Source organism: Myxocyprinus asiaticus, chromosome 1, assembly GCF_019703515.2.
Source record: "Myxocyprinus asiaticus isolate MX2 ecotype Aquarium Trade chromosome 1, UBuf_Myxa_2, whole genome shotgun sequence".
In the NCBI taxonomy this organism is placed as follows: Eukaryota; Metazoa; Chordata; class Actinopteri; order Cypriniformes; family Catostomidae; genus Myxocyprinus; species Myxocyprinus asiaticus.
The window spans coordinates 25,686,512-25,813,686 of NC_059344.1; the positions used below are offsets into that span (position 1 = coordinate 25,686,512).

Here is a 127,175-nt window from a genome sequence, read left to right on the forward strand (position 1 = left end):
TGAAGACCCTTGCAATTTTGTGGCTCATCAAGCCGTAGCTTCTGAAAATCTACACTACTCAGCTTGGCAAGACCTTTCAAGTCAGAGAGGTAAGTATTTGTCAAGCTGGCGCAACGACTTGAACTATATACACAAGACAAAAGCTGAATGCAGAAGACAACACTTGAGTCTAATGCAGAGGGTCTGTCACATGGTAGGTCACCTTTGAGAAACTCTATGTTTTCGCCACTTTTATATTCTACAACTGTTGAATTCTGAAACTCAGAATCTGAACTGGTTAATTTCACAATTCGGCCCAATAAGCCGAATTTGCCAAGGAACTCAAAAACCTCATCATCAATCAGTCAGTCAGACAGTCCACTAACTAACACAGAGTTGGGTACTTTTATGTTTTCAGATCTGATGGCATCCATTTTTTAGTGCAAACAGTAGACCCCAGAGCATGTGATTTGGAATAAAACTCAATACAGTAACAATGTTAAGCTCTGTGAATCAAATGCCAAAAGCCAATACTACTGGCTGACTCACCACAATTTATGTAGCGCCAATCCTCTGATGTAGAATAAGCCACTATACATCAATTTCTCTAGGTTCGTGGGGCAGGAGAGCAGACCATACAAGAGAAGTAGTACAGTACGGAACCTTTGACATTTATTTCACAACAGAACATTTGCCTCTGCATGAACTAGAAATATGACACAATATTTACCATAAACAATTCTTTGTTTGGGCATTGACTATAAAGTAAAATAAAATAAATAAACACAAATTAAAGTTTTCCTCTCCAATTGTCCTTGACTGAAATCTAAAAATGTCCCTTCAATAGGAAAGCCTTGAAATGTTCTTTAGCATCTTTTCCCTTTTTATCCCGTTACAAAAATAAAGGAAAATAAAAGTGAGTTCCAAAAAGGCTTATCTGTATTCCCTTGCTTGAAATACAAATGATGTTGTTCCAATGACCTTGTGACACTTGAAGCAAAGATGCCATCTTGGGTGTGGAGTTTGTGGTGGACAGGCTCACCATCTCATTCCCCAAAATCGTTTCACACTCAAATAAAAACCAATCGGAGCAACAAAACTCCTTTAAATATGCTTCTCCGCTGGAAATGTTACATGAAACCTCCAAACAATACATTAACCACAGTATATCTTAGCATAAGTTACATGGATGGCACTTTTACTTTGATTTTAGGAAAAAATTTTAACTCATTGTGCACTGCAGTGTTCTCTCCCTCAGGATCAACAGGAAAAGAAAGGTTCCAGCAAACGCACCACATATCTATAGTAGAAGCGCCCTCAGCAGGTCAAATATGAAATAACACAAACTGATTAAATATTTTCTTATATATATATATATATATATATATATATATATATATATATATAGCTTACAAGTTTTATCATGCTTTTTAACTCCTCCAAAAAATCATCCCCATTCACTTCCATTGTAAGTGCCTCACTGTACCTCAATTTTTTATTTTTTTTCAAAATAATTTTCTGTGGTGATCAATTATGCCAAAAAAAATGCAGTCAATAGAGCTTGAAAGGGTACTTCACCCAAAAACGAAAATTCTCTCATTTTCATGCCATCCCATATGTTTATGACTTTCTTTCTTCTGCTGAACTCAAACAATTTTTGTTTAGAATATCTCAGCTCTGTAGGTCCATTCAGGCAAGTGAATAGTGCATGACCAGGACTTTGAAGATTCAAAAAGCACATAAAGGCAGCATAAAAGTAATCCTTAAGACTCCAGTGGTTAAATCCATATCTTCAGAAACTATATGAAAGGTGTGGGTGAGAAACAGATCAATATTTAAGGCCACCAACTGGGCAAGGAGGATAATTTATAGTAAAAAGGACTTCAATCTATTTCTCACCCACACCTATCATATTGTTTCTGAAGATATGGATTGAACCACTAGAGTCATATGGACTACTTTTCTGCTGCCTTTATGTGCTTTTTGAGCTTACAAGTTCTGGCCACTATTCAATTACATTGAATGGACCTACAGAAATGAGATATTCTTCCAAAAAAAATCTTTTGTTTGTGTTCAGCAGAAGAAAGAATGTCATACACATCTGGGATGGCATAAGGGTGTATAAATGATGAGAGAATTTTCATTTTGGGTGAACTATCTCTTTAACTAGTATTCAACCAGGAATATTCCTTTAATTAAATTCACCAACATCATTGTCATTCCAGCCATGTGGGCTTAATAAAAATAATAATTAATTCAGGCTAATCAATTAAACAGAATGAAGCACTTGTGCTCTAATAGACTTGAAAATGTGTTAAAAACTTGGTCTCACTGTTTGGTTAGCAGAAAGGAATGCTGCTCCTTTTGTCTCAGGCAGAGGTGATGGGACTTTTAAATCATAAGGTCAAAGTTTGTAGCATAGATCTAACAGTCGGAGCAAGATAAGTGTCTTTGTCTGACCCCAAAATTAGTTTTACTTGATTTACAAAACACACACAACTGTGTCTGTCTCTCACTTGTCACGAGCAAGGAGCTGCCTGGACTGATAACAGAAATGGCCTGAGCTGACCTCCTCTGTAATGTTACTTTTCATAAATTACCATCACCATCAATCTTTAGACCTTTAACCAAAGTCGCATGAAATATGGAAAGTGACTTCTTTCAGTTCAAAGTCGAGTTACACAGTGTAAGTCCCATTCTTCTGCTTTGAGAGTTATCACATAGGCTACAGTAGCTATATTTAACCCGCTAAGAAAGAGCTCCATTGAAAAGAAATATATCAGAATGCACCTGAAATGATAGTTCTGACATGATTACCGATGAATCAAACAGTGCAAGTTCATCAGAAGTGATTTTCCCGTCTAGCCAATCTTAGCTCTGAAGAGGCGGGGGATAGAGCAACATGTGCATGGTGATCTCCTACTGCTCTCTCTCTCTCTCTCTGACAGAGAACGGAGAGGTACAAAGAAACTTTTCCGAAAGCACAGATTATCCCAAAGTGTACATCTAAAATGGTATCGATTAATCGGATGACATCTCTATTCTCTGTGTCTTGGGAGCAAACTGTCGTATGGTTGTGCAGTTTGCTCATTACACTATTCATTTTGCTGGTGATTCGCCATCTCGTAAAGCAGCGGAGACCCCGAGGGTTTCCCCCTGGACCGACACCTTTGCCCATGATAGGGAATATACTGTCCCTTGCCACAGAGCCTCACGTCTACATGAAGAGGCAGAGTGATATCTACGGACAGGTATGGATGACAGTCTCTCTCTCTCCATTTTATTTATATGAAGTACATGCGAATAATCATATCATCAATGTATACGACGATAACTTGTATATCAATTTTTTAAGCCACACATAAACGTTTTTAAGGCTACTTTGATTTTTTTTAATGTCTTTTTTTTTTTTTTAAATGCTATAGTACAACAAAAGCCCCTTCAATCAACTTTTAATGCACCATAAAGACCGCAAAGGGGCTGTTCACACCGAGTTAAAAACACGGAGCACCACGAATGCAATAGACTGCAGGTGTCTCGAGACGCTGCAAAAAACGGCGAAAACAATTAGAAAACGTGCAGACGGACGCAAAAAGGCATTCGGTGTGAACGGCCCCTCACTAAGTGTTTAAAAAGAACAAAGGATCACTTTAACGTCGCAAGTTTGGCAAAGCGCTGCTGCACTCAGACAAGTCGTTTTGCAGAACGGCCAAGATATGCTGAGTCAGCGTGTCTCATTCACTGCCTCATTATATTCATGAGGGGGAGGGGGAATCTAGCCCTCTAATTATACTCTGTTCATTAGGAGAAATATGTTTTGGCAGAGTTACAGTGCGAGGAGTAGGGAATTAATGACTATTGCTATTTATATCCAGATTTTTAGTCTCGACCTGGGAGGAATCTCAACTGTTATTCTAAATGGTTATGATGCCATTAAAGAGTGCCTGTATCACCAGAGTGAGGTTTTTGCAGACCGGCCATCCCTCCCTTTATTTAAGAAGATGACTAAAATGGGAGGTAAGTGGTTCCTTATCAAATAAATTAGAATTCTATATATTATAAAACAGTCTCCTAGAATAGTTCACTTTAGAATGTTCTAGATTGTCATTTTGTACTGCTGGGTGATTCAGAGAAAGATCTTTGGTAATATATGTCAGAGTTAGGGGTATAACTACATGAGGTTATCAGATTAACAGGATTGCAGTTCTTGTAATTTGTGTTAAACCCATGAGACTTTGTTTGACCAATCATCTCTGGTTAAGCATACAGTACAGAAGGTTTATCATTAGATAAACTTTGCTTCTTTTGTTTCCATTTTTAAACCTAACTCTTTCAGCATTGTTTATTCACCGTCTAGGACTTCTGAACTGCAAATATGGTCGGGGTTGGATCGAACACCACAAACTGGCTGTGAACAGCTTCCGCTACTTTGGCAGCGGCCAGAGGATGTTTGAGAGGATTTCTGAGGAGTGCCTGTTTTTTCTAGATGCCATCGACAAGTACAAGGGCAAGCCCTTTAACCCCAAGCATCTCGTTACCAACGCAGTGTCCAACATCACCAATCTCATTATCTTCGGGCAGCGATTCACTTATGACGACAGCGATTTTCAGCACATGATTGAGCTCTTCAGTGAGAACGTTGAGCTGGCAGCCAGTGGCTGGGCCTTCCTGTACAACGCCTTCCCCTGGATTGAGTACCTGCCCTTTGGGAAGCATCAAAAGCTGTTCCGCAATGCCAGCGAAGTGTACGACTTCCTTCTGCAAATGATCAAGCGCTTCTCACAAGACAGGGTTCCCCAGTCACCACAACATTACATTGACGCTTACTTGGATGAGATGGAGCAGAGCGCCACTGATAAGGCCACATCTTTCTCGAAAGAGAATCTAATTTTCTCTGTTGGAGAACTCATCATTGCCGGCACAGAGACCACCACAAATTGTCTGCGCTGGGCCATGCTCTACATGGCTCTATATCCAAGTATACAAGGTTGGTGTCCATTGAATGTGCATCGGTTATTTTTTCATTTTTGTGTAGTAGAACTAATCATGTTATGCTTCTGTGTTCAGATAATGTCCAAAGGGAGATTGATTGTGTCCTGAATGGCAGGCCACCGGCTCTTGAAGACAAACAGAGGATGCCCTATGTGGAAGCAGTGCTCCATGAAGTCTTGCGCCTTTGTAACATTGTCCCACTGGGTATCTTCCGCGCTACCTCTCAAGATGCAGTGGTGCGTGGCTATACGATCCCCAGGGGCACCATGGTGATCACTAACCTGTACTCAGTGCACTTTGATGAGAAGTACTGGAGTGATCCATCCATCTTCTGCCCTGAGAGGTTCCTTGACCTTAATGGTAAATTTGTCAGACGTGAGGCATTTCTCCCCTTCTCAATAGGTATGCCACAATAACTCTGTTATCTTTATGTTTTGGAAATGTAACCTCAGCAAGTATGTTAAATTTACACTTTGGACTTGTCACTTTATTCATAATCCTCATTCATCCAATGTTCTTTAGGCAAACGTCACTGTCTTGGTGAGCAGTTGGCCAGGTTGGAGATGTTCTTATTCTTCACCACATTGCTCCAGAGGTTCCGCCTTCAATTCCCAGAGGGCTTTATTCCAACTCTTAGCCCGAAACTGGGCATGACTCTGCAACCTCGGCCATACTCCATATGTGCCATCAGAAGAGAGCAGTAAAACTCCCCCCATGAGCTCTGGCACATATGCACTCACCTCAGGGGATCCTAAGAAAAAACACAGAACAGCAGTGCAATTCCCTGTCTTAAATTCCATCAGGTTTTCAGCTGGGAATATTGACCTCTGATATTGACTTGTTAAATTCTCAGAATGTGTCCTCCATAGTTTCACAGAACACTGGCGGTAAGTGATAACAGTACTGTTAAAGAATACATGGTATGGAGAGCAAAGAGCGAGCACATTATGCAAACGAGACAAAGACATGGCTGTGGCAAGATTAAGGGTAACATGTATGTTTGATAACTTGAATTGAAAAAAGTGTAGCAAAAGAGTTGTGCGCGTCAATAATGAGGTACCGTGTCAATAATTGATAGGGTTTACCTATAACTGAGGATATAGGAGCTCTGTCTGTTTCAACATTCCCCCATTTCTGGAGTCGGGCAAGTGAGATGAGACCAGCTGCCTTTCCAAGAAAGTTTTGGACACACTTTATGACTCCCATTGGTTTAATGCCATATAACAGTGCTGAACTAACAACAGCCCTGTCTGTCCCTAGTTTATCTCAGTGGAAACAGTTTATCAAGAAACTTGAGCTTTATTCATCTTTCTGTGGGGGAAAAAAATGGTGCTATCATCAAAAGCTGGACTCATTTTGTACAATATATGTTTATAGTACAATATCATTTTTGCTTTTACTTTTTAACCAGTTTCTGAGCAAAGACTCATTATTCTTGTTATAGTAAAACAAACTTGAAAAAACCTTTACAAAACAAGGAAAAAAATAAACATTAGGTAAATCTTTGTAAATCTGTTTCGAGTCATGTGCATTTTAATACTGCCCCTGAGGTTTTAAGAGTCGGGGTTTTGTCTGTCTGTCTCAAGCGACCTTTCTTTCAACCGTGCTGGAATTTTGCTGAAGCCAAGCTATACACCATATAAACTAAGCTGAAACTGGTGCATATAATTATAAACCTATTGAGATTTCCTGAAACTGACTGACTTCAGATTCTGAAGTGTACTTCTGCAAATCTGTAAACCTGGCACATTTCAAAACGAATGGTTTGCACTGGTAATTTTTTGCACACTTTGACATACAGTAATACATTTAGCCTCCTTTTTTCCCCCCATCTCTCTTCTCATTTTCCTTCTCCTGCAGTACCATCAAAATTCCCAGATCCACGCAGTAACATTTACAGGCCAAACCATTTTTTTTTTTTTTACAATCAATGTTGTTTATAGACATCATTCATACAACAAACTGCACAGGACAGAAAACTCTAAAAAATGAGAGAGACAGGAAGGGGCATTGTTGCTTTGGGTAAGCTGTCACAGTGATGCTGTCATCTGAAGAGATAAGGCTGCCCTTATATACGACCCACACTTGGGGACTCATCATCCACTGACTGTCATTTTACAGGCAGTTCCCCCCAAAAGAATGCTTGGGCTTTCATCTGTGAGCATAAAAGAAATAAACAGCAACATGCAACTAGATGATGCTTAGAAGCACACCCAGATAATGTCAAAAACATGTTGCAGCATTGCCATGGAGGAGAAAGGTAAAAACAGTTGTGCTTGTGTCTGGATTTCAGTTAATAGGTGAAAGATCATGTTCAACACACTTAGTATTCCTCTGGGTTGGTGTGAAACAAACGCTAAATATGAACTACCACTTAAAAGCTAGGACACAATTGACTGAATTTATGTTTCTTATGATCTAAAACACCTTTTGCATTAAAGACTTAAAGCATGCTTAAAAACTTCAAATCAGTTTTGTAGATACGTTAAAATAATACATTTTATAAATAATAAAAAAACTTTTTATGTAAATAGACATGCTGGACTGGATGGTTAAGGAACAAATGCCCAGCATCCATGGAGACACTAATACGGTTTCAAAAGCATAACAAGTGGCATCTCATGTAGTTGGTTGGAGAATGCCCAGAGTGTGCAGAGCTGTAATCTATAGACAAAGGGATGGCTACTTTAAAAAGAAGCTAAAATTAAAAAAATAACAATAATATATAAACGTAACATTGTTTTTGGTCACTACATAATTCCCATACTTCATTTATGTTTAATAGTTTTGATGACTACACTATTATTCTAAAATGTGTAAAATGCTAATAATGAATAAGTAGGTGCACTCAAACCTTTAAAGGGTAGTAAATGTGGTTTGCTTGAAGTTTATAATTAGGTAATGTGCATCCACATCTCACTGGTACGTGAAACAGGCAAGTTCACATCCACTCACATGCAAAACAGAACAGAGAAAAAACATGACACAGACAGAAATCAACTGAGAGAGTGGAACTATTCTTCAGGGATGGTGCTTTTATGACAGCTATAAATAATAACAAAAAAGTAAATTCTCCCCACAACCCTGAAAAGGCTGGATGGTTACATCAGACATTGCTATCTAAATGCTACATAAAAAAGTGAATGCCATCATAAAGGTACTGATGACAAGAACATCGGAGGTCACTGTGGTGAGGCTAACCCCCCACAGTGAGATACCACAGTCCACTTCGAAGATTGAGCAAAGGAGCTACACGAGGGGGTGGAGGCGCTGTGACGCTCAGATCCAAAGTTTCCCTTCTTGACAACCTGAATGATGTTCTGAGTGCGAGTTTGGGGCCAGCTGAGGTTAGCTCGGTGAAGGGAGGTGGGGGAGAGGGTGAACGAAGCATGCTGGGGTCCCAGATCCAAGAAAAGATGAACACACAGTCTGGAGAGAGAAAGAGAGAGAGCACCACAAGCTGCTTTGGGTGCACACAAGCCCCCATTACAGAAAACACCCTGAGCACAGGCCAATGATGAACACACCCACAAACAGGAGAGAGAGAGAGGGCAGCATCCGGCAGCACTGTCATGAGATCGTGACTCACAACTGGCGAGCTTTAGAATTAAGGGGGCTTTTCAGCAGAGTGGTTATGAGCATGAACACAAAGACAGTGCACCAAAAATGAGGAAAAATAAATAAATAAAAAAAATAAAACTGAAAAACTCAACACACAAACACATCCACATCTGTAAATAGCATTAGATTTTTTTAAAACTCCTGAAACAAGATGATAATAACATGTTCTCAATGTACAATATATGTCAGCTGTATGAAGAAAACAATGTATTAATTAATTAAAATATATATATGTAAGTATTCTTTCTGTGCAGAGGTTAAACACTTGTTTGGTAGTAAAATGTGCACATTTATATCAGGTTTTATCCTCCTAAATAAAAAAGCTTGATTTACACTGCCTACTTGAGAACTTTCCTCTACAGAGACCAAAAGAGTTTCGGCAAGGTGAGGCAGAGAGGAAGAGACCGAGAGCGAGTCAGTCTCCACCACCCCAGACATCCCTCATTATTCTAGTGGAATGCCTAAAGTTCTTGCTTCAGATGAAAAAAAAAATATAAAACTATTGTTATTAAACCTGCCTTATTGTGGAGAATACGTAAATGTACATTAAAAAAAGAAAGAATGAAAACGTGTACATCTTCCAATGTGAAAACCCTGGATTACTAGAAATTTATGCACTGGCCAGAATATGCATTTGGCAATAATTAGTTTAAGTAAAAGCATGTGTTTGTATGTTTGTATAATGCCAAACATAAAGTAACCCCCAAAGCAATGTTTAGTCTATGACGTGCATGCTAAATCAAACAAACATTTCATTTTCACCTAACATTCCTGGATCCCAATGCTTTTAATGGGGTCCTGCAAAAATAAACATGGCTATACTGGTCTGGAGCAGCTGATAAGGACTGGGGTAAAATCCAGGACTCTGCACTTTTTGCATCTCTTTTTGTTAATGACTTTCAAGTTGTTCATACAAAAAATAGAAACTTTTTTTCTCCACCTCTGAAAAGAACTTTTCGACGTGCAAGTTATTTCGGAATTGCAGAATGATATTTTTCCCCCCACAAAACAAGGAACGATCCTTCACATGAATCCTGAGTAACTGTGGAAAAATATATATCTATTCAAACGTAAAAAAGAGAAACATCCCTTCATTGGAACAGCTTCCCTGTCCCATTTTCAATGCTTTAGAACAAAGATGGTCTATACAGAGAAAACTCAACGATTGGCAACTCCGCATTCCGGAAGAGGAACGAAAAAAAAATAAATAAATCTACCGTACAAACAACAAAGGCAAACAAAAAATGCAGAAAGGTGATGCACATGAATAAAAAGCATCCAAAACGATGCAGAAGTCAGGTCATTTTTCAGTCAAAAAATGTCAGCATTTCCACTTGCCCTTGTGACTCTGTTCAGTAATACAGTGTTTGATGTCGCCAGCATGAATTGGGGACTGCACGTTCAGTGCAGCGCACATAGTCCATTGTCTGGACCACAAGAAAAATAAAAACAAACAATTATATATATATATATATATATATATATATATATATATATATATATATATATATATATATATATATATATATCACAAAAGTTCAGACAGGCACATTTTGAGTTATGCTTCCTGACACTGAGCCTGAAATGGCCTCAGTCGCAGTCTTTCTATGTTTTTGAACTGTTCACTTTGGTAACGGGTGTCAATTGTGTCACTGTCTTCATTATTTTCTAGTCATTTGTGTGTCCTATTTGACTTAATAAGTACCTATGGGAGAATTAAGAGCATTACGTTCAAGGCAGCATCACAGCCAGGTAACCATGGGTGGCACGATTCTTTACCACATCCTTCCCTGCCTGTTTTCTTCTTTTTCTAATTTTCCACGACACAATTTTGCATCTTCAAAGCTGTGTTCAGCCTCCGCTGATTCTCCATGGGGTGAAAGTGCATAGGATTAGGGCTCCCACTGAGGGTCCTCTCACAGTAGTAAGGCCATTTTTTCAACACAATGTGAACTGCATTTGCTTCAGAGTGTCGGCACAGTGACTAATTTCAGCGTGGGGAGATCCAGCACGGTCTTCCTCTGGGTGTCAATGTTTGTGCGCGTGTGTTTAGGTGAAGGAGAGGGAGGGGTCGTTCAACTCTGTTCAAGCCCCTCTCTGAGCTTCAATTCTTGACCTTACTCCTGCTACTGCCGCTCCTCTTCCTCGGCCTCCTCTTGAATGACCTGGATGTCATCAGAGGAGGAGTTGGATGGAGGAAGGCTGAGGCTCTCGGCTTGCTGCATCTGCTGAGTCTCCAGCTCTTTGTTCTTCTCTTCTTCCTCAATGGTCTTCTTCCACACCTTGTGGTTCTCTGTTAAGTGCTGCATAATTTTGCAGAACAATCGGCGTCGACCCTTCCTCCTTTCTGCAAGGAAAAGTTTTCAATTAGCACATGCAACACCTTAAATAAGTCACCAGGGGTGCAATGTTTCAAATTTATCACGGCTGGCAGTGTTGGGTAAGTTTCTCAAAAAAGGAATTTACTACAAATTACTACTCTAAAAATATAATCAGATTACTGACCTACTGATTACTTCATCGAAAAAGTAAACACAAAACACTTTTTGAAGAAAAGCTTTTGTTTTTCCACAAATGAATTCAAAATACTGTTTACTGTCTATCGTTTCTCCTTGTTCAATGACTCGTTAGGGGAGCACACCCTTCAGCTCTAACAAAACACAAACAGATGTACTTATTAACATAAGAAAAATGTGTGCAACACAAGTAAAATACTTAAAAGTAATTAACTTATATGAAAGTCAGTAACCGTAATCTGATTACAAGAATTTAAAATGTAATGTACTTCACTATTTTTTGTACTAAACAGTAATTAGACTACAGTAATATATTACTTTAAATTAGGCATCACCCAACACTGACAGTTGGTTTGTATCACATTCTGGTAAGGTTCCGTACATGGTAATGGGGTGCACAAATTAGGAAATTCAAGACTGACACCTATAACCAATTATTTTAAGCTATGATCGTCCGTCATTAATCCGATTGACAATATTTCTTTTTACAGGCAAATTCCAGGCAAAATGTACAATTTAGGAGACGTATAGTGGTCGACCAATATATTGCCGAGGCCGATAAATCGTCCGATATTCTGAATTTTTTAATTAACGCATCAGGCGGGGCCTGGGTAGCTCAGCGAGTACTGACGCTGACTACTACCCCTGGAGTTGCGAGTTCGAATCCAGGGCGTGCTGAGTGACTCCAGCCAGGTCTCCTAAGCAACCAAATTGGTCCGGTTGCTAGGGAGGGTAGAGTCACATGGGGTAACCTCCTCGTGGTCACGATTAGTGGTTCTCGCTCTCAATGGGGCGCGGCAAGTTGTGCGTGGATCGCGGAGAGTTGCATGAGCCTCCCGTGCTGTGAGTCTCCGCGGTGTCATGCACAGCGAGCCACATGATAAGATGTGCGGATTGACTATTTCAGAAGCGGAGGCAACTGAGACTTGTCCTCCGCCACTCGGATTGAGGTGAGTAACCATGCCACCACGAGGACCTACTAAGTAGTGGGAATTCGGCATTCCAAATTGGGATAAAATAAAAAAAAAAAAAGAAATAAAATAAAAAAAATTAATCGCATCAGGCGATACATTTTCCCGTTTGGCCTGTTTGTTTCTTATGGCCACGAGGGCGCCGAGAATCGCCTTCTTGCACATGAAGGAGTTTAACACTTGCAGATTATTTATTTATTCAATTAAATCAGAGACTTTTTTAGTTTATCACACTAGAACATATCAGAATTTTAATTAGATTATTTGTGCATTCAAACATTCATTTTCGTCCAAATATGTCATATTCCACGACATTCTGTGTTTTATTGCTAATGCCATTTTTATGACTAGATTCCATGTTTCTACATGTGGTAATCACGGTAGAAGCTGACACCGATCGTTGAATTATTGAAAATTAATTCACATCCCAAGGTATTAAGGCCAAATCACCACGCTACCAACCCAGTGTGAATTCATTGTCTGACTGTCATCGTTGTCTAAAATTTATAACTATAAAAGAGATGCAAACTCATGAGGGGCGAAAAATGTGAGACAATCACTGATCCACAAACACATTTTCCAGGTTATTTTTTTAAAGAATAAGCTAAGAGCACCAACTTAAGCTATTTTAATGATTCAAGTATAGCAAATTATCTGCAGTGCAAAATTAGCTGCAAATATAAAAGGTATTTTGGTGTGGCTTGCTTCTGTTTTACTAATTTGTTCAGTTTCTTTAATTGATTAGTTTAGTGACTACTTCTGGAGATGCTACTAGGTGGCGACAAATGAGCGTCTTATGTGCTATGAGTGAGTCATTGAATAATTTTGAGATGTTCACGATCAAAATCTGCCAAGAGACTTTGCACCACACATTCTACAGTATTTAAGCACTATAATAACAAGCAGATCTATAGTTTTCCTTCAGTTTGTGAACTGCCAAGCATGACTTTTCATCCAGAGACAACAATAATAGTCTAATAATATTAATGAGTATCAATAAAGTCCTTACCTTCTCCTTTGTTAAAATTTGCATGACAAATCTACTGACTTCAGTAGAATGTTTAAGCATTATAAGAACAAAGCAGATCTACTGTATCATTTTCCTACAGCATTTAAACTGCTGAGCATGACTTTTATCAGAAAAGACAACAAAAACAGCATAATAATAATAATCATTTTGAGTTTCAATAATGTCCTTTCGTCATTGTAAAGCACATTTCACATGAGTTGAGTCGAGGCGCCAATGCTCCGCTCAACGCCAGCATCAAGCGGCGCTTTGTCCTCCACATGACAAGAGTTGCAAAAAGGGGCGAATTTACGAGCTTGCGACGCAAGAAAGCAGGAGGTGTGCACAATAAATACTGAAAACTTTTCGTTGGAAGAGAAAAAAAATGGCAATTGCTTTGATTGCAGAAAGTAAAAAGAGGACTTTATGTTTGGGTCTTAGCGTTTTTTTTGTTTGTTTGTTTGTTTGTTTTTGGGTAAATGAAATTACTGTAGTTCAATAACTGTGGTCTCTGGATACTTGGAAACTATAAGGTAATAATTAATTAAAATAAATTATGAGACATTCAATCTCTCTTCATAAATTTTGACAGTTTTAAAATATTTCTTGTAGCTTTGTACTTTCAAAGACATGATTTGTGTGAGGCAAAAACATGTGTGAAAAACACTTTGGTGTGAAGTTGAAGCCGAGGTTGCGCTGACGCTTCACTTCATAGACTTCAATGTATTCAGAAGCTCTGATGCGAATCATGTGAAAGCCCCTCAACATGTATAAACATCAGTCACTTTTAAATATTAATAGATCTTCCACCCTTTTCTCTCCATGATGAACAAGGTAGACTTACATGCTGATGCTGAAGTAAACAAACAACATGTCCCTCTCATTCAGTCAGTCGGTAAGTGTAACAGGTCATTCAGTTCGTTTATGAATGAGAAGTTTCACGAGTACTTTCACAACCACATGATTGGCTGTAGCTGTAACCAATCAAGCGATCTGCCTCGTTGAACCGCGATTGCCAAGCACATGATTGGACGCTGCTGTAATCAATCACGAGGGTTTAAGCACCCTTAACCGTTGACATTCGGTGTGTTCGACTTGAAATGCATCTCAATTTGCCGATCGGCAAGATTTGCCGGTTGCAGTAAGAGGTGTTGAAAAGAGAGCCGTCAAGCCGAACATTTTGCGCTTCCAGTCGCACCTGAACCTACATCTGTCACAGAAGATTGCACGATGTTTGCTTTCTTTATTGCAGATGAAGTGGAATTCAGATAGATAGATGTCTGAATTTTACATAAAATAACCAGAACCATTGTTCATTTGAAAAGGTTATGTCCTGCTTAATACAGCGCCTGATGTTTGTACAAGAAGAAAGTCCAATAAAAGCCTGCATTTTTTCAATAACAATAAAGGAGTCAGTATTTTTATTCATTTTTAATTTTTTTATGAATAAACATATTACTATGACAAACATAATAAATGATATTAACATGATGTACTGTTATAAAAACACGGAGTTGTAAGAGTTTTCGCTGAACTGGAGGTGTCAGAATAAATAAGGTAATGTCATACTACCACAGTACTCTTCTTTCTGCCATAGACTGACATAGCAGAAGTAGTAAGAGTAGTATGTGAAGTAAGCAATTGTGAACGCAGCCCATGAAACACGTGTAACCATTGTCACGTTGTGAGTCTGGCCAACCGTGAATGAGCTGTGTCATTATCAGAACTTGTGCAGCTCCTCTGGAGAAACTGCAGCAGCGGAGGGAGGCCAAGATGGCATCGTGAGCGGTGGTGGTTCACTTAGCTGAGGAACAAAATTGGGTATTTCTCACAAATGACAAAATATTTATATAAAGTTGCTAATTAACATTCACAATCGCACTGGGTTTGTTGAAAACATAACTACAACCCCAAGTTGGGACAGCATGAAAAATGCTAATAAAAACAAAAAGGAGTGATTTGTAAATTATATTCTCCCTTTGCTATATTGAAAGCACTACAACTAAACATTATATGATGATTTACCTCGTGAATTTCATTGTTTTTAAATGTACAGTAATTTCAAATCAGATGATTGCAACACGCTCCAAAAAAGTTGAGACGAGCAATTTAAGATTAATAACAATTTGACGAGTTAAAATAACAAGGCAATGTGAAACAGGAGATGTTAAACAGGTGAGGCAATTGTGTCATAGTATATAAGGAGCCTCCAAACACAGCCTAGTCCTTCAAGAGCAAGGATCATTTGAGAATTGTCAATTTGCCAACAAATGTTTCAGCAAATAATCCAGCACTTTGAGAACAATGTTCCCCAAAGACAAATTGGAAGGATTGTGGACATTTCACCCTCTACAGTGCACAACATTGTTAAAAGATTCAAGAATATGGTCAAATCGAAAACCCCTTCTGAATGCATGTGATCTCTGATGCCTCAGATGTCACTGTCTTAAAAACATCATTCATCTGTAATGGATACCATGAACATGGGCTTGGGATAACTTTAGTAAACCTTTGTTAGTCAACAACACTCGCCGCTGCAACCCCAGATGCAAGTTAAGACTTTATTATGCAAAGCAGAAGCCCTACATCTACACTGTCCAGAAGTGCTGCCAACTTCTCTGGGCTCAGTCTCATCTTAGATGGAAAGTAGAACAGTGGAACCGTGTTTTTTGGTCTGAAGAGTCAGCTGTTGTGTTCACCGGGCCAAAGAGGAAAAGGACCATCCAAGCTGTTATCAGTGTCAGGTCCAAAAGCCAGTGTCTGTATGGGCCAGGGGTGTGTCAGTGCCCATGGCATGGGTAACTCTCATGTCTGTGAGAACACTATGAATGCAGACAGATATGTAAAAATTTTGGAGCAGCATCCAGCCATCCGGTGCCAACCAGCACCGGCTTTTCCAGGGACGTCCCGGAATTTTCAGCAGGACAACTTCAAACCACATACTGTGGTGTGAGTGTGGGTGCTAGATTGGCCTGCCTGCAGTCCTGACCATCTCCAATTGAGAATGTGTGGTGCATTATGAAGCGCACAATACAGCAACGAAGACCCCATACAATTGTGCAGCTAAAGACCTGCATAATGGATGAATGGGGGAAAATTCCACTTTTTAAACTTAAACTTGTGTCTTCAGTATCTAAATGCTTAATAAGTATTATTAGAAGAAATGGTGATGTTTCACATTGGTAAACACTTGACTGCCCCAACTTTTTTGGAATGTATTGCAATCATCTGATTTGAAATTACTGTACATAAAAAAAAAAAAAAAAAACATTCACAAAAATTCACAAGGTAAAACAACATATAATGTTTAGTTGTAGTGCTTTCAATATAGAAAAGGGTGAATATAATTTACAAATTACTCCTTTTTGTTTTTATTAGCATTTTTCATACTGTCCCTACTTTTTTGGAATTGGGGCTGTACAAACTCTAGTTACTGTCAGTTTGTTTGCTACTGTTCATAGCAAAATGTCGCAGTATGCTAATCTCAGTGCAGAGATGGAAATTGAACCTGTAAAAGAGAAAAGAAACATCAATGACACACACTCGTATGCCTGCAAAGCCAAAGTTGGAGGTAATTGTGAATCTTGCCCCAACACACCAAGTAAAAATCAACCTTCCAAAAGGCAAAAAAGTATGCCGCCTCTGTCAAAGAAAGTGAACCTTCTCTGAGTGACATGCAGGAAAACATCAGAGAGATCTGATCAGACTGAAAGAAAGGTAAAGACAGAATTCAATCTCTTTCTTCAGTTCACAAGGAAGTAATGGATCTGCAGAAAGAAAAGAGCATTGAAACGTGCCAATGCACATCTGGAAAAAAAGGTAAATGAAATGGACATGAAAATTCATGTCCAGGAGCGCTAAAGTTGTAGATGGTGCCTTCGCTTGGACTGTCCGAGCAATCTACCGAAAATGTGAAAATGAGAGTCATAGATGTGTGTTGAGCGGTGGCTTCTGATACAGATAGAAACATGATTACAGATGCTCTGGATGTTGCACATTGTCTTGGCAGACTCAAAACTTTGGATGATTACAGGAGAATTAAACCAAGACCGGTGATCATGAGATTCATATCCCGTACATCCAGAGATTAAATCTGGAAGTATACAAAACAACGAGTATTTGAACGTCAAGGGGCTGTGGTTTAAAGAGGATCTGACAGCTATTGACATAGCTGCACAGAATCGTCTCTGGCTGGCTGTGGAGAAAGCAAGGAAGGAAGGTAAAAGTGCATACTTCAGTGGAGCAAGGGCTTTCGTTGATGGTAAAAGATTAATCTTGAAGAGGGCAACAGAATTAAATAAACTGATGGTCGTTGTAGACTGATGTTGTTGGTTGTCTCCAAAGACAATGCTGTTTCTAAAGAGGATTGATTTTCTTCAACTATTAGATCTATTGATCTAAAAGCTTTTGTTATATTTCAAGTCTTATTTCAAATGTTTAAGCAACGATTACATTATGTTTGCCTTGTTCATTTGTGAGAAACCCATTAAGTGTTAAAGTTTAAAGTCTAGGTTATCTAGTCACTTTATCTACTTCAGTTTTTCTTTTTGTATTCTATGTCTTTTTCTTTCTTTTCTATCAATGCCAAAGGTATTTGTGATATTCTTAAGAGAAAAGCTTTATTTTTATATTGCAAAGAGAAAAGTGCAGATTTTTGCTTCATTCAGGAAATGCATGCATGTTTTACATTTTGGAAATATCAGTGGGAAAAGGAAATTTGGTTTTCATTTGGCAGCGATCGCTCAGAAGGGGTCGCTATTTTGCAAGATAAATTTACTGGTCAAATACTAAATTATGAGAATGATGATTGTGGAAAATGGATATTACTTGTGATAGATAAAGATAATGAACAATTTATACTAGTCAACTGCTATGCCACCAATAACAAAACGAACAACGAAGTACTGTTTTCACATACTGAATCTAGAATTCAACATTTTATCTCCCTATACCATTCTTGTGAACTTGATCATGTGTGTTCAAGATTAGGCCTCATTGATTTGTGGAGATATAAGAACCCAGATGGGGGTAATATACCTGGAGTAATAAGGACTGTTCACTTCATTTCCGTATAGACTATTGGCTAGTGTCTAGTGACATTAAAGATAATGTGGATTGTGTTCTGATAGAACCCTCTATAATGACAGATCATAAACAGATCTATATATTAATAAATATTGTCCAAGGAACATCAGTCAAACAAGTTAGTAGTTACTGGAAACTAAATCATAAATTGCTAAAAACTGGGAATTAATTAAGTTTTATATCAGAACAGCAGTCATTAACCATGGGAAGACAAGCCTGGACAGATAGTGACGCTCAACAGTTAGATTTATTGCAAACTGAATTAGATAGTATTTATGAGGATAAAGCCAGAGGTGCATTTATAAGGTCTAGACTTAAATGGTTGGAAAAAGGGGAGAAAATACAAAATATTTTTTTGGTCTGGGAAAAATGGAACAGTGACTTTGCCTCAATTTCAAAACGAATGATTAACGGAACGTTAGTGGATAACTCATCAGTTATTTCAAAGTATGTTGCTCAGTTTTTTAATAATTTGTATTCTTTGACATTGGCTACATCCAACATTGATGTTTTTTTTAAACAGTTTCTCAATAGATACCAAAAAAAAAAAAAAAAAATAGACCAACGTGTGTGATAATCTGTGTGATAAAGGAATGGACATTAAGGAGTTAATGGATTGCATCATCTCTCTCAAATGTAACAAATATCCAGGTAATGATGGGTTAACTGGGGAGTTTTACAAGGCTTTTTTTCTCCCCTTTTCTCCCCAATTTGGAATATCCAATTCCCAATGCACTGTAAGTCCTCGTGGTGGCGTAGTGATTCGCCTCAATCCGGGTGGCGGAGTACAAATTTCAGTTGCCTCCGTGTCTGAGACCTTCAATCCGTGTATCTTATCACATGGCTTGTTAAGCATGTTACCGCGGAGACGTGGCAAATGTAGAGGCTTCATGCTATTCTCCGCGGCATTCACGCACAACTCACCACGCGCCCCACCGAGAGCGAGAACCACATTATAGCGACCACGAGGAGGTTACCCCATGTGACTCTACCCTCCCTAGGTAGAGAACTTGCACCCTTCCTATAGTTAGTTTATTGAAGCGATTCAGAAGGGTGAATTGCCTGCTTCATTAAAACAGTGAGTTATAACATTGATTCCCAAACCCAATAAGCATCAATTATTTATTGAAAACTGGAGGCCCATTAGTTTCCTTAATAACGACAGTAAATTTTTTGCAATGATTTTTGCCAAAAGACAAACAAAATCTTGAGAAAATAATAGATGAAGAGCAGTCTGGTTTTATGCGAGGCCGGCATGTTAGGAATAATATTAGACTGGTCTTAGAAATGATTGATTATAATCATTTGATTTAGGATTACAGTTTTATTTTGTTTACTGATTTTAATACTGCTTTAGATACAGTGAATCACAAGTTTATTTTTAAAGTTATTAAGTTATTTGGTTTTGGATAACTTTTTTTTAAAGCAATTAAAACTCTTTATAGCGGGTGTAATAGTCCTGTCAATCTTGCACATGGTCGGTCTCAAAAGTTTAATATTAATCGAGGTATCAGACAAGGATGCCCTCTTTCTCCTTTTTTATTTCTGTTAGTCACTCAGGTTTTGGCAGTGCATATAAAGCAAAATCAGTTGAATGGTATTACAACTTTAGGCACAGAATTTAAACTCAGCCTGTTTTCTGATGACACCGCAATATTTTTAAAAACAGGTTTGAGGTGTCAAAGTGAATTAGATATATAGAGGCATCCACTGCTGTTTCAGGCCTGAAAGAATGTGCTTTCACAGAATTAGAAAGTATTCCAGTTAAACAGAAAATAACATATTTGGTATAGTAATATGTAATAATGAAAAACAAAGGTGTCAACTAAATTTTGATCCAATTATTGAGAAAACAAAAAAGAAACTGAATTTGATACACAGATTTTTGGGAGGGTATTATTGTCAAAGGCGGAATGAATATCTAGATCTGTATATATTTCATTGTCACTGGATGTGCCACCTAAGGTGATTAAGGATTTGGACAATATGCTTTATGATTTCATTTGGAGGGGGAAAAAAAACACATTATTTAAAAAAAGAAGTAATTTGTATACTAAAGAGCAAGGGGGACTTGAATTTTGAATCTTAGATTTTGAAACACTTAATGACACTTTCAAAGTTAAATGGTTGATAGAGTTTATGAAGAACAGAAAAAATATTTGGAATATATTTCCTAACTATTTATTTAGTACTCTTGGTGGTATACAATTTTTGTTGAAGTGTAACTTTTCTGTTGACAAAATTCCCATCAAATTTCCACAAACAAGCCCTGCTAGCATAGAATCTGGTTTACAAGCATGCCACCCTGCTCTAGATATCAGCATCAGCCATTAAAAAACCCTTATCGGATGACCACTAGAGATATCAACATTATATATAGAAAACACATATGAAGGTAAGTTTAACATACTGACAATAGAGACAAATTACCATAATTACTGTGGAAAATGGACACCTTACAATTCATGTACATTTAATATTTATTTTTTCAGAGGTGTTAGACATAAACACTAGTATAAGTACGTACTGGACCGTGGTTGTTTTTTTCTTTTTTTAACAGGAACCGTCTCACACCGAGAAGTCACACAGCTCAAAAAGATAGTTCATCCAAAGTGAATTCTGTCATCATTAACTTGCCCTCATGTTGTTCCAAACCCCCATGACCATTTCTTTTGTGTAACACTAAAGGAGATGTTTGGCAGAATGTTAGGGACTGACAGCCTGAGTCACCATTTACTTTCACTGTAGGCAAAAGAGAAGCATCTAACTGAATGACTGAGACTGTCAGTGCCTAACATTTTGCCTTTTGTGTTCAACAGAAGAAAGAAAGTCATATGGGTTTGGAACAACATTAAGGGTGTGTAAATAATTACAGGAGTATAATTTTGGTTTAACGAACCCTTTAAACACTGTCAACCAAACTTATGTATCCATACTTGGTTCAAGATCCTCGTCCAGCTCTTCATCTTCTGTTTCAATGTCTTCCGTTTCCTCCTCATCGTCGGAGCCTTCCTCGTCAATCCAGTATCCTGGCAGCAGACCGGCAGCATCATAAGAGTTACAAAGAGGCCCAACGATGTGCGTAATAAAAGACTCCTGTAGCTTTGCTAACTGTGGTGCTGAGCGGTCCATAAATGGGCTAATGGGTAAACCTAGTGAGGCCTCCTCATCACCCTGCAGGCAGAAATTCCAAAATATACAAATGTTGATCTCATGCTGCCAGAAGTGAGTAAGATTGTGTACTTTAAATGAAGTCATTAAAACATACCTGCTCATAAAACTCATTGACGATACCCTCTGTCCATTTGAGGTGAAGTCTGCGGTCTTTAGCTGGCCCATTAATATCTGCCAGCTTAATGCACACTTGGCACACTAATAACCTGTCATTTTCATTAGTCCAGTCAATGCCTGGACTATTCACATCATTAACCTGAGAGACAGAAAACAGTCAATCACACAAGTTCATGCCAGAACCAAAACAAACCAACAGTTGTATCAAAAATATGCTAGGTGTTCTGCAGGGTCATGCAACAATAGTGCACCTCGTGTTTGCGCAGTTTAAGGGATAGTTCACCCAAAAATGAAGATTCTGTCATCATTTAGGGGCCGTTCAGTACAAACACGTTCTTGCACCAAAAATGTTAGATGCTGCACAACAAATAAAACAAAACGCAGATCTCGCAAAATGCATCTTTAAAAGCTCCTGCACGAGACACTAAAAAAACAAAAAACAATTGGGAACTTTTTACCGGTAAACAACGCATGTTTTTGTGTGAACCCGCATTGCACTGTGAACCAGCCTCTCTCAGGCACTCACTAATGCGCAAAGGATGTCAAGATTTTCACTGAAAAATTACTTACATTTCATACTGTTTCAGAACAATCCTGTCGTATGCCCTCAAATGAATAGCAATATGACACATAAATCCTATTGATTACTTTTGGGTCCTTTTTTAAGCTTTTGGGCCCTTTTTTAAGCATTGAAGTGAGGCACTATCCACTGCCACTGCATTAAAAAGATGGGCCTCAATATTCATTGAAACAACTATTTTTGTGTTCTGCATAATAAAAGTCATATGGGTTTGGAACAACATGAGGGTGAGTAAATGATGACAGCATCTTCACTTTTGGGTGAACTATCACTTTTACTGTTTTAACTGTATGTAATCACTTCCAATGAAAAAGATTTTGAAGCTCTTTCCATTTCTGAGAGGCATCAAAAAACTAACCACTGACCTTGGAATTAAACTCAGCAAGGAAGTCAAAGTGCTTCTTCAGGTCTGTGGCGAGGATGGCCTCGATCACAAGGAATCGAAAGCGCTTAAACTCAACATGTTCCAAGTTGCCAAGGAAGTTGAACTCTGTCTGGGAAAGAAAAAGGCTCCAGGCAGATGCTGCGTGATGGTTCTCCAAAACTGAGCGGTCGTTATACAACACGGCCTGTGTTAGTGTGTGTGTGTACATGGGAAGAGGAGATAGAGATAGGGAGAGAAAGACTGAGTGAGAAACACTGTAGTGTACAACAGGGCTAAAGGCACATCTGCTAACGTTTTTTCTCAAAACACTAAATAGCAACAAAAACTACCACAACACTTGCTAATCACCAGTTTGTCACTATGCACAGCAAAATTTTCCTTATCCATGAGATTATTGCCTGTAATGTCTAAAGTTTGATTTGCAAAGGCAATCTAATTTTGTAATGTTGCAATAATGTAGCTATGAGAATCACTGAAATTATCACATTTATTTTGAGATATTTGTCATTTTCAGTTTTGTTCAAGGTGATTAAAAGTATTTCAATAACTGTCCAATACGTGAAAGGATAGCATTTGGGATAAAAAGGCCCCCATAAACACATTGTTTTTCTTAAGTGAGGGGAATAGATTTGTTATGAAAAAAGTGGGCTCATATTGACTGATCCAATCACAGTGGAGATTCATATGTTTATAGAATACTTGAGATGTTATGAAATGTCAAATATGATAGAAATTAACAGGAACTGGTGCACCCTTTTCTGAAGTGGTTATTTTGAATAAGCATTATTTTAATGTTACTTAAAAAAGCATCTTGCTGTCTCAAATGTATTTGTATAAGTTGACAAATTTTGCTCTTTAACTATTGCCTCTATATCTACACAATATCACTATAAACCCCGTGGGGGCGTTTTACCCCAAGTGTGTGGGCCTTTCCCCCTGTGTGGTGTAAAATGCCCCCTCGCCACCTCTTTTTAAAAACTTAATTTTAAGTAAAACAACCTTCTGTTATTATTACTTTTCACACAAATTATGTTGCTCCATCAATATTCAATAAAAATAAATAATTTTTTTCAATCTTGGTACATGACCAGAAAAAAAATGCTAATTTTCTTTAAGCTGTGCCTTTAGCCCTGTAGTATGTCCCATGTGCTGATTACAAAATTACAGCTTTCTGATAAATCATCGGCTGTCACTACCTGACACAACAGGGTGAGAGCTAAAGCTCTAAATGCTTTGTTATTTTTTTTATACTTCATTTATTTAAGAATAGTTTATAAATAAATTTCCAGCTACAGAGATATTGCAGGTTACAGATGTTACAAAGTTAAAAGCTGTGCACTTCAAATGAAATAGTTCACACAACCAAGAAAATTGTCATCATTTACTCACACTCATATCATTCCAAATCCATGACAACAAAATGGTACATGAAAATAAAAAAGTGTTTGTTTTCCATACATTAGCAGTTGATATTGAATTTGATTTGATTTGAGAGTCAATAACGACTTAAATTAAGGGTTATTTCTTAATCTTGTGCCTTTACAAAACTTGGAATATGATGCACAAGTCACATGGACTACTTTTATGATTCTTTTGGGTGCTTTTTTAAACAGTGAGGCACTGTTAACTGCTCTTGTATGCAAATCATTGATTATAACATTCTTTAAAATACTTCTGCAAAATAAAAAGGAAAGGCATATGGGTTTGAAATGACGTGGGTGAATAAATAATGACAAAAAAAATTTTCTTTGGTGAACTATTCCTTATGATGTTATGTTATGATGCAGTGTTCGCCTTTATTAGATAGGAAGGTGTAGGGGGAGAAAGGAAATGACAGAGGAGAAGAGGGGGAACAGGATCTGGAAAGGAACTCATTGGATCACCTGTGACAGGGCCGCATGAAATGTCGGAGCTCTGCCCAAAATTTGCAGCATCACTTACCTGAGGAGCGTTAGTGGCTACAAGAAAGGCATTTGTGCGACCAGGATGATCATAGTCATGCATAGCAGCTGCTACATATAGTGCCATGAGTTCCAGTGCAGGCAAATTCCAGGCCAGACAGCCGTAACTATCATCTGAGAAAGAGGAACTTTTGGACGTGGCATATGCCACCCTGCCTGGGGAGATTTCACTGTCCGAATCTAATAAAATATAAATAAAAAAAATCATAATTAACAACAGTGTTTAAATATTATTACATGTTCATTCTAGGTGATGGTTCATTTCACAAATCAGTACAGTGCTTTAGATAACTAGGTGGCATGTCAATTATTACCCAGCAGGTTCTCTTAACTTCTTTTTCTTGACTAAAAGGTCTGTTCGTTCAAAGTTTGATGCAACTAATGTGCCAAATAATCAAAGAAAAATTTCATATGAAAACAAATTAAATGAGGCCACTGCCCCCTTTTTGTCACTGCTGATTAAAAGTAAATGAGAATTATACAACAGGGTTCCCACACATTATGTCCAAAACATTTCCATGACTCCTTCAGTTGTTCATGAATACTGAATAAGAATTTAAAAAATAATTTAACAGAGACTGTCCTAAAAATAAAATAAACTAATATACAGTTGTGCTCAAAAGTTTGCATACCCTGGCAGAAATTGTGAAATTTTGGCATTGAATTTGAAAATATGACTGATCATGCAAAAAAATATTATCTTTTATTTAAGGATAGAGATCATATGAAGCCATTTATTATCACATAGTTGTTTGGCTCCTTTTTAAATCATAATGATAACAGAAATCACCCAAATGGCCCTGCTCAAAAGTTTACATACCCTTGAATGTTTGGCCTTGTTACAGACACACAAGGTGACACACACAGGTTTAAATGGCAATTAAAGTTTATTTTCCCACACCTGTGGCTTTTTAAATTGCAATTAGTGTCTGTGTATAAATAGTCAATGAGTTTGTTAGCTCTCATGTGGATGCACAGAGCAGGCTAGATACTGAGCCATGGGGAGCAGAAAAGAACTGTCAAAAGACCTGCGTAACAAGGTAATGGAACTTCATAAAGATGAAAAAGGATATAAAAAGATATCCAAAGCCTTGAAAATGCCAGTCAGTACTGTTCAATCAATTATTAAGAAGTGGAAAATTCAGGGATCTCTTGATACCAAGCCAAGGTCAGGTAGACCAAGAAAGATTTCAGCCACAACTGCCAGAAGAATTGTTCGGGATACAAAGAAAAACCCACAGGTAACCTCAGGAGAAATACAGGCTGCTCTGGAAAAAAGACGGTGTAGTTGTTTCAAGGAGCACAATACGACGATACTTGAACAAAAATGAGCTGCATGGTCGAGTTGCCAGAAAGAAGCCTTTACTGCACCAATGCCACAAAAAGCCCGGTTACAATATGCCTGACAACACCTTGACACGTCTCACAGCTTCTGGCACACTGTAATTTGGAGTGACGAGACCAAAATAGAGCTTTATGGTCACAACCATAAGCGCTATGTTTGGAGAGGGGTCAACAAGGCCTATAGTGAAAAGAATACCATCCCCACTGTGAAGCATGGTGGTGACTCACTGATGTTTTGGGGGTGTGTGAGCTCTAAAGGCACGGGGAATCTTATGAAAATTGATGGCAAGATGAATGCAGCTTGTTATCAGAAAATACTGGCAGACAATTTGCGTTCTTCTGCACGAAAGCTGTGCATGGGACGCTCTTGGACTTTCCAGCACGACAGTGACAGTAAGCACAAGGCCAAGTTGACCCTCCAGTGGTTACAGCAGAAAAAGGCGAAGGTTCTGGAGTGGCCATCACAGTCTCCTGACCTTAATATCATCGAGCCACTCTGGGGAGATCTCAAATGTGTGGTTCATGCAAGACGACCAAAGACTTTGCATGACCTGGAGGCCAAAACGAATAGGCAGCTATACCACCAGCAAGAATTTGGGGCCTCATAGACAACTATTACAAAAGACTGCACGCTGTTATTGATGCTAAAGGGGGCAATACACAGTATTAAGAACTAAGGGTATGCAGACTTTTGAATGGGGTCATTTAATTTTTTTCTTTGTTGCCATGTTTTGTTTTATGATTGTGCCATTCTCTTATAACCTGCAGTTGAATATGAATCCCATAAGAAATAAAAGAAATGTGTTTTGCCAGGTCACTCATGGTTTCTTTAAAAATGGTACATATATTACCAATTCTCCAAGAGTATGCAAACTTTTGAGCACAACTGTGTGTGTGTGTGTATATATATATATATATATATATATATATATATATATAAAACATTTCCTTGACTTTCTTATACTTTTGATATAAAAACATGCATTATAAATGTGAAACATTTTTTATTTACTTGGCATAAGACTGTGTGATTTTTGCATTAAGTTCAGTTCAGAGATTTCAGAAGCTATTTTTTTGCCATTATAAAATGTTGTCTGTGCTGCTAATTCAGATGTGAAAAGGCCTTAAAACATTGCTGATTAATTGCAACTTTTTAAACTCCACCAAGTGGCTGTATTCATGCATACTGTTTTAACAGTTTTTAATAACCACAATATTCTGAAGGCATACAGCACTCCTCAATCTCCTTCTGAAGATTTCTGATTTTTTTTTTTTTTGTAAATCAGCACTTGAGCCAGCTAAGGAAGTCACTGGTCTCAGTGATTTAACACCTCTGCTCGCCAGTGCTGGCAGCTGTGTGGACCAGCAGCAGAGTGACTCAGAGTGAACTCCATTTGAGAAATTACAAAGACCATCAGCAGACTTAAAATAAGTCCCAAACATGCTGAGCCAGCAGCCGGCGCAGATCTCAATCGCAATAGGGGATCTCTTATCGGATAGCATTTGCGCCTCTGGCTGAAATCACAAAAACAGGCTGGCAGCAATGGGTCCTAATTTATTTCTGATGGATCAGTGGGGTATTTGAGACATAATTAGATGACACATGACTGAGGATACAGATGTTCTAACCTGAATCTGTCCATCATTTACTCAATGCAGAAATGTGTGACTTCTTTTCCTCATTTAGTATTCATTTAGTCAACCACTTTAACCTGGAGCAACTTGATGTTAAGTGTCTTGTTCAAGGGCACAACGGTGATGGCCCACTGTGGGGATTGAACCAACAAACTTCCGGCTACCAGCCCAGATCTTTGACCACTACATCACTAAACTAGAATGGAGTGTGAGAGCCCAAACGTACCTGTATCACTTCCTGTGACATGCTCATTATGGATTTGCTGAAAGCCTGGGATTGGCTGGGTGGTGAGATACCACACTGCATGTAGGACGTCAGTGGCATGGACACGGTTGTGATCTAAAGAACGAACCGGGATAACACTTTAATGCTTCACTGGAAACAGTTTCAACAGTTTAAAATTATACAAATCTGCATTGAAGTCCAATTTGAGTAATACTGGAACAATCTTAATCCCCAGTTTTCAAGTTCAACTTCAAGAGTTTTATTCTCACAGGGGATATCACGATAGCCATTCTCCAGAGCACAAAAGTACATCATGAATTCCCGGACAGGGATTTTGAAGATCTCGAACAGACCCGTGTCCTGGAACAAAGTGTATGCCACCTGAGAGAATGTAACACAAACAGAACTTCATTAAGACAAGACAACCAGTGAGCCATCAAATCCCTGCAGATTAATGCTTATTAGATACTGAACACACAGTGCAGACAGGGACCATTAGCACTACATTCAACTAATTCAAATTAAATGTCATTCACATCAAAAAAGTTCTAATAAGCTATAAAAGCCAGCAGTTGGTTGGATTTAACTTTAAAGAAATTGTTTTAAAGGGAAAGTTCACCCAAAAATGAAAATTCTCACATTTACTCATGCCCTCCCAGATGTGAATTTTTTTTTTTTTTCTGCGGAACACAAACAAAGATTTTTAGAAGAATATCGCAGCTTTGTAGGTCCATATAATGCAACTATACATCTCCACTTTCACATTCTTCTTCTTTTGTTTTTGGCAATTCACATTCTTTGTGCATATCGCCACCTACTGGACAGCAAGAAGAATTGATAGCAAATAAGGACTTAAATATTGATCTGTTTCTCACCCACAATTACATCACTTCAGAAGACATGGATTAAACCACTGGAGTCGTATGTGAAAGTGGAGATGTATGCCTTTATGTTCTTTTTGGAGCTTTAAAATTTTGGCCACCATTCAATTGCATTGTATGGACCTACAGAGCTGAGATATTCTTCTAGAAATCTTAATTTGTGTTCTGCAGAAGCAAAAGTCATACACATCTGGGACAGCATAGGGGGGAAGTAAATTATGAGAAAATTCTCCTTTTTGGGTGAACTAATCCTTTAATTTACTAAAGAACAACCTTGATTTTAGCCAATAGCAGCGTGTATATATTTGATGTGAATGCTGATGCGGAAGCAGCAGCGGAAGTGGCATCCCTTGTATGAAGACCTACTACTTGTGTAAAGACCAGCAAGTCTACCTGTGCGAGTCCACCGAACAAGGACACTGACAAGGCGCCACTTACCAAAGCACTTATCTTTTTTTTCTTTTTTTTTTTTTTTTTACTATTTTCCTTATACATTCCCATATGTCTACTCCACACATAACATGTGCCCAAGCACATAACATGTGCCCGCGGCTTAAAAATCATTATTTAACCCCACACAAGTCGAACTCTACAAACCAGTCTCTATCATCCCATTCATGGTGAAAACACTTGACAGGACAGTTTTCAATCAGATCTCTGCCTATATCTCGCAAAACAAGCTGCTGGATGACAATCAGTCAGGCTTCAAAAGTGGACATTCCACCGAGACCGCCTTGCTGTCTGTCGCTGAGACAGGTGAGAGCTGGATCCAGATTATCCATCCTGATTCTACTGGACCTTTCTGCAGCCTATGACACAGTCAACCATCAGATCCTTCTGTCCACCCTCTCTACTCTGGGCATCACAGGAACTATACTTGGCTGGTTTAAGTCCAATCTCTCAGGTAGGTCCTTCAAGGTAGCCTGGAGAGGTGAGGTATCCAAGTCACATCAGCTACTTACTGGAGTACTTCAGGGCTCAGTGCTTGGGCCACTTCTCTTCTCTATATACACAACATCACTGGGACCCATCATTCAAGCACATAGGTTCTTTTACCACTGCTACACCGATGACAGACAGCTCTACTTGTCTTTCCAGCCCAACAACACCACGGTGGCTGCTCGAATCTCGGCCTGTTTGGCATATATCTCGGCCTGGATGAAGGAACACCACCTGCAACTTAACCCAGCCAAGACTGAGCTCCTCGTCTTTCCAGCCAACCCTGCTGTTGAACACAACATCACCATTCTGCTGGGTTCAACTATAATAACGCCTTCCAAAACGGTCAGAAATCTAGGGGTAACCATCGATAACCAACTCAGTTTCACAGACCACATCTCAAAGACAGCACGATCATGTAGATTTACACTCTACAGTATCAGGAAAATAAGACCCTTCCTCTCTGAACATGCCACACAACTTCTTGTTCAGTCACTTGCCATAACTAGACTGGACTACAGTAACGCTCTCATTGCAGGCCTCCCTGCATGTGCAATTAGGCCCCTGCAAATGATCCAGAATGCAGCAGCACATCTGGTCTTTAATGAACCAAAGAGAGCGCATGTTACCCCACTCCTTGTCGTATCAAATTCAAGGCTTTGATGTGGCATAAAGAACAGTCACTGGGTCTGCCTCAGCGTACCTAAAATAATTTCTGCAGAGCTGCGTTCTCACCAGAAGCCTGTGGTCGGCTAATGAGCGGCACCTTGTTGTACCAACACAAAGAAGCACCAAAACACTTTCCCGGACTTTGGTTTCACTGTACCACGTTGGTGGAATGACCTTCCCAACTCCATCCGTGAAGCAGACTCACTTTCTGTCATCAAAAAATGGTTAAAACACATCTTTTCCATGAGCACTTAACCATTCACTCATAATATATATATATATATATATATATATATATATATATATATATATATATATATATATATATATATACATACACCGATTAGCTACAACATTAAAACCGCCTGCCTAATATTGTGTAGGTCCTCCTCATGCCGCCAAAACCGTGCCAACCCGTATCTCAGAATTGCATTCTGATATGCAATTCTTCTCACCACAATGGTACAGAGTGGTTTTCGGAGTTACTGTAGACTTTGTCAGTTCGAACCAGTCTGGCCATTCACTGTTGACCTCTCTAATCAATAAGGCATTTCCATCCACAGAACTGCCGCACTCTGGATGTTTTTTGTTTTTGGCACCATTTGGTGTAAATTCTAGTGACTGTTGTGTGTGAAAATCCCAGGAGATCAGCAATTACAAAAATACTCATACCAGCCCATCTGGCACCAACAATCATCCATGCCATTATCTAATCAGCCAATCGTGTGGCAGCAGTGCAGTGCATAAAATCATACAAATACGGGTCAGGAGCTTCAGTTAATGTTCACATCAACCATCAGAATGGGGAAAAAAACGTGATCTCAGTGATTTGGACCGTGGCATGATTGTTGGTGTCAGACAGGTTGGTTTGAGTATTTCTGTAACTGCTGATCTCCTGGGATTTTCACGCACAGTCACTAGAATTTACTCCGAATGGTGCCAAAAACAAAAAACATTCAGTGAGCGGCAGTTCTGTGGACGAAAATGCCTTGTTGATGAGACAGGTCAAACAGAGAATGGTTGGACTACAATAACGCTCTCATTGCAGGCCTCCCTGCATGCGCAATTAGGCCCCTGCAAGGCATTTCCATCCACAGAATTGCCACTTTGGTGAAGTACCAATTTCCTTCCAAAATAGCAAAATCTGTACATTATTCCACCAGTGTATATTCTTGTTGCACTCTAATCTGTCTTGGATACTACTAGTCTGATGCTAGTGAAGCTTTGTAAGATTCCAGAGACAAGCAATCTGTATGTCCACTATGAATGCAACACTGCAGCACAATGTGGCACAATCTCAGTCAATCACAACAATTTTTCATGTTTTATACAATTATAAGAAGCTTGATATTGGACCAGAGGGGCAATAACTGCAGTCAGACTACCTGTCGTGACACCCAGAAATAGAAACCAAAAAAACAATCAAATAGAAAGAATGTCCCATTGCTCATCTCTGTCGATTAGGACAAAAACCCAGATTAACATGAGAGAGATATTATTTATCGCTTGTCGCTTTATCACATCTGGTTAGGACATGGTGTTAGGGTGTTTTCACACTTGATCCCTCTTTAAAAAAAACAAACTCAGACCTCTTTAAGTGAATCAAAAAGTGAACGGAGCAAGAGAAAAAAAAGTTGTTGCATTCAAACTGTCCCTGGCCTTAAAAGTGGAATCTTGTCCACTTTAGCCATTATCCATTCATAGTTATGGTTCTTGCTCCATTGTCAATTAACACTACATTAATAAGAGTGAAGAATAGTGAAGCACTAACATAGCTGAGAATCCTGCCAGTCTTCCCTCCCGTCATGTCCATCAACTCAAAGATCTGGAAGTTCCAGGTGTTGATCTTCTCCATGAGTGATTCATGCTCTACCAGCATGGGATCCAACGTGAACGCTTCCTCTCCCTGCCAGAGATCAAACACAGAGAGCAGAGTGAAGGGAGATGATGACATTTTGTGATCATCTACATTCAGTTTGGCCTTACAACAAAAGCTGTGCTGAACCACTCTTAAAGGAACATTTCACCGAAAAATAAAAATGTACTATACATTTACTCACCCTCATGCCATTCCAGATGTGTATGACTTTCTTTCTTATGCTGAACACAAATTATTTGAAGAATATTTCAGCTCTGAAGGTCCATACAATGCAAGTGAATGGGTGCCAAAATCCTGAAGCTCCAAAAAGCAAATAAAGCCATCATAAAATTAATCCATACGACTCAAGTGGATTAATTAATGTCTTCTGAAGCAAAACGCTAGGTGTAACAAAAAGATCAATAATTAAAACTTTAACTATAAAATTTAGCTTCTGCCCATCTGTGGTTTGCAGGATTATGAGGGTTGCGTGATGAAAGCGCATTGGAAAGTTCACGCGAGAACTGGTGCATGAAATACGTAAAATACGGAAGCACAGTGTTGTTTACAACAGAGGAGGAGGAATGTTATACAGAGGCTGACTTGCTTTTGCTATAGATTTGTATTTGTATCTGTTTCTTTTTCAAGATTTTTTTAAGGTGCTTGCGTGTGCTTATCCTTGATGCCTCAACCTATCATCGCAAGAGGAAAGACTAATTTTTCACAGATTCCTTAATGATCCTGAGCAACTGAAGCTGTGGCTGCTCACTGACCCATTGAGTCACTCAAAATATTGAGGGTGTGCAGTGAACATTTTTCCCCTACCAATTTCCAAGAAGCAGTTTGAACTCCACCGGAAGCAAACATTTTTAATAAAAAAAATTACTGGATTACTTTTATGATGCCTTTATGTGCTTTTAGGAGCATCAAGATTTTGGAACCCATTCACTTGCATTGTATGGACCTACAGAGCTGAAATATTCTTCCAAAAATCTTCAATTGTGTTCAGCAGAAGAAAGAAAGTCACACATCTGGGATGGCATGAGTGTGAGTAAATTATGAGAATTTTCATTTTTGGGTGAACTACCCTTTTAAGTCATTCCAGATGTCTTTTACAGTGATAACGAAAACATTTTACTGAGTCAGCTCATTTACGTTATCCTCGCATGCTCTTACAGTAAACCCCCTTTGGGGAGAACAATGAACCACGGGCTTGCAGAGAGAGCCACTCAAAATCCACAGCTATAAATCCAGCAACCACATCATAATGTAAAAGCATGGGAATGCAAATAAGCACAATGCATCTGCAGCAAGATCTCTGACCAAGCTATAAACTGCTTGGTTACCACAGCAGAGCTCTGTTCTGATTGTTCAACAGCTGGCCACTTTAACAACTGCCAGATTGACCAATAAAAGCAGTGAGAGAGCGGTAGGATTGAGACAAGGGGATTTCAGGTTATGTGGAGAAAATCTCTTCTCTTACAGGCTTTCTAAGGCAACCATTATAAACAGCACTTCATAAATTACAATTACTCATCCACAAGCAACACTAGATCTTGATTTTGGTTCCCGAGGCAATGTTTTAGACATTAATATAATGAAACCATGTGGGGATAAAGTGAAGTATTGTGTTAGTGTGTGTGTGTGTGTGTGTGTTTTACCTCAGGATCTGGTGAGGACTGCTTGGTACTTAAAGTCTGTTCCTCTTCTTCGGTCTGGCTTTTCAGTTTTATCCCTGCTGTGTCTGGAGTTTTCTCCTCCAGAGACTCAGCCTCCATGCTCTCCTCTCGAATCAGGTTTTCCCCTCTATACTCCACACCTTCAGCTAAGAAAGCGAGCAAAAGCATCATTTTGACCGTCAATTTAAAAGATACTGATCTCTTCAGGAAAGATGCGACTCTGTTGTGAGTAATAGTGGCTGTCTTGTAATAATGTACCTTTTTAACCTACCTGAGCGCATTCGTTGCATTTCACTGGATGCTGGGTGATTGCCCTCACCCACTTCCACACTGGAGACACTCTTCAGCATCTGCCGGCCACAACTATAAAAAAAACAAAACACACATTTAAAACACCATCAATTCATTCTCTCATTAGGCACAGCCCAATTGGTCTCCTCTGAGTGTCAAGACAGAATAGGAGGAAGATGTTGCAAAAGTTACAGCACCTGGTGCACAAAGGGACCGAAGCAGGGCCACGATACTGCTGCTGGAAATCAGGTGAGCTCAGTGTGAAGCCCAGAGGTTTGTGCAGGTTGACGCTGGGCTTGGTGAGGAAATCAGCCGTGTCTGGAAACTCCACAGGAGAGCGCGTGACCATAGAGGAGCCGGGAACAACAGGGAGGCTGTGACTCGGTGAGCTGACCGGACTCAGGCTAGGAGATGCACCTATGGACATATGAAAGAAAAGGTTGCATGCAGGGTCCAAAATTCGCACTCGCCATGCACCAAATGCCTTGTAACTTTTCAAAAGAATTGCAAAATAATGCACTGAAATTGCAAAGCAGGGGAAAGAATAATCTTTCAACCATTTTCTCAATGTGAGCACATCAAATCAAAGAGATCGTACACTCTACTGAAGAAGATAAGATTGGTCACTTATGTGCATCTTCTAGAACTTTTACCTTTTACCATAAAAAGTATATAAAAGAAAGCAAATATTTAATGTAGAGACACATTCCTGGCATTAAGACACCAAAACAGCTAAATTAAATAATTATTTTGTCACAGGGAGAAAAATCTATGTTTTCAAGGAAATAATGCAAAACTACAAGAGACAAAGTCCAAAAACAAGGTTTGCAGACACATGGGCCACAAAAATCCAAATAGAAAAGAAAGCTTGCACACCACTGTTATTTAAATAGACAGACCACTTTATGTGAGATTACTGCAAATGGGAAAATGTTTAGTTCACAGGAGACCTGCAACACGGCCAATAAAAAATATTTATGGCCAATAATTTTCTCAATTTACCTGCCATTGGCAAGAAAATAAGAAAAGACCTGGACTCTGACTGCATGTGACGCAAAGGCCACTGTCACAATGATGGTTTTTCCATATACTCTGGTACGTGCATGCTTTATTGTCACTTTGCCTGACTAATCACACATTTCTGCTATGATTGAACATATTAGATATGAAAGGAGAAGCTATTTTGCTTTTGATAGGTGCTGACCTGGTCTTCTGGGGACAGTGTGGCCGTAGTTGAGGGTAACGGAGGAGGATCTTGGTTTAGGGATGGTGAGCAGGTTGCTGTTGGGCCCATTAGACACGCAACTTTGGCTGCAGGGTACAAATGTATAGAAGTCACTAATAAGTTAAGTTTACATTACTCCTAATCAACAAACAAAGAGACACAGCATCTTTGAAAGATTTTTATATGCCACATCAGTTGCAGCCAGATTCCTTTCAAACACTGCCACCCAGAGGACAAACAGAACAATTACACAATGCAGGAGGTCCTTATAAACCTACAACTACAATCTAACTGCCTACCGAAAATAAAGTTTGGTGATCTTACATCATACTTGTCAGTTCACTTTTGACAACTTCCAACAATCCACAGATATCAGTGCACCACATTCAGAAATTAACTAGGGCTTGGGGAAAAATGTCAAAAATGCCCCACATATTAACAATGTGGAAGCAAAAATGTCTGTCAACATTTTTTATCTGTGATATAACATTAAATATGTTACTCTATTCTAAGCCTGTCTAGTTTTTGGGTTTAGTGCCTCTGCAGACACCACAGTGACATGTAGCTGTAAAATATCAGTATTATGTCTCAGAGGTATCTGCTTTAAAAACATCTATCTAATAAGTAGTAGTTTTTGAAAAAAGACACTAAAAGATTATACATATTTATTACTAACTCCATAACTTGAAACAGACTGTATTGAAATCATACTGATGACAGACAGTAGAAAGCTTTATAATCTAACACTGGGACTAGCCAATTGTTTTAAAATATATATTCTAGCAGAGAGTTTACGGTTGCACTTTATTTTACAGTACAGTGTACTTTCGGTATACTTACAGTGTACTTACCCAAGAAAGTACTGAGTAATATTAGGTAACTACATGTACTTAGTATGGGTTAAGGTTAGGGTTGGGGTTAGGTTTAGGGTTAGTGCCTTGTTATTACTACAGTTGTTGTAATTATTTAGTAGGTAAATGTACTTGATTTTATTGGTAACATTCATAATAGTAAATAATTATCATATTTATTATAAAAATGCCCCACAAAATGAATTGAAGGGGGCAAATTTAGCCTTTTAATAAAAAGTTACTTTATGACACTGCAGTACACCCATGCTCCTTTCTTGGTCCTTTGCTTTACTCATCTGGGGCCACATGTGTTAGTTTTAGAGATACTCAGGAGGGAAAGTGTAGTCATGAGAGGTCTGACCTGCTGAGCTCAGAATGAGATCTCTTTCCATTGGTGCGTTCCCAGCGTGAGGCGGCAGACTCCAGGGGAGGCAGAGAGGAAGAGGCTGAACTGCGCCTCAACTGAGGTGTGGGTAGACTGTTCCTGCTGCTCAGACCCTAAACACAAGTCATGTAGTATGTAGTAATTAGTCAGGGGTAAATTTTTAATTTAGCAGATGCGACTTACAGTTTTGTAAGTTTATTTAAAAAACACCTAGTTCAAAATCTCTGGGACAAAGGTACTTTTAAGAAATGTCAGGTCGTGGCAAGTTGTCACATGCGTTTAATTTGTTATAAATGTATTAATTACAATTAGGCATGTGACGGCATAAAATTATCATATCACGATAATTAATCACAGTATACGGATCATGGTATTTTATTGAATTACAAAACGGGTTGAAAGATAAATAAACTTTATCGTTGTTCTTAATTACAAGATTTAGTAACTTGTTTTGTACTTTTTAAATGAAAAGATCACAAAAAGTAACTTTGCAAAGATCAAACCATATAAGGCTCAAAGAAACATGGTGGCTTTCAAAGTTGAGTTCGAGTCCAATGCTTCTATTTTGCATTTATCTAATTTATTACGGTTTATTTTAATTGCAAATTAACAAGTAACAACAATGGAAACATTTAGAGGGAAAGGTTTAATTGAAAAAGAAACATGACATTTGGCATGTCTTCCTATTACTGTAAGAGTTAGAGTGTTGGGAATGTTGATTTATTCATGGAAATTCTACAGTACATTCATAAAAATCTACATTTGGTTAATAGGTCATCCAGAAATTTTCATTGTATTTTGAAGTGCTCACGATAACAGTATTGTGCATGTTAATTATCACGGTTTCCCTTTTTATTTAATATCGGCAAATATCTAATTACAATACAAGTTGGCCAAAATATATCAAAATGGTTTGATATTATTATGCAACGTAGTATGACAACATGCCCCACTACTGGGCCATATTGTCACAAAAGGTCAATGTGTGCTCAATGTATTGGTGTCTTTTCTCCTGAGCAATAAGGGTGGAAATGTTCAATAGCTTATTGGTAGCCAAGACATTAAGGTATGTGCACTATATAGATATTGACATTCAACAATAAACCTACTCTGAGAAATATCTGCTGGAGAAAAATTGTGGCAACTAGACCCGATCTCATCTATAAATAATCAATGAATATCCATCTTGGGTAGGCTGTAGTGTTCAAAAAGTAAAATCATCTCTGGTGCCTTCCTCTTGTCATCCTGCTCACCTACCTTAAGTGGCTTTCTGTCTCCTCTCTCTGAGGGGTCTTCTATCTCAGCACAGGGGTAAAAGCCAGGGAAGGGGGTGAAGGGGTTGACCCGGGGCCGACAGGACCCAGAGAAAGCTCCCATGAGACTGCTGACGCTGCGCAGTGAAGAGAGAACATGGGGCGAGAGAGAGGGGTCCAGCAGCAGGTCTGACACCAGATTCCTGGCCTCATTTATCACAGAGAGATCCACACCATTCCCACTCACTGCACCCTATGTATGTATACACAATACACATTTCAGTATCAATAGAATGACTGGTTAAAGAAGACAACACATGTAATATCCCCCCCTTCGCCAATACATGGCCTGCATCTGGAGACTTATACTGCCTCCTTGTGGTCATTTAGAGGTACAAAAGGATCTCAAACATACAGCATGCAATGCCACACTGCTCCAGACTTACACAAGTAGTAACTGTAGCAAAAGAATGACTCATTCTCAGAGCTATCCATTTGATAAATCCAGCCAAGTGCCAGAGACAGCTTTTGATGATATCCACTCAGTGGAGGAGAAAAAAAAAAAAAAAAAATGTTCATAATGATATTACGGGAAGAACTCAGGGTATCTATAAACTTGGCTAGCTTTAATCCATATTCAGTCTTGTGCGTACATGCTGAGCTCATTTTATTGACTGTATTTAATTCAGACCTACATAATTTTTTTTGAGGGGAGGTGGGTTCTGATGAATAGCAGCACTGCTGCGACCTGAGTGTGCGCACGCTCACATGTGTGTATATGCGTGTGATAAAAGTGCTCAGTGAGCACTTCCTCCTGGATTTGACGTCATTCAGCAAACTTTATGTGAGCCAGGATAAGGGTTATCTACTCGCAGGCCTGCCGCTGTAATGAGCGGCGGGCAGATAGAGGCTACAGGCCTCGGCATGCGAACACGTTACAATCCGTCCTGAGACAGATGACACAAGGCTTGTTCAGACAGAAAAAAGGACAGTGAGGATGCAGGGAAATGGACCACAAAAGCTTGTTTTAGGCACATGTACATAGAGCATTATAACATAAAAAACAGACACAAAATTTTTTTCAATATTTCTAACAAGATGGAAGTTATGAATTAATGATTACCACCAAGATCAGGGTTACCGTACCTTTTGACCAGTGAAATTCCATGACTGTTTCCAGTCATTTCTGATTACTGGATAAGGATTTTAAAAATAATTTTGCAGAGATTACACTCATAATGAGCCATTTCTAACCGATACATTTAAGTGCTAAGCATTTGATTAATATTTATTAATATTAATATTTATTAAAATTATATGAATATTTCCATAACTTTTCACAATTTTTAAATTTCCTGATATTTCCAGGTTTTGCATGACTGTGAGAACCCTGCAAGATAGCAAGTTAAAACTGTGCATTACCTAAAATGTAAATGATTTATGAATAATGGATGTAGATTACATAATATGGTAATTAAAAGTGAATTAAAAAATAAAACAAATCGAGACTAAGCATGTCTGGATATTGTTAAATATTGTAATATACAGTTACCTTATAAAAGTATCATGATAATTGTGCAGAAGAAAAACAGATGAGTTTTGCTCCAGTAAACTGGAGCAGTACTTACCTGATATTGTGGCTTGTACCATTGTTTCAGATCCCAGTCCCACAGGATCATCTAAAAGAACACAAAACAAAGGCTTATTAAAGCACACTTCATTCATAACTGTCACCCTGCACAAAAACTATGGAAAGTAAAGACAAAGAAGCAGGTAAAGGAGTTATTTTTGTGTTGCTGAAGCGCCTATATCCAACGTTAAAAATAAACACTTCTAGGTATTTCTATGTACAACAGTTAGTTTGATGTGGGAATGAATACTTTGTCAACACCTGAACAAGACATTTTGTGAGCTGAAAGTTGCTAAATGAAAACCTTTCTTCTTGCAAAAAGAAAAAAAAAGAAAAAGAAAACCACTCTTTAACCACAATGAGACGTCAACAATGGCGCTCACAGATCTTATCTAACCAAACTACGTCATTTGACTGCATTTCCACATTATCTACCTCAGAAAGTCACCCAGCAGAAGCCAAGTTCCACAACGCTATCACTAAGATAGGTCACAGACCGGGTCTGTTTTCTGGTATCATGGTCATTTTTACAGTTACAACTGAAAACACAGTTGTCTAAATTATAATAGTATGCTCGAATGTTCTGTAAACTATAACATGTTCTATGAAATGACTCGAGTGTGAATCCATTTAAACCACATAATAAGACGTCCAAACTCAAGGCAAACTTTTTGTGCACCAAAGCAACCTCAACATTTACAGCAAAAATAAAAAAGTTAATGTACACAAATAGGTGTTTGATCTAATCAAAACATTTCATTTCAACTTATGTCAGTCAGCTAAATAATATTTTTTAGCAAATTTATGAAGCTTTAACCCAGTTTGCATAGTTGCAAATTTGAAATAATAATTGTAAACATTTATGTAAACAAAATAATTAAAAAATTAAACGACAAGAATTTAGGTGAAAACTTCTCTGAATGTATAAGAGAAATTTTATGTTGCGAAAAATTATTTTTTAAAGTACAAACAATCAATGCAGTTTCATAATTAATATGAGGTCATAAAATATTAATGTCAAATAATTATACATGTGTAAAATTGTTTCAAATTTAGCTTAAGTATTTAATGTCAACAACCACTTAGTTTGTATTTTCTAAACCAAGGAGTCTAAGTTTACTGCTTACAACAATCAAGGCAGATAAAATAACTTATTTCATGGATCAACTTTTGCATAAATGACTGTTGCAACCAGCCAAGCACAAATCAATAAGAGTTCAGTGGTGGTATCAATAAAACAGCATTAGAGTCACGAAGTCTTAATAATTAGATAATGCTTGAGAGAATTCTCTGCCCACAGCAGTGAATATGTGAGCCGTCGCCATGTTAAACACAGAGAGCCCACTGTACTTTAGCAGCAGCTCATTGTTTGACCACAAGAGGGAGTGCTGGTGATATGTGAGAGAACAGCCTGCTCTCTCTCAGAACAACAAGGCCTCTGCACCTGCACTAGCCCTGTCAAATGTGTCACTTCCAGAGGCTCTAATCTTTATAACCAGCAGCTCTCACAGATGCTCAGAGCAGTCCAAACGGCATGGCCAGCGACTTAAAACACACACACACACAAACACACTCACTGAGCAACAGATGGATCTGATCTTAAACACACTTACCAGTGAGACTGCAAACTTTTCATTTCATCTGGCTTGATGCATCAATACAAAAAATACAATATATATATATATATATATATATATATATATATATATATATATATATATATATATATATATATAATAATAAAAAAAAAAAAAAAAAAGAGTAATGAATGAACAACATCAAGCTGCTTCAACACAAATAATAGCTGATTTAAGCTTAAATTTCTCTCCAGTCCATGTTTGGATTGGGAGTGGTTCAAGATGTATAAGCGGAGTGGTCTAACTCTCCTTTAGATCAGATGTTTCACTGATCAGATAGAGATGATCCCTGTTAGTCGTCAGCCTCTGCTTAATGCTGGATTTTTAGTATGGCAAATAAGCACTGTCATGGCAACCTGACAGAGGCCAGCAAATAATGGTACAAACGTCATGGTAACCAGGATGGTGGGAGATAGATGGCAGAGAGCTGTTTCAGAAGAAGGTGTCTGACGTTGTGAACACTCACACAAATACAGCAAACCTTATCTGCGTCAAAAATGGCCGGCTGCTTCACAACATTGGATACTTCAGTATATCAGTCAATGACTGGAAAACATTTCACCATCAAGTGTATGGCATACACCTAGTTATCTTCCTAAATGCTGAAGCTACCCCCTTCAGAGAGGCTGACAAGGTCACCGTGAGGCTAAAAATGTACTTCAATCTCACATTTAATCTCGCTTTACTTTTGTTCTTTACGGTCTATTTAACTAATTAACTTTACAGAGAGAAAGTTAGATTAGAAGAAAAATAAAGGTGCAGTCGGTTTCAAACCTCAAATCTGCAGTCAAAACATCAAATCTGTTTCCTTGAAAGTGTGTTACAATTTAGTGTATGCAAGTCAATGACAAATAAGTATATCCAAGATGATGAAAATGAAAAATCTTGCTTAAAACACGTTTCCAGTTTTTAGATGTGAAATATGTGTATTCATGTTGCTGAAGATCATTTATATGATTTTGTTGATTAAATGTCAAGTGGTGTAACCATCAAGTAAAAACTTTACACTAATAAGGTTTACATTTTACTTAAATCTTGAATATTTTGGGGTGTACACATCTCAAACATTATTTTTGCTTTAAAGTTTTCACATATTTTTCAAAGTAAAAAGCTTTTTTTTTTTTTTTTTTTTTTTTTACAAATACCATTTATTGAATCCATTTTAAATACAAATTCATCATATAAGGTCTATTGACTATATACTGTAAGGTCAAAGTCATCATATCATGCTCTTACCTGTGTAACTCCAAACCATATCCATCCAAAAATGATATCCTTGTTAATTTTAACTGACAATAAGTGCTAATATGTATAAATAGGCAAATTTATATGACATGTGGGTTCAGAGCCAAGACTGATATTACATTCACTTCTGTGTTTAAGTGAGGCAGAAATAAAGAGGGTACATTTAAGGCACCATTTAAAAAAACTTGCACTACTATGATGACATGATAAGAGTGTCAGCGAGTGTAGATGTGTGAGAGTGTAAGTGAGTGCTGTGTGTTTGTGTGAGAGTAAATGAGTGAGAGAATCTCAGCTGAGAGGCTAAATAGCTTCACACCACCACGAAGCACAAGGCCAACCAGAGCTGGCCAAACAAAAACAGCACCATACAACCCACTGCACTACACAGAGCCTGTCAAAGGCTTCATCAACACACAACAGGCCTGCCAGTGAACCAGAACAATCACCCAACCACCAATGAGCGCTGACATATCACCTTACATGCCATCCACAAACCAAACACATTTAGACTGGAGAGAGACAGAAAGAGAGAGAGAGAGAGAGAGAGAGAGAGAGAGAGAGAGAGAGAGGGGGGGGGGGGGGGTGACCAGTCTGTACATGCTTTTATGAAAATGAGAAATCCTTTTTGAGTATCAAAATCATTATAAGAAAATGTTGCATGATCTGAGATTTAAGGCGATGAAAGTGTGCTTCAACGTCAAACTCAAAATCAGTTTCAAAAGCTATTGAAATATTTTTCACTGGCTTTGTTAGTATGGGGCTTTCCAGCTGGGTGTTTATGATGGATCTACAAAGGGGTTTCATGATGCTAATGGAAAATAAAATTAAATAAAATAGAAATGCATAAAAAATATATACAAATTAAACCATGAAAATAGAACACTTCCTTATAAAAAATTTAAATAAAATAATTTCTTGAGATAACATGAAGATGTTGTGATATTCACTATAAGTTTTAAAGGAATAGTTCACCCAAAAAAAAAAGTTCTCATCATTTATTCACCCTCATGTCATCCCAGATGTGAATGACTTTCTTTCTTCTGCTAAACACAAATTAAGATTTTTAGAAGAATATCTCAGCTCTGTAGGTCCATACAATGCAAGTGGATGGTGATCCGCACTTTAAAGCACCAAAAAGCACAGACGGTCATAGTAAAAGTTATTCATACGACTCCAGTGGTTAAATTAATGTCTTCTAAAGCGATACGATCGCTTTGGGTGAGAAACAGATCAATATTTAATTTCCTTTTAAATATAATTTTTTTACTTCCAGTTGCTCTCCAAAATGCATCCATGAGATGAATCAGTTCACTCTGCCTCTAGCATGACGTAAGCACATTGGCATGTTCACGCGAGAACTGTCCAATACAACCGTAAGTGCAGCTTGATTTGTTTACAAGAGAATGCTGTTCACAAGCTTCATTGGTTTTGATTTCATTTGAACATGTCAGCGAGTTTATGTCACATGAGAGGCAGCGTGAACTGATTCCCCTCATGGACACACATCAGAGAGCGACTGGAAGTGAACAATTATAGTGAAAAGGACTTAAATATTGATCTGTTTCTCACCCAAAATGATCTAATCACTTTAGAAGACGTTAATTTAACCACTGGAGTCGTATGGATTACTTTTACTATGACCGTCTGTGCTTTTTGGAGTTTTGCAGTTCTGATCACCATCCACTTGCATTGTATGGACCAACAGAGAAATCTTTGTTTGTGTTCTGCCGAAGAAAGAAAGTCACACGCATTTGGGATGGCATGAGGGTGAGTAAATGATGAGAGAATTTTCATTTTTGGGCGAACTCTGACTTTAAATGCACGTTCCTGGTATTGTTGTGAATGATTCACAGATGCACATTATTCTGATGCAAAGAAATGTTTGTTTGACATATCTTTCATCAAAATAGAATAACTTCAGTGTCGCATGGCACCATGTGAGGTTAGGACGTGTGAACGGCGAGCTCTGCGCACTTTGCTAGTTTTAATACTTTTTGTGTCATAAACCGGTGAGATTCGATACACCCCGATTCTTAACTGTTCTAGGAAGACAAAATCCTCGGGCTCTGGAGATATTAAAAGACACTTACGTACTCAAGCTGAAGCCCCTGAGCAGCAGGCCGAAAGTCCGGGAGTCAATATGGACGGTAAAGTGAAGGAAATTCGGCATCAATTGATGAACGTGTCGGCAATGCTGACGATGGTCGTTGCTGACTTGGAGGATCTTGCTGTAACACATCAATCGATCACTGCCATGAAGACGAAATTCACTGAGAAGGTTACAAGAGTGGCGGATGTTGAGAAATGGATCGATTATCTGGAGTCATCAGAGAGGGAATTAGCTGCAAACCTGCCAGTGACCAAGGCAGACTTGGAGCATGTCTGGTAAAAGTTGGAAGACTTGGAGAATCCTAACCGGCGAAACAACGTCCGAATTGTTGGTATTCCTGAGGACGAAGAAGGCCGAGATATGGTGAAATTCCTAGAGGAGCAGACAACTCTTCCGAGTCTGCTCGACATAACAGGCCATAAGCTGGAAATCAAGCAAGCTCACAGAGTTCCGGTTCGGAGATCTGCAGAGGGAGACAGGCCCCGATCAATTCTGTCAAAATTTCTGGCATCCAATAAAGATCTCATGTAACGCGAGGCGAGGAGTAAAGGAAGGCTTTCTTGGAAGAACCACAGCATTTTCTTGTTCCATTTCAACAAGTGAGAAACGTGATCGATTCAAGGAATGCAAGAAACTCGGAAGGTCGCTTTTGCACTGATGTTCCCGGCCAAATTGAGAATAGATACTAAGGATGGTCGCAAAATATTTTCATGCCCACAGCAAGCCATGTCCTTCATAAAGTCAATGGAGTGAGTAAATCATTGTGTGATACTCACGTTGCAGCCGAGTGGGTTTGACTCATTGAACATTCACTTGACTGTCTGAGGAAACTGAGCGCCTTTGTTTCTTTTTGTGCTGGTTCCGCCTAGTGGCTGGAGTTTGTTTTGTGGAATAACCCTCCTTCGGGACAGTTTGTGGATGAATCTGCATGTTCTTTGTGCTTATGCCTCCTATTGGCTGGAGTTTGATTTGTGGATTATTTCTTGAAGGACACTGGAGTGATTAGGTCATCTGTTGCACTCATGTAACAGCCGAATGAGCTGGCTCACTGAACATTTGTTTGACTGTCCGAGGAAACTGAACGGCTTTTTTTTTTTGTGCTGGTTCCGCTAGAGGCTGGAGTTTGTTTTGTGGAGGAACACACCTTCGGGACAGTTATGTGGATAAATCTACACGCTCTTTATGCTTATGCCTCCTATTGGCTGGAGTTTGTTTTATAGATTATTTTCTGTTGTGTAATTCTGTCTCACAAAATTTTTATAGAACACCGGACTTGAGCAACCCGAAGGCAAAGTTGTCACAGGGGCTCTCGTAGGCGTACATGGACTGTTTGAGTTTAGAGGGATGGAAGGCAATTGCCGCTGTCATGCGCGGGGTTAATGCACACATTTTTCTTTTTTCTGTTTTTTTGGGGGGGGGGGGTTTGGGGTTTGATTGTTGCACTAATGTTGGAATGTGGTCGTTATAATTTTATTTTTGAAACACAATCTATTTTTTCTAATATGTCAAAATGTCAAATGTTAATATGAGTGGATTGTCTCTCTCCATGTGGATTGTGAATGGGTTGGGGCACCCCATAAAAAGAAGGAAGGTTATTTCTTTTCTTAAATGTAAGAAATATGATAGTGTTTCTTCAAGAAATGCATCTTTCCCCGCTGGACGCTGAAAAATGTGGGAAGATATGGGGTGGACATGTTTTCTTTAGTGCTGGCTCAAGTAAGAGCAGGGGAGTCATCATACTGATAAGTAAGCATCTACAATTCAAATGTCTCAAACAGATTAAAGATAAATTAGGAAGAGTCATTATTGTTTTAGCAGAAATTCAGGGGCAAAGGTTGATTTTGGCTAATATTTACGCACCTAACGCTGATGATCAGGGCTTTTTTATAGATCTTGAGGGGATGTTGCAAGCCACTGGCACCCCTCATGATATAATATTGAGAGGAGACTTTAATCTTTTGATGGACTCAATCCTTGATCATAGTGAAGCAAAAGTGTGTAAGCCCCCTAGAGCAACAGTGATGCTTCACAGGATGTGTAAAAATCTTGGTCTTACAGATATTTGGAGACTTTTGAACCCATCTGGTAGGGACTATAAATTTCATCAGTCCATAAGATTTATTCTAGAATAGATTTTTTTTATATCCCTCATTTCATCTGTTGTTGATTGCTCAATTGGAAACATTTTAGTCTCAGATCATGCCCTGGCGAGTTTAGAGGTGTTGCCACATACGGAGAAAAAGAAATCATATAGTTGCCGCTTTAATGTATCCCTTTTGCAAAATCCTGAATTTCAACAAATGTTAAAGTCTGAAATCAATGTTTATATGGAGAACAACTGGTCCTCAGTATCCTCTGTGGGCGTGGCTTGGGAGGCACTTAAGGCGGTTCTTAGGGGTTGGATCATACAGTATCATTCTTCAAAAATCCAAAGCATGAGAACTCATGGAGTTGGAAGCGCAGAATGTCATCTGATGGCCTCAGAGAACTAACCCAATTGAAAAACAGATATAATAATATTTTGTCACGGAAGGTGGAGTTTTGGTTATTTAGGGCAAGACAGACATACTTTGAGTCAGGGGACAAAGCAGGGAAGCTTTTGGCTAGATATATAAAGCAGAGAGAGTCTTTTTCTACCATTCCCTCAGTGAAATCTGCTGGTGGTGAAATTTTTACCTCGGCCATTAATATTAATAATGCTTTTAAAGAATTCTATCTTGATCTCTGTAGCTCCACGTCTCTGTCTACTGATGAAGATATTAGAAACTTTGTGGAACCATTAGAACTCCCTAAACTGATGGAAAAAAAATTCTCTTGATTCTGAAATAATCTTGGAGGAGCTTGGCGAGGTAATTAAGGCCTTGCCTACAGGTAAGGCTCCGGGGCCAGATGGCTTTGCCGCTGAATTTTTTAGATCTTATGCTACAGAACTATGCCACTTTTGTTAGAAGTTTATATGGAATCATTAAAGAATGGAAAGCTTCCACCAACCATGACACAAGCCCGGATCAGTCTGATTCTTAAGAAGGACAAAGATCCAAGCGAGTGTAAGAGTTATCCAATTTCCCTGATCCAGCTAGATGTAAAAATATTGTCAAAAATTCTGGCTAACCGATTAAGTTATGACATCTCTTATAGATCAGGTGGGGTTTATTCAGGGCCACCGCTCTTCTGATAACATTAGGTATTTCATCAATATCATGTGGTCAGTGGCAATGATCAGACTCTGGTCGCTGTCATCTCACTTGACGCCGAAAAGGCGTTTGATATGTTAGAATGGGATTATCTTTAAGATTTTGGAAATATACAGGTTTGGGGATACTTTTATTGGATGAATTAATTTACTTTATAGACACCCGGTAGCAGCAGTTCAAACAAATGGTTTAATTTCAGATTATTTTACTCTGGGTAGGGGCACCCGGCAGGGTTGCCCTCTTTCCCCATTATTGTTCTGTCTTGCCCTGGAACCATTAGCAGCCACGATAAGAAGGGAAGATGATTTTCCAGGGGTGGTGGCAGGAGGTATGGCGCATAAGCTTTTGCTTTAAGCTGATGATATTTTATTATTCGTCTCTGACCCCATTAGATCTATGCCTTGCCTCTGTGTCAAGTGATCTAAATCTGAAGCTTTGGCTCTGACAGCGTACTGTCCGGTAATGGCTTTTCAGCCGGGCACCTTCCAGTGGCCCAAACAGGGCATTAAGTATTTGGGCATTTTATTCCCAGCAAATTTGTGTTATTGACCCCTTAATAAAAAGGTTTTCGAGCGATGTGGGCAGGTGGTCTTCATTACATTTATATATGATTACATTTCAATAAGTTACATAGGCCAACTGACAAAGGTGGGCTAGGCCTACCCAAGATTTTGTTTTATTATTATGCATTTGGTCTCAGACATTTGGCTCATTGGTCGCTTCCACCTGAGAGAGCCCCTCCCTGGTTTTGTATTGAACAGGAAGTTCTTGCCCCTATTTTGCCATTGCAAAGCCTTACTATCAAACTAATCGGTGAAGTTGAGTTACACCCCGTTATCTCGCATTTGCACTTGGTATGGACAAAAGTGTCCAGAGTGTTTAATTCGGACATTTATTTAAATGTTGCCTCGAGCATATGGCTGAACCCAAAATTACGTATTAATAAGTCCCCTTTCTGCTGGTCAGAATGGATTGTGAGTGGGTTTACTACACTCTGTGACCTATATGAGAGCGAAATGTTGAGATCCTTTGAAAATTTGGTTCAACATTTTGGGATTCCCAGTTCTCAGTTCTTCCGGTATTTACAGCTGCACCACCTGCTCTGTACAGTTTTTGGGAGTACTTTACACCCCCTAAAGCAGCAGATACTCTGGGAGAGTTGATTACTGCTTTTGGAAATGGTCATGAGGCATCAGTGTATTACTCCCTGATAATTCAGAGTCTGGGGGATGTAACTTCAACTTCTCTTATTATGGGAGAAAGATTTAAACTTGGTATTGGAGGAGGGAGTGTGGGCTAGGATTCTAAAAAACATCAAGTCTGCATCTAGAAATGCAAGGGTGTGCCTTATGCAATTCAAGATTCTATTGGACCCCCTCTAGATTGTATAGAATTGGTCTTAATGACACACCCACCTGCTGGCGATGTCAATCAGAAGTTGGAGACACAACCCATGTTTTTTGGTGGTGTGTTAAGATCCAAGAATTTTGATTGAAGGTTCAGAGTTTTATTTGTGACGTTTTGGGCACTCAAATTTCATTTTGCCCCAGACTCTGTATTTTGGTGATGGGGCAGTCATCAATATGGGGGATAAACACATAAAAAATTAGGTTCTGACCAGTGTGATGATTGGTAGGCAGGTTATTTTAAGGGGATGGAAGTTGGATGGAGCTCCCTCATTTCCGGATTGGTGTGCGGAGATGGGGAGGGTGGCAGCTTTCAAGGAGGTGTTAAGTAGAAGGCTGGGGTTTGGGATTTGTTTGATAGAAAATGGGGCAATTATTTAGCGTTTCTGGGGGACTCTCGGGGAGGGGCTGTGGAGAGAGAAGTTTAGTTTTAATTATCTATGATTATTATATTTTCTTTTTTGTGTGTGTGTGTTTGTGTGTGTGTGTGTGTGTGTGTGTGTGTGTGTGTGTGTGTGTTCTTATAAGTGACCACAGGTGTGTTCTTTGGGGGTCAGGGTGGGGTTGGTGATTGGGGAGAGGTAATGGTGGGGGTTAAATATAAATGTTGATTCAATGTATATATGTTGTGTTTTTCTTTGTTATATATCTTCGAATCAATAAAAAAAAATTAATTACAAAATAGAATAACTTACTCCTCTTCTGAAACAACTTTCTTTTTCGGTTAACGTCACCAAGCCCTCTTTTTTTCCCCTTTCCCCTTCAACGACCTGTCATATAGAAACCACTTTTCATAATCCAATTAATTAATTCCTGATAAAATAAAGTCCCACCTACAGTTTTTTCTCGTTCAATATCCTGCTTCAATTGAAAATGTGTCACATTATGGCTATTTCATGATAACTTTAACAATACTTGGTTTTAACTAATTTCAAGAGCCTCTTTAAATTAATTAGGTCATAGGAATTCAACTGGCAAAAAAGGTAGGGATCCCCTGGGTTAATATGTAGATGAAACCTTTGTAAAACAAAAACAAACATTTCAGGACTAAATCATGTAGAAACAGAATTGGCACAAAAGAGAGATAAACCAAGACAAATAAAAAAATTAAAAAAAGATTATAATCTGATTTAAGCCAGTAAAACGTGTATTTTGGAAAGCCCTATCTTGGATGGTAGCAAAAGTGATGGGTGTATGTGTTGAAGAGATGAGCGTGTCCCTGTCTGTGTTCTTGTGGGTGTCATGGAGCTGACGTCAGTGCAGGCTAACGCCCTGCACTCTTGAGCTAGTCTGCAGCAGCTGTGAGTGTCGGAAAGTCCTGGCTACTCTGCAGTCAACTCCAACCAGTCCCAGAAAGACCAGGTCAACAGCCCTTCCTCAAGTCTCAGCTGACCCCAGAGACGATCACATTTCACAATGAACACATTTCACATTTTGATTGTCTGGCCGCATTGATCTGGATTGCACATTTCACATTCTCCAGGCAAACTGTGTAATGTCCTGCATGAAATCAAACACTGCAGATAACATGCTTTAGCCAATCTGATCTCTAATCAAATATAAATTGGGAAAAGACCAAAAAACATAAAAGTGAAAATGCATATACATCACCATGTCTATTCATCAAACTTAAATCTGCACTCAGTAATGTTTTTTTATGTTGTGCTGGCAGTCGTCTTGGACTTACATTAACACTACAGTGGCATGGAAGCAGGATAATATAAAAGCAATCATTTTTATTTACCTTTAGCCATGATTAATTTATTCAGTAGGCGAAAGTGTCTGATAATAGAGGGGTTACTGAGATAAAATTAGTAGTACTGGTCTGATCATGTAATATCACATTCTATTGCCCCATGATCAGTTTATATTAGAATACTGATATTTAAGCATGTTTTTCAAAAGTACTATTCATTTTTTTCAGGTAAAAGTTTTTTCTTTTTTTTTTTAATGAAGACAAAATTAGAGCACACCTTCGATAATGCAATTTTTGGTTCCAAACATAATTATTATCTGACTGACATTTCAAGTTAACTCCAAATATGGTGCAGATCCTTGAACATGAGCACCATCCAAATAAATAAAGAAAGAAAGAAATAATCCATTATGGCTCACAGTCCTGGTCATTACAGTATTATGTCTGTGACTACATGCTAAGCAGTGATTAAGTCTGGCTCTCAGTCAGTCAGATGGTTTCAGGACTCTGATGGACAGAGATGACGGGTGAGGGACTGGGAAAGAAGGTTGTATTAGGCAGTACTACGGAACATTCCCTTAGTGGGGGTGGATGGAGGGATACCATCCTGTGCTTTTCACACGAAAAGCAACATTTCACTCTGAATTACTGAGGTTAGTGACAGACAATGACCAAACCAGTCATGAGCTTTCACATTCCACTTGACCAATCAGAAATGATAGTGGCTGTGTGATCACTGTCCTCCTTGAAATGATGCATTGTAAGGCGCTCTAATAGGATATTATAAGGCGCTCTAAAACAAAGACACTGTAAATGGGTTGATGCATCAGTTTCAGTATTATAAATTATTAAAATGGTTATTGGGTGGTAATGGAGTGTCGTTCCAAAGGGAGGGTTTGAAAGCATTTCCTCACAATGTCGTCATTGAGATGATGATGGCTTTTCTAACCACAGGAAAAACAATGATCTTTAAAATGGCTCATTGTCCCTTTTTTCAAAATATGATAAATATAATGTAAACATCACACGAATTTATTAGATTAAGATCTGGAGTCCAATTAAGCTCTAAGACAAATTCCAGTTCACTGTGTGTTGTCATCTGCTTTAGCCATCTAGGTTTGTTTGGAAGTGCCGTAGGAGGAAATTTGTTTGGAAGTGCCTTAGGAGAGATGTTGAGTTAGGGTTACACAGTGGTCATCTGTGGTGTCTATGATTCACAAGTCTTAGAGGAGGGGGATTCTGTTCTAGTTTCTGTGCTGATTGTTTTGATATGACAGCAGCAGGGCTGGGGCTCCTCGATGAGAGGGACTGAACACGATCCATCCAAATTTCTCATCAGCTGTAAGCTCTGGAGCGAGGTCAAGTGAGCAGGGTTCCTGAAAAAAAAAAAAAAAATAGTGTGGTGGCCAAATGCTCACAGCAGGCCAGTCGCTGCAGTAATCATTGACGTATCCCCTACACCCCCCACCAATTGGCTCAAAGTAACCAGAGTAGGTGCTCTGAACAGGTAGGGAGGCATTGCGGGGCCAGCAGGGCAGCCCTAGAGATTGGCTGCCCTCTGTTTCACCCTGCCTCTGCGCACAGCTGGCAAGCTGCACCGCACCACACCACGTTGCCCCTGTGCTGTCTTGGCACAAGTAAGGGCAAAGAGCTCCAAAGTGACTGCTCTTTTTTTCTAGAGCTGAAAAGAAAATCCTGCTGTCTGCAAAGTAACTGTGAGAGAAGGAAAAACAGAAGTATGTGCAACAGATCTGCGACTGTTGCAAAAGCAAAAGTTTCAGCACTACAGGGAACGAAAGTGGCCCTGACATTAAGACCTGTCTTAGGTGATCTGTTTACAAGTGGTCAGCTGCACCTGGTAGTAACATCCGTCTCAAATGCATCTTCTGTGATCGGATTTTGAGGAAAGGGTCTCAATGCCATGACTACATTACTAACTTTATCAATGTGTTACACAAAAACAAAAAAAAAGGAGCACTGTTTCTTCCAAACAGGTACATTTTAATCCAAGCATGATTATTTAGAGCAGAATGTTCAGTTATTTTAGTGGTGTTTTTATAAATGTAAACTTCGGATGTGCATAATTCTGCATGTTTACATTTGTGATTTTCCAAATTTTTCAATCGGATTGCTATTTTCTTTTAAAAAATACACAACTGGCAAAGTTTGAAACCCTTGTTTTTGTGCAATGTTTGACTGACAGGCAAGTAGGCAATCCTTCATAGTACAGATTTGCATTTACACTACAAATGCAAAATGGTCATGTGCGTTTCTGACTACCTCTGAATGTGGTTTGAGTTTTGGACTCGTTCACATCTGCATTCAATACTGACCCCCTGTGATTGTATAACCCGAGACAGATACTAATACCAGGCATTAATGGGGTGAGTGATAAGTGTATTTGTCAGCATGATCTTATGAAAATGATGTTACCATGGCAACATTTTTGCAAAACATATTTTCTGGAAATAAAGTCGCACCTGAATAAAATTGCACCTGGTCAAAATCGCGCTGTTGAGAGAGAAAAAAACAAAAAAAAAAACACAGATAGTCGCATCTCTGTATAAGTCGTACTGACAGAGATTGCATCCGGCAAGCATTAGGACCCGGGAGCAGCTGCCTGATTTCCATTCAGCAATTCACATGTGAGAAGCTCTCCGTGAAGAAGATTACCTCAGGAAATATGCATCTCTATGCATTGTAACTCTATGCTGCATACAAATAAACAGCTTTTAGTCTGAATAAAACAGTATGCCTGTTGTATTCCATTCATTCATTAATGTTAGCGACTGTCTATCTGTGGATATTTCTGATATATTACCCTCTATGCTGTGCATTAATTATCCGGTTCACTGACTGAAGGTTTTTACTATGAATGTAATGAAACGTAATTTTGTGGACATGTGAGGAGTTGCGATTGACAGTGTTTTAGAGTTTGTAGAACAATAATGTTATGAAAGGTCAGAATATTTGAACTGGTTGTATTTAGTACTTTGTAAAGGCAAAATATTCTGAATTGGCCACTTTAAAACCCTTCTACCATCTGTTTGACTGATGTTTTCATGTGTTTGAGTGTAATTATATGTGTTTTGGTGTGCGTGGATTTCAACGGTCGACATTATGTATAAATTATGTATACAAGTCGTTTCGGACTATAAGACGCAGGACCTTGCAGATGATGAAAAAAACGTGATTTATATTCTGGAAAATACGGTATGTGCTTCATTACACGTTTTACTGTAGTTTTCCAGAGAAATATCCAACGGGGGTGCCAAAAGCGAGAGAAATGGTGTTGTACTCAGACGAAGTTTTAAAGATGAATGTTAGACAGGCCCGAAGGTTTTAATGAGTAAAACCTACCTCCCTAACCAAAAACTTTAACTTAAACCTAACAAATAGTGTACTTGAACAGATAACAAAACAGGTAATCACATTAGAATAAGTGTATAAATGTAGGTGGGTCTTTAATACAAGTGTTAAAATGTATCGTTTATCAAATGATGTGTTATAGTAAAAGTGTTTCGATATGATGATATAGCAGTCTGTAAGTAACAGAGTTAAAATTAAGTGTTTATAAAGCCATAATCAGCCATTCGTGATTTGTTTGAAAGAGAATAAAACGCACAGTTGTTGTTGCGCCTCTAGTGTTAATTTCACCAGGAAACTGCAGCAAAACGTAGAACGTGGCACGTCAAATTCAGTTTGCAAAAATGTTGTTATAGTAACATTTATTCTATGAGACTAGGTTGGTATTTGTTTCACAAAGTGGTCAAATGTGTAAAAAAAAATGTTTGGCTTCTGTAGGGGTCTGCGCAATTGCTACTGTGGATCTGTGATCCTGCCTCCAACCCAAACAGATGCTGCTGATGCAGGTCTACAGAGGCCCAGTCGGACTGCTCCACTGGGCTTCCTCAAGGTCTTCCCTCATTTACCCTGGCTTTCAGAGCCACACCTCCATCCCAGCTTACCCAATCACCCTATCACAGAGCAAATGGCAGGTCAGGTGGTGACTCAAAGGCTCAATCCCTGTGTGGCGACTGAGGTTTTTCCAGAGGTTGGCCATAACTCTGACTCATCAAGATCATGTAAGTGCATCTGTGGCACCTGGTGAATAAAATCGAAGCTGGTCGGTCAGTAAATCTGTGTCGAATGCTTTGTTGCTGTTGCTCTGTCCAGAGGATCTGGTTCTAAACTACGACAGTGAGATCTTGCTTTTCTATAAACACTCCCTCCATCTGACCCTAATCATATTGGATTTTCGGCACTCTTTCAAAGTCCAGCACAGACGCACAGAAGGTGTCATTAGTATTGGGATTTCTTGTTTTCAACTGACGTGTTACTCTGACAAGATGTGTTACAGCTAACGCAACTCAAGTTGAAGTTGTATTGGACTGACAAAAGAAAGTAGTACATTTACAAATGCTATTTAAACCAAAGCATGAACCCGTTTTTGAAGATGTCACATTTAACAGAAATTTAGTTTCAGATGCCAGGTTTAGTTTTTGTATTCTGACTGGATAAACAAACACTTTTAGCATTTGGTGAAGGGCCATACCATATCCAAAACAGCCCCATCAGTTAGATTTATTATGTGATAATGACATGCGATGATGTAATCACTGCAGTGTTCCTGACTTTCCTCTTCACATTCCATGTCTGTGTCCACATTTAAGGAAAAGGGCATTGCAACGCAAGCCATGAAGATAAAAAAAAAAAAGAAAGAAAAAAAAAAGTCAAAGGAAATGGCAGCTAACGAAAAGCTATGACTACACAAGGCCAGTCTAATGCTAAAGTGTCAGTCTCTTCACTCATTCTTCAGGTTTTGGCTCTTGGCTGCACACCAGACTGAAATGAGCTTGCATAATAACAAACACGTTTTTGCAGGACCTAAAAACTTATTCCCACAATGGTATGTTATAGGACTAAACGGCCCATCACTATTTGCCTTTGTTCAGCATTTTGTGGAAAAAAGAAAGAAAAAAGAAAAAACCCGCAGACATTGAGTCAAAAAGTAAAAGTATCACATGAAAACTTGTTTGGAAAATGTTTGGAAAGTATCAGAGCACCCATAAGGATGTGTAAAAAATATTTTAAATATTAAATTGTTTTGTAATTATTACACATGCAGTTTTTATTAACTAATTTAATTTGAGGAAATACATGGAATATTTGTACTTCATAAAAGCTGATTAAAAATGCTTTCTGATATAGGACAATACATAAAAATTTACTGTAAACTGTACAAATTCTCTCAATTTTGCATATCAATACTGTTAAGTACACAGCATAAAGGCATTGAGCTTACAACTATTAACAGAATTTTGACAGACCACTAGCAATAAAAAAGAAATAAATAAATTCACAATGATGTTCACAAGGAACTGTACTGGGAAAAAGGGTTTCTTAAACTTAGTTTTGAAAGTTTATCCAATCTAGTCTTGTTCCATAGAGAGCACATGGCGTTCTAGCATGAGAGTGTGACATATTGACTGACTTTCTCAAACTCCAGCTGATAGGACAGTGTGAAAAAATCGACAGCATGAAAACTGAAGGAGCCTCATCCTACCGATTCTAACTCCTCTGACTTTCTATTTATTACTGTTTTCTGGAAACTTTTACAAAGGTTAAACTATAAGCTGCCCAGGATAAAGAAGCATAAAATATTTCCAAGCTTTTCCGACACATAAAAAATACACAATAGCATTTAAGGTTTATCATAAAACCTCCTGTTTTCAGTTTATTGCACCCAATATGTTTAGCGGCTTAGAGATGGTAACCTGGGCTGGTATGACTGTGACCGCAAGCCATCAGTGTACTTTTGCAAGAGTGGAGATTAGATCCTGAGAGTTAGCTTGATCCAAAGTTAAAGCAGAGCACTCAATAAATCACGCACCCATTAATAGTTACAGACAAGGTGGCATTTCATGTGGATTTAGCTTTATCTGCATCCAGTATCCTCTATTGACCTAGACTTCAGCTGTGCAACCCAGCACAAACAGGTCTGAATGAACTGTGCAATACACTGGCTATGTGCCCTACTGTCATGAATGCCCTCAATAGTCCCTCTCAATGATAAGCCTCTTGAGCTCACTCTTCATTTGTCAGTTTACAAAGTTTATCTACTTTTAGCGCACGGTCTCGTAAAACAAACTATTATGTGGTGAACCACAAAGTACTGAACTATTCTGAACTATATCAACTCTTTCAAGTGACTTTGAAAGGAGGGGGCAATAAATAGCTTTTTTCCCGACAGACAGATGTTTATGCAGTAATTGCCTTGTAAATGAAGGCTGAACGAACACAGACCACCGTTCCCGATGGAACAGAGGACACACACACTCTCGCACACCACAGCGTGTAGCAAAGCTCACACATAATTTATCCCTCAGAGGTTCTCCAGAACTCCAGTGTTAACATTACACCCCATAACGTCTCTGAAATGTCAACATGCTGGATACAACACGTCAGACTCTGGAATTTTTCACTCTGTGGAGTGCAGCTCATGCCAGACTGATTTGTGTCAAGTAAGGCCAAACACACAAACAACACTGGCAGAGAGGCGTTCTCTCAAGCAGAGGGAAGAGAGAGTCTGAGCACAACAGGAAGACTCTACCTGATATGGCCATGAGTGCCAGATAGGCCCGGGATGGAGGCCTTGTAAGGGAACATCTGGCTTTATCATGGAATCAGTGCAGACAGACCTCTTGCATAAACATAGCCGCACTGGAGCGCTGCAGACCTCCAGTCACTAACAAGCCAGTGAACGGCACCGAGCTGCCATCTATTAGAGAACCCAGAGAAATAGCCTGTTGACAAGTGATTTATTTACAAACAAGTGGAAGGCTCAGAGCCACAGGCCCACCAACTTTCTTAACCATTCATCAAAGAGATCATATAACCATGAGTTCTCCTTGCTTAACCCTTTCATACATGTCCATCATATCTGTAAATCAATCCACAGCTTGGTTCAAACTTAGTTTTCTGTCATTTTAAAAGGAATCTTCCAGGTTCAATACAAGTCAAAGCACTACTGACACAGTGTTTCCCATTAATTACCTAGAATGTGGCGGCCGCCACAGTTTCAGAATGAACTGAAAATATTTTTACACTTCTCATAATAACATAAAATATCTCTAACGTTGTGTTAAGCATCTCTTACTCCAAGTCAGTTACGCACTGATGCGCACCTTGGTGAGGTATTCATTTATACACAATGAGTTATGTCTAAAGTGAATGTAAACAGCGGAGAAAAAAGCAGATTTGTATTAAAATGTCGGACTTGTAAGTATAAATGTAAGCTAATAGACCTGCTGCTGTCTAGTGTCATTATAATAGTAATCAAACAACTATAATAAGAAAAACAAGAAAACACTTACTGCTCTTGACTGGGTAACTTTAGTAGCTTTAAAATTTATTAATGCATTATAATCATACAGTGATGACCAGTAATATTGTTATGTTGCATTTCATTCTGAATGTTTACTTGAATATTTTATAGCCTACTGCTGTTAAAAAAACTTTTAAAGCTGTTAAAAAAGCACTGAATTTTCTTAATTTGTTCTATTATTTTTAATCTAATTCTAGTCATTGCTGTTTTGATTGTTATTTTATTACTGACTGTTTACTAGTCTTGAACATTTACTTAAGAACTTGAAACCGTTCGTCAATAATTAACAAATTAGTTAGTGTTATTATTTGTTGTGGTATTGAAGCTGGTATTGAATATCGTCAAATTTTACTACCGACTACTGAAATTTTGGTATTGTGATAACGTATAGTCTATATAAGAGGTGTCAAACTCAGCTCCTGGAGGAGCAAAGTTCTGCAGAGTTTAGCTCCAACACTAATTAAACACTCCTGAACCAGCTAATCAAGGCCTTCAGGATTACTCGAAAACTACATGGCAGGTGTGTTGGAGCAGGTTTGGAAATAAACTCTGCAGGACTATGGCCCTCCAGGAGCTGAGTTTGACACCCCTGGTCTATATTATACATGGTAGATCTCGCTGCAATAACATAATGAAAAAGTAGATCTCATTCCATAGAAGTGTGAGCACCCCTGCTGTTAATGATGGTGACGGAGGCTTTTCTTTATTTGACTACCATACGCAACATAAAATAATTATCATATGACAATAGCCTCCTCCTCTACCCAGTGCAGTTTACATTTCTGTCGCAGAGAATTGAGTTGACTGCATAGGTACACTATTAGGTTGGGCATCAGTCATAATTTTAGGAAACATACAACAGAAACTTTGACTTGTAACTTGAGCATGTAACTTAAATTACTCTCCGGACAAGTAACTTTTTACTCAGACAAGTGAATGACCAATTTACTTGTCCGGAGGACAAGCACATGACAATGCTTAATGTCGAGCCCTGATGTAACATTAGGCTATTTGTAATGTTAACTAATCAAGCTGAAGTAATGCTACTGTTTAAAGCTTAATGTTTGTACCCTTGATTTTCAGATCATGAGCATTTTTTAATATTTCAAGAAGAGAGAGTGAAATCCACCACCAGATGAGGAAGAAACAGCAACAGAGGTATCTAGCTAGGATAGCTAGCATAGTTAGATAGCAAGTCAATAGCCAACAGATTATTCATAGGCTTTTGTCAAGAAATAAACTGGAGTAAAGTGGAATTTTAACATTACTTGTTTCTTTGTAACAGAAGAGACAGCTTTTCCAGGTAGCAGAAGTGATAGCAGGGGCAGCAGGAGAGACAGCCTCAGCTGACTCTCATAGAGGGACAGACATTCAGATAGGGACAGCAGGGCAGGTACTTCCCATAGGGGCAGCAGGGGAGACAGCCTCCCCTGAGGGAGGGACAGCAGGTGATTTTGACAGCAGAGAAAGGGACAGTAGGTCAGAGTAGTTTCAGTTCAGTTTTTGAACTGCGTTAAACTCTGTCTCGTTTACCATGCTTTGTGGGTGTGACTTTTTTGCCGTGTCATCACCATTCATATCTATACAAGCAATGTGTTTATGATTAAATTACTACAAGAGCACAAAGTTCTTCATAGATCTAGCCTCTTAATTTTGCTCTAAAAGTGCACCAGATTGAGACACTAAATCTGAGTTACGGTATACAGATAAACACAGCAAGAAACAGCCTGAAACTGTACACTTAAATTTAGTCACAAAAAGATAAAAACAGCACAAGTTGACACAGGCTGGCATCACTACAGTAATAATAAGCTTACTGATGATTCTGGCAGTGGTGTTAAGCACTGAACACACAGAGGACTTGTTTGAAAAGAGCAGCGGACAGCGAGGAGGAGTGACTTCTGAGCAGTGAGAGGGGGATCAGGGCAGAAAAGGTCAGGCATCTAGAGTGTGGCTATAGTGTGATGATGCCCGCACTTATTTAGCTGTTAGACCACATGTGCATACAGGACTCCATGCTCACGTTATCTCTCTTACACAGAGCGTGGTCAGGGAAGTATGAGACAAGACTTTAAGCAAAACTAACCAGCTAACCTTCCTAAAACTCACTGGCATGGCTGTCTTTCATCTCTGCATGCTCTTACACATGACAAGCTGTGTACTCTGTCTACTGTCAATCAACAAACCAAAATTCTTCAAAATAAAATATCTGCGATTTAATAGACACACAAGTTCTTGCAATGCATGCTTTGCGAAAAGCCTTAAAAATGCCCTCTCATCGTCAAATGTGAGTGTAATTATTTGTTTTGTGAGAATCATAAAACGGATCTTTGTTGGCAAGGTAAGTTGTGATAGGAGTGTTGTTTTGGTCCAAGAGTTTTGTCCAAATCATGACAGGAGGGTGTGAGAGAGAAAGTTTGCGCACATGTGTAGGTGTGAGAACAAAATTGAGGCCTGGAGAGACCAGAAAACCAGCAATCATCCCATATAATTTCTTGTCCTCTCTCTGAGGCCCAACATCCTGTCAGGGATACGGCTTTACCAAGTGGTCAAAGGTCACAGAGTCTATTGAGTGGTGTGAAAAACATGACACAGATATCAGCTCAATCACCAAACAGACCCTTTTCACAGACTGTGATTGTGTGTTTTCACCTTTTTTATCAGTGGAAATCTAGCAAACTTTTTTAGATTTTGTTTAAAAAAAAAGAAAGTATTATTTAGTGTATTTTTATAACATTATTCATTGTGTTGTATTACACTGGCTATAATATAAAATTAATAGCTCTCTATTTTTTCCACTTTTGGAAAGTTGTGGAAATGTAAGTGTATTGTTTATTTATTTGGCTGTTGAAAAATGAGAATGCGACCATTAAATTGTATTACATCATACATACAGTATATGTCCATATAACTAGTACTTTAAGAATTGCAACCTAAAGCATAGTTTCTTCCTTGTTATTTAATCTGACATTACTGAGTCAGCGATCTAAGAGGCCTACTAAAGAAAAGCAGAGTGATTGTCAGGGTTGGGGAGTAACAGATTACATGTAACGGGATTACGTATTTAAAATACAAAATATAAGTAACTGCATTCCACTACAGTTACAATTTAAATCTTTGGTATTTAGAATACAGTTACATTCAAAAAGTATTTTGATTACTGAAGAGATTACCTTGCATTTTATTGTCATTTGTTTCATTTAATATTTAGTCCTTTCAGATGGAAAACATTTATACATATAAATGATGCGATCCAAAGTGCATCTGAACAGCGGTGAAACACTTTCTTATGATGTGTCACATTTATACGAGCAGACAGAGAAGTAAGTTTGAAGTAAGTTTGGAGCAGAAGAAATAGAAATAAACCTTGTGTGAATTGTCAGCTTTACACTAAGCTAAAATTCTATTTCAAGCCTTTTTACATGCACATGTTACCAGGCACGATCATATTTTTTTATCAAGAAAATTCACGTTGGATCATAATTTCTTTTTTTTAGTAAGACATTTGATATTAGAGCAAAAATCATATTCTTGATAATAATTTTTGTATTGTTTTCCTGTAAAAATATCTAAAAATCCTTAAAACAAGATCAATTAGATTGATCTTGTTTTAGAAACAACACTGCATAAGATATTTAGGTTTTTCAGAGAATGTATTTTTAACATGTGTATTTTGTCTTACTGTACTGGCAGAGTTTTTATTGTCAAAACAAGTGAAAAAATCTACCAGTGCTGAAGAAGTAATCCAAAGTATTTATAATACGTTACTGACCTTGAGTAATCTAATGGAATACGTTACAAATTACATTTTACAGCATGTATTCTGTAATCTGTAGTGGAAAGTAACCCTCACAACCCTGGTGATTGTTTACAGCCTTGTAATGAATTTCCCTATCAGATTTCAAAAGGTTTTTTTTATTGCCGTATTTTCGCCATGTGTACATTTTCAGACAGATAATTGAAAGCTTTGAGCACAACTCGTGGCATTAGAGAAAGCCTAATTAAATTCTCACAAAATTACTAAATGGAATCAATTAAGCAAAATCACAACTCAAACATTCACAAGGAAGAACGTAGTAAATCTTAAACCGTGCAGATAAAATGAGTTTAGACCTGTGTCCCGTCATCTAGTATGAGCATTATTTTTACTGCATGTTCCAATATCAGCTGTAAACCCTGTATGAACCCATATAGAAAAGCTCTTGTGCACTAACCACCGAAGAAAAAGAAAAGAAAAAAAAACATGAAAATGCAGGTTGTCTGTTTTACTGAATCATATTTGTGATCTACACAACAAAATTGTGTTTCCCTTCTTGTTTTCTTTGCTCTCGATAATGTAATTCTCTAAAAAGTGCACTCCACTAGTTTACATTATGTTGGGTGAATGTGAACCAATCAAGTACTTTATGTTCAACAACATGGGCAAGGGGGTTTGGGCAGCAGATTTGTAGTTCCCAGCATGCTTTGCTTGTTGTTGAATTGAACTGTTGAAATGAAGTGTTATCTTATGTATTTTTGAGCAAGATGAGAAAAGTGGGAGATTTAATATTGTTAAATGTTGTTATTTTGGGATTTAGAACTGATTCTGTTATGCTGGGTTACCATTACCATTGTGGCGAAGATCTTTTGCTTAGGTTGAGGTTGGGTACACAAACAATACGCTGTCTTACTCAAGGAGCAATAACTACTTAGCATTTAACATGCTAATTTATGCTATTGCTAGCAAAAACTAGCATAACCTTATAACATAAATCAGTAATGTGACATGAAAATGTTAAGTAAAACTGATTGAATTAATTTTGTTAGGGCTACACATAAAATCACTTTCAGGCTACTTATTTGGGTCATTTAAAAACAACTTTATTCCATTATGTTGAAATGATGTGAACAAATTCTTTCGGACAAAGAATTAATGAGCTAAACCAAGATGAAAAAATATGTTGATGTAACTTAATTGATTCATGTGGAACTAATGCACACGATTAAATTACATGATTAATCATGTAAACACAAAGCATTTTTTTTTTCAGTCCACCTTTATAAGACCCAAGAAGAACATAGTGTCATTTAGTGACAGCACAATGCCCGCAGGTGTAGTGTTTTTTTTTTTTGGGGGGGGTGATTAAAAGGCAAAAAAAAAAAAAAAAATTTAAAAAAGAGGAGGAGGGGGGACTTCAAATGTGATTTATGTTGTAGATTGCCCCCGCAAGAAAAAATTGTAATAGAACTGAAACTATGTATCAGGTGCCATCATGAATGTTATGGTCTTAAAACAAGGTGAGTGAAGTAAGAGGAGATTTAGGGGAAATACTGTGAATGACCAAAGTCATATCTTTGGAACGTGGTGGCAAGAGAAAATTTCCATTAGTAATCCCAAGATATTAAATATTGACGTTGGGACTTTAGGCAAGATCAGCAGTGTTTCATAATTTTTAAAGACTAAACAAAGATCATCACAACATGGATTAAATTTAATTGTTTCTGTAAGAAAAAAATATCAGGAAATCAATATATTAATTAATCGATATAATTGCTAGGATGTATTTAAACTAGGGCTAGGAAATTTAACATGATAACATTAATGATAACATTTAACATTAATATTTTTTCTTTACCCCATTAAAAAAAAAAATCAGCGCAATTAATGCAGTATCCATGTTGTTTTTTGTTTTTTACTTCCTAAAACTTCACACGATGGTAGAGCTGAACGATTAATCGTTAAAAGATCGCGATCTCAATTCAGACACAAACACAATCTCATTTCTAAATGACAATGTATATTAACGTTCCAGTGGCATGCATTTGTAAGGCAGTCTAATATCAATTCGAAATTCACTTCAAAATGCATTTTTAAATGTTGGTAAACTTTATATGGCATCTACAAAACACAGCGCTCCTGCACGTGCCGCTGAATAAACTAAAACACAACGGCTAAAGACGTTTGTCCAGCACAGTGGAATACAAACTGCGGGGCGCAGCCACGATTAGCTAGGAGTGTGACAGAATCTCTGTTCAGTTCAATATTTTAATAGCCACCGATGCAAAAACAAAATTATGGCATTACCAACATCTGACTAAATTCACTTCCCGTGCACTGTTTGATTACAGCCAGCTGCTCTCAAATGCTCACAGGCGTGTCTGCCCGCACGCTTGTGTCTCGTGATAAATGAAGCGCTCCTACAGGAGACTCTGCAGTTTTTGAAAAAACTGCCCCTCTTTAGGTGAATTACGAGAGTGTAAACAGACGGGAATAAATCTGCTTGTCAGTCTTGATGAGATATTAAAGCAAACACAGCCGTTAATGTATAAGCAGATGGGGCAAATTCTTCAAAGTGTTCTGTGTGATCTCTAAATGTATATAAGCTGCATGCTGTCTGTTATAGGCATTCAGGCATTCTTACTGCAATAAATCAGTATTAATGTATATCTATCACACAGTAAAGAGTGTCTAGTATTTAAGTAGTTTCGTTTTGCATTAAATTACCTTTTTAATATTTTATATTATTATGTATTATATGTTTAAATGTTACTGTTGCTGAAAAACTTAAAGCACTGTTTACTCTGTTATCTATTTAATTACTGGCTGTTGAATAATTCCTTTACAAGCTTGAAGCAATTTTTAAAAGAGAAACACTGAAGGCCTCATTGTTTTAATTTAAATTGTTAATATTTATTTAAAAATAACTTTTGTAAAATAACAGTGCTTTATTGCATATATGCTTACAAGTGCAATACCAAGATAACACAGAACTGTTAATGAAGCATTTTTCTGCTCATTTTGCTTTTTACTTAACATGTGAGAAGCAGGCTAAATCATTTTTTTTTCTTTTTTTTTCCTTTTTCTCCCAATTTGGAATGCCCAATTCCCAATGTGCTTTTTTTAAATCCTCGTGGTCGCGTAGTGATTCGCCTCAGTCCAGGTGGCGGAGGACGAATCCCAGTTGCCTCTGCATCTGAGACTGTCAACCCACGCATCTTATCACGTGGCTTGTTAAGCGTGTTGCCATGGAGACATAGCGCGTGTGGAGGCTTCACGCCATCCACCGCGGCAACCAAGCTCAACTCACCACGCGCCCCACCGAGAACGAACCACATTATAGCGACCACGAGGAGTTTACCCCATGTGACTCTACCCTCCCTAGCAACCGGGCCAATTTGGTTGCTTAAGAGACCTGGCTGGAGTCACTCAGCACGTCCTGGGATTCAAACTAGCGAGCTAGCGAACTACAGGGGTGGTAGCCAACGTATTTTACCACTGAGCTACCCAGGCCCCCCCTTTTTTTTTTATTATTATATTTATTATTATGCAGCTTTTTAACAGGATTTAAAAAAAATCCTTTTCTCCCCAATTTGGAATGCCCAATTCCCAATGCGCTGTAAGTCCTCGTGGTGGCGTAGTGACTTGTCTCAATCCGGGTGGCGGAGGACAAATCTCAGTTGCCTCAGTCCGCGCATCTTATCACGTGGCTTGCCGAGTGCGTTACCGCGGAGACCTAGCGCATGTGGAGGCTTCATGCTATTCTCCGCAGCATCCATGCACAACTCACCATGCGCCCCACTGAGAGCGAACCACATTATAGCGACCACAAGGAGGTTAACCCAACATGACTCTACCCACCCTAGCAACCAGGCCAATTGGTTGCTTAGGAAGCCTGACTGGAGTCACTCAGCATGCCCTGGATTTGAACTTGCGATTCCAGGTGTGGTAGTCAGCGTCTTTCCTTGCTGAGCTATCCAGGCTCCCTAACAATAAAGGCTTTTTAACTTTTGTACTAGACATGCCTTAGAATTTCTTTCTAATTTTCATGATTGAAACCCTACCAAAGAGCACCTTCTGCGATTACTTCACAAGGCCCCTGCAGCAAGTAACTTTCCAAGATGTTTTCTTTCTGATATTTTAAAATCTATTTATTTTTAATGTTTGTTGTAACGTATCAATGTACCAATCTTGATTAATCGCGATTAATTAGTTCCTTTTTTTTTTAACAATTCACAGCCCTAATTTAAACAGATGTTTTATAACTGCTACAGAAAGACTGCAAGGGCTATTTTTTTTCCACCCATAATATATTTGCCAAAAAAACAATGAAATTGAGTTTTCCTTAAGCAAACATTAGTTGATGCTGTCTCACAATTCACTTACTGTAAATATAAATTTGTATTTGTCCAGAGGAAAATAAACACATATTGACCATTATCTTCCCTCTGCATAGTTACCTTCTACATGTGGTGTCAATTTGCACTAACCAAACAGCATTTCGAAAAAAGCAAGGCATGTGAAGCATGCAAAAAGAATAATTTCCATTTGATCCCCAAAGGGCTTTAAAACTGTTATCACTGTACAGGCTCTCCAATCACTTTTTAGGAAAAGATAAACAGCGTGAACAGACTGCAAGGTCGACCAATGAGTTATAGCCAGAGAGAACAACCCCAAAAATAATAAATGGGACTTGAGTAGCTCCTGCTGAAACAGTGACTAAATCATGGAAGTAACTCAGTCTTCATGATAAGGCCTGAGAGAGCATCAATCACAGATCAGCCACATTCAGGTCTTTAGGTTATCTTTAAGAAACCTAGCTTATTCCAAAACAATCATTCAAAGATGTTTTGATCCTATTATTCTATTCTGTTCTACAGCTGATTGAGATATTTAGCATCTAATCTAATCACAATCAACACTTTAAGACTTTGCATACAGGAATAAACAAACCATTTTTTTATTTTCTGCTGAGAGGAGACCAACTGTTGATTTGAAGTCCATTTCCTAGAGGTAATTTATTTTACCTTTGCACAATTTAAACATGTGAAATGTATGCATGACCACATATGAATTAATCTTTTTTATTTTAAAGGGACAGTTTGCCCCAAATTTTTAATTATGCCATAATTCACTCACCCTCATGTCATTCCAAACCCGTCTGATTTAATTTCTTCTGTGGGACACAAGAAATGTTAAAGAATGTTGACATCCATTTCCATACAAGTGAATGGTGTATGAGGCTAACATTTTGCCTAACATCTCCTTTAGAGTTCCAAAGAAGTAATTCATATGGGTTGGGAACAATATGAAGTGAGCAAATGATGACAGAATCTTCATTTTTGGGTCTTCCTAATCTAAATCTCTTTAATTACATTGCCTTAATTATTTATAAAGGTTTCTCTGCCTACGTGCAGCAAGTGTGTAACTGTGTAACGTCAAACTAGCATTCGTGGCACCCCTGAGCAGGTTTTACCTCATCAGCCTGTCATCGTGGTTACAGATGCCCATCAGAGCACTAAGCGCCTTTTGTCCTGTGTGCCACGATGCCGAGAGTGAACATGATACAGGATGTGAGAGGGATCGTGATAGGGCTTCTGGTCATACATCCCTTTCTATGTCTACGCAGAGCTGTGTCTGCTGTCATCAGGTTTCTGAGGGGATCAGATCTGTCTGTCAGGCACTGGGCCATGCCAGGGAACTTTAGCTCTGCCTCTACAGCTGCTGGAGAGAGCATCTGCGTGCTAAGAAAGGCTTCATCCCTGTTCCAAAGCACCACGGGAGCCCTTCAGCTGCTGCAGTCATTCTCCTAGCGCAAGTAAAATCAAGCATCCCAAGGGGCTGTTTCCTCTTAAAAGCACTTCAAAATAATAAAACAGTTTGAGTAAAAAAAAACAAAAAACAGCCTCAAGTAAATGGCCTGCAATGAAAATCCTGATTTCATAATTTTCCACTGATTTCCACACGATTGCCTTTTGAACAGAGGGCGAACATACTAAGAGTGTAAACTCTGTATTTATTTTATTATTATTATTATCATTATTATTATTTATATACAGTATGTTACATGTATGGAGATTTGATTTACAGAGTGGACAATGGAGTTAGTTGTCACTTTTTACCCCAAGTAAATATTTGTCAGGGTAGGTATTATTTTTGACAGTTTATTTCTGTATAGACACATATCTTAAGTCTTGGCTACAAAGAAAACAAAAAAAAGCTACTGAACATTTTTATTGCACTGTTACTGGCCAGGAGGAAAAGAAAAACACTATATGGGATAAGTTCTCAAAATGGAACATGTCATTAAACAGCCTATTACATCTTTCAATATAGTTACAATATTATATTTACACAGGATACACCGATCAGCCACAACATTAAAACCACCTGCCTAACACTGTGTAGGTCCCCCTCTTGCCACCAAAACAGCGCCAACCCGCATCTCATAATAGCATTCTGAGATGCTATTCTTCTCACCACAATTGTACAGAGCGGTTATCCGAGTTACCATAGGCTTTGTCAGTTCGAACCAGTCTGACCATTCTCTGTTGAACTCTCTCATCAACAAGGCATTTCTGTCCACAGAACTGCTGCTCACTGGATGTTTTTTGTTTTTGGCACCATTTGGAGTAAATTAGTAGAGAGTAGAGACTGTTGTGTGTGAACATCCCAGGAGATCAGCAGTTACAGAAATACTCATACCAGCTCGTCTGGCACCAACAATCATGTGATTATCTAATCAGCCAATCGTGTGGCAGCAGTGCAGTGTATAAAATCATGCAGAAACGGTCAGGAGCTTTAGTTAATGTTCACATCAATCATCAGAATGGGGAAAAAATATGATCTCAGTGAATTTGACCGTGGCATGATTGTTGGTGCCAGATGGGCTGGTTTGAGTATTTCTGTAACTGCTGATCTCCTGGGATTATCACACACAACAGTCTCTAGAATTTACTCCGAATGGTGCCAAAAACAAAAAACATCCAGTGAGCGGCAGTTCTGCAGTCAGCTATGCCTTGTTGATGAGAGAGGTCAACAGAGAATGGCCAGACTGGTTCAAACTGAGAAAGTCTACGGTAACTCAGATAACCTCTCTGTACAATTGTGGTGAGAAGAATATAAACTCAGAATGCTATTCTGAGATGTAGGTTGGCGCTGTTTTGGCGGCATGAGGGGGATCTACACAATATTAGGCAGGTGGTTTTAATGTTGTGGCTGATCCGTGTATATAATATAATATATAATTATAAAAAAGCAAAAAAAAAAAAAATCAAACCAACAAATATTGTGATTAATACATTTTATAAATATATAACATGTAAAACAAATGTAACAACTTGCCCTAATAAAAATGTGTTATTCCAACATGACATTTATGAAAAATAGCTAAAATATGATGACACTGAAATTTTAGTTTGAAGGATAGCATTCACAAAATTTATTGTAATACATTTTATAAATACAGTTTTGAACTACTGTATGTGTTCAAATCAACATACAAAACATACAACATGAGAATTAAATCTCACTTCTGTGTTTCTTAGAGGGCTCCAGTCATTAACCTGGTGGAGAACCTGTGTGCACGTCATACGTGGCAGTCTGGGTGGGCCACAATTAAATCTAGCGCACCGCATCCACTACCACTGGAGTTTGTGTGTGTGTGTAAGTGCTCACTAAAGTAACGAGTCCTTTGTGCTAATGGCCACGTGATTCCCACAGACGCCTACCATACTCTTCATTAAGCCACATGCTTGAATGGCCTTCTTATCTCTGATGGCAGCTCATGTCATTCATAACACACACACACACACACACACACACACACACGTACACAGAGACCAAAAGAGGATTCCACACACACCTCAGAGTTTAACTGACAGCACATTTATATTTCTAAGATTTACAATGCTGTTTTTCTGTAACTGTCTTTGCCTTAGTGTAGTGGATTATTAAAACATTACATTTACATTTACAAAAGTAAAATTAAGCACTAAAAGATATTACAATTAAATTCTTAATTTATGCACTAACAAAACCAGCACTACTCTCTGCACTCAGAGAAGAGAATTCAATTTTTTATGAAAATTAAATCTTAGCCAAACGTCTGAAACATCTGTCTTTAACCATTTCATCGGTTTAAAAGAAAGACTTCCTGACCAGTATAAACAAAGTCAGGAGACTTCAGGACAAATTCAAGCAAGAGGGGGTGAGACCCCATGGCTGCAGCCAGGGCCCTTTTTATTTTTTTTACACTAATGATTGACTGTTCCCCTAGTGAAATGTGGCTGACGTCATCACAGCTAAAGCTTCAAAAGGAGAGGGGTAGGGGTCATTGGAAGGGCTCCATATTAGTAGTAGTATATTTTCATAATGAAAACTTTCATAATCAAAAGCAGGGAAATGTTGTGAATATTTAGGTCAGTTGTTTGATAAGTTTAGATGTGCACTGTAGTGAGTAATAGTGCTTCACTGTTTTGCCCTCTTTCAGAGGGGTTCGCACTCGGCAGCTAAACACACAGACCTTCCTCTGTAGCCACCACCGACGTCAGCAGTCACCTAGCAACAGTCTTTTGGTGTAAAAGAGGCAGTGCTGACACTGTTTTCAAATGAGACAGAAACAGAGAGAGAGAGAGAGAGAGAGAGAGAGAGAGAGAGACAGACATATGGTCAAACTAAGAAAGAAAGAGACAAAAACGTGGAAAAGGACAGCATATAGCGCTTTTAAGGTACTTGTGTTAATCAGAATAATGTACTGAAAATCTTGGAAATCATCTTGATGCTGTTGATTAAAATGAACTTGTATTAAACCCAGATCATTCCTTAAATTTAAATCAACTCAAGTAGTGAATTCATTCTGCGTGCCTTTCAATTTCTTTTGTCATGGAAATCAAATAGCCGCCACCAAGTAAAAGTGGTTATCTCTTTAAGTAAATTTGACACAGGCTTCCCAAGCTCACTAACTGACCCATGAACTCTACATACGACCCACAATTCCCTCCTCCCATCCGACCGAACCATGTGTTGTTTCCCCCGCAGCCAGCCAAGTAAACAAACAGTTTTTTCAAACGCTGGACACATACATGGTTCAACAACCTCGTTTCTCAACTGTTTCCATTAATGTCCCAAAAACACAAAAAGACACAAAGCACTGCATGGATAAAGGGAGTAAGAGCACACAAACACATAGGGCCCTATGATTTCAGTGAAGCAGAATACACAAATCGCACAATCCATTCATAAAAACGGAAAGAACTATAAAATGCGGAATGTCTCGTAATTTGACATATTTGGAATAAAATTAATACATGAATGCACAACTGATCAAATTCAAATCGTGATATGTCCTAAGTTTGATGATTAAACCAAAAAAGGCTGAACAATATACAATGAAACACACATACAGTCTGCATGTGCTGCACGCTTCAAAGTGATTGTGTAAAGCCGGCCGATCATACATTGTTAAAATCACATCATTACATGCACTATGCGTGTGTAGTAGATGTCAGAGAACAGAGCGCTCATAAGCCCTGAAGCTCGCAACACATGTAGTCTTTATATGTATATAATTAGATCACAGCCTTTTGCGGTTCAGTGCTTTATTAACACTGTGATGCTCTGCAGTGAAAGCACTGAATTTGACAAAATAAAAATAACTCCAATGTTGTGTTTGGATTGTGCTGTTAAGATCTGTATAGAAGCACTTAATTTGATAAAAAATAATGCAATAGTATGTTGAAAAGCAAGTGCTCTGTTTTCATTTGATTCAAGTTCAAATTTAATTTGATTAAAGTTAATTCATTAGGATACACATTTTTTACTTGATAACAGAATTCAGAAAAAGTCAAACGGAAAATCAGAGCCCGAGCAAAATTTGTCAAGAGTTTTGCTCTGGCGGCTTGTCCTCAAAAATCACCTTCTACATTCCAGTGCTAAATTAATAAGATCAATCAATGGTAATCATGTCAAACACAAGCAATGTATAAAAGGAAATACTGTTTTACTTGTGTGAGAAAAATAAATTGCAAAAGAAAATTAAAAAACAAAAAGACACACCCATGGTTTTATTACATAAAAAGCTACAAAATATATATTTTGTTATAAAAACACCACATTGTGTTACTAAACCAACTAACACCCTTACAGTGTGACTTTTGTGTTTTCTGCAACCACTGCTCGACTAAGCCAGCATAAAAAACTAAAGAGCTGCAAGCTAATTGCTGGTGATCATGACGCAAACGGTTTCCAAGGTAACCAAGTTTTGGAGTAGCCGCTCCAGTATTTCCTCATCTGTTTGCACTCACACCAGCAGGCTGACAATGCACTCGCTGCATCCTGTTTCAGTCTACAGACAGAGACGCCGCTGATCTCTGTTAACCCCTTCCTCCTTAACCTGTAGAACTCTCACGATTGAGTAATTACTCATGCTACAGGTGCTATGATGATCTTAGGGTTGGAAAGCTTAAGAACAAAAGGTTTTGGGAGCAGTTACAGAGACAGAAACAGCTGGCTGTACATTGGTTTCTTCACGTCTGCCAGAAAAATGTAACACACAACTTGAAATTTTCGAGGTTGCTTGGCACTGTGCAAACGTCCTAGCAGAATGCACTTATCCACTGTTCCTCTCAATATAAAGATCACATTGTAAATTATTTTGTTGTTTTTACAGTATTATGGCTGTATTTTCCACCGTGCCTTACTGTAGAAACTGTTTACAGTATGTTACTGTCAAACTGAGCTGTATTCTTTAGGAAAAAATTAGCAGGAAAATAATTACAGTAATTTACTGTTAAATTGCATGAGAACTGGCCCAATCTCAAACCTGCACATACACAGTTTAGAGGGGACATTTGTGGTATTATTCAGTTATCTATTATCAAAAAGACTAAACCCAGGAGATGTCTTCTCTGCATTGGACTTACCTATACAATCGCATAAAAAGTAGAACTGTATGAATGCACCTGGCAACCTGTGAGCGTTGAGCCTGCACATGACTCCTCATCACTTCAGCCTTGAGAGGAGCAGAAGCAAAGCAATCTATTTCCGACTGAACCAAGTTAGCACCAAAAATAGCACAAAACATCTTTAAGCAGTTTATAATCATTTTTTTGAAACATTCATCATTTGACAATGAAGATCTGACAAGTAGCTTTGTATCGATAAAGTTTACTTTCTCAGAAAGATACTAGCATTAGTTATAACAGCCATTCTGTTTAGTGTTGAAGCAAGCACTTACAAGTTTTGAAGTACTATAAGTAACCAAATTACCTTGTCTGTTTACAAATGTTTTTTTCTTTACACCGGTCGAACGTGCGCAGCTCGTTGGATGCCCCGTTTTTTTGAATGGACTTTACAAACAATTACCATAATTAATTTTATTGTACAGCTAATATACTATTTTAAAATACATCATACAAACAACTACCGTAATTCATTTTACAGTACAGCACACACTGTAAATCATTATACAGTATGCTGTAAACTAGTGCTGCAACTAACAATTGTTTTGATAATCGATTAATCTTCGATTATTTCTACAATTAATCGGATTTATTAAATTTATTAAAATATTATTTTTCAAAAAACTGAAATGATAAAGGACGTAAGGATTTGGTTCGATTACCAGTACTGAATTTATGATTCTATACTCTCACAAAAATTTGAACAAAGCCTGAATCGTGAAGAGTTAAGTTTATTATTATTATTATTACTTTCAGGACATATGCGAAACAGTTCCTTTACTTGTAAAACTTAAAAAATGCTCATCATTAAAGTGTAAAATGATCCAAAGGGCATGGAGTGGGACAAAAAAGTCAGCCCAGCAGAGGGCAATAGTGACACGAGAATAGAAATATTAATAATTCTGCCCAGCTGAAAAATACATAATTATGTTAGGTACATATGCTTGTACACTGTCACTGATTACATAAACATGTAAGAAAACTATTCTTTTAAAAAAAAAATTGTTAAATAATGTTTGGCATAATGTAAATTTGCTAGTGAAATCAGACATTACAAGCGGCATTATCAGAAGGACTTTCAAATATCAGGACCCTTTATTATTATACATTATATTCAGCATTACAGTTTAATAAAGTACAATCATCTGTAAACCCTGTGCAAATTCACATTTTCTGTCATGTTATTACAGTAGTAACTCTGACTCGCTGCACTGTGAGCACAGAGAGGATAAGAGACTGCAAACGGGTATAAAAGCAAACTAAACAACAAATAAACATGCGTATACAAATCTGAGTATACGTGATGTAATGGGAGTCATAACAATCAGACGTTGTGTTGATTGATAGAGACCGTTTGAGCGATCATGAGGACTTTCAGCTTCACTCACTCGCAGTGTCAATCAAACATGCGCGCTCTCCAGGTGCTCTCAATATCTCAGTGCTATTCTGTGAGGATCCCAATTTAAATCAGATTAATGTTGGTCACATTACCACTAATCACATCAATTACATTTTAACCATAACAGCACCGCTTCTTCACGTATTTGCTTAATAATTAGTTATTTGAGTTACAGCAAAACGCCAAAGACAGTAAACAAATCATAGATATTAATGATTTCTCACTAGAGCAGCTTTAGAGCTTGTATTTTTCTTATTTCTGAACGTATCTCTGCTGTGTGTGATGCTCTCATGGTTTTTACTGCTTACCAATATGTCACACTGACCTTTTGATTTAACAACAGAACATTCATTACTGTTTCAAAACAAATAAATGTTAGCAATTCACAATTAATGTAATTTTGCTAACTTTATAAAACGTTTCCATCATTAACATTAGTTAATGCATTAGGTATCATGAACAAACAATGAACAATATATTTTTACAGCATTTATTATTTATAATGTTAGTTAATAAAAATACAATTGTTCATTGTTAGTTCATGTTATGTCATAGTGCATTAATGTGCATTAACTAATACAACTTTTTATTTAAAAAAATGTAATAGTATATGTTGTAACTAACATTAAGTTCATTAGTTCATGTTAACTACAGTAATATTGTTAAATAATGTTCATAAATGTAACCTTTTTGTAAAGTGTTACCGTAATTTATCTGTGTGGGGCATAAATATTTAACTGCACAATATAACTTGCAAAAGTGTGGCAAAGGGCACTTTTTAAAAAATTGGTATTGGCTGATCTTAGTATTTTAAAAAAAATATTTTTCCTGATCGGTGCATAAATAGATAATTATCGGTTTTATCGATTAGTTGTTGCAGCCCTACTGTAAACTACTGTAAATAGTTTTACAGTAATTTTACTGTGGTATGGAATACAGCAGCTTGCTGGCTATTTGTATCCAGGAAGTTACTGTTGATTTTACATCAGTTTCTTTACAGTGCACATTTAACATTAAAACCATTCGAACAAATTTTTAGACAATCCAACACAATTATAGTGTTTTAGCAACCATCAGAAACTGCTCTGCAAATCAATTTCTAGCTGACCCGACATAAAAGTTACTGCTTGCAATTATTTGTTAAACGTAAGAATATTAATAACCAACCAGCAGAAAAAACTTCTTGAAAAAATTTGCTATTTCTTAAAAATAATTAGAATTGCAGTCAATTCAATTGTTTTAATTTTTTTAACAGTGTAAAAGGGTGCAGTATAAATACCATTCCTCACTGCTCCTCATTTAAATTTGCGACTTGGGTTTGGGCAACACAATATATCAACAGATACAAAACACATAATCATCAATTTATACATGCTACAAAAAGACATCAGTTACTCAGAAATACAGCAGCTTGAAAATGTATAACCAAACCAAATAAAAAGGTGCAAATAATGTCCAAATTTCAAGATTCTTTCCCTCTTTCAAACACACACTCACACCAACCCATTGATTGATCTGTTTGATGCCCTCAAATAATGGAAATAGATCACAGTGTTTAATTTCAGACAAAATGGGACCAAGTCTCCCCATTTTCTTTACACTTGCTTTAAAAGTCATTCTCAGAGACTCACACCCAGTGCTCATACCGGTTTTATTTAACTTAATTTCGAAAATGTATTTCACAAATAAAACGAATAAAATGTATTCCTGTCACTGGTTTTCAAGCTGTAATTTTCTTCCAAAGGAATAAAGAAAATAATATTGAAACTATCACACATACAGCGAGCAGTTTGTCGTATCTCCCGGCAGTATGGACGGAGTGTTCTCTACTCTGATCATGCCGTTGAGCAAGCAGTCAGTAAACTGTACATGGCAATAAGTAAAACTTGGCTTTATTTCTGTAGACATACTCTCGTACGTCACCACTTAGTGACGTCAATGTTATATCATTCCACATGGCATTAGTGCAGGAGAACGTGACGGCTGAGAGGAGCACTGCTTCACTGTTCCACCGTCTCACACACACATGCACCTTTTCTCTCTCCCCCTCAATCTCTTTGCCTTATATTTAAGGGTATCTTAGAGCCAGTACTTGCCTCTATATGACTAAAATACAACTGTGTATATGAATGAAAAAGCTTCTTTAATTACTAAAGGGTTTGTTAATTACAAAATGTAAATGCACTAATATGTTTAAATAAAAATAAAAAATAAAAAAAAAAGATCAAATAAAAGAACAAAATCTTTAAAAACTAGGGAGGGGAGAAGCTTTTTATCAAGTAAAAACCCACAGCAACATGCACTGGTGGAGCAATAGATATATGGTGACAGGAAAATCCAGTCTGAAACAGGTGAAACAATGAACATAAAAACTAAAAATATTTTAAACAATACCGCTGATTCGACTTCATGCTTGCTGTGTGACAGTCTTTTGTGTTATATTTTTAGCCCTCTGTATTATTACAGTAAAGCATGGTGGAGCCTGCTGCCCAACGGCTGATGATTCAAAAGTTTAAATGAGACGTGAAGGTTTAAAGCCTTACGAATGTGGCACAACCTCATTGTTGAAAACACCATGAATAGCAGTCCATTATGTAATGGGGGGAAAAGGTAAGAAGGCTGTTTGATTGCACACAGTGTTCTGTCTTCAAAAAGATAAACACCTGCTAATGAGGGATCGCAAATCCTCCTGCTCAATTGAAAATTAAACAAAGATCGAATCACAGCCTGAAGAGCTCCAGTTCTGCGTATATTCCCACATAGCAGAACAGAAAATATCAGTGAATTAAACTTAACTAATTGGTGTATATACTGCAACTTTGTGAAGTAAAAGACAGAATAACATTTAAATTAGATTTGTGCACATCAAGGCCATTATACCTGATGAAAAGCTTATGCGATTGCACCCTATTTTTGAATAGCTCACATACAGGGATGTTTGGGATGACGGGCTTACTGTGAATCTCCACACACTCACTCACACATCAGCTGTGGCAAAATATAAATCCCTCTCATCAAGTCCAATGAATTATGAATTGTCAGTCTCGCCGCTCTTCCATAAATGCATAATATGGAGCACTTTCCAAATCTGCCACATCCACTGCAGGGGATTCCCGACCCTGGACATCTCCCACATTCAGGCATCTCATCCACAAAAGTGATCTATTCATTTTCCCTAACTGAGTGAAATTATTGTGAGCACACATGGCCTCTCTCTGACATTTATATTCTCACACACACAGTCGCAGGCAACTCACATGTTGTCAATTCATACAGCAAATCACTCAATGAAAAGTGAGCCACTCAGTGGAAAGTGAGCTATCACAGAGATGACTAAAACTCATTATTACTTGCACATTCATGTTTGAAGTTTTGTTGTCTTTCAATTCACAGCTAATATGATTTTTGATGTTCTATTTACATTGAATATGAGCCCTAATATGAATTGAGTCACTATAAGACAACAAGGATCCTAAAGGAGCAGCAAGTGTTCAAATAAACAAATATATCTAACAACATTTTAACATTTTGTGACTTCAGCATTACTTGAGCGTCAAACCTTCAGGGCCCTCATTTAAATAATGTTTAAAATAGTGACAGAAACTTAAATATAATATTTTAAATCGTAACCCTAAAAAAAACCCTTTAAGAGTTGTAAAGCAGAACACGACCTATGGGATTAAGAAGTGATTGTTCTCACTTTTTTGTTTTTGTGAAGTCACACACATTACAAAATACCCCAGAATCAATGGCAGAGCCATTAAAAGAATCTCTCTAAAGCCATATGGTAAAACACCCTGCAGACATGACAACTCCAAGGCTTCCATTTCAGAATGAGCCGCTTCTGATGCTAGTAGTATCTAAACTGCTTACACATTTCAAGCAATCTGAATTAGGGCTGGGTATTGATACAGATTTCCCGATTCAATTAGATTCAATATCAATTCATATGGGTTTATTTCAGTTATAATGTCCCTTTTGCTTAAAAATAAAATCCCAGATAATGCTATTAATTATACAGGGGACCCCTTAACTAGGTTCATTAGGAAAATATTAATTTTACTAATTATATTTTATTAATTTTTCATTGTTTTGTTCACATTTTGGCTTTTTAAAAATGAACAAATAAATGTATTCAATCATTAAATAAGATATTATATTTCATAAATTATTTTTGTTACATATTTATTATTAAATTGCATAGGTATTTACATTGATTTGATGAACACTTGCTAAAACCGGTGCTGTCTCTTTAACAAAAAAACAGCATTTCTGAAAACAACACCTTTAAATGAGCGCATGTTAACTAGAGAGGACTCGAATGGCTTTACCTCATCTGTGCGATGCATGATTAGAATTAAATGTTTTTTGTTGTTGTTTTTGATCAACAACTGACTGTAAAGAACAGAAAGGGTATTAAAAGAGACAGTATTCAATGACAAATGGGTTGCGTGGATCTCGTCTTGGACACACATTACACGGAACAACTTTCACTCTCAACACGCTGTGAAAGGATCTCGCTGCTGAACACTTCATGACTAAACTGCACTATTCCTGGTGAGTGAAATGTAAATATTTACCAGCCATTTGCCAAATATATTCACTTTAGTCACATAACGCGAAATTCTGTTGCAAATGCGGGTGATTTCCTCTCATTGCAGTGGAGGGTTGAGCATTGAGTGAAAGATTGATCTTGGGATTTAAGAATCGATATCGAGATCATTCAAATGAAGATCACGTCTAATCGGAAAAACAATATTTTTACCCACACAATCTGAATTATTCTAAAAACAGAGCAAATCTCAAATTTGTATTTCTTCAAAATGGCTTCTACCAGTTATATCTTGCCAGTTATTATCACAAATATCTTTTTTCTTTTTGGTATTAGGATAGAGACATTATATGTTCACATTAACAGTGTGTTATAATGATGCAAAAACAGGAATCAACAATTGTAAAGTTTAAATGAATGTGTGAAGCAGACTGCTCATACACTGAAAACTCCACAGACATTGAGAATCATTTACGTCGTATAAGATGACAAAATAGAGCACTCATCCACTGTGAAGCACGCAGCACATATAGACTTTAATTATATAAATATATAATTAAATCCAAGCATTTGTGCTTTAACAATCACACTGGGCCATGTAGCAAACTGTTTATCTGGAGAAATGAAGCTTCCATCAAAAACACATCGAAATAAAAGCATGATACAAAATAAAAGCCAGATGCCTGAACTTGAATAAATTGTAACAGAAATATATTACAACTGTATAGTAAAATATAATATTCACTGTAGCAATTTAAATAATAATAAACAATGATTAATACATAATCAAAGCAATATATCAAAGGCTGTTTTACTGAATAAAAGTTTGTTAAAAAATGTAATGGTATGTTGAAAAGTAATTGTTCCATTTTCTCTTGTTAAAGGTTTTAAAAAACAATTTGATGATGAAATTAAATAAAACTTTAAAACATGGAATTCTGAAAAAAAAAAAAAAAAAAGAAATAAAAAAGGAAAACAGGATTTGGGAAAAAAATAAAACAGATTTCAGTAAGGCCAAACTTAAAAACACTTCAGCAATGCATACTTCAATGAGAAACCCTCAAAGGAAACATGCCTTTCTTTTAATTTATTTATATTGAAATGTAACTTTGAATAGACTAAAGAAGTCTGTTCAAAAGCATATTTTTGCTGTGGTATCGAAATTGGTATCAAGAACTGTGAAATTCCACTGGTATCGGTATTTTGGCACTGTGACAACACTAACTTGCAGTACCATTTTTCAACCAATTTGGTTTTCATAATGCTTGTAACTATCACACTTCAAATTAAGCTAAGTGATGTTACACATTGCGAGCAAGATCCTGGTGGTTACCGCAAATTTTTTGACAATCAATTTTAGAATAATAACTGAAAAAATAAAAAATTGTAAATTATAAAACAGACCAAAATTTAAGCTGTTATACACTGATAATCTATTCCGACGCTGAAGTTCTGAATGGACAAAAAGAATTAGCATGAACTGCAAAAAGCCCCATGTTCACATTCACTTTCATTAAATGTAAAAAAAAACCAAAAAAAAGAGCAGAGTGAAAGTCCAAACATTTTGCTGTTTAATGGTGATAAATGTGAGCGTGTGGGGTTTGCAATAGAGCCTATAGGTAGGGGTGTAACGATCCATCGATCTGGATCGATGCATCGATCAATTAACCAACGATGCGATGTCATCGATACAACTCGTAAAGTTAAATGTATATATTTTTTAAGATGCACCTTTATTTTTAACACTCTAATGTCAGCCACGTCCGTACTCATTTCCGTCATGTGATGCAGCAACCTTATGATATCCATCTCGGTTTAGAAGCGCTAAATATACTTATCATGTGGGACACGGATGTGCGCTGATTGATTGAAGTTGTGCTCTGCTCTATCTGTGTGTGTGGGCATCAACAGGGCTGCGAGCTCTGGTGACAGAATAGCGCGAAGCGGCTCATGTGAGCGATTAAATCAGGCTTCCCTCAATATCATGGCACATGCTACACATTTGAATTCTACATGAGAATTTTGCTTTTAAAGAGCTTTGGAGCAATTCAACCATGTCAAACGGCTAACTTGTCCTACCAGACATGACGCGATAAGGATCCAGTGACAAGCAATCTGTCTGTCCACACCAGGCGCGACGTAACACCGCGATATTAAAACACTAAAATCAGGATAACTGACAATAAAATGTAGAAAACAGAGCAATTACAGACGGAACAGTCTGTTTATTGAACGCAACTCATTTTTCACACGCACTTTCTTCGGCAAGCCCCGAGGGGATAAATACACAATCAAACATACACAGGGAAAGTTACTTTATGAATCGCATCCTTATTCAGTCTGTTACGATTGTTTATGTTCACGTGGTACTCCAGTTGTTATTTCGCCGATCTCCATGTGACAGGGAAGTGGAGAGAAAGTCAGAATGAGATGGTATGTCTCCCCACTGCCATTCTGAACCACTGTGTGTGTGACAGAGCTCCAGCTGAAGAGAGCGAGACCTGAAGCAAAACATTCGGTAGGTGTCTGACATCCTCTGCCATAATCAAGTTGTTGTGAACTGGCTAGTGTGATGCTGGCTTTAATATACAGTAAAAATAATCATTTTAGACCCATTTGTTGACTGCGCTGGCCAGCGCGACATCGCAGAAATAGAAACCATTCTAAAAATAGAAAGCCCTGTCGCTGTAACTCGTTGTGTTTCACGGCTGGTTAGGACAAAAACTCTGATTAACATGGAAAAGTACCTTTTATCGCATGTCACAACGTCGCGTCAAATCTGGTTAGGACACAGTGTAAAGAGCCCTGACATTCTGAACAGAGCCGACAAGGTAAAGAGAAAACACCTGCTCTACACCCACATCAATTACAAGACTTTTCACATTTTCACGTTAACACCCTTACTAACATATATCACAGTAAACTGTAACAATTTTTCAATACAACTGTGGAAATTGTAGGACTATTTTATATATAAGTTTTTTTTTGTTGTTTTTTTTCCTGTATTATCTGAAGTAGGATACTGGATTTGCACATTTCAGAGAGCTCAATAAAATATTAAAATTATATTTTGGTTGCATTTTTTATATAATAAATGTAACTGATTGTGCAAAATAGGCACGTAATATTGTAATATCGATGACAGGCCCCTGAATCTAATCAAATGGAAATCGTATCGTGGCAGACTTTGAAGTATCAGCAAACATCGGCTCGCTGGCTAAGACAATTTATACAAGATCGTATCGTGATGAAACTGCCAATTCACACCCCTACCTACAGGCTACTGGTTTTGTAAGGACTAACAAAGTTGGTATATAAATGCTAAGTGCTTAAAAATAAGCTGTTAGTTGGTTCTCACAACAATAATAAAAAAAGTAGTTTCCCAAGTGAATTAAGAGATGGGAGGACTACACCAATGACCCCGTTTACATGCACATTAGAAAACGGTTTATTCCAGGTTTTTGCAGAAAGCATTCTGAAACGTCATGTAAACGAGAATGTCATTTTCCTTACGTCATTTAAGGGATTAAAAGAAAGCGGTTTAAAACACTTAGGTTTCTCCCGGCTTATGTGGCCATGTAAAGACATAATCAATGTTCTGATGGCTGTTTGAAGAGTGTGCGTGCATGGAACAGACAGAATAACTATGTCAAAGGATGGAGCCCTCTCATAACAACAAGTAAACACAGTGGAAAGAATTTTACATTTAAAATTTCTGGGAGTATTTTAAAAATATCTACTACTGTGCCTAACATCCGCGTATATTTGCTGAAGTATATTAGTGGAATCTCAGAGTTCGGCATAAGAGGGAAACACCACTATTGCAGCGCTATTCCGTTGCAGGTCACATTGAAAATTTGAGGAGACAAACACAGCCACAACTCTGGAATATCTGGAAAAAACTGAAGCAACAGAGAAAAAGAGTGAAATCTTCCTCGGATGCCATGTTTGTTTTTTACAAAAGCAACATGAAGAAATTACATTGCTGTGGATAAAGCTGCTAACTGATCGAGTCGCATGTATGCGGGGGCAAAGAGAAAGCCTCTGTTGCCTCTCAGCCTTCAAGTGCACCATACTGTGGCAGGGCGGAGGGCGGATCGTCATATTATACAACCGGCCCCTAATTAGGCTGATTAGGGGGCCTGGGTAGCTCAGTGGTAAAAGACGCTGGCTACCACCCCTGAAGTTCACTATTTCGAATCCCAGGGTATGCTGAGTGACTCCAGCCAGGTCTCCTAAGCAACCAAATTGGCCCAGTTGCTAGGGTGGGTAGAGTCACATGGGGTAACCTCCTTGTGGTCGCTATAATGTGGTTCGTTCTCGGTGGGGCGCGTGGTGAGTTGAGCGCGGATGCCGCGATGGATGGCGTGAAGCCTCCACACGCACTATGTCTCCGTGGCAACACGCTCAACAAGTCACGTGATAAGATGCGCGGGTTGATGGTCTCAGACGCGGAGGCAACTGGTATTCATCCTCTGCCACCCGGAATCACTACACCACCACGAGGACTTAAAACCGCACTGGGAATTGGTCACCCCAAATTGGGTGAAAAAAGGGGAAAAAGAAAAAAGAAAAAGAAAAAAGAAAAAAAAAACAAATTTGGCTGATTAAGCCCGAGAGGGATAAGGCCGACCGGAGACGGCAGTGCAACAGAGAGAGAGTTACGGACAGCTGTCCGACACCTGTGTGTGTGTGTTTGTCTTTTTGGTTAAGTTTATCATTAAATTAACATTTATATTGTCAAGCCGGTTCTCGCCTCCTCCTTTCCATTGAACTGTGTTAAACAAACAAACTCAATATCATGTCCAACCAGAGGAATTAGGGATGTCAAAAGTACCAGTACTTATGTACCAAGTTGATACTAAAGTATAAACGATGTAATAATACAAGTGTTTATATAGTACCAGTAGTATTGAGCACCGACTCAATTTGATACCCACATGCTGCCTGACTGAAACGAGACTGCTTTCAAATGCTCACACAGGAATTTGACATATTTGGGAAAAAAATGAACGACCAATTAATCAAAATTAACAGGTCCTACTGTGACTATTTAACTGCAAAACAAATGCTATTTAATTAAATATATATACTGTCTGCATTTGCTGTGGGCTTTAATAAGTGTAAAACTACCTTATCTGAAAAGCCTTCATGTCGGAAAAAAAATAAATAAAAATCTTAATTCTACTTGACAGAAATATGTTACTGTATAGTAAAATTTTATATTCACTAATATATTATAAAATGTATTGTAAATATAGTATTCGCAATAATAAGTATAATATTAATAATAATGTTGAAGCAATATATCACAGCAAGAGTGCTGTTTTAGGGTTGGCTATAAAGGCTTGCTAGGGTTGCTAAGAGAGACTACAGGGACAGAGTGGAGTCAGACTATCGCAGCTCCGACGTCAAACGCATGTGGAGTGGTCTGAGCAGAATAACAGTCTACAAAGGCAAGAAAAGCAGTGATGTGGATACATCTGCCTCATTACCAGATGAGCTCAACACCTTCTATGCTCGTTTTGAAGCAGACAACAATTTTCCTGCTGTGAAAATTCCCACTGACCGTAACAGCTGCCCTCTGGCCCTAACAGTACCTGAAGTCAGTAGGTCTTTTAAGAGGGTCAATGCTCGTAACGCACCAGGTCCTGATGGCATTCTCAGCCGTGTCCTAAAGGTTTGTGCTGACCAGTTAGCGGATGTTTTTACCAACATCTTTAACATCTCCCTAAGTTTGACAGTGATCCCCACATGCTTCAAGAAGACCACCATCATCCCTGTCAAGAAGAAAACTGCTGTCTCCTGCCTGAACGACTACCGCCCTGTAGCACTGACCTCAGTTATAATGAAGTGCTTCGAGCGCCTCTTCAAAACCCACATCTGCTTTTCCCTCCCAAACACCCTGGACCCCTTTCAGTTTGCATACTGGACAAATAGATCCACAGATGAAACCGTCACAATGGCCATGCACTCAGCCCTTACACACCTGTAGAAAAGAGACACCTATGTGCGATATTTAACTTTTCAAGGCTAAAAAAAAAAAAAACAAAAAAAAAATGTTTTAATAGCATATCATCCATTTTTGCTGTGGTCTAAAAATTTGTATTGAGAATCGAGAAATTTTACTGGTACTGGTACGGACTACCTGTCATGACAACCCTAAAAGTAATATTGCATTAAGTCTCTGTGCATCCAATCATTTTTAGGATTACTCCAAAAAAAAAAAAAAAAAACATTTAGAATACCCAAACACCTCTCACTTGTGTGATAATTTTATTTATTACACGGCTCTTTGGAATACTTGATTCTGATTGGTCAATGGCAGCATCTAGTGGTTTGATATTTCTGAGTAATAAACGCAAACCTACATGTCAGACCGCTCATCTGGATATCTTCATTACTACTTCTCGGATCACTGTGCGATCTCTACAAGTAAGCTAATTTCAACTCAAATCCATATTTCATGTGCATTTATTTATTTATGTGGCAAGTAGTCTTTTAATGAGCTGGATAATGAGCAGACAGATGACAATAAACACCAACAGAACTCAGACACAAACCAGAGGTGGATTTCAACTGTTTAGCTATTAATTTCTTCTCACATAATTACATAATTTCAATGCAAATCAATATTTTATGTCCATGTATTTATTTATTTGTTTAGTAGCCATGTAATAAGCAGGATAATGTACAGTCAGGTGCTATCATAAAATAACCCCCTTCAGGCTGATACAAGACCACTCCGCTTCACGGAGACCATCCAGTTTGGGTTTATTATGCGATATCAACTGGTTGATTGAACTTTGTCCCTTACTTAAAGGGATAGCTCACCTAAAAAATTAAAATTCTCTCATCATTTTCTCACCCCCATGATTACCAAATGTGTATGACTTTCTTTCTTCTGCTGAACACATTTGAAGAAAAATAGAAAAATATCTTAGCTCAGTAGGTCCTTAAAATGCAAGTAGATGGTGCAAGTGAAAGTTCCAAAAATCACAAAGTCAGCATAAACGTCATCCATATGACTCAAGCGGTTAAACAAATGTCTTCTAAAGCGATATCACTTTTGGTGTGAAAAAGATCAGTATTTCAGTACATTTTAACTATAAACCATCACTTCCAGTAAGCTTCAAGAGAGCACCGAGTTCACGTGATCTCTTGTGTGACGTATACGCGTAGGCAAGTTACTGACGTAATCTCACGTTCTCCTCTTGGTTGAGACATCCAGAATAACCACACAAACACACCATTGTGAGAAAACAAACAGATACAAACACAGATTTAAACAAAAACCAATGAAGCTTCTGTACAGCATTCCTCCTACTCAGTTGTAAACAGTGTTGCTCTTTCAGGTGTCACACATGCGTCAGTTCTCACGTGTCTCAAGTGCCAATGTGATTACGTCACACACATGATTTATATTTAAAAAGCACTTAAAAAAAATACATTCTACACCAAAAGTGATCGTGTAGTTTAGAAGAAATTAATTTAACCGCTGGAGTCATATGAATGACGTTTATGCTGACTGTCTGTTCTTTTTGAGCTTAAAAAGGTCTGATCACCATCCACATTCATTTTAAGGACCAACTGAGGTCCTTCTTCAAATGTTTTTCAACCTGCACCTTTACGCTGTTTACAATGTGCTTAAAGTGTAAAACAATTATTCTGCACAATTTGCTGGTCAATTTTGTCAGTGCAATATTTATACTGTTTACCCTTTTTTTCAGCATGGGTATGGCCAAGATTTTCGACAAAGGACAACAGGCTAAAAGCCAGGAACTAAAAAAAAGGTCCAGATTATTTTATCCATCATCAATGCATGCACTGTTTAAACTTCATGACAATCAGATGAGAAAGTTCAGAGACAATAAACAATATATTCTATGCCCAGTGTTTGTAGATACTAGAATAAAAAAAATAAAATTAAAAAAAACATTGCAAATGTATTGGCTTAATGTTTGCAACTGTTAGTATTCTTATTGGTACTTGAGATTTAGAATTTAACTTGTATTTCTAGCTATCTGCTTTGATTGTCTCAAACAAAATACCATTCAACTTTCCAGTTAGTTGGTTTGGTATATAAGCACCTGCAGAAAATAATAATAAAAATAGAAATAACATTTTAAAAAATGTTTGGTCTTTGTCAATTAAAAGGAAATATATCATGCCAAATCAGTTGTACTTTTCTGTGATGTGTGTGACTGTCACAAATTGTGAATAGTTATAGAATTGTAGTGAAATGTGTATTGCAGTGATAGAAAGATCAATAACTAAAACAATATTTGCTTTACAAAATGTTGTGTGTTACACATACACACAACAAACTACTGAAGTAGCACTTTAATCTGGTTGAAATAACCCAATTAGTACTCATCACCACTTCTTAAAAAACGCCTAGGAACAAATCCTTTTTGACAACTAAAGCTAATAATGTATTTCATTATCCATTCTTAACTCATACGCAAATATTTTTTCCAATACAGTTAGTGCTAATATTTGAACGATTTAGCTTACAGGCTTTTTTGAGATTCAGTACATCCGGAGTACTTTTTGAATGAAAAATAAGAGTTTGTTTGGTATTAATACATACATTCACAAAATCAGACCCTCTTCAATCAGTGACTCCTATAAAACAGCCACAACCTGATCTGATCTGCTATGCTGATAACTGATGCCCTTATTTTGGGGGGCCTATCTTTAGTCACTTATGTAACATTTGTTTTCAATTTGGTAAAAAAATAGTTTTAGAAATAATTAGACATATTAATGCATATAATTTAATGAACTCTGATATCATAACTGAAGGAACCAACTTCAATACTAATTTGTGTATAATAATAGATTAGAACCAAACTTAATACTTCTTGTCTTTTAAACAAAATTTCAATTATAAATTTACCTAAGTGGAATGGTGTAGTGAAAAAAAAAAAAAAAAAAAAAAAGAGCCAAATGCATTCACTTCTCAGTCCCAGAATTTCCATAATATATTGCCGCTCCATGTGCTATGTTAAAAATGATTGGGCTTTGTTATGATTATCAACTGATTTCAGGTTCCAAGCCACATAAACATTTCAAACAGTCTGTCTACTGCGTACAGTGGTCCATCTTAAAAGCACCATAATCCTGCCATTGGTTCTAAACACAGGTCAGGCTGTGACGAACACTGAGCTGAAAATGCAATGAGTCACAGGTGGCTTGAAGAGAACTGGTGTCGTTTCACACTCTGTGCAAGTGAAAAGTCATGAGGCCACACATGAGACACAGCATTGACTGGAACATCACGAAAAACTTAAAAAAAAATAAAAAAATATATTAAAAAAATAATCGTCACAGTAGAAAAAAAAAACAAAACACATAGCTCCTTTTAAATAATAATAATAATAATAATAATAATTTTTCTGTATTCTGTATTTTTGCATAGCAATGAATTGAACAGAATTACCTGTATGGGTGATATGAAGTAAACTTCTGTTTATTTCATACTGACAATTACTGTGATAGTGACTGATGATAACCTTACACTCTCTCACTTTCGAGGTCTGTAGAGGAGGATATCAAATAAAGAAACAAACACCTAAAAACAAAACATAACCCTAGGGTAAAAAATAGTGATGCCACCTTTTTGTTAAATACACAATAAACAACAAGTAATGTTTTAGATACATGATGCCAAATTCACAGCAAAATTATTACAGCCCATTTCCCTCCCACAACAATTGTAAAAAATGGTGACACTTTACAATAAAACATTACATGTAAACACTGGTTATTGCATTAGGTATCATGAACAAACAATATTTTTACAGAACTTGTTCATCTTGGTTCATTTTTAATGTATATTGTTCAGTGTTAGTTCATAATGCATTAACTAATGTTAACAGATAGGCCTAAAATATATTTAAAATGTGTAAATGTATGTAGCAACCACCTTATATACAACTTTACTGTAAAGTGTTCCCTAAAAAAAATTAAAAAAAAAAAAATTTAAAAATTAAAACAACAGGTATAAATTGCATTCTTTAAAATCTTGCCAATGCAGCATTTCTTTTTTTTTTTTAAATGGCTGTTTATAATGAGCCCGGGAGCAGGATCGTGAGTAAGAATGAAATCTCAGAATCAGAAAGCGTGAATAAGTGTTAAAGTCAGGTGTCTCACACAGTGTACCATAACTCAGACAGAAAAAAAAAAAAAAAAAAAAAAAAGGGAAAAAAAAAAAATTCATAAAACTTACACCAATTGACCATTCGGTGTTCAAGAATTGTTCATCAACCAATATAAAAGTTGAATGCACCTACACACACACGAATGTCTGTGTTCAATGTTGTGCAACATTAAAGTGTACTTCGTCAGCTCTCACTGATCATTTGCGGGCACAGATTTTTTTACTTAAATTATACAGACTCAAAGGCAATCAAATTCCATGAATTAAAAAGCCAATAAATTAGTAAATATCGAATGGTCTGATGGCACAATATGAGCTGTTCTGTATGTATTCTAAAAGCGCTCTACACTGTATAACAAAATCATAAGCCAAAGGATAATTCAAATGTATTTGTCATCACACTTGAAATATTCATAATTACAAAACTGTCATACATTAACATTAAAAGGCAATAGCAGACATGAGCTAGAATTTAATATTGCCTCAATTTAAAGTGGGACAAAATGGAGTTAGATTTAGGAGCTTGCAGATGTGGCGTAACCTGGCAAAAACCATTTACTTTTTTCCCAGTTTGAAAATCTTATTTCCAAGTGTCATTACAGCTCTCATGTAAGGGAGAACTGATGCTACTATTCGAAGAACAGATGCTCAACTTGGAAGTCAAAATAAAGTCTGAACCTGGTCATACTGAAACCTCAGTTCATGAGCGTAACTGGAACAGTGCACACATTCAAAACACTAAAATCACTTGAAGCACAAAGTGAAAGGCCTTATATGCAAATACAGAGAGGATTTAATACATATTTGTTAGTGAAAACATGACGCTCATTTCAAATTTACTTATTTATCATTTATATTTATTATTCACTGGAATATTGCCTTTATTTCCAATATGTGTAGGAACAAGTCAGGATGACCAGGGGCGGATCTACCGGGGTGGCATAGGGTGGCAAATGCCACCCTAAGAAAAAGCATTGCCACCCCAGCATAAGTATCCAAATGTATTAAAAATAAATGTAAGTATATTATCATTGATTTTGACATTGTGTAGGTGTTTATTCATGTCAAACTTTCTAAACTCTTACCAAATGCACAAATGACTACAGACCCATTGATTGATTACAGCATCATCCAATCCCATCATTGTTTACAGCAGCAGCCAATCACAGCATCGACCAATTGCCTACCTACTATTGCAGCACGTGTACAGTGTTTGGGCTCTCGCTGGTTGATGAGCTTATTTCCTCAACAACAATGACCACATGGACAAATATGTAAAAAAAAAATTTAAAAAAATAAAAATAAAAGGTAAAAGATGAATTTCTCAGTTGTTTCAAAGTATTCACTGAATGATTATTAGATACATCGCTGTCAGTTATGGGTTGAGATGGGTGAGACATGTCCTCACCACTTTTTGAAATAGCTGTCATCATATATATGTATAATCCCGTCGAAACGTTTCCAGTTCTGGAGTTGGAGTTTCTATTGCATCTGTGTGTGTTTTGACTGGCGATCCGGCACTGGAATGTGTTATTTTGTATGTTATGATAAGTGTTTGTTGCAGCTGTTATCAGTGTCGTTTAGTGTCAGCAGTTTTTCCGCAGCTCGCGCTCTTTTCCATGTCTCCAATTCGCGACCACATTGTTTGTGTGTATGTAGTGTGTGTTTGTGTGTGTTGTCTTTTTATCTTTCTCGCCTTCTCTCTTAATTGCTCTCAGGTGTGCGGTAACCAGGTGAGCTGATTGTTGATGGGGCGCAACGGTGCGCAGTGTGTTTCCTCCCTATATAAACTGAGTGTTTCATGGTTGGGTTGTGTGATGGGAGATGGTTGTTCGTGAACTGTGTCATCTCACTCATGGGCGCGCAGGTGCATATTGACTTTTTTTCCAGGTTCCCACTGCTGGAGCGGAGAGTTTGTGGTTGTCGCCGTCTGAATTTCGGAGTTTGCTGTTCTATCATATACAGAACCGTCAATAAATGTGTCTGTGTTTCCGCTACTCTCGTCTCCAAACATCTCTTATTGCATTTTATTTTTAAAGTGTAACACCCATCCACTGACCACTAATAAAATCTTGTTTTATTAAAACAAAAAGTTATATTTGGGCAAATTAGAGTCCAAAACCTCTAAAAACTAAAGGCAAAAAGTTACCACTAGATCAATCAGTCATGTTTTTAATGAAAGTGCTAATCTACACTACCATTCAAAAGTTTAGGGTCACTTACTCATTCTTTATTTTTTTTTTTTTTATTTTTTTTTTCATATTTTAGAATAATAGTAAAGTCATCACAACTATGGAATAACAAACGGAAATATGGGAATTATGTTGTGACTATAAAAATCCAAAATAAATCAAAACTGTGTTATATTTGAGCATCTTCAGAGTAGTCACCCTTTGCCTAGAATTTGCAGACATGTACTCTTGACATTTTCTCAACCAACTTCTTGAGGTATCACCCTGGGATGCTTTTTAAACAGTATTGAAGGAGTTCCCATCAATGTTGGGCACTTATTGGCTGCTTTTCTTTATTATTTGGTCCAAGACATCAATTTCAAAAACTTTATTTTTTAATAAAATTTTAGTTTTGTAATTAAATAAATGTATATGGTGGCACAATTATATTTTTGTCTACAAAACAAATTTCAAACATTTAAGCATACGCCTTCAGATCAAAAGATTTTTAAGATCATGAGAAACATTTCAGGCAAGTGACCCCCAAACTTTTGAACGGTAATGTGTGTGTTGATCTACTGATTAAAAAAATCCCAAGACTGATAGTGGCAGATGTAGAGATGAAATAACCATATTATGTGAAATATTTATTTGGGCGCTTGAATCGGTCACTAAGTACGACTGTTGATTGAAACAGGTAATTTAAAAGAATCTTTAACTGTGCATAACATAAGTAATATTCATGAGTTTTGCAGTACTGCCCCCCACAGTACAATTTTCTGTACAGTTTATTTTAACTTAGACCTAACTTTGTGTTAATCTTCGCTTTCAAATTGATTATTCCAGCTGTTACAAAGGTGATAGGCCTACAGGACTTTAGCAGAATAACATGGGATATGCATGCATTTTCCATCCATGGGTACACTTAATAAAGGTGGTGACATTTAGTCCAGATTGCCGGTTCTATATGTGAAGCTTAGGAACATTTATAATTTGTTGATGTGTTTAACAGACAATGTCTTGGCACTCTGAAGATATTAATTTTGTTACTTAATTTATTTTTTTATGTTGGCAAATCAGTATCAAAATAGTTACTATGTGGTTCCTGTTGAAATGCAGTTGTATCACAAATTCATGGACATTTAAAATTATATAGTGACTCCAATTAATGAACTAGTACTTGTTGCAATGAAGCTTGGTACCTTAATCCATAAGAACTACGCATGGCCACTTGCTTTGGTGTTGCCACCCCTCAAAATCTGCATGCCACCTCATAAAAAAATATCTAGATCCGCCCTGAGGACGACTAAATGAAAACCCAACAATATGTTACAGTGTATTTGCTTAGCAGCACAGGTTTGATGACCTTGAATTTAGCGTTTAAACATGACCCTTTACCCCCTGCCAGGGCTGAATTTTTCTGGCCGAAATGTGCTTGATTTTTAAAAAAGTCGAAGAGCTACAAGCACCATATCCTACTCATGAACCAACAAGATCCCTTTCATATCCCTAGTGCTTACAATTTGTTAAATGCATGTGTCTAAATGTAAATTATGCAGTTTTTGTTTTTTAAGTATATCACTCAGAACTTAAACTAAGATCTTTGTTTAAACTTTGCATCTTGCGCAGGAACACAAAAGGAAGAGTTAATCCATCCACATTCTATTTAGGGCACAACTTCTGGGACGAGCATCGGCCCCCTTTTCAACTGTTTAAAACAGTCAGAATACATCAATGATTAAGTGTGTAATGTTGTGTTTCACTTTAGTAGAAACATAAAATTCTTAACAGCACTACAAGTGTACTGTAAACTGGCTAATGTCCTGTTTCCTCAAATGTAAACAGTTCCCTGCAGTAGTGACAGCCCATAAAAAAAATATTGATATTATTCTACACACACAAATTTCTATTAAATATATTTCTGTAAAATTTAACAGGACACCTGTCCATCTTTATATAAACTGCAAACTGGAGGGAAAATTTCCTTAGATTCCAAGACTTTAAAACTAGGCCACACTATTGTGTTCTCCTTAAAACATCCAGAAATCTAAACATCTAAATTACTAAAAAAGGTTCAACTAAAATGTTATAGCAAATACAATAATTTCTCGCCCCATCACAGTGAAAGAGTCACTGAACTATTAAATTTGTGAGGCAGCAGTGAACTGACCCTGCACTGAGACCTGGCCAAACTACTAAAAAATACTAACGCCATCAGATTCATGTTGTTACAAACTGTGTGGACTTGCTCAATGCATAAATCTGATTCATCATCACTTGCATAAACCTCCTAATACACCAGCAAACGCGTCTAGCTGGTGTATTAGGAGGTTTATGCGAGTGATGATGAATCAGATTTATGATATGTAATGATGTATCAGGAGTGTGCTGGTGTTTTAGGAATATGATGTTTTGTATTGGAGTGTGATATTATGTTTATCAAAAGTGTGATGTTTGTGGTGGTGTATTAGGAGTGCGATGTGTCAGGAGTGCAAAGGTGTAATGAGAGGGTGAGTATGATGGAGTGTGATGGTGTGTATCAGGATTGTGATCAATTATGATAGTGTATCAGTTGTGTGATAGCATATCAGTTGTGTGATGGTGTTTTAGGTGTGAGATGTGTGTGACGGTGTGTCAAGAGTGGAGTGGTGTATTAAGAGTCAGAGTTTGATGATGTGTATCAGGATTGTGATGGTCTATCAGGTGTAGTGAGATGTGTGTGACGGTGTGTCAAGAGTGCAATGGTGTATTAAGAGTCGGATTATGATGGTGTGTATCAGGACTGTGATGGTATATTATTTGTGAGATGTGTGTGATCTGTATTAGAAGTGTGATAATGTATTAGGAGTATGATGTGTCAGGAGTGCAAGTGTATTAAGAGTCAGGGATTCATGGAGTGTGATGGTGCATATCAGGATTTTGATGAACTGTGATGGTATATCAGTTGTGTGAAGGTGTGTATCAGGATTGTTATGGTGTATTAGAAGTGAGATGTGTGTGATGGTGTGTCAGGAGGAGTGCAATGATGTATTACTATTGAGTATGATTAGTGTAATGGTGTGTATTAGGATTGCTTTGGTGTATTTGCAGTGAGATGTGGTGATGGTGTGTCAGAGTGCTATGACGTATCAATGTGATGGTGTACTAGGAGTGAGATGTGTGTGATTGTGTCAGGAGTGCTAAGACGTAATAATAGTTGGAGTATGATGGAGTGTGATGGTGTGTATCAGGATTGATATGGTGTATTAGGTTTGTGATGGTGTACTAGGAATGAGATGTGTGTGATGGTGTCAGAAGTGCAATGAAGAGTGTGTATAATGGAGTGTATCAGGTTTATGATGGTGTATTATGTTTGTGATGGTGTACTAGGAGCGAGATGTGTGTGATGGTGTCAGAAGTGCAATGAAGAGTGTGTATAATGGAGTGTGATGGTGTGTATCAGGATTGATATGGTGTATTAGGTTTGTGATGGTGTACTAGGAGTGAGATGTGTGTGAAGGTGTCAGGAGTGCAATGAAGAGTGTGTATAATGGAGTGTGATGGTGTGTATCGGGAGTGTGATGATGGATCAGTTGTGTGATGGGGTATTAGGATCAGAGTGTGTGCTGATGAATTGATCCTACCTGTTCTCTGGAAATACAGGGCAGAGAAGGTCTGCGGGGCATCTTACAACTGCCATAATAGCTGCATGACGTTTCTCCCAAAGAAACACAGCTGGACCTTCTCCTGGGTCTAATGACGGGAACTTTGTCCTCCGCATTGGGAGTTCTGTTGGCCGTCTCCCTAAGTGGGCAACCGTTATCAAAACAGAGCGCCAGGAGAGAGCCGGAGACCCCGGCCATGCACGCCAGCACCGGCCTGAGAGATGGAGACAGACAGCTGAGGCTGGTGAAGGACAGCAGCCACACCAGGCTTGCGAACACCAGGATCAGCACGCTGTGTTTGAGTTTGAGAGTGGGGATGAGAGTGAGCAGACCCACACAGCCCAGCACAAACAGTAACCTGCCCATCATCTGCATCTGCTGGTGCTCCTCTCCCCATTGCAAAAAGCGCAAAACCATGTAATCCCCCAAGTAGCATGATGCTGGTAAAGACAAAAGCCAACATCTGCTGCTTTCCCTCTTTTTCCTCCTCAGATAGAGGGTCAGGAAGAAATACGCACAGCCTATGCTGAATAATGGACTGATGGACTGGGAGAAATCAAACAAAAAAGTCCGCAGCTCCGAAATGCCGTGTTCACTTTGAAAGCTCTTAGAAATTAAAAAGGAGAGCGCCAAGACTGCCAGCGCTCCCACGTAGAGAGCCGAGCCTCGGAGTAGTTTGGAGCTGAGGATGTCCTCATTGCAAATCCTACAGACGGTGAATAAAAAGCCCCTTTGATGGTCTTGTTTTAATGGAGTGACGCAGCTCTTCACATAGCCGTTCCTGAAGCTCTCCGCGCTGTTTGCATTGCCAACAACACCACCGTGCTGTCGGATTTTGCTGTGCAAAACCTCTCCTTCCTCCCGCAGAGCCATGTTGTCCTCCTTCGGTGCCCTTCAAGCTTTCATTCCTCCGAAATAAATCCTCCGCTTGTCAACGTTTCACTACATGACGGCAAACGCGCTCAGGCATTTTGGCCAGGAGGAAAAGAGGGTGAAATGTTGTTGTTTTTTAAGCAGACTCGAGCTCTATGTCGCCGTCTAGGTGCGACAGTTTGTAACAATGACCACAGCGCGAGACAGGCACGCGCGCTCTGCAGGCAGCCAAATTGCGCGCGCCTTGAATTGACGTGTATTCTCCATTGCAGGCAGCTTTTCTAAAGTTATTGCTCTATGGACATTTATGAAATGCTATAGAAGACAGTATGACATGTGCAAAAAACAAACAAAACAAAAAGTCTGAAGCACAACGCTAGAAAGGCGTTTAGAAACATTTCAAGGAATGTGTGTGACGTCTCTCCATTCGTTGTACTTTAAGTTTGATTATAGGCCTGCACAGCATAATATTAATAACGTACTGTACACTCCCCAAAAATATTTTAACCAGTTTTTAAGATTTATGCATTTCAATTTCGTAACAAAATTGCATTAAATTGAACTGTGTAGCCTAATGTTCAACTAAATTAAATTAAGAACTTATAATTTGTACTTTTTATTGTATTTTATTAAAGATAATTCAATTCCATTTGATGGAATTTTATGAAATTTAAATGTGTAAATCTGAATTTGTATTTATTTAATTTTTTTCCACATTTATTTTGAGTGTATAACAGAACTAAGTCACTAGTCAGTAATGTAAATAGTGTTGCTTATTCAGTAAATCATTTGCAGCTTTGCTGATGCTCATGAAGCAACAGAGGCCCTCTCGTTTTAGTGCAAGCACCACAAGAGGTCACTAACATGGACATAATATGACAAAGCTTTTTTATACATTACCATATCCCTTTAGGCTTTATGGTATCAGGTATAAAGTAAAACTGTAGCAACAGGTAGTTCTGGAGCTTTTATTTGCCTGGTCAGAAAGAGCTAGGTCTAATTGTTAAGATCATAAGATTCTGTTAAATTATGGAAATATGAAAGAAGAAAAAACACGACTTGCCCATGATCATTTGTCCTTATCCAATCAACACCTTTTCCTTTCCCTATGCTAAAAACCATGTTGTAAAGTGGGGGAAATCTCTAAGATACCAATGCTTCGGGTAGAAAGAACCCGAATTAAAAATACTTTCCACTAAAGCAAGAAAACAAAGACTGGATTGTTTAATAGGCTTAAAATGGCTCACATTTGTAAAAATTACACAATTTAGGATTTTATGACATTTGAATATATTCTATATTGATGAGCAAAAACAATCCATGTACTTGGCTAAATGTTGGCAATTGTGGTTCATTCATTACAGTTCAGTTATTCTCAGTTTCAAAAGATAGAGATGCTGTTTCCGTAATGCATTGAAATTTACCTCTGTGCTGTATTCCCCATAGCTATATAAAGTGCTTTTCCATGATTTCAACTGCATAAGTGAAGTTGTGGTTGAATAGACAAGTCAATAAAACTGCCAGTGGTTCTCGTGTAAGGATATTATTCACACTAATCTATCTTACAAGCTTATATTGGACTGGTAGACAAGCAAGGGGCTGACATGACACTTGTTCAAAAATGTATAAATTAGGAGGAAAAAAGGCTAACTTTAAAATAAAATAACCCATTAGGAATTTGTTTTCCTTTAATAGACTGTGAATATTTTCACCAGAGATAATGCATCATTGCAGACTTTTCAAATGTAACCCCTTAAAACTCAACCAGGATGCGTCTAATTTGAGATGACTTTCTTAGTTTAATTTTCTCAGCGGTGAAAATGCATCACTAAACGCTCACTCAGACCATTTTTATGAGGCAGAAAGGAGGCATGTGAATATTGGCCCTGTCCCAATACCCCCACTTGCGGTTTTGGTCTTGCCTACTTACCCACTTGTCTTACGTATTTCCGATGTTTGGCCACTAGTGTGTAAGTAGACGTGAAGACTGTGAGTGTGTGTGGATGACTTTTGATTGCACGGTGGGACACTGGTAGACTTAAAGATGTTGGTGCTGGTTGCAACAGCTGTTTTTGTCTTTTCACTCAGCTGAAGACTGATTGTTTTTGGTAGCAGTGACTGTTATAGCCTACTTATAATAATAAATAACTGAAATTTTTACACATCTTTTCATTTATTAATACACTATTGGTTATTGGAAGTGTACTGTGCTGTAGAAAATATGTATTTTTTTTAAATAATGTATTTATTGTGTGAAAATAATTATAAATGTTCATTATTTTTTACTCATTTTGATTTTCAATACTTTGCACATTAAAAAATGTTTAATTGTAAAATTGTCATCCATAACTGCTGTAAAATATGAAATATAAGCAATTTATTTCTACTTTGTTTCTCAATACACTGCATAAGACTTAAAGTAAAAAAATAAAACTTTATAAACCTGTGTGATCCACTAATAGCTACTAATACAAACCATTTAAATTATATTCTTTGGCTTGTCATTAAGACGACCAAAGACTGCTTTACACAACTTACCAGTATGTGGTTTCATACAACAAATAAAAAGCATTAAAATGTATATTTTAAATACATAAAAATGAGAAAGAACCTGGGGTAGTAGTTGATACATTTTTAATCTTAAAACAACATTTACTAGACCGCATATTGTATGCTACACTGGCTGATAAAGGACCAAAATTACCAGCAGTATTAGGCAAGAACAAAAAAAATAAATAAGGTGATTACTGTGCGAGAATGATAACAAAGAGGTATATAAATATACACATAAATAATATTTTTAATTATGATGCTGATATTAAGTCATCCCAAACACATTATATAATGTTGATTATTTTCATTTATACTCAAATAAATATATGCTTCACTTACATTTCACTATCTGATTATAATAACTTGTGTTGAAAAACTTCCCTTGACGTCATCATGGCGAAAATACACCGATCACTCGGGTAGGCGGGGTGTGGCTCCTGTCATGATGAACTCTGGGATACACTTAGCCTGAAAGACTGCTCCGAAGCGGTATTCGCACTAGTGTGGATTTAGTGTGGGTTAAGTGCACTGAGCCTTGGCATGTTTTAGACATGGGACAGTTTTGAACACTTACTTCCTGCACTCAAGTAGCCAAGACCGCAAGTGTGGGTATTGGGGCAGGACCATTGTCTTGGTTAGTGGGGGGCCTTGGAGTCAAAAAGGTTGAGGACCAGTGCCTTAAAACACACCAAAATGACCTAAATAACAAAGGCCAATTTCAATATGTCTGTTATTTCTATATTTCTTTTATTTTTTATTTGATCCCCTTTTCTCCCCAGTTTGGAATGCACATTTCCCACTACTAACTAGGTCCTTGTGGTGGTGCAGTTAGTCACCTCAGTCCAGGTGGTGGAGGACAAGTCTCAATTGCCTCTGCTTCTGAGACCGTCAATCCGCGCATCTTATCACATGGCTCGTTGTGCATGACACCGCAGAGACTCCCAGCATGTGGAGGCTAATGCTACTCTCTGCGATCCATGCACAACTTACCACGTGCCCCATTGAGAGCGAGAACCACTTAATTGCGACCACGAAGAGGTTACCCCATGTGACTCTCCCCTCCCTAGCAACCGGGCCAATTTGGCTGCTTAGGAGACCTGGCTGGAGTCACTCAGCACACCCTGGATTCGAACTCACGACTCCAGGGGTGGTAATTAGCATCAATACTTGCTGAGCTACCCAGGCCCCCCTGTTATTTTTATATTTAACTTTCTTTTTTTTTTTTTCTTCTTTTTTTATTGCATCCACAATTACAGCAATTCTCAAAAAAATGTTGCATAGGCCTATATAATATACAAAAATTATACTAATTATATTAATCATTCCAAATGATAAATTAATTATGAGGAGAAAGTTTCCTTTTTATTAGGATTTTAAGTTTAAATGCTAAAACTATTAGTTCCAATTACTAGAACTCAAACTGCTTCTGAAATCCCCTTAATATCTAAAAAGGCATGTATTTTGGCTAATAAATAACCGTAATAAAATATGTATCTTCTAATTTAGAAAGCTTCTATGTGTCAGAAAACGTGATTCAGTGTTTCAAAGCGTCAGTGTTTATAATTTTTCTCATGTAACTTTTGAATAACTCGAAACTGAATAATACTTAATTGTAAAAACACAACATAACCAAAAAATAAATAAAATAAAATACAACACAACTTTAGACACAAACATAACGGATAGATGCAGCATGCTGTATAGCGCGTTTTTAACTTTAATGTGTTTTGTCCCTTCTGGCTCCCTGTAGTATTGATGTGGCGAATTCAGTCAGGTTCCACGTCATTCCGTAGGATCAGAATCTCTCCAGACACGGATGCTCATACAGAAGAAGAGAGAGACTTGAGGCCTGTCTAAAAGGTAATAAATTATGACCTTAACAGGCAAGCACATTAATAAAATCTAAATATGTTGCTATTTTGAGCTGCCTCGAGCACTGAATCACCGGGCGTCTTCGGTTTATTCCTAGACTGTTAGCATGCTAGCTGCTACTGTAACGGAGATGTCGACTGATCACGCAATCAGTAACATGCATAAACGTTTAAACTGTTATGTCAAATATTATATAAGAGTAATTGTGATTTTGGTACTCGCCGTGTTAATAATATCTGCACAAAGGGGTACAAAGTCAGTCCTCTGTCATAGCTCGCTCAGGTTTTGACACTAGCAACATTTGTTTCAGGAAACCTCATAGGCATTCTCTCTGAGTGGAGTCTCGTGAAGGGAAGAAGAGCTGACATCATGACAGCCGCCGAGAATGTGTGTTACACCCTCATCAATGTCCCCAATGACTCTGAACCACCATCAGAAGTCAGCTTGAAAACCGATTTAGGTCATTTTCACACATGGCAGTTTGTCAGCAAATTGTTTGGAGTGCAAGACATACAAACTTATGTGGCGGTAAGATGCACCCCGACTTAATTTAGCTCTTTTTTTTTTTTTTTGCTACACCAGAAAAGGGGGAGATCAAAGCCAAGACAGAGGCTTTGAAGAAGGTCATCATTATGATCCTGAATGGAGAGAAACTGCCTGGCCTGTTGATGACCATCATCCGGTTTGTGCTGCCTCTTCAGGACCACACAATTAAGAAACTGCTTCTTGTTTTTTGGGAGATTGTTCCCAAAACCACTCCTGATGGAAAACTTCTTCAGGAGATGATCTTAGTCTGTGATGCCTACAGGAAGGTAAGCATGAAATATGAAAGTATGATGTGCATCACTTACTGTGAGGCATACAGTATGTATTTCTCAATGGGTTGTCTAAATGTGGGATCTGTGTAATGTATCTTTAGGATCTCCAGCATCCCAATGAGTTCATCCGTGGCTCCACCCTGCGCTTCCTGTGCAAGCTGAAGGAGTCTGAGCTGCTAGAGCCCCTCATGCCAGCGATCCGTGCCTGCCTGGAGCATCGTCACAGCTATGTCCGGCGCAATGCAGTCCTGGCCATATATACTATCTACAGGTGCGTTAGTGGATCTTTGTTAGCTCAAGTCTGAGGCACAAGTGAGAACCTCTAACATCAACAAACTTTTCTTTCCTTGTTTAGGAACTTTGAGCATTTGATCCCCGATGCTCCTGAGCTAATTCATGATTTTCTTGTAAATGAGAAAGATGCAAGCTGCAAGAGAAATGCTTTTATGATGCTGATTCATGCAGATCAGGTACGATCAGTCAAACCTGCAGTGCAAGTGTGCATCTCATTAACTTTCAAAAATACTATGACTTTCCCATGCTATACTTTTCTTTTAATACTTTTTTCCAGGATAGAGCTCTGGACTACCTTAGCACCTGTATTGATCAGGTGCATACTTTTGGAGACATTTTACAGCTAGTCATTGTTGAACTAATCTATAAGGTGAGGAATCAATTTTTATGTTAATATCATGCTTTGTTTAAAAACTATATTAAAAATATAGAAATGCTTTGATTGACAGCATGCTTATCCCTCATATTCAATCAGATGCTAAGCTCTTTGCCGTTATGCACATTGCATAACGTTGTCAGGTGGTCCAGAGGATGCTGTTATTGTACCATGCCCTTTTTTATTTTTGCTGTGTTGTTTTTTAGGTCTGTCATGCCAACCCCTCAGAGAGAGCTCGTTTCATCCGTTGTATCTACAACCTGCTGCAGTCCTCCAGTCCTGCTGTTAAATATGAAGCAGCTGGCACTCTTGTTACTTTGTCCAGCGCACCCACTGCCATCAAGGTACACTCAAAAAAATTCTGTCAAGTGGTTCCACAATATAGGGTTGCGTAGTTCCAAAACGCCACGGTTTAGTTGTATGAACTAAAGAAATTCATCTAAATTGGACAAAGGCTCTGAGTAAATGCAAACAATTTGGATTTGTCAGTAAAGTATGTATGTAAAGTTATATATTCAAGTTCCAATTGAATCTTTCAGTTAACGATTTTGGTTTGAAACCGTTAGCGTGGACATGGTAAATGTGTGGCGTTGGTTTGACACAACAAAGTTGATTCTTAACACTCTTAATGTGAGTGGCACAGAAATGGCTTATTGTACAAAGCAATATACAAGTGTTAAGTAATAGTCCTCCTCAACCTATGCTCAAGCTCCACTTTTTACCAGAGCGATAACCCCTAAAATTCCAACATTACAGATACTCCTCTAAATCTCAACATAACTAACACTAAATAATTAGTAAATCATCTTGCACAAAAACAGATTCTCCTTTTACTCCCTCCATCCAGTTTTGAGGAAAGCATGCAGGAAACTAGAAATCCCTGTGGGTTTAGTTAAAGCCACCAAATAATACAATAATACAAATAAAATATTCATGTTGGCCCAACAACAATGGATTAAGTAAAGCGAGCACGACACTTTTTTCATTGAAACGACTCATTTAAAATAAGTTCACTTGGTTACATGCATTTGTTGAGCAATATGAACAAGGGAGGATTCAGTAAAACTGATAATAGTGACAGATAATTTGCTTCCAGGCTTATTCCCATCTGCTTTTCTGCCCTGGGTTATTTGTGGTGGCATGACTTTCATTGAATTTCCTGTGTGTTTCAGGCTGCTGCTCAGTGCTACATTGATCTGATCATTAAAGAGAGTGACAACAACGTCAAGCTCATAGTCCTGGACCGCCTGATTGAGCTGAAGGAACACCCCACACATGAGCGAGTGCTGCAGGTACACATTGGTTTATCAACATATTAGGAACCATTAAAAGGATAGTTCATCAAAAAATGTAAATTCTGTCATCATTTACCCTCACATTGTTTCTGCTTAGCATCTACTTTTGTGTTCTCAACCAGTAATTCCATAAATGAGACCGACAGTAAGATTGTGCTGTGCTCTGCTCTTAGGACCTGGTGATGGATATTTTGAGGGTTTTGACAACTCCTGATCTTGAGGTCCGCAAGAAGACCCTCCAGCTGGCCCTGGACCTGGTGTCATCCCGCAATGTAGAGGAGGTGAGTTCCACAGTCTTTGAACTGCTAATGTTTCTTTTTAAGGGTAAAATGACCGTTTCGACCAATTTGTGCCCATTCAAGCGAAGGCCCTGAATTGATCTCTGCCTTGAACTTTTTTCACAGCTGGTTATTGTGCTAAAGAAAGAAGTCATCAAAACCAATAATGTGACGGAGCATGAAGACACAGACAAGTACAGGCAGCTACTTGTTCGCACCCTCCACTCTTGTAGTGTGCGCTTTCCTGACATGGCAGCCAATGTCATCCCTGTCGTATGTACAGTATACACATTGATACTTTTTATAAAAAATTTTTTTATATACAACCTACTTTTCATTTATTTACAATTAAAGGGACAGGTCACCCAAAAATGAAAATTCTGTCATCATTTACTAACCCTTATGTCGTTCTAAATCTCCTTTGACTTCTATGGAGCATAAAAAGGTGATGTTAGGCAGAATAACAACCTACAGTCACCATTCACTTTTAGTGTACAGAAAAAAGATGAAAGTGAATGGTGACTAAGGCTAACATTCTACTTAATATCTTTTGTGTTCTACTGAAGAAAGTCAGATTTGGAACAACATAAGGGGGATTAAATGATGGTAAAAATTTTATTTTTGGGTGACCTGTGCCTTTAAAGGTTACAATGTTAAAATACTTGTGTGTGGCTGCAGCTAATGGAGTTCCTGAGTGACACTAATGAGGCGGCCGCTGCAGATGTGCTGGAATTTGTACGTGAGGCAATTCAGAGGTTTGACAGTCTTAGACGTCTTATCATTGAGAAAATGCTGGAAGTCTTCCATGCTATCAAGACAGTCAAGTAAGAGATGCTGTTGAACTGCTGTTTTAAATAAATCGAAGTACATTAATTTAAATTAACGATCTGTACGTTAAAAATTAAATCATGTATTGTGCTAAAGCTCTTGAGTATTTTGTCTTGTTAAGGGGTTATAAAAGGGACCTTGATGCATTGGGGTGATTTTAAACAAAGCTTTTATGTTGCAGGATTTACAGAGGGGCTCTATGGATTTTGGGTGAATATTGCAGCACTAAAGAGGACATCCAGAGTGTGATGACAGAAGTCCGCAGATCTTTGGGAGAGGTATGTAGAGCTTTAAAAAAAATAAAAATACGACTGACTGTCTTTAAAGGGATAGTTCACTAAATAATGAAAATTATGCCATAATTTTCTCACCCTCATGTCGTTCCAAACCCGTTTGACTTTCTTTCTTGCACTGAATACCAAAGGAGAAGTTTAGCAGAATGTCTGAGCTACTTTGCATACATTGAAAGTAGGGCTGCAACTAATGATTATTTTGATAATCGACTAATCTAATGATTATTAGAATGATTATTTGACTATTCGGTCGATTATTGCGACGATTAATCATTAGCTCTTAACCGACTATTCAGCTTGTGCCCCGACATAAAAGGTTGTATTAAACGTGCTTACTAACAATACAGAGGACAAAATCATCTTTTAAATAACATTAATTGAATTACAAGAAAAAAATCCTTGAATTATTATTAAGTTGAATTCATTAAAAAATTCATTGCAAAAAAGCCTATTGTGTCCTGTAATTCTGTAGTGTTTTTGTCTTGTTTTCCATTTAAAATGATCAAACAAGATACATTTACTTGAGAAGAAACATATTCTCTGATATAAACTTTTTCTTCTGCAGTATAGCTTCTAAAGTAAATATATGTAAGGAGTTTTAGATATTTATATTGGAAAACAAATAAAATAACCTTTATTTTTTTATTTTATTTTTATTTTATTTTTTTTGCATTGTATAATGGGCTAAGACTAAACTCTCTCACCTTTTTGTTAACTTGGATCCATTTTTAACTCACAAAAAAAAAACTTTCTTCTTAATAGAGCTGTATATCTTCGATTTTCTTTACAATAAAGTACAGACCATGACACATACAGTATATTATGATTCACTATGTTGCGAGCCATCATGATGGCATGATGATGGCTGCCTCGGTGTGGAGCTCCTCAGTTCTATTGTTGTTTTTGTTTGTGTGTCCTGTGTTTAGTAATCTTTTTCCAGTCAGTTTTAACAGAGACGAACTGCTGAACATTCGACATCATGTACCAGACAATCTTTTCCTGGTTTTTGAATATTCAGACTTTTTGCTAGACATTTTAGTTGGAGGCGCAGCTCTGCTGTTCAAGAGACGCAGGCGAGGTAGACGAGCCGGTGCGCTGGTCAAACTCCGTAGATGCGGATTTCGAACAGCGCTGCAGAGTATTCACTTACCGAATCTCCGCTCTCTTCCTAACAAAACGGACGAACTACATCTCCTCACCCACACAAACAAGGACTTTTCAAACTCTGCTGCCTTGTGCTTCACAGAAACCTGGCTGAGTGAAGCCATTCCGGACAGCGCGTTACATCTGCCGGGCTTCCAGCTGTTCAGAGCGGATCGCATCACGGAGTTAACGGGGAAAACGAGAGGCGGTGGAACATGCTTTTATATCAGTGAAAGTTGGTGTACAGATGTAACAACGTTAAAGAGGATGTGCTGTCCTAATTTGGAAGCGTTCTTTATTAACTGTAAGCCTTTCTACTCGCCGCGGGAGTTTTCCTCGTTTATTTTGGTGAGTGTGTATTTCGCGCCAAATGCGTGTGTGAACACAGCGCTGCAACAGCTGACTGATCAAATCACAGACACAGAACAACAATACCCGGACTCTGTTATTATTATTCTTGGGGATTTTAACAAAGCAAATCTCACATGTGAACTGCCCAAATACAAACAGCACATTACATGCCCAACCAGAGACAGAAATATACTGGATCATTGTTACACAACAATAAAGGATGCATATCGCTCTGTCCCTAGAGCAGCTTTGGGGCTCTCTGATCACTGTCTGGTTCATCTTCTTCCAACCTACAGGCAGAAATTAAAATCAACCAAGCCAGTAGTAATGACTGTAAAGAGATGGACCAACGAAGCAGAGCGGGAACTACAAGCCTGCTTCGATTGCATGGATTGGAGTGTTTTTGAGGCTGCAGCCACAGACCTGGACGAGCTCACAGATACTGTTACATCATGTATCAGTTTCTGTGAGGATATGTGCATTCCTACTAGGACTTATTTAAAGTTCAACAATGACAAACCTTGGTTTACAGCAGAGCTCAGGCAACTTCATCAGGCCAAAGAGGATGCTTACAGGGGTGGGGATAATGTCTTGTACAATCAGGCCATGAACACACTGAACAGGGAAACCAGAGTGGCTAAAAGGATATACTCTGAGAAGCCGAAAAACAAGTTTTCAGCTAACGACCCTGCATCAGTGTGGAGTGGCATGAAACAACTCTCAAATTACAGGACTCCTACCCCCAACCCTGTAGGACACCAAAAACTGGCTGACGACCTGAATGTGTTCTACTGCAGATTTGAAAGGCCCACTCTGACCTTCACTTCACACAAACACCAACACCTCCTGCACCACCCCCCCCCCGCTACGCAAAAGACGAGGAAGGCTTCAGGCCCAGATGGCGTCTGACCAGCGTGCCTTCGATCCTGTGCTAACCAGCTGGCCCCCATCTTCACACAGATCTTCAATAGATCACTGGAGCAGTGTGAAGTCCCATGCTGCTTCAAACGCTCAATCATTATTCCTGTCCCAAAGAAACCAACTTAATGACTACAGACCTGTCGCCCTGGCGTCTGTGGTCATGAAATCATTTGAGAGACTGGTGTTGGCCCACCTGAAGAACATCACTGGACCCTTTCTAGATCCCCTTCAATTTGCTTATCGAGCAAACAGGTCTGCGGATGATGCAGTCAACATAGGATTGCATCATATCCTGCAACATCTGGACAGATAAGGGACATATGCAAGGATCTTTTTTGTGGACTTCAGTTCAGCTTTCAACACCATCATCCCATCTATACTCCAGAATAAATTAAACCAACTCTCTGTTCCCATGTCTATCTGTCAGTGGATTACCAGCTTTCTGACGGACAGGCAGCAGCTTGTGAGACAGGGGAAATTCACTTCTAGCACCTGTACAATCAGCACTGGTGCCCTCCAGGGATGTGTGCTCTCCCCACTACTCTTCTCCCCCTACACCAATGACTGCATCGCCAAGGAACACTCTGTCAAGCTCCTGAAGTTTGCAGACGACACCACTGTCATCGGCCTCATCCGAAATGACGATGAGTCTGCATACAGAAGGGAGGTTGAACAGCTGGCTGTCTGGTGCAGTCAAAACAACCTTGAGCTGAACACGCTCAAAACGGTGGAGATATTTGTGGACTTTAGGAGAAACACCCCAACACTGACCCCCCTCACCATTCTAAACAGCACTGTGGCAGCAGTGGAGTCATTCAGGTTCCTGGGCACTACCATCTCACAGGACCTGAAGTGGGAGACCCACATTGACTCCATTGTGAAAAAGGCCCAGCAGAGGTTGTACTTCCTTCGCCAGCTGAGGAAATTCAACCTGCCACAGGCGCTGCTGATACAGTTTTACTCAGCAGTCATTGAGTCTGTCCTCTGCACTTCAGTAACTTTAGTCTGGTTTGGTTCAGCTACAAAATCAGACATCAGAAGACTACAAAGGACAGTTCGACTGCTGAGAGGATTATTGGTTGACCCCTGCCCCCACTTCAAGAACTATACACTTCCAGAGTGAGGAAAAAGGCTGGAAAAATCACTCTGGACCCCACTCACCCTGCCCACTACCTTTCTGAACTGTTGCCTTCTGGCCGACGCTTCAGAGCTCTGAGCACCAGAACCGTCAGGCACAGGAACAGTTTTTAACCCTCAGGCTATCCATCTCATGAACAGTTAAATTGCCCCATTGAGCAATAACTATGTGCAATACACAGTTTAGTCTTTCTTATATTTATCCAACACATTCAACCTTTTTCTGCCATTTCATTCCTCTGAGAAAAAAAAAAAAACCTTTGCACTGTACATAACAGATTTGTATTTGCACTGTACATTACAGATTTTATTAAATTTGCACTACACCCATGTGTATGTATGTGTGTATGTATGTATGTATGTGTGTGTCTGTACGTATGTGTATCATTATTTTTTATTTTTATTATTATCTATGTCTTGCTGCTGTTTTTGTATTGTTTTTGTATTGTTGTATGCTGGAAGCTCCTGTCACCAAGACAGATTCCTTGTATGTGTAAGCATACTTGGCAATAAAGCTGATTCTGTTTCTGATCATGTTATAATCTAGCTGCAGCAAGCGGGCAGAAGGGTTTATCAGCCGGGTGAAGTTTGAAACTCTCTCTCATTGTTTTTCACGCGACTCATATACGCAGCTCTGACCGCACAGAGTTTGTGCTTATTTACACAACCACTTCCTTATTATTTGAACTTTAATAAAAGATGCATTTAATTAATTATATATATAATTAATTATATTTATTTATCACACATTATACATTTGCACATAAACAGTGAAATTTTTTTTCACATATCCCAGCTGAGCTGGGGTCAGAGTGCAGGGTCAGCCATGATACGGTGCCCCTGGAGCAGACAGGGTCAAGGGCCTTGGTCAAGGGCCCAACAGTGGCAACTTGGCAGTGCTGGGGCTTGAACCCCTGACCTTCTGATCAGTAACCCAGAGCCTTAGCCGCTGAGCCACCACTGCCCCTAAAGATATTTAAGATATAATGCTGGGGTGTTACCTTTTTAGACGCTGTGGCAGATACGTTTTGCTCAAGTGGAATGCCAGGTAAGGTTCCGCTTTATTTCACGTCAGGACGACACTGCTTCTGTAGTTACTTATTATGTATTTTTGTACTATAATTCCCTCATACTTTGCGATCTACATCACATTTAAAGCTGTTTGGATAGTTTGGAGTGTGTCTGGACGGCTGTGTTTTCTTCCTCTCTTCATTCATGCGCGAACGGCAGTGCTGCTCTCGCGTGTCGTCATTAGTGTTTCAAATGATCTCGTGATGTGTTAAATGAGATCAAACGACTATTCGACAACGAAAATGTTTGTCACCAATTTTTTTATTGTCGATAACATTGACTAATCGTTTTGACCCTAATTGAAAGTGTATGGGGAGCAGGGGCTGCTTATGTCATAATTACCAGTGGGGGAAAATTGTCATGGCAGAAACTAATTGTTACTGGTCATAAATAAAACATAATTGTGAATGTTGCAGAGTTTAGTTGTACACTACTATGGACCCTTTTCACACTTCTGTGTTTTAGAACGCAAAAATAAACCATTTCAGGGTAAACTGTGATAGCAGTGATTAGGAGACCAGGCAAAATATAATTTTTGCTTACACATTTGCTCCAAATTCAAAAGACAAATGGCACTATTACAATTCCACAACTTAACAAATTAAGAAAATATTTGAGTGATGGATTATAAAGGGATAGTTAAACCAAAAATGAAAATTCTCTCATCATTTACTCACCCTCATGCCATCCCAGATGTGTATGACTTTCTTTCTTCAGCAGAACACAAATTATGATTTTTAGAAGAATATCTCAGCTCTGTTCATCCATACAATGCAAGTGAGTTGGTGCCAACATTTTGATGCTCCAAAAAGTGTAGTGTTTTAATCCATATCTTCAGAAGTGATATATTAGGTGTGGGTGAGAAACAGATCAATATTTAAGTCCTTTGTGCTAGAAGTTCTTCTCCCTGCCCAGTATGGGGCGATATGCATGAAGAATGTGAATCACCAAAAACACAAGAAGAAGAATGTGAAAGTTAAAGTGGAGATTGACTGAGCAGGGAGGAGAATTTATAGTAAAAAAAAAAGACTTATATATTGATCTGTTTCTCACCCACACCTAATATATCACTTCTGAAAAAATGGATTTAACCACTGGAGTTGAATGGAGCACTTTTATGTTGTCCTTATGTGATTTTTGGAACTTCAAAATGTAGGTACCCATTCATTGCATTGTATGGACCTACAGAGCTGAGATATTCTTCTAAAAATCTTCGTTTGAGTTCAGAATATGAAAGAAAGTCAAACACATCTGGGTTGGCATATGGGTGAATAAATGAGAGAATTTTCATTTTTGGGTCAATTAACCCTTTAAGAAGAGAGAAGGTGACAAATTTATAGTCAATCTCTCAGCAGCTGTATTAGAAACCTCATTGCATCTGTAGTAACTCATTTTTTACAACCAATCCCATGGTAATATACTAAGTGTAATGTTATAAATTTACACTAAGTAATAAAAATAAAGAAATGGCAAATATAAAAAAGTTTGCTAGATTTATGCTGCCAAATAAGGCAGAAACCCGTCATCACAGTCTGTGATAAGGCAAAAAATAGCAATAAAGCTTGCCAGAAAATACTCCTCATTCAGCTGGTTTAGCAAGCGACAGGTAAAACTACATTTCCCTTCATTCTCTGTGGCAGAACATGAATGATGTAATGCATAGTTAAAAAAATCAATTACACACCAAATGCACATCCTTTGCTCTTTTTTTGTGTAAGTACTAAAAAAAGTTATCTCTGTTTGTCAATAGGTGATAAAGAGAGAAAGAACTATGAAAATACCCATCACGTCCAAAATAACTTGATTAGGATAGTAATTATGATGGAGGGTGCGGTTTTGGACAAAGGGTCAGTTTAATAGATTAGGGTGTCTAATTCAGTGGCTTAGTCTGGTGGGAGTTAGCAGAACAGCTGAAACCACGTACAAAACCTTTTAACTGTTGTAGTGAATACCCCTCACAAGATCATTATAACCATCTTGTTATTGATGTCAATAAACCTTATATTACTTTTGAACATTAAATTCCAAAACGTATTACTTTTGTTTTTTGTTGTTCAGATTCCCATCGTGGAGAACGAGTTGAAGAAGGAGGCAGGAGAGGTGAAGCCAGAGGAAGAGGTGTCAGCAGCTCCAGCTCCTAAACTGGTGACAGAGATGGGCACCTATGTTACTCAGAGTGCCCTCAGCACCTCCAGACCGTCCAAGAAAGAAGAGGACAGGTGATTATATCCCTTCACTAATACATTTTGGAGATTGTCTTCCATATTGTTCTAATACATCGTCCCTATATTCTATAGACCTCCTCTGAGGGGTTTCCTGATGGACGGAGACTTCTACGTTGCTGCCTCATTGGCCACCACCCTCACCAAAGTTGCCCTGCGTTATGTTGCCCTTGCTGAAGACAAAAAAGGGCTAAATGTAAGTTAGAAGTTTTTAAAATGAACTCACACGATGTAATGTACGATGTACCATCAATGTTATAAATAAAAATGTTTTGTTTCTATTAGTCATTTGTGGCAGAGTCTATGTTGATCATGGCCACTGTGCTCCATCTGGGCAAGTCCTCTCTGCCCAAGAAGCCCATCACAGATGATGACGTGGACCGCATCTCGCTGTGCCTCAAGGTTCTGTCGGAATGCTCACCCCTCATGAACGACATCTTCAACAAGGAGTGCCGCAGATCCCTGTCCCATATGCTCGCTGTAAGGCTTGAGGAAGAGAAACTTTCTCAGAAGGTAAACAATTTTGGATCAGGTCATTTCCACATAGACACTTTTCATCATTGCTTGGCAAAGAGAAACTGAGCTCAGAGATGCAGAAACATAATACGTTGGGGAAGATACTTGGAAACTGGACATGCTACTCATGTTTTACATTTAAACTACAGTTAAGCTACTCTTTTGAAAAAGTAGTTGGCTACATTGCAAGCTACTAAAAAAAAAAAGAGTAGATAAATACATTGAAGCTACATTTTAAATGTATAACTGTCCGATGACATAGTTTATAATTCAATCAGAATGGATGTGTATGGCAAAAAAAAACAAAAAAAAATTTTTTAATGAATGTACAAACTCAGGGGTGATGGCTTAAAATGTACTTGAATACACCCGAATAATCAAAAACATAATAATTAAAAGCAGCATTTAACTAAATATTCTGCTATCAAAAAAGACCCAAAAGTCTGTGCAGGGACTCAAAATTGGAAATCGTTAATGTTTTTATTATTAATTTGTTTATTTGTTTATTTACATGACTTTTGAAACCGTTTTTAACAAATATAGTCCAGAATATAATATAGTTCAGATTGCTATCCGATTGAATAAGCACATTCCATTTACACTTTGCCACATAAATGTGTCTTTGCCAAAAGGATATAAATCTGATCTTCGATTCCAGCTTTAAATGCAAATAAGTTCACTTCCATGGTTATGCGAACGCCCAGCAGCAAATTTAAAAGCTGCAATTTATTATTTGATTCCAATTGACTTTGCCTCACATGTGGGTATCAGTGTGTTTGCGTGCCGTGTGTTTTTCCACTTGTGGCTTGTTGTAGTTAAGATGTCCATGCACTATGGGTGTAACGATCCATCGATCTGGATCGATCCAATAACCAACGATCCAATGTTATCAATACAATGCGTAAATATCGATATAGAATTTAAGGTGCACCTTTATTTTAATACTCTCGTGCCCGCCACGTCTGTACGCATTTCCATCAGGCGACGAAGCAGTTACATTCATTTCACTTTATGAGCGCTAAATACGCTTTTCAGGTGGGACAAGGATGTGCGCGGGGTCTGTGAAGCCAAATTGCAGTCTGTTATCTGTGTGCGCGTGATAACCGAGCTTCCCGAGAAACATGAGCTCCAGACCAGTGACTGGATCAGTGCGAGCACATCAACCGGGCACTCCTTAAAATGCAAGCTCTCATGACAAATACGGAGCGGCTCACATGCGCGATTAATTCCATCGATAACATTGCGCATGCAACCCATTTGAAATATACATGAGAATTTGCTATTTTAAAGTACCACGGAGAAGTTCAACCATCATGTGAAACGTCTTGACAATGCCGACATTCTGAACAGCACTAACGAGGGAAAGAGGAATCACCAGCTGCCCAGCACTAGCATCAGTTATAAGACTTTACACATCTACACATCAACACCCTTACTAACATTTATTCCAGTTAACTGTAACAGAATTTTTCATTACAACTGTGGAAGTTGTTGCCAAGAAAACCGCGGAATTGTACGGATAGTTGGAAACAAGTCATGGGTATATAAGGACTTTTGAATTGGATTAAACTGAAAAAATAAGCTGTAATCAAACGATTGATGATCACTTGTGTGTGACGTTATTTTTTATATTATTATTTCAACATCTGAAGTACCTTATTTTGTTATTGATTTCCCAGTGTGTATGCAGAGAGCTGAATAAAATAATCAAATTATATTTTGGTTGCATTTGAGTGCAAAAAAATATTGTAATTGATTGTGTAAAATAGCCACATAATATCGGAATATCGATTGCCCTGAATCGAATCTAATCGAAATTGTATCGCAGCAGACTTTGAAGTATCTGCAAATATCAGATCGCAGGCCAAGAGAATCGAAACGTCTGATTTTCACCACACCATTACACCCGTACCATGCACGTCAGCTAAATTTACCAGTGTTTAGTTTCAGTTTCTTCAGCGTTCTGCATCAAATAAATGGAGAAAAAAGTTCTGTTCCTCCTACAACACACATCCGTTTCTTACTTTGTTTTGATTTATTGCGCGACGCCCTATGCAAATACTCAGAAACAGTTGTTATGTTTTGCATTTTCCCTATGTTGACGTAGCGCTGTTTGGGCGGAGTAATGTTTACATATGTGGCTTGAACAGCCAGATGTATTTACACTTGTCGAGTTGCTGAGGTGGTTTGAGTGATCGGATTTATATCCGTCTCAACAACGCATGAAGTTACCAGGTGTAAATACCTTCTTTTTTATCTTAAACATCTTTAAGAGGTTTTTGGTTGTTTTACCTTTTTTGGCTTTTTAACCTGGATTTTGCTATGGAAGCTGGCATGGCGTTCTAAACAAACAAAGATATTTACATGACCTGCACAAAAGAACCGATACACTAGATTGAATGAAGTTTCCAATGCTACATACATGAGAGAGAAATGTTTAGGATTAACCAGTTCACTAGAATGAAGGCCCAGCACATTCATGGAAAAGTGCTTCTTCCCTCACAGCCAAAAAGAAGTTTGAAACAGCTGAGCAACAACATACAGTTTGCGAACATTTAGATCACTGGCCACACCACTGTGGGAGGCGTTTAGAGGTACATTTAAATATGTGGACGCACAAGACTACATGTAAAAACATCAACTAGTATGACATTAAAATCTGTTTTCAGTGACTTCATGCCTCATTCTGTAAGTAGAAATCACATGAGATCAGTAAAAGATTATTTATTTAACCACTCGATGATGATTTGAAGTAATGCCGTAGAAAATGCGTAATTTGTCATGTTTACATTCTGAATTCAAAGCACTAATGCAGTGCACTAACACGCTGTTTGTGGCTATAAAATGCGCCGATTACCCTCTGTTGTTGTATTTTATGATGACACTAATATTACTGCAAAGACTGGAGTATAAAAGACTGTTAATGGTCAGAATATGGACAAAAGAATGATGAGACTTATAACTTACTATGAGCAGATGTTTGAATGGGTTTTTGGCTGCAGACGGCACATGAGCCATCATGTAGCATATAAAACAAAAAAGTGAATGGGCACTTTGAGTAGATTTGATTCCTTTTGTAGACTAATAAAAAATAAAAATTTTTATATATATATATATATATATATATATATATATATATATATATATATATATATATATATATATACACACACATGACATGTTCTTGGAAAATGTCTCTACGCAAACGGTTGTACAGATGTAGGTACATTTGCACCAGCTCACTAATAACTCTGCACACCGGTGTGTTCATGTTGACTGATCGGGAATTAGCATTCGGCCACAAAGTCTGTGAACCTCCAGGTCACACCTACTGATGACGTGGACCAGTGACAGTAATAAATTGTTTACCAGTCGATAAGAAGTTTTCCTGAAAGTTCACCCAGATGAGCTGTTACAAACCACCAAAACGAACGCAAAAACACCTTTGTTTTAGCCAGATTTTGTTCTAAATGAACCGTTCATTCTTCGACTTTGTAGAACTTGTGCAGGTGCCTTGATTTAGACATTCCAGTGCTACATAGGTGAGTGCTACTCTTTTGAAAAAAATTACTTGTTACTGAAAAAGCTGATTTCTTTAGAAACATCTGAGCTACTGTAGTGCTACAGAAAAAAGGTTTTAGTAGCATCACTACATTTAGTTAGTTACTCCCCCAACACTGAATAAGCTGATATCATTGTACTAACTGTTTGAAGTTATAGGCCGACATAGTGTCAGACCATCTCCTTCCAATTAAATTACAGACTGATATGTTTTGTGGCAGATCTTCACCGTAATATTTAATTGGGTTCTTGTTGTTTTAACAGAAAGAATCTGAGAAGCGTAACGTGACCGTTCAGGCAGACGATCCCATCTCCTTCATGCAGCTGACTGCTAAGAGTGAGATGACCTCCAAAGAAGACCAGTTCCAGCTCAGTCTGCTGGCCGCAATGGGCAACACGCAAAGAAAAGATACAGCAGACCCTCTGGCCTCCAAACTTAATAAGGTCTTTAGATGATTAATAGAAGTTTGTTAACAAGCCACATGTTTTTATGACAGTGGCTTGTTGTTGTTCAAGGCCTATACTTTGCAAAGGTTATTTGCAGTGCACCATCTTTCACCACGAGATGGCATATTAGTTCAGTTTGCAGAAATGTCAATCAGGACTAAGACTGTTCTGCTCTTTCCTAGTAACTCACAATATGATATTTCCTTCCCTCAGTTAATGTATTTTTTACCATCCAGTGAAGCATCTGAATTGCAGACTATCATTTCCGTTACAAATATAAAGCCTTTTAAGCATTGGATACACATTAGAGTATATTTCACCTTTTGCATTCTCAATTAGATTATCAGGCAGCTTGATTTGAGCTCTGACTAATGCAGCTCATGTGTTTTTGTTTTCTTCCAGGTCACACAGTTGACTGGTTTCTCAGATCCAGTGTATGCAGAAGCCTATGTCCATGTCAATCAATATGACATTGTCCTGGATGTCCTGGTTGTTAATCAGACCAGCGACACTCTACAGAACTGCACACTGGAGCTGGCAACACTTGGTAAACTTGGTTCCTTTCATCCATAAGAAATAACTTGTATTGTTTTTGGTTCATGTTTAACTGAATATAATCTTTAACCTCCAGGTGATCTTAAATTGGTTGAGAAACCATCTCCTCTCACATTGGCTCCTCATGACTTTGCCAACATCAAAGCCAATGTAAAAGTGGCTTCCACAGAGAACGGCATCATATTTGGAAACATAGGTTTGTGGAATGATCCTACCTCCCTCTATTTGCTTGCAGAGTTCACACAGTTGTTGAGATTGGACTCGAAGCCCCTATTAAAGACTCCAAATAAACGTGTTCTGTGCAGTGTATGACGTATCGGGAGCAGCCAGTGACAGGAATTGCGTCGTCCTCAATGACATTCACATTGACATCATGGACTACATTCAGCCGGCCGCTTGCACAGACGCTGAGTTCAGACAGATGTGGGCTGAATTTGAGTGGGAAAATAAGGCAAGTCTGTGGACCGGTGAATTCTTTGAGGATAATGGCTACATTAGTCGCCGTTCTGTTGGTCGGAATGTCTGGAATGTGTTCTGTTTTCACACAGGTTACCGTCAACACCAACATCACAGATCTGAATGATTTCCTCCAACACATTCTGAAATCCACCAACATGAAGTGCTTGACCCCAGAAAAGGTACACTATCCAGAACAGTGGATGCCTTATTGTTTTATATATGTCTTATTAAAACAGCCAAAGACATCATAGTCACAGACCAGCAATTTAATCAATTGCAAAAAAGCATCCCGTGTGAACAGCCCCCCATGTTTACTTCGGACAGATTGTCAACTCATTTGTATTTGGATTGCTGTGGACTGTAGGCCAGTGTTAGGCTTGTTCAATTAAATGGAAATATAACAAACAATATATTGACGTTTTGAAGCCACTTTTTGAAATGTCTTTTCAGTGCTTTACTCGTCAGTCACAATAATTTTGTCTTACATTTTCTTAGGAAATATTGATATGTTATTTAATTATGATTTATTTGATTTATAAGCATATCATCATGTAATTCATTTTAATTAAAAAAAGCATCACATCTCAACATGTTTTTCTTTTAACAAATCAGGCCCTCTCTGGCATCTGTGGCTTTATGGCTGCAAACCTATACGCCCGTTCTATATTTGGGGAGGATGCGCTTGCAAACGTCAGCATTGAGAAGCCCATCCACTTGGGTGCTGATGCCCCAGTCAATGGCCATATCCGCATCCGAGCCAAGAGCCAGGTAATGCATCTACAAACCGGTGGATCTTTCACTCTTTGTACCATTGTAATTATAAGGCAATAGAATCTTTATAGTAAACTCTTTATTCAGGATGTGCTTGCATCTGGATAATGTGTTAAATTTGAATTGTATTTGTGTTTGTTTTGTGGTTATAAAATGCCTGTGGTGACACTAAATTTGTTACTTTTTTCTAATGATCAGTCCTAGTAATGATCTGTTATGCGAGTGGCAGAAAATCAAATGTAATTTTCAGTAGATCTATAAAACTGCCCATTTTATTTAATTAACTCAGTTATGTTCTTTTATTTTAATTAGAGATAAGGTCGAGCAGATCTGTCAATCTGTCTTTAAAGGAATATTCCAGGCTGAATACAAGTTAAGCTTAATCGACATCATTTTAGGCATAATGTTGATTACACAAAAACGTATTCTGTAACAGGAGCCAGCTGGTATGTGATAGCTGTGCAGTGTGTGTAAACCTCAGTCCCCTGGCCTCAAGAGGTGCACTAGCGACTGACGCTAGTAGCTGAAGCCTTTAGCCTCCTCGTTAGCGGGAGGCGGGCGCGCTCGATTCAGAGCGGGTCGAGCAGGACCATTTACATGCCCTTTTCTATAAAAAAAAAGCAAAAAAAGAGGTTACAGTGAGACACAATGGAAGTGAATAAGGCCAATTTTTGGAGGGTTTAAAGACAGAAACGTGAAGCTTATAATTTTATAAAAACACTTTTTAATTTAATTATATTTATTTATCACACATTATACGTTTGCACATATACAGTGAAATTCTTTTTTTTCAACATATCCCAGCTAAGCTGGGGTCAGAGTGCAGGGTCAGCCATGATACGGCGCCCCTGGAGCAGATAGGGTCAAGGGCCTTGATCAAGGGCCCAACAGTGGCATCTTGGCAGTGCTGGGGCTTGAACCGCCAATCTTTTGATCAGTAACCCAGAGCCTTAACCGCTGAGCCACCACTTACATTAATTATTCTGTCAAAACTTCTTATTTGAGCTGTAAAGTTGTTTAAATTATCATTTTAGGGTTTGTTGACATTACATCGTCATGGTTACAAAGTTGTAAAATTGGAAATAACTACACAGAAAAGGCTAGTAATTGATTTTATCACACTGAAATCTTGTCAACACACATTGTTTACATTTTGTAGCTATACTTTTGAAACTGTGAGTATTTGAATGTTTATGGGTTGGCTCCATTCACTTCCATTGTAAGTGTCTCACAGTAACCTAGAATTTGTTTATTTTATTTTATTTTTTATTTTAAGAAAAGGGAGGGGCAAGTCTCAAAATTACTTTTACTGGTAATCAATATTATGCCACAAATTCTCTCAATTGAGCCTAACTTGTACTGAACCCGGAACATTCCTTTAATTTGCCTTTTTTCTAGTAGCCCTCATGTTCTGTTGAGAATGACTGTTTTTATGTTTGGGGCTATAGAGATTTAAATGACGTACATGTAAAAATAATAATAATTTCAAAAATAACTTATTTTCTCTAATCTAATTAAAACCTAGTAGATAGATATTACTGAAGCTTTATCCCCCTGTTTTACCACAAAATAGGCATGTACTTTTCAGAAATGTGACTGGTATATATTTCTAGTAATGTTATTTCTGTTTGTGATAATTTAACCCCAAAACACAATGTAGAAAAATATCATAAAATAAATCTGGTAGGAATGTGTATATGTACACCTTGCATTTATTCATGTTTTTATCTGGTGTCTCCAAAAGCCCAAACATAAGTTATGTCATGGAGGATGTTTGAAGTGTGTTGTCAAGTAGAAATTTTGATTGTAATCAGTTTGCATAAGATTATGAAATGTCATTAAATATAAAACCAAAACTTTGATGTTAAGTATATCTTTAGAGCTTTTAAAATGGCCTTGGCCAAACAGAAGGTTAAAGAACGTCTCCATGATTACTGCATAATGTATAATAATGTATAATTCCCTTGTTTTCAACAGGGCATGGCTTTGAGTCTGGGTGACAAGATCAATCTCTCCCAGAAGAAGACTGTCTCATAAAGTTCACAGACGGAGGCCATTGTGGCAAAGGGCGAGATTCAACTGAAATTCGCTATGGTTATTCATGTCACTTGTCTTTTCTCTGTCTTGCTTGTTTTTGTCTCTCCAGACTGCAGTACACACACATCGCTCTATGGTCAAGATCTAAACTCTTCAATCCCATAAAATGTCTAAAGGGGATTATTTTGAAATTTTCTACCAAAAAGATTCTTCTTAACTGTTCTAAAAGGGATTGACCCTGTTAATCTGTAATCTGTTTCAATAAACACTGCACACCATCAATCATGAAAGATTTTTTATTCTGTTGTTTTATGAATCGTGATGACAGCCCTTTTTTATGAAATGGGTCGCTTGTAATCTGTCAAGAACAGTCCCTGCCATCAAACCACAGTTGACACAACAAAGGGTGTCTTCTCTCTTAGAAAACCTTTTGGAATTTTGAGAATTTTGTTATGGTCTCCTTTCTGTCAGATGGCTTGTAAGAGATGTCAGTCATAACTTTCCAGTCCACATAGTGAAGAAATATTACTAAAGGAATAGTTCACCCAAAATTGAAAATTCTCTCATCATTTACTCACCCTCATGTCATCCCAGTTATCAATGACTTACTTTCTTCTGCAGAACACAAACAAAGATTTTTAGAAGTATATTTCAGCCCTGTGTGTCCATTCAATGCAAGTGAATGGTGGCCAGAAATTTGAAATTCCAAAAAGCACATAAAGGGAGCATACAAGTAATCCATTCGACTCCAGTGGTTTAATCCGTGTCTTTAGAAATGATATGATAGGTGTGGGTGAGAAACAGATCAACATTTAATACTTTTTTACTATAAATCTACACTTTCACCACCCCTCCCATGCGTGTTCACGAGAGGTCCTAGAGTTCTTCTATTTTTCTTCGTGCATATCGCCACTCACTGGGCAGGGAGAGAAAGAAAAAAGTGAGGGATAAAGCAAAGGAAAAGAATAAAACAAAATATTTGCACAACAGCCAAGAAGGTGGCGATGTGCACAAATAATGCAAATTGGCAAAGAACAGAAAAACAACTCTCGTGAACATGCACTGCCCCGTGTGCCGGTATATGTTGGAGCGCTGGTATTTGTTGCGGGCAATGCGCGTGCGATCTCCGGATGTCATGGCACTATCGGGGATGTTAATCTATCTCTATCTTCACTTGCGTTGAATGGACCAACAGAGCTGAGATATTATTCTAAACAAATCTTGGTTTGTGTTCAGCAGAAGAAAGAAAGTCATTCACATCTGGGATGGCATGAGGGGGAGTAAATAATGAGAGAATCTTAAAGGTAAAGACATCAAGATATTGTAGGTTTGGCCACATAAGAATGTACTTCTATTTTAAAAATGAAGATATGTTGTCAATGCTTTGTACCTGGTCACCATTCATTGTCAGTTAAAGTGCAGGTTAAGCAGTTTTTAATGTAAATGCTACATTAGATTTAAGTAGCTTCCAATTTCATGTGGAGTGGGGGTGATGATTGTCAAAAGTGATGATCTATCTATGTCCTGCATTTAATACCATTAGGCTTTTATAACATTACCCACATAAAATTTACATTAATGGAGTTGGAGTTTCCCAAACTTTTGTACAGCACTTTTAATTTTTTATTTTGCCATAACCCTTGGCTGCTCCAATTATTCTGACAATTTAAAAAAATCAACTATGCTAATGAAGATGGTAATGCAATTGAAAGTAATACAATTCTAAGCAAACAATTAGGGGAGAGATTCAACTCTCCTCAACTACAGAAAATGTGACATGTAAGAAGATCAACCGGCCCATATTTCACTTTCATGATATGCAACATTTAAATGCATTACAGTTATTTCAAACCTTGTAAGCACAACCCCTTAATCAAGCTAAAATCCTCGAGATTAATTTGTATTATTATTCATCTACTAATAACATAAACAAAGTTGGTGATTGATGTGGTGTTAAGAAGTCCTGCACCAGGGAAAGCTCCAATCTAACTCCTAGATAATTAAAGGCCTCACTGCATACTTTGTGTGACATTTAAACTCTGATTTATAACACTTCAAATCCTCACACCTTCTAAAGTCTCCATTACTGACAACTTCAGACCACCAGCTCCACATATCACACCCTAAACACATGCCAGTCTCACTTTCTGCTGTGTTCTTAAACTTTATAATTGATTGAGTCATGCAAGAGCACCTCATCATGGGTTCATATAACCAGTAAATACTCATGTTCCTCATCTTATTTGACTGAACTGATGAAACACGTATATTATGTTCAAAATAAGCTTCAAGTTTTTTCAAGTTTGTTTTATAAATAAGGTTTCCGGAGTTCCTTTGCTGCTGGAGAACCCTATGGAACCTTATGCCAGCAGCCTACCCTGCAGCTCTTACCTGGTTTCCCACTAAAGCTCAGCAGAGTTGAGCCTGGTCAGTATGTGTATGGGAGACATCTTGGAGAAAACTAAGGTGGCTGATTAAAGAGATGTTAGTTAAGCCAGCAGGGGGTGCTCACCCTGCTGTTTGTTTGAGTCCTAATGCCCCAGTATAATGGTTCCCAAACCTGTTCCTGGAGGCCCCACAACACTGCACATTTTGTATATCTCCCTTATCTGACACACCCAATTGTCTTGGAGTCTCCAATAACGAGCTGGTGAGTTGGGAAACACTGCCCCAGTATATTGATGGGGATGCTACTGCAAAAAAGGCACCGTCTTTCGGATGAGATGTTAAACTGAGGTCCTGATTCTCTGGTCATTAAAAATCCCAGAACGTTTCTTGAAAAGAGTAGGGGTGAAACCCCAATGTCCTGGCCAAATTTGCCCATTGGCCTCAATCCATCATGGCTTCCCACTAGTCCCTACATGAATTGGCTATATCACTATACTCTCCTCTCCACTGATAGCTGGTGGGTGTTCAGGTGCACTATGGCTGCCGTTGAATTATCCAGGTGGATGCTGCACTCTGGTGGTGGTTGAGGAGACACCCCACTTTAAAGTCCAGAAAAGTGCTACGTAAATGTGAGCTAATTCAATTGGTTACCTATATTACAGGGATAGCTCACCAAAAGAATGGAAATGATGTCATCATTTATTCACCTTCATATTGTTCCTAAACCATATGCCTTTCTGTGGAGCACAAAAGGCAGAATGTTTTTGTTGTTGTTTTCTTTCTGTTATTTTTCCATGCAATGAAAGTGAATAGTGACTGAGACTGAATATAAAATGTATGTAATATATCTGTAGTCTAAAAAGCTTATAAATCCTAAAAAAAATTATTCAATTTAAATATAATAATTTCAGTCATTTGAGAGTATCAAGACAGAGTGCCTTTTAAATAACACTGCACTACTTGATCATACATGTAAGTTAGTGACTAAGTGGTGAATCACAAAGTGACAACACAAAACTATAGGCTATGGTTTCTGTTTCTATATTACAGGCACACTAGTTGCCTATTAATCATATATGTAGTAATAATAAAAATGTTCCTTGTTGTGAGTCATCACAGAGTAAACTGTTTTGCCTTTTGCATCATTCAGATGTTTTTGTTTCTTTGATATACAGGTGCATCTCAATAAATTAGAATGTCATGGAAAAGTTCATTTATTTCAGTAAGTCAACTCAGATTGTGAAACTAGTGTATTAAATAAATTCAATGCACACAGACTGAAGTAGTTTAAGTCTTTGGTTCTTTTAATTGTGATGATTTTGGCTCACATTTAACAAAAACCCACCAATTCACTATCTCAAAAAATTAGAATACATCATAATAAAAAAAAAACATTTTTAGTGAATTGTTGGCCTTCTGGAAAGTATGTTCATTTACTGTATATGTACTCAATACTTGGTAGGGGCTCCTTTTGCTTTAATTACTGCCTCAATTCGGCGTGGCATGGAGGTGATCAGTTTGTGGCACTGCTGAGGTGGTATGGAAGCCCAGGTTTCTTTGACAGTGGCCTTCAGCTCATCTGTATTTTTTGGTCTCTTGTTTCTCATTTTCCTCTTGACAATACCCCATAGATTCTCTATGGGGTTCAGGTCTGGTGAGTTTGCTGGCCAGTCAAGCACACCAACACCATGGTCATTTAACCAACTTTTGGTGCTTTTGGCAGTGTGGGCAGGTGCCAAATCCTGCTGGAAAATGAAATCAGCATCTTTAAAAAGCTGGTCAGCAGAAGGAAGCATGAAGTGCTCCAAAATTTCTTGGTAAATGGGTGCAGTGACTTTGGTTTTCAAAAAACACAATGGACCAACACCAGCAGATGACATTGCACCCCAAATCATCACAGACTGTGGAAACTTAACACTGGACTTCAAGCAACTTGGGCTATGAGCTTCTCCACCCTTCCTCCAGACTCTAGGACCTTGGTTTCCAAATGAAATACAAAACTTGCTCTCATCTGAAAAGAGGACTTTGGAACACTGGGCAACAGTCCAGTTCTTCTTCTCCTTAGCCCAGGTAAGACGCCTCTGACATTGTCTGTGGTTCAGGAGTGGCTTAACAAGAGGAATACGACAACTGTAGCCAAATTCCTTGACATGTCTGTGTGTGGTGGCTCTTGATGCCTTGACCCCAGCCTCAGTCCATTCCTTGTGAAGTTCACCCAAATTCTTGAATCGATTTTGCTTGACAATCCTCATAAGACTGCGGTTCTCTCGGTTGGTTGTGCATCTTTTTCTTCCACACTTTTTCCTTCCACTCAACTTTCTGTTAACATGCTTGGATACAGCACTCTGTGAACAGCCAGCTTCTTTGGCAATTAATGTTTGTGGCTTACCCTCCTTGTGAAGTGTGTCAATGATTGTCTTCTGGACAACTGTCAGATCAGCAGTCTTCCCCATGATTGTGTAGCCTAGTGAACCAAACTGAGAGACCATTTTGAAGGCTCAGGAAACCTTTGCAGGTGTTTTGAGTTGATTAGCTGATTGGCATGTCACCATATTCTAATTTTTTGAGATAGTGAATTGGTGGGTTTTTGTTAAATGTGAGCCAAAATCATCACAATTAAAAGAACCAAAGACTTAAACTACTTCAGTCTGTGTGCATTGAATTTATTTAATACACGAGTTTCACAATTTGAGTTGAATTACTGAAATAAATGAACTTTTCCACGACACTCTAATTTATTGAGATGCACCTGTATATATATATATATATATATATATATATATATATATATATATATATATATATATATATATATAGACACACACACACACACACACACACACACATTGATTTTTGTTTAATTCCTCACTCTTCTGACAGTTGGACCTCACTGGAAGATCGCCAAAGTCATCTCTAATGAGCTTTTAAATTCAAAGGCTTAACAAGGATAGTTCACAGAAAAATGAAAATTCCTTTTGTGTTCTACTGAAGAAAGAAAGCCATATGGCTGTGGAACAATATAATAATAATAATAATAATAATAAACTTTATTTTATAGAGTGCCTTTAAAAGCAGCTTCTCAAAGCTTCTCAAAATAAAAATAAAAGTAAACATCAGCAAGCAAACGCTAGTTTAAAAAAGTAAATGATGTCAAAATATTCATTTTTGAGTTAATTATCCCTTTAAAATCAATATTTATATACATACATACAGTGCATTCATAACGTTTTCAGATCCCTTAATTCTTTTCACATTTTGTTTGTAATGCTGTAAATTATTTTTTTCACATCAATCTACACTTCATACCCCATAATGACAAAGCAAAAAACAGATTTTTGATAACTTTGCAAATTTATTAAAAAGAAAAAACCGAAACATCACATTGACATAAGTATTCAGACCCTTTGCTATGACACTTGAAATTTAGCACAGATGCACCTATTTCTCTGTATCATCTTTGAGATGTTTCTACACTTTTATTGGATTCCACTGGTGGCAAATTCAATTTATTGGACATGATTTGGAAAGGCACACACCTGTCTATATAAGGTTACACAGCTGAAAATGCCTATCAGAGCAAAAACCAAGCCATGAGGTCAAAGGAACTTTCTGCAGAGCTCAGAGACAGGATTGTGTCGAGGCACATATCTGGGGAAGAGTACAAAAAATTTGGCTGCATTGAAGGTTCCCAAAAGCACAATGGCCTCCATAATTCTTAAATGGAAGAAGTTTGGAACAACCAGGACTCTTCCTAGAGCTGTCCGCCCGGCCAAACTGAGCAAACAGGGGAGAAGGGCCTTGGTTAGAGAGGTGACCAAGATCATGTGTGGAAATGGGAGAAACTTACAGAAGGACAACAATAACTGCAACACTCCACCGATCTGGGCTTAGTGGCAGAGTGGCCAGACGGAAGCCTCTCCTCAGTGCAAGACACATGAAAGTCCTTTTGGAATTTGCAAAAAGCACCTAAAGGACTGACAAAGAACTGTTTGGCCTCAATTCCAACCGTCATGTCTGGAGGAAACCAGACGTAGACAAAAAGACTTGAGGCTGTAATCGCTGCCAAAGGTGCTTCAACTAAGTACTGAGTTAAGGGTCTGAATACTTATGTCAATGTGATATTTCAGTTTTTTTCTTTTTAATTAATTTGCAAAGTGATCAAAATCTGTTTTTTGCTTTGTCATTATGGGGTATGGAGTGTAGATTGATGTGAAAAAAGTCCTGTTGTTACTTTCCTCCCAGTGGCTGCAGTTGAGACCATGTAAATCTTAGAGTTCTGGATTACAAGTTAATTGAAATTCCACAGATTCCTTTGGGTCAAAAGGAAGAGTCAAAAAGAATGTATTAATTCTGCTACATAACATCTTTCCAACAGTTTTTTTAGCCTCTCCTAAAAGGAGTATGCAAACCATGTACAGTAGTGTAAAAAATAATATGCAGAACACTATATTTTTAACAAACAAATGCATTTCTGGAGTTCAGTGGTGTATATTTTGGATTTACATTTCACAACTGATGCTTCCTCATGCTGTCAAAAGTTTGTTGATTCACAGTCGCTCTTTGTCATGACCTCCTGAGGCCAAACTGCCATGTCAGTATTCATGAAGAACTGTTGGGGGTTTATTAGAATGGGCCATTAAGTTAGAAGACTCAGTCTATCTTAAAGAAAGTATGAAGTCACTGCTCTGCAGCTGTGGAAATAAACAGTTCCACAGACCTTGCACTTACAAGTGGGTGGGGGCCATCAGCACTCTCTCAGTATTTGCATGTGGTTGATGAAATGACAGTTTGGAAGCAAAAACATAAAAAGAGCCTTAATCATTACATTTATCATACACGCACAGGTGTTCATGTTGTAGGTTGCTCTCTTTAAAGATTTCCATAGTGGGATCAAAAAACTATTTCCCTTGAGTTTACCATGAGTTTTCCATGATGTAAACTTATGTTTGACAGATTACAGTGAGAAGCGTAAAGCGAGCAGGAAACAAAGTAAACAGAGAGAGAGAAACTTAGTAGACATAGAGTGAGATATTTTCAACATTAAAATGGATAATGCCACTACATTATGAGTATTGACAATTTCAAGGATTACAATTAAAGTATGTGCAAACAATAATCTAAATGTATTCTAATTTTAACTAGGTCTTAATAATAAAGATAGCCCGCTGTGTGAAAAAGTTTCGTGCCAGTTGATGGAACTGTCACTTGCCCCATTGGGCCAGTGCTGTGTTTTCACTAAAGCCTAAATCTTATATTCACTGATCTTGTGTTTTTATGGCTTGCAAACTTGTAGATTTTGTTTTCTGTGATGTATTAAACGTTGTTGTGAATTCTGCTGATTTAAACTCTGCACTATTATAAAGTTATAGCTGGCTAAAAGTCTTGAAAGCATCAGTTGGAGTGGGTTGGAACTGATAAACAAATCAGTAATATTTAGCATTGTATTTAATCATGTTCCAACAAAAGTGTGTTTATGAATTTTGAGCTGCCACACTTTGTAGATGTATAATTACCAGCTGTTATAGAAAACTAAAAAAAA

At 38.0% G+C, this 127,175-nt stretch overlaps 4 protein-coding genes across 4 annotated transcripts; 3 read left to right on the forward strand and 1 right to left on the reverse strand.

Moving 5' to 3' along the window:
• Positions 1-2,677: 2,677 nt before the first annotated feature.
• Positions 2,678-10,116, forward strand: LOC127413295 (vitamin D 25-hydroxylase-like). The gene is made up of 5 exons (XM_051650344.1): positions 2,678-3,230; positions 3,855-3,996; positions 4,337-4,966; positions 5,047-5,373; positions 5,494-10,116. The coding sequence occupies exons 1-5, from the start codon at positions 2,991-2,993 to the stop codon at positions 5,673-5,675; spliced, it is 1,521 nt and encodes a 506-aa protein (XP_051506304.1). The 5' UTR covers positions 2,678-2,990; the 3' UTR covers positions 5,676-10,116.
• Positions 7,987-95,608, reverse strand: LOC127410746 (cGMP-inhibited 3',5'-cyclic phosphodiesterase 3B-like). Its single transcript, XM_051645992.1, has 16 exons — positions 94,557-95,608; positions 39,252-39,302; positions 37,628-37,876; positions 36,347-36,483; positions 35,114-35,220; positions 34,107-34,326; positions 33,890-33,981; positions 33,601-33,764; positions 31,853-31,987; positions 27,862-27,973; positions 27,593-27,706; positions 24,368-24,567; positions 22,407-22,610; positions 21,439-21,600; positions 21,107-21,344; positions 7,987-10,939 (listed from the first exon to the last, which is right to left on the reverse strand). Exons 1-16 carry the CDS (start codon positions 95,448-95,450, stop codon positions 10,719-10,721), a joined length of 3,300 nt encoding a protein of 1,099 aa, XP_051501952.1. The 5' UTR covers positions 95,451-95,608; the 3' UTR covers positions 7,987-10,718.
• Positions 95,609-99,754: 4,146 nt separating this feature from the next.
• Positions 99,755-119,530, forward strand: LOC127411304 (coatomer subunit beta-like). The gene is made up of 22 exons (XM_051646826.1): positions 99,755-99,863; positions 100,186-100,335; positions 100,458-100,687; positions 100,795-100,964; positions 101,049-101,163; positions 101,265-101,357; positions 101,570-101,707; positions 102,536-102,655; positions 102,832-102,939; positions 103,063-103,209; positions 103,615-103,760; positions 103,946-104,042; positions 110,739-110,899; positions 110,978-111,098; positions 111,188-111,415; positions 115,244-115,423; positions 115,829-115,973; positions 116,058-116,177; positions 116,287-116,432; positions 116,530-116,619; positions 117,053-117,208; positions 119,189-119,530. Exons 2-22 carry the CDS (start codon positions 100,245-100,247, stop codon positions 119,246-119,248), a joined length of 2,862 nt encoding a protein of 953 aa, XP_051502786.1. The 5' UTR covers positions 99,755-99,863; positions 100,186-100,244; the 3' UTR covers positions 119,249-119,530.
• On the forward strand, positions 104,056-106,397 carry LOC127414611 (uncharacterized). Its single transcript, XM_051652815.1, has 2 exons — positions 104,056-105,548; positions 105,848-106,397. Exons 1-2 carry the CDS (start codon positions 104,880-104,882, stop codon positions 105,956-105,958), a joined length of 780 nt encoding a protein of 259 aa, XP_051508775.1. The 5' UTR covers positions 104,056-104,879; the 3' UTR covers positions 105,959-106,397.
• Positions 119,531-127,175: the final 7,645 nt, after the last annotated feature.

Excerpts from the sequence above, each read along its gene's own strand:
- LOC127413295 (XM_051650344.1), top strand. The coding sequence starts at position 2,991 with ATGGTATCGATTAATCGGATGACATCTCTATTCTCTGTGTCTTGGGAG. Across the intron at positions 3,997-4,336 it reads GAAGATGACTAAAATGGGAG|GACTTCTGAACTGCAAATAT; the intron begins GTAAGTGGTTCC and ends TTCACCGTCTAG. Across the intron at positions 4,967-5,046 it reads TCTATATCCAAGTATACAAG|ATAATGTCCAAAGGGAGATT; the intron begins GTTGGTGTCCAT and ends TTCTGTGTTCAG.
- LOC127410746 (XM_051645992.1), bottom strand. The coding sequence starts at position 95,450 with ATGGCTCTGCGGGAGGAAGGAGAGGTTTTGCACAGCAAAATCCGACAG. Across the intron at positions 34,327-35,113 it reads CACTGTCCCCAGAAGACCAG|GTGCATCTCCTAGCCTGAGT; the intron begins GTCAGCACCTAT and ends ATATGTCCATAG. Across the intron at positions 21,345-21,438 it reads TCAATGAGTTTTATGAGCAG|GGTGATGAGGAGGCCTCACT; the intron begins GTATGTTTTAAT and ends TTCTGCCTGCAG.
- LOC127411304 (XM_051646826.1), top strand. The coding sequence starts at position 100,245 with ATGACAGCCGCCGAGAATGTGTGTTACACCCTCATCAATGTCCCCAAT. Across the intron at positions 100,688-100,794 it reads TCTGTGATGCCTACAGGAAG|GATCTCCAGCATCCCAATGA; the intron begins GTAAGCATGAAA and ends ATGTATCTTTAG. Across the intron at positions 116,433-116,529 it reads AATTTGAGTGGGAAAATAAG|GTTACCGTCAACACCAACAT; the intron begins GCAAGTCTGTGG and ends GTTTTCACACAG.
- LOC127414611 (XM_051652815.1), top strand. The coding sequence starts at position 104,880 with ATGATTCACTATGTTGCGAGCCATCATGATGGCATGATGATGGCTGCC. Across the intron at positions 105,549-105,847 it reads AGTTTTCCTCGTTTATTTTG|GCAGAAATTAAAATCAACCA; the intron begins GTGAGTGTGTAT and ends TCCAACCTACAG.